Source organism: Dipteris shenzhenensis, chromosome 7 (assembly GCF_047967505.1).
Source record: "Dipteris shenzhenensis isolate YYH24624 ecotype China chromosome 7, Dip_SZ_1.0, whole genome shotgun sequence".
NCBI classification, from domain to species: domain Eukaryota; kingdom Viridiplantae; phylum Streptophyta; class Polypodiopsida; order Gleicheniales; family Dipteridaceae; genus Dipteris; species Dipteris shenzhenensis.
In genome coordinates, this window is record NC_141602.1 from 1,430,710 (window position 1) to 1,574,888 (window position 144,179).

The 144,179-nt window shown below is 42.4% G+C and overlaps 4 protein-coding genes and 1 pseudogene across 9 annotated transcripts in view; 2 read left to right on the forward strand and 3 right to left on the reverse strand.

The window, feature by feature from the left end:
• Positions 1-61,173: 61,173 nt before the first annotated feature.
• On the reverse strand, positions 61,174-98,308 carry RAD9 (cell cycle checkpoint control protein family). Of its 4 annotated transcripts, XM_087376864.1 has the most exons (11): positions 97,932-98,308; positions 71,152-71,271; positions 70,904-71,012; positions 70,672-70,737; positions 70,483-70,545; positions 70,147-70,262; positions 62,772-62,836; positions 62,351-62,631; positions 62,080-62,239; positions 61,751-61,827; positions 61,174-61,611 (listed from the first exon to the last, which is right to left on the reverse strand). In XM_087376864.1, the coding sequence occupies exons 1-11, from the start codon at positions 98,034-98,036 to the stop codon at positions 61,445-61,447; spliced, it is 1,329 nt and encodes a 442-aa protein (XP_087232990.1). In that variant the 5' UTR covers positions 98,037-98,308; the 3' UTR covers positions 61,174-61,444. The 4 variants fall into 4 exon arrangements, with proteins under 4 accessions (XP_087232990.1, XP_087232988.1, XP_087232989.1 ...); XM_087376862.1 differs by having other exon boundaries at positions 70,483-70,737; positions 97,932-98,307; XM_087376863.1 differs by having other exon boundaries at positions 61,174-61,608; positions 70,483-70,737; positions 97,932-98,305.
• Positions 98,309-106,513: 8,205 nt separating this feature from the next.
• Positions 106,514-108,621, forward strand: LOC147899796 (uncharacterized). The gene is made up of 2 exons (XM_087377059.1): positions 106,514-108,121; positions 108,231-108,621. The coding sequence occupies exons 1-2, from the start codon at positions 106,713-106,715 to the stop codon at positions 108,619-108,621; spliced, it is 1,800 nt and encodes a 599-aa protein (XP_087233185.1). The 5' UTR covers positions 106,514-106,712.
• Positions 108,622-109,326: 705 nt separating this feature from the next.
• Positions 109,327-111,942, reverse strand: LOC147899797 (putative glycerol-3-phosphate transporter 1). 2 transcript variants are annotated; one of them, XR_015541304.1, is made up of 3 exons: positions 110,622-111,942; positions 109,652-110,461; positions 109,327-109,414 (listed from the first exon to the last, which is right to left on the reverse strand). XR_015541304.1 is itself a non-coding variant. In XM_087376920.1 (2 exons), exons 1-2 carry the CDS (start codon positions 111,784-111,786, stop codon positions 109,902-109,904), a joined length of 1,725 nt encoding a protein of 574 aa, XP_087233046.1. In that variant the 5' UTR covers positions 111,787-111,942; the 3' UTR covers positions 109,438-109,901. The 2 variants fall into 2 exon arrangements, 1 of the variants encoding a protein (XP_087233046.1); XM_087376920.1 differs by lacking the exon at positions 109,327-109,414 and having other exon boundaries at positions 109,438-110,461.
• A 20,050-nt stretch (positions 111,943-131,992) lies between these two features.
• The window catches only part of LOC147899798 (phytyl ester synthase 1, chloroplastic-like), a 74,007-nt gene continuing 61,820 nt past the window's right edge, over positions 131,993-144,179 (forward strand). For both annotated transcript variants that reach the window (XM_087377485.1, XM_087377486.1), the window contains exons 1-3: positions 131,993-132,404; positions 139,082-139,133; positions 139,304-139,359. In XM_087377485.1, the coding sequence (XP_087233611.1) occupies positions 132,059-132,404; positions 139,082-139,133; positions 139,304-139,359 (454 nt within the window). In that variant the 5' untranslated portion in view covers positions 131,993-132,058. The remainder of the gene's footprint in view (positions 132,405-139,081; positions 139,134-139,303; positions 139,360-144,179) is intronic.
• LOC147899799 (uncharacterized) overlaps positions 141,150-144,179 on the reverse strand; it is a 25,416-nt pseudogene continuing 22,386 nt past the window's right edge.

Consider the following 144,179-nt stretch of genomic DNA (forward strand, 5'->3'; position numbering starts at 1 on the left):
TCATTGACTACGTGATTTTCTAGACCTTTTGTAAGTTACAAACTTTGCTCCATGGGAGTCGCTGCAATCTTGCAATCTACCATTTGAAACTTCTTCAGGAGATTATCAACATATTTCTGCTAGCTCATGAAGGCACTGTGTCTGAGTCTCTCCAGAACTCAATTCCAAGATAATAGTGCATAAGTCCAAGATCTTTCATGTCAAACTCTACAGATAAGTCTTGTTTTAAAGAATTTATAAAGCTTTCATTGTTTCCTATCACAATTAGATCATCTACATACAAAAGTGCAATAGTCATGTCTTTCCCTTGAACTTTGTAGTAGAGAGTATGATGTACATTGGAATTTATGTATCCTAGATTAGAAAAATACTTGTCGATTTTGTTGTACCAACTCTGGGTGCTTGCTTTAAGCCATAGAGACTTTTCTTAAGATGGCACCCCTGATGCTCTTTCCCTGGTTCAAGATACCCTACTGGTTGTTGCATGTAGACTTTCTCCTCTAGGTTGCCATTGTGAGAAAAGCATTCTTGACATCTAGCCGGTACACAGTAAATTTGTTGAGTATCGCTAGTGATATCAAGAACCATATGGAGTCCATCTTTGCTACTAGAGCATGTGTCTCATCATAATCTTGACCATAATGCTATGCAAATCCTTTTTTGCCACTAGTTTGGCTTGTCTTTTAATGCTTCCATTTGGATTGCACTTCACTTTGTAAACCCATTTGTTTACAATGGTCTTCTTTCCTAGTGGAAGGTCACATAACTCCCAAGTATTGTTTTGGTACAAAGCTTCCCTCTCTTCATTCATAGCAGTTTGCCATTCTGGCTTGTCAACTGCGTCCTCAAAGTACACTAGCTCTTTTGTGGCCATGATGGCAGTCCTAAGAGCATAATTGGTTGTTCCAATGTGAATTGCTTTGCCTTTCTGAGCACATGTCAATTTGGTTGGAAAAAAAGCTTTGGACATGTTAAAATACCAAAGAGGCAAAAAATGTCAAAGTGCAACAACTGTGATGATCTAAAGCGAGCACTTGAGAGTGCAACATCTCCAAAACAAAAAGAAGCTTACAAAAAAAAGAGAGAATTTTATAATGGACTTGTTCGACATTCTAGAATAAAATATGCATTTTGGAAGGAGCAAGCTATTTCTCACCCAAATGAGTACATGTGCATTATTGTAGATGGTATGGATCAAAATACAACAACATGACCTCGATTCGTTAACACTCCACCTAAGCTACAAGGAAAATACTTTTTAAAGACACGTCTATGTGGAGTGTTAGTGCATGAATTTAAGTTTTTTGCAGACATATGGATTGATTCCTTACATCTACATGATAGCAATCAAGTTGTAACATCCGTTATGAAGGCAATTCACAGTGTACATGCAGAAAAAGGTCGCCTACCAACGACTTTGAGAATACAAGCAGACAATTACAGACGAGAGAATAAGAATGTACTCTTCTTTGCATTTTGCTCAATGCTAATCGCTCATAGAATCTTCAATGAGATTAAAGTTGGGTTTTTGTTGGTTAGGCATACACATGAGGATAAAAAATCAGGTATTTAGCACGATTTCAAGAGAACTAAAACACAAGGACATATAGATGTTGAATGACTTGATAAGAAAATGTGGGAGGCAAGTTGGTGGCCATAAGGAAGGAACAATATGCTCAATGGTTGAGAGGATGTATGATTGGAAGAGCTTTATTCTACCTTTCATACAAAAAGGTGGCGATGCCTGTCTTCTTTCTCTAGTAGACCATCTGAGTTGCTACTCTTCTCAGGGTGTCTCTAGTAATTCTCTCTTCTTCATCAAGCTTTTTTGTAGGTAAATGAGTAAGCTTTGTGTCTATTTCCTGTGTATTTGATGTTTTCCATTCCGATTCCTCATCAAAAATTAAATGACCTTGTGGCTGATGGGATCATACAACATGTATGCTTTTCTTTCTTCACTGTAGCCAACCATGATGCATTTACGTGACTTAACATCCTATTTTCTGCGATGATCTTCATGTACATGGTCATATGCTATACAATCAAATATGGAGAGATGCCTAATGCATGGCTTGTATCTAGTGAATGCCTCATAAGGTGTCATACATTGAATCAGTTCGGTCAAAATCTGATTAAGCAAGTAGTTTGCAATGGTAATTCCTTCTGCCTAATACTGATTTGGAAGATGCTTCTCATTGATCATTGATCTAGCACTGTCTGCTAAAGTACCATTCTTCCTTTCAGCAATTGCATTCTATTGAGGAGTATCTACATATGTGAATTGTCTTTGAATGCCATTACTTTTTCAAAAGCTCATGAATGCTGAAGACATGTATTCAACTCCTCTGTTTGATCTCATGAATTTGATCTTGTTGCTTGTCTGGTTCTCAACCATGGCTTTGAATTCCTAAAATTTCTAGGCATATCATCACCTGTGACCTTCATTTTGTAGACCCATTTACATGGCAATGCTTTCTTTCCATGTGGCAAAGAAACCAAGTCCCAAGTCTTATTCTTCGTAAGTGAACTCATCTCTGATTGCATAGCATACTCCCACTTGCATTGATCCTCGCGCATCATAGCCTCTCTGTAGTAAGAAGGCTCCCTGCAATCAGTAAGCACATCACATAGTCTACGCCAGGAACAAACTTATCAGGCGGTGTAGACAATCTAGATGATCTTCTCAAGGGCATTTCAGCTTGCTGTCCCACCTGCATATCAGCCACATATGGCTCATCATTTCCACCAATAGATGATCCATCATCTACCCTTGATTGTATACCTGTGGGAGTACTTGGTGGTACCATTTCTTGCACATTTGGTGCATGGACAGCTTGCTATCTATCAACATATGTAGGTGGATTCACATCCTGGAAAGTGATTCTCCTCATTTTCACATCCCTCATGGGTGCCTCATGCATCTTCTTCTCATTAAAGACTACATCATGGCTGTGTATGATCTTCTTTGCTTCTGGATCCTAGAGACGATAGCCCATCTCTCCACTTTCACCATAATCCAGAAAGATGCATTTCCTAGACTTAGGATCTAGCTTCTTTCGAAGCTCTTTTGGACATATGCATATGCCTCACACCCAAATATATGCAAATGAGAGTAAGAGGGCTTCTTGCCACTCCATGCCTATTCAGGAATACCACCATCCAAACTCTTACTAGGTGATTTATTGATCACATGCATTGCAGTCTTCATTGCCTCAGCCTAAAAACCACAAGAAAGACTTGCATTGGAAAGCATGCATTGCAACCTTTCTTGAATGGTACGATTCATCTTTTCTGCAACTGGATTTTGCTTTGGAGTACGAGGGGATGTGAGGTCCATCTTAATCCCATGTGTATCACAGAAATGCTGAAAGTCATGAGAGAGATACTCTCCACCATTGTCAGTCCGTAGGCATTTAAGCATTCTACCTGACTGATTCTCAACCAAGGCTAGCCATTTCTAAAATACCTGGAACACATCACTCTTCCGAGCTATAGCATAAGCCCACACTTTCCTAGTTGCATCATCAATGAATGTCACATAGTATTCAGCCCCGCCTAATGACCGTGTAGGCATGGGAAACATACGTCTGAATGCACCAAATCAAGCTTTTCAAACTCTTTCTTTACCCTTCTTTTATGGGCTGATTTAGTTTGCTTCCCATAGAGACAGTGCTCACAAAATTCAAAATCAGAGAAACTCAAATGCGGTACATAACCCAAACGGCATAAGAGTTTCATTCCATTCTGGCTCATGTGCCCCAACCTGCAATGCCACAAAGAAGTGCTTGGCTGCTTGGTTATTGCAACAACATGATCAAATACCCCTGATACATGTAAGGGATACAAAGTCCCACACTTGGCACCCCTGGCCAAAAGCATAGAGCCCTTTTGAATTTTCCAACTCTGAAAGCCAAAAGTGGTGTGAAAACCAGCATCATCTAGCTGACCCACTGAAATAAGACTCTTGGTCAACTTAGGCACATGTCTCACATGTTTCAAAATAAATTCAGACCCATTTGCAAAAGAAAACTTTATGTCACCTACTCCCACTATGTCACATGCATAGTCATTTCCAAGATGCACACAACTTGTCTTTCCACTATCATAAGTGGGGAACCATTCCCTATGGAGAGTAACATGGAATGAAGCACCAGAATCCAAAATCCAATCCTAGGAATATGCATCATCTGAAGTGGTAAGCATCTCTGCAGATAAACTAGACATGAAGAGAACGTTATTGTCACTATCATGTGTGACTGCATTGATCTCCTCGATCTTCACTTTTCCTTTGTCCTCCCTTGGACTCTCTTCCTTTTGATTTGCACCCCAATTTGCATTCTTTTTCTTATCCTTTTGCTCTCTTTTCAGCTTGTAGCAATCCTTTTTCATATGGCCCTTCTTGCCACAGTGGTAACACTCAATGTTCTGTGCCATGGATTTGCTACGAGACTTCCCTCTTTCTTGGGACTTCCCCCTGAACTGTGATCTGCCCCTTTGCACATTTAAGGCTGCATCCTGCTTGTTGCCATCCATAGACTTTTGTCTAATCTCCTCGGCCAACAAGCTACCCACAACATCATCAAATTTCAGTACTCCACTAGCTGCAGAGTTACTGACAACTGTACGGAAGGTATCCCATGAGGATGGCAATGAACATAAGAGAAATATTGCCTTAGTCTCCGCATCAAAATTCATCTTCTGAGCCTGAAGCTGGCTGAAAATAATATTGAAATTCAAGTGAAGCAATGGAGACCCCTTCCTTCATCTGTAGCTCAAACAACCTCTTCATGAGGTAAACTTTATTAGAGGCAGTTTCCTATTCATAAATGGCACATAGCTTCTTCCATAAATCTTCCGTAGTCTACTCATTTACTACTGTGAAATAAATTGACTCTGCAAGATGAAGTCTAATAGTAGATTTTGCTAATGCATCGAACTCATTTCAATCATCCTCAGACATATTTGCAGGCTTACCTTCAATCCCTACCAAGGGTTTAATCTGCTTCTTTTGAATAAGCACATCCCTTATATGTTCTTTCCACAAAGAAAAGTTTGTCCCATCAAACTTTTAATGCTGGAAAACTCCTTTTCAGACATGGAAGAGGATGCCATGATGCAAATAAAGCAAAATCCCAAATGCTAGTGCCTATAAGAGAGAATCACACCAAATACCAAGTGCACCCAAATGTGTATGCCACAATAGAGTGAAATATCACCAAAACTCAAAGCTCAAAGCATCAAAAGATGCATCTGACTCATGTGCATATACTATGCATCCATATGAGCAAATCTGGCCCAAAAGAAAATGCCAATTGCAATGGCAATTCAAAATGCCAATAAGTGCCAAATGACTCAAGCATAAACACCGTCCACTGGCATATGCATCAATAATATCTCATCCAAGAGAGCATAGCACTATCAGTGCATCACTTGCAATGTGTCAAAGCTGTCCCTCAGCATAAAATAGCATCCATGTGCAAAGCGTCCATAAAAAATAGCATCCCACAAGGTAATTTGGGCCTATCAGCGCATCCAATAAGACCGCAATGCATCTAAATGGCCTATAAATCATCCATTGCAACCCAATGCATACCACGAATGAGCGCACACTACTCAAACTGCAACCAAAGTGATCTGCATAAGGTATGCTCAAGAAATCATGGTCCCACGATAATGACCGCTACTAAAAATAGAACCTAAGGTGCCTCAAAACATGGGTGCCATTGCATAATCGGACTCAGCAAGAAAATCTGCAAATATCTCTCTTCTGCCAGAACTCCAAAATCCCAACCGATGAGTGAGAAATGGGAGTCAACACTTATCCACTGCCATGTGGCATAAATCTAAGGTTTCAAAACCTTAGAATGAAAAATGCATAACAAGAGACGAAACCGAATACACAGAGATCTATAACTTTGAAAATCCTCCACCAAATCGCATAAGAATTGACACGTAGGGGTTTTTGGGCGTCTGGAATGCAATGGGACAGACGGTTTTGGAAACCATGGTCTCAATCACTAGGTCCAACACACGGACTGAAAAACGTTTTTGGAAACAGAGCTGTTTGTAAACTCCATCGGAGTGCGAATGATGAGCAACATAGAAGTTTTAGGATCTACTAAGTCCACCAAAACTGACAGATCTGCAAATGGTTGCTCCGAACTTGAGTTCCAACACCCGGGCAAAAAAACGCAGAAACTGACACAGTGAGTCAGAAATCCAATAAAATGATCCCAGATTCAAGAATGAAGGTGTTTCCAAGCTCCTGAAGTGAAGTGGACACCAAAAAGCAAGCAATAGTATCTCTACAAGTCAATACGAAGTCGCTGTCATCAAACGGAACAGGGAAAAGCTCAAAAAACGACTTTTTCTTTGAAAACACTTAACAGGCTCTCAAAACCACTTCGCAAAACCAAAGTGACTTTTCCAAAGGTTCCTCCAAGGTCTCTACACACTCGGATGCAAGTAAATTCACCCACAAAGCTTCCCACAGAGCTTCTCCTTCCTCCCACAGAGCTGCAGACAGAGAGCCACACAAGTTTTGGTGGGTGCAAAACACCCTAATCTTCTTTTTCATTCATTTATATATGTGTTTGAGTATTGTACATAACCGGGGTAAAGGCACAGTGACCTTTAACCCTCACAAGCTTAAAGTTCTGAGTGGTAGCTTTGACCTACAACCAAGCGAAGGCTACATGTTTCTCATTATAAAATTGCTTCCAGATTTGAGAAAGATAGAGAGCATTTCTCTCAAGACTTGTGAGCTTTTGAGTGAGAGAGAAAGTGCCATGGCTTCTCACCCAACTACAGCTCAGTAAAGGCAGTTCTACACAGGCTACAAGTGCCCTTCTCTAAATAGCCTCAAACAACGAGTCCACACCATAGCTAATGAGCGAATCTGCACATAGCCAAAGCAAAGACTTGCTCCTTTGAGTCTTTCCCTGAATCTTGGAGACTAGTAAAGCAGAGAAGCTGTCGTAAGAATCGGCGCTATGGAATGGATTCGACTTACCTAGTGACTCCATAAAAGCAACAATGGCTGCTCCACCAATAGCAGCAACAACAACCAGCCACTCCTATCTTCGACTCAGATGCTCAACCACTGCCTCCAGTAACAAATCTCCAACTACATGGCGGATGATCCTTCACGACGGCTGTCTTGATAGTCACAAGATGGAAAAGGATGCATTTTCCAAATAGTTTTGTGATATGTAAAATACATTGATCATTGGAAAAGGTGGTATGATAGACAAGCTATGAGAGGAAACCAGAGCAGTGTTAGGGATGCTACATGAATTCTTGAAAGCCAGAGAAAATGCCTTAGGATTCAGATTGGGCCAAAAGAAGCTATAGACAAGATGAAATGGTTGCATGTTGAGGGATATACTCTACAAATTAGAACTTGAGTGCAATGCCATTATGCAAAAGCTTGGTAAGGCTATTGATAATGATGAGAGGAAAGCTACCCATAATGCTGAATTGGAGGGTAGAGTGATGCTCTTGTAGGCAGCTTCATGAGAAAATTGAAACGATTTGAAAATAGCTGGTGGCCTTCAATTTTTCCGTTTGTCGAAAGTAAGCAAATTGTGGAGCATCAAAGAAAAATATCCACACCCTTAGGTTGAGGGAGAAAACACTAAAAAAATAGCTTGTCAATAAGATTCATAGATAGTGATCCTCATAGTAGCATACAAAAAAGCACAAGTTATCCTCTAGAGATGCAACATGGTGAAAAGTGCATGATATATGGTCGCCACATCATAGATGGCCACCACATGGCCCCTGTGTTTGCAACCTATGCACTTCTATTTCTTTTCCTTATTTATGATTGAAACATTGATTTGTAGATTGTATAAATATATATTGCCTAACATATGGATAGATCAAATCTGCATGCCTCATGAGACTCCTAGGGAGGAGAAGGTGAAAGCTATCCATGCAATGCATGGAGAGATTGCTGAATGAACCTCCACCCAACAAGAAGGGAAAGCTAGGGGATCTAACTTGTGGATCTCCACTAGAAAAGAAGGCAAAGTAGGGGGAGAAGAGTTGTGGATTTGTATTTGATAACAAGGGAAAAAGAAGTAGCAAGAGTGAGGTTGTTTACTAATCCACTGCATTAGGGGAATTTTGGACTCAAAAAGGGCCTCATAAGGATGGATTAGCAAATGGATCAAGAAATAATAAGGCCTATAGAGGGTCCATCACCCACATATGAGTCCGAAAAAGTACATCTCCCTAGGCCTTGGTGGTCCCCAAAAGTGCACCTCACTCTCCCACTTGGAGCCCCCCCCCCCCCCCCACCTTCAAGAAGTTCACCCTCTTTATACCCCAAGATGTGGTCCCCATTCCCCAAGTATCTCAAGAGTACAGCTTGCAAAAATTTGATTTTTTTAAAAAGTGCCCAAAATGACGTGAAACCCTTCCAAACCTTCCCCCAAACCATGTCTATGCACCAAATCACTTTCCGACCACTAAATCCTTCTTCTTCTCATGATAATCACTTTGCAACCCTTGAAATTTTTCTTCTCACCATATTCACTTTTCAACCCTTGAATCCTTCTTCTTCTCACCATAATTTGCAAAGCTATTATTCAATCCCTCTCATGGCTCCATTTTAAGATTCCCCATGACATGGTGCTTGGTAGTTCGTGGTGCAACAACAAAGCATAGGATGCAAGGTACATGGTGCATGCTCATTGTAAAGCTATTTTGTAATCTTTTTTTTGGAGAGTTTCTTTAACTCTCTAAATCTAATATTATTTATCACATCCTCTCATGGTTCCATTTCAGAATGTTACCAACAAGAAGTAAAAATGTTTTCTTAGTTTTAAGCACACGTGACAAAATGTGTGCTTGTGACAAGTCATGGTGGTGGAACAAGCAAGCATAGCATGCAAGCTACATGGTGCATGATGGCTAAATTCTAGAGATTCTTAGCTACCTTCTCCCTACTTGTTTGATAAACATCATTCAAAAATTTCCAAACATGTGGGAGCAATCTCAAATGGATCTTAACGATATTAAGTATAGATAAACAAAAACATTTAGGAAATCAAAGGTAGAGGGAAGAATCTTATATGGTATTCACCAATCTTTTGAGGCAAATGTAATGGAAGTGGTCGTTATTTAGCACTTACCATTGAACCCATCAACATTATACCTTGCTTGTAGGTGTTATTATCCTTTAGAGCACCTATTGTATTATAGTGTGCCATTTTGCACTATATTTTGGCTCTCCAATGAAGGTTTCTTATGCTTGTGCTTTCTAATGCAATTGACTTTATTTCATTCCAAAGAGAAAAACCTGTGCCATTCTCATGATATAAAGTGAAATCAAATCTATGTTGTTTTATTCTTACAATTTTATTTTTGTTCCTTTTTGTTTGCCCAAAAATGATTTTATAAAAATCCACTTGGCCCCAATGTGCATGTGGGTGTGCATTTGGGTCAAATGGTACCACCAATGTGTGTTTGGGCCAAATATATGCTTGGACAAGAGGGCTTTTTTTTGTTGGTTTCATGACATTACTTCTTGCTCCTAATCTATCCCTTCATAGTGATTAGCAATTTTTTCTTTAATGGACACCAATACACCCTGTTAACCATACATCTATACGAAAAATTAGTTGTGCCTGTATAAACAAAGAAAGACAGCTACTTCAACTAGGCCCATTGACAAATCATTGTATGGGTATGTGTATGGGTGTGTGTATGGGTGCATTGTATGGGTATGTGTATATGTGTGTGTGTGTGTGTGTGTGTGTTAATCAACAAGATTTGGACAAAAAAGCTCATTTATGGGATCTTGATTAATAAAAGATAGAAAGTGTGTGTGTGTGTGTGTGTGTGTGAATTGACAAGACTTGGACAAAAAAGCTCATTTATGGGATCTTGATTAATAAAAGATAGAAAATGTGTGTGTGTGTGTGTGTGTGTGTGTGTGTGTGTGTGTGTGTGTGTGTGTGTGTGTGTCTAGTATATGTCTAGAGGTTGTGGATGATTGAGAGAATTGGTGGTAAAGATAAAATAAAAAACAAAATTTAAGAAATAACCTCATGCTTAATCAGATAATTGTTTTCTCTTTTCAAAATTTTTGGGAAAGTATCCTAATGAAACTTTTCTAGTGAATGATCATACAACTTGACTATTCAATTAGTCATTGTCCCATATAGCCATTCCTTTAAAAAAAGGGCATTCAAATGGCCTTTTTTCTGGGGGGAAATGGCTCTTCATGGCCCCAGATAGGCATTAGTCCAAAATTTTTTGCAAGAAAATAGCCATTTGGACCTATGTGCACACAGTGCAAATTTAGGCCAATGAGGAATTTGCGTCGATGCGCACATAGGGCCAAGTGGCTCTTTTTTTCTAATTTTTTTTGAGTGAAATGGCTATTTGAGCCATGGGGAGGCAAAATGTTGAAAAATATGGCGGGTCAACGGTGAAAATATTCTACAGGAAAAAGAGGCCATTAGGCCACCCTCCAAACCGCCCCAGCTATCTAAACCCAAAGATTTTCTGCCACCTTACAATTTAGCATAAGATGTCGCAGACTCTCTACACTCCTCTTACACAATGGACAGACTTGGCTAACATGAAAAGTTTACTCGTGGCAATCTAGCATTGCAATGTCCTGGTTCAAAATTTTTTCTTTACAAAGGGGAATGGCACTAGTGCCATTCTCCCCATGCATTGACTTGAGAAAAAAAATTGGCTTCATAAGGGAGAATAGATAGGTGCCATTCTTCCTTTGTGAAGATGAAATTTTGACTCGGGACTTTGCCTTGGGAAAATACCATTGAGCTACTGAGCTTCAAGCATTCACGCACGCTCAGCTAGATCACCCGGGCTCTGATACCAGTTGAGAGTGCTCTCAACGAAAGCAAGAACGGAAGAGGGAGAGAGAGAGACAGAGAGCCACACAAGTTTTGGTGGGTGCAAAACACCCTAATCTTCTTTTTCATTCATTTATATATGTGTTTGAGTATTGTACATAACCGGGGTAAAGGCACAGTGACCTTTAACCCCCACAAGCTTAAAGTTCTGAGTGGTAGCTTTGACCTACAACCAAGCGAAGGCTACATGTTTCTCATTATAAAATTGCTTCCAGATTTGAGAAAGATAGAAAGCATTTCTCTCAAGACTTGTGAGCTTTTGAGTGAGAGAGAAAGTGCCATAGCTTCTCACCCAACTACAACTCAGTAAAGGCAGTTCTACACAGGCTACAAGTGCCCTTCTCTAAATAGCCTCAAACAACGAGTCCACACCATAGCTAACGAGTGAATCTGCACATAGCCAAAGCAAAGACTTGCTCCTTTACCTCTTTCCCTGAATCTTGGAGACTAGTAAAGTAGAGAAGCTGTCGCAAGAATCGACGCTATGGAATGGATTCGACTTACCTAGTGACTCCACAAAAGCAACAATGGCTGCTCCACCAATAACAGCAACAAAAACCAGCCACTCGTATCTTCGACTTAGATGCTCAACCGCTGCCTCCAGTAACAAATCTCCAACTGCATGGCGGATGATCCTTCACGACGGCTGTCTTGATAGTCACAAGATGGAAAAGGATGCATTTCCAAATAGTTTTGTGATATGTAAAATACATTGATCATTGGAAAAGGTGGTATGATAGACAAGCTATGAGAGGAAACCAGAGCAGTGTTAGGGATGCTACATGAATTCTTGAAAGCCAGAGAAAATGCCTTAGGATTCAGATTGGGCCAAAAGAAGCTATAGACAAGATGAAATGGTTGCATGTTGAGGGATATACTCTACAAATTGGAACTTGAGTGCAATGCCATTATGCAAAAGCTTGTAAGGCTATTGATAATGGTGAGAGGAAAGCTACCCATAATGCTAAATTGGAGAGTAGAGTGATGCTCTTGTAGGCAGCTTCATGAGAAAATTGAAACGATTTGAAAATAGCTGGTGGCCTTCAATTTTTCCGTTTGTCGAAAGTAAGCAAATTGTGGAGCATCAAAGAAAAATATCCACACCCTTAGGTTGAGGGAGAAAACACTAAAAAAATAGCTTGTCAATAAGATTCATAGATAGTGATCCTCATAGTAGCATACAAAAAAGCACAAGTTATCCTCTAGAGATGCAACATGGTGAAAAGTGCATGATATATGGTCGCCACATCATAGATGGCCACCACATGGCCCCTATGTTTGCAACCTATGCACTTCTATTTCTTTTCCTTATTTATGATTGAAACATTGATTTGTAGATTGTATAAATATATATTGCCTAACATATGGATAGATCAAATCTGCATGCCTCATGAGACTCCTAGGGAGGAGAAGGTGAAAGTTGTCCATGCAATGCATGGAGAGATTGCTGAATGAACCTCCACCCAACAAGAAGGGAAAGCTAGGGGATCTAACTTGTGGATCTCCACTAGAAAAGAAGGCAAAGTAGGGGGAGCAAAGTTGTGGATTTGTATTTGATAACAAGGGAAAAAGAAGTAGCAAGAGTGAGGTTGTTTACTAATCCACTGCATTAGGGGAATTTTGGACTCAAAAAGGGCCTCATAAGGAGTGGATTAGCAAATGGATCAAGAAATAATAAGGCCTATAGAGGGTCCATCACCCACATATGAGTTCGAAAAAGTACCTCTCCCTAGGCCTTGGTGGTCCCCAAAAGTGCACCTCACTCTCCCACTTGGAGCCCCCCCCCCCCACCTTCAAGAAGTTCACCCTCTTTATACCCCAAGATGTGGTCCCCATTCCCCAAGTATCTCAAGAGTACAACTTGCAAAAATTTGATTTTTTTAAAAAGTGCCCAAAATGACGTGAAACCCTTCCAAACCTTCCCCCAAACCATGTCTATGCACCAAATCACTTTCCAACCACTAAATCCTTCTTCTTCTCATGATAATCACTTTGCAACCCTTGAAATTTTTCTTCTCACCATATTCACTTTTCAACCCTTGAATCCTTCTTCTTCTCACCATAATTTGCAAAGCTATTATTCAAACCCTCTCATGGCTCCATTTTAAGATTCCCCATGACATGGTGCTTGGTAGTTCGTGGTGCAACAACAAAGCATAGGATGCAAGGTACATGGTGCATGCTCATTGTAAAGCTATTTTGTAATCTTTTTTTTGGAGAGTTTCTTTAACTCTCTAAATCTAATATTATTTATCACATCCTCTCATGGTTCCATTTCAGAATGTTACCAACAAGAAGTAAAAATGTTTTCTTAGTTTTAAGCACACGTGACAAAATGTGTGCTTGTGACAAGTCATGGTGGTGGAACAAGCAAGCATAGCATGCTACATGGTGCATGATGGCTAAATTCTAGAGATTCTTAGCTACCTTCTCCCTACTTGTTTGATAAACATCATTCAAAAATTTCCAAACATGTGAGAGCAATCTCAAATGGATCTTAAGGATATTAAGTACTGATAAACAAAAACATTTAGGAAATCAAAGGTAGAGGGAAGAATCTTATATGGTATTCACCAATCTTTTGAGGCAGATGTAATGGAAGTGGTCGTTATTTAGCACTTACCACTAAACCCATCAACATTATACCTTGCTTGTAGGTGTTATTATCCTTTAGAGCACCTATTGTATTATAGTGTGCCATTTTGCACTATATTTTGGCTCTCCAATGAAGGTTTCTTATGCTTGTGCTTTCTAATGCAATTGACTTTATTTCATTCCAAAGAGAAAAACCTGTACCATTCTCATGATATAAAGTGAAATCAAATCTATGTTGTTTTATTCTTACAATGTTATTTTTGTTCCTTTTTGTTTGCCCAAAAATGATTTTATAAAAATCCACTTGGCCCTAATGTGCATGTGGGTGTGCATTTGGGTCAAATGGTACCACCAATGTGTGTTTGGGCCAAATATATTCTTGGACAAGAGGGATTTTTTTTGTTGGTTTCATGACATTATTTCTTGCTCCTAATCTATCCCTTCATAGTGATTAGCAATTTTTTCTTTAATGGACACCAATACACCCTGTTAACCACACATCTATACGAAAAATTAGTTGTGCCTATATAAACAAAGAAAGACAGCCACTTCAACTAGGCCCATTGACAAATCATTGTATAGGTAGGTGTATGGGTGTGTGTATGGGTGCATTGTATGGGTATGTGTATGTGTGTGTGTGTGTGTGTGTGTGTGTGTGTTAATCAACAAGATTTGGACAAAAAAGCTCATTTATGGGATCTTGATTAATAAAAGATTGAAAGTGTGTGTGTGTGTGTGTGTGAATTGACAAGACTTGGACAAAAAAGCTCACTTATGGGATCTTGATTAATAAAATATAGAAAATGTATGTGTGTGTGTGTGTGTGTGTGTGTGTCTAGTATATGTCTAGGGGTTGTGGATGATTAGGAGAATTGGTGGTAAAGATAAAATAAAAAACAAAATTTAAGAAATAACCTCATGCTTAATCAGAAAATTGTTTTCTCTTTTCAAAATTTTTGGGAAAGTATCCTAATGAAACTTTTCTAGTGAATGATCATACAACTTCACTATTCAATTAGTCATTGTCCCATATAGCCATTCCTTAAAAAAAACGGCATTCAAATGGCCTTTTTTTTGGGGGGAAATGGCTCTTCATGGCCCCAGATAGGCATTAGTCCAAAATTTTTTGCAAGAAAATAGCCATTTGGACCTATGTGCACACAGTGCAAATTTAGGCCAATGAGGAATTTGTGTCGATGCGCACATAGGGCCAAGTGGCTATTTTTCTAATTTTTTTTGAGTGAAATGGCTATTTGAGCCATGGGGAGGCAAAATGTTGAAAAATATGGCGGGTCAATGGTGAAAATATTCTACAAGGAAAAGAGGCCATCAGGCCACCCTCCAAACTGCCCCAGCTAAGATTTTCTGCCACCTTACAATTTAGCATAAGATGTCGCAGACTCTCCACACTCCTCTTACACAACGGACAGACCTGGCTAACATGAAAAGTTTACTCGTGATAATCTAGCATTGCAATGTCCTGGTTCAAAATTTTTTCTTTGCAAAGGGGAATGGCACCAGTGCCATTCTCCCCATGCATTGACTTGAGAAAAAAAATTGGCTTCATAAGGGAGAATAGACAGGTGCCATTCTTCCTTTGTGAAGATGAAATTTTGACTCGGGACTTTGCCTTGGGAAAATACCATTGGTGCCATGCTCTCTTTGCAAAGCCAAAATTTCCCATTAGTGGTACACCTCAAATCCCTCACTAAACCCTTTGACATTAGGAAAAGCTAATTGGGGACCCTTTGAAGACCCCAATTCTCCCCTAATGGGTCAATAATTTTTGGTTGCCAAATGTTGATTTAAAGAATCCAAAAAGGTAGGGCCTGATTTGGTAGGATCCATAAGGTTTGATAGGCTCGTCCAAGTTAATAGGCCTAGAGGATCAAGAATGCCAAAGGATATAGGGAGGTGGGATTCAAGAAGAGATAGGAATTAGGTGTAACTAACTAGCCTAAATAATTTGAAAAATCTAGAGGACAAATGACGTGTCAAATTTCTATCATTATAGTAGAAAATGGTAGTGCTATCCAGATGGCCTTGGGGAGGTGGAGGAAACATGTTGGCAAGAATAGGCTTTGGAGTGCAAAAATAATGGGGGAGTTTGATTATATTACCATTGAAGGGGAGTGAAGGGAGTGCTTAATATTATTTCCTAGATTAGTAAATGAATTGAGAGGATCTATGGGGGTTGTAAGTTAGATGCTAGTACCAAACTTTAGAACACTCATGCATCCCTTGATGAATTGCTTTATTTTTCTAGTACCTTATTATATATGATTGTATTAAAGCAACCCGGGGGGTGAAATTGTTTTGTTTTCCCATAGGTCGATTAGTTTAATTAGACCACGTTTTTGCACATACTGTATATTATTTTGTTTTCCTCATAGTAGTGCAAAAAGGGGGCCTGCATGTTGGGTCAGCAGATGGACTGTATCTCAATTTTATGGATTAGAATCCTGACATTTTAATTGGGCAGAGGAGCTTTGAGCATTGGAAGCCCTGGTACATCAAGACACTCAAAGATAGGAATGCTTGTTGTTGCCAATTTGCCAAACACACATAGCCTTTGCAGGCAAGCTGTGAATGACTTGAGATATGGTCATATTACAGCATTGCTCCATGGGGATCAATGCCCATTCTCCCCGATGAATGTGTTGTCTATAGGCCACCTGGATCCTCATCATGTGTCGTAAGAAAGTCCACTTGGATCCTCATCATGTGTCCCAAACAACCACCATGCTTGTTTTTGTAAATCCCAAATAATAGATTAATCCCACTCTTGTTTTTAGTATACACCATTGTGCTTGTTTTTAGTCATCTTATTGCAAGTCATGGGATCCAACTGCATTTTCCTTGGTTGCACACAAGGAAAATAGTTCCCACAAATAGGCTGATTGTCTTTAACTATTGTCAGATTTCAACCACCGGGCTAGTGAAATATTAGAAAATGCATTTGTTTATGGCATTCCCTTTAGGCTGGTTCTCTTTAACTATTGTCAAATTTCAACCACCAGGCTGTGACCACAAATCCACGGGTGACCACAAATCCTAAACAAATGAATTGCATGCCATTCATCTTGTAATAATAGAAGTAAACCACTGCACTGGTGGCAATTAATATCCTAGTGTGCAACCAACCACTATGCTGGTGACCACATATCCTGACTACTTATTCCGCACTACCTCCTTGCTATCCTAAAATGGATCATCTTGTTGCAAAGTACTATACTAAAATAGTCCCCTTTAGGCTTGTTCTCTTTATCTATTATTAGAATTCAGCCACCGGGCTGGTGACCACAAATCCTAAATGAATTGAGCTATAGAATTGTACTATATTATTGGAAAATGTCCATCAAATTATAAAGTCCAACTTAGGGAAAATTTTTCAAATTATTAACTCCAACTGAGTGAAGCAATCATAAGAAAATAGAACTTTTGAATCCAACTAAATGCAAAATTTTCAAATTAAAAATTCTAGCTAAGTGAAGCAGATATCCAAGGACAGATAAATGGCGAATTATTACTTTAAAAATGAAGTTATATAGAAAAGCCAAATGTATAATCAGCCCCTAAAGTTATATACCCGGGTAGTATACAACCAAGTTTTACTCTTCTACATTTCAAGAAGAGACCACCATCATATCTAAGGATGGATAAATACAAAGATGATTTATTGTTTTTTTCCCCCAAAGAACTTAATTTACCACTTAACTCAAGTTCTATTGAAAAGCCGACTGTATTAGAGGGGTGGTCAGCCCCTAAAAAAGTCCCGAGTAATATATATCCAAGATTCCAAGAGATCAAGTCTGAGATCTTTGAAGGACTTTATATTTATGCAAGGATTCTAGGACAAGGTCTCGACACTTTGCACATTGGGAAACTTTAGCAACATACTTTGTAAACTGTGGGTTCTTATAATATTCAAGGCCTTCCCATAGTTCCTTTTGCAATATGACCATCTTGTGAATGCCACTCTTGGGAAGTCTATGTTCCTTTTCCAAGAGATCAATCTCATCTATGATAAGCTTGGGTTGCCAAGGGATCCCTTGCAAAATGGCTTCATCAAGCTCAGGACAAGCACCATGAAAAATGTCATTGCTACTGTGGCTTTCCATCTCCATTCCTTTGTTGTTCCTTCACTTGAGACCTGTCGGGCTTTAAAACTAGTTTTCTCTCTTCCTATCAAAGCTTTAATTGTTCACATATTCTAATCTATCAAATCAATCTGTCTTAACATGCTCAATGATGTAATCTAGTGAAATCTTTGCCATATTTGAAGACCCGTGTACCGATAGATTTCCCACATATTACATTGATGAATATGATAGGTTAGTTGTATGATAGTTAAGGCTAGAGGAGGTAGGCACTGGCAAGGAAATGCATTTTTGTTGGTTTAGGATTAACTACAACCCCCACAAATAATAACCTTTAGTAAATCCCAAACAACCACCGCGCTTGTTTTAGTAAATCCCAATCAATAAATCCCAGACAAGGGAAAATGTAAATCCCAAACAATATACTAATCCCAAACAACCACCGTGCTTGTTTTAGTGACAATGACTATGCATGAGGGACCATCTAATTCATAGGTTTAGATTAGCATTAAGTTGAAATCAGACTGTAATAACAATGATTGTGCATGAGGGACCATCTAATTCACAGGCTCAAATTAGCATTGAGCTGGAATTAGACTCTGTAATAACAATGACTTTGCATGGGGGACCATCTAGTTCACAAGCTTAGCTTAGCATTCAGTCAGTTCATCAATCCATAATAACAATAGTTCTCATTCTTATGACCTAGAACTATTGTTATTACAGTCTAATGAACTAATTCAATGCTAGTCTAATGTCTTATTTTGATCTTTCCTTTCTTCAGTTGACTGTAATAACAATGACTTTGCATGAGGGCCATCTAGTTCACAGGCTTAGATTAGCATTGAATCAGAATCAGATTATAATAACGATGACTTTGCATGAGAGACCATCTAATTCACATGCTTAGATTAGCATTAAGCTAGAGTTAGACTGTAAGAACATATTAGACTGTTAGATTTTTTAGATGACCGAGAAATTCTCCCATGGCAACCATCTAATCACATGTCATGGCTAGACCATGATGTATATGAATGCCTATGCTGGGTTGGGCTACCAGCAAGCTGGGTGCATGTGCCATTGCTCCTCCCCCCTCATCCCATTGAATTATTATGATCTTGGCTCCGATGACCAATAAATTCTCCCATGGCAACCATCTAATCACACTTCATGGCTAGACGATAATGTATATGATTGCCTACGCTAGGCTAGGATACCAATAAAATCGAGTGGGTGGATTGTGTGCTCTTAGTAGCGATAGACATCCAGAGTCACACAAACTGACATAAGAAGCAAAGGGAAAAAGAGTGGGAGGGCGGCAAGTCTAGCTATATAAAAAACAATTCACTGCCTTAAGGGTAAAAAAACAATTCACTGCACCCTAGAAAATCCCTCTCCTGCCCCCTTCCACACTCTCCAAGCCCCCTTCCACCCTTGTGATGAATTCTCTATTGCAACCTTGATGCCCCTTCATAATGCTTCCCAAGTCATGGGATCCATTATTTGCCTTGGCTCTCCATCTTGCAAGATTCCACCAGCCATAACCATGACCAAGGGAGTTGCAGGATGGGGAGCCAAGGGAAATGGGTCTTAAGGGGGGATCCATTGTTTGCCTTGGCCTCGCCTTGGCTCTCCATCTTGCAACACTCCACCAGCCATAGCCATGACCAAGGGAGTTGCAAGATGGGGAGCCAAGGGAAACGGGTCTTAAGGGGGGGCGTGCACAATAGATTTCAAGCTCATCGCATTTGATCCCGTTCTCAGCTACTATGAATGCTCGTTAGTGTTGGTTTGTTAGGCACTGGGAGAGAACTCAACTTGGTGATGTGTCTCTTGTAATTGAGCACAACCTTTGACATTGCGGAGCACTCAACTTTATGATGAGCTCTAACACACTGAGAGCATGCATTAGTGTACTGGAGCTCACCACTAGATTGAGTTCCCTTCCCATTGTCAAAGTTTGTCCGTCACATTTGATCCCATTCTTAGCTATGAATGTCCATCATCATCGTTCTATCAGGCAACTCAACTTGGTGATGAACCTCTCGTAATTGAGGATAACCTTCGGCATTGGGGAAGGAGAGCTCAACTTGGAGATGAGCTCTAACATACTGAGAGCATCAATGTGTTGGAGCTCACCACTAGATTGCGTTCCCTATCCACTATCAAAGGTTATGCTCGATTGAGCTCACCACCAAGTTGAGTTCTCTCTCCTAGTACCTTGAAGGAATTTTCCATGAAGAAGGTTATGCTCAATTACAAGCTGCTCATATTGTCCCCTACATATGAGGAGTTCCGAGTCAAAATTGTAAGAAAGTGCTAACTACGAGATGCTCATATTGTCCCCTGCATACGAGAGACTAGGTCAGAAGTGTAAGAAAGGGCTACAATGGTGAATCTATTGACAAGTGCTAAAAGTGTTTAGAGAAGTGTCACAAAGACAAAGTGCTAGCATATTTGGATGTGATCTCTTTTGTTAAATGTTTACTTTGGATGTAATTTATTTTTTTTCAATTTCGATGTAATACTATTATTGCAAAATCTATCGGATGTAATTTATTTTGTTTCAATTTCAATGCAGTACCATTATCACAAAACCTATTGTTGTTGCTACTTCTGTAGTGAAAGTGGATCTAAAGAAGCACAAATGGCATATTTCTACCCTTGTTTACATTTTACTGCAAGCATAGGGATAGTTGCACAAGAAACTTTTGATAAAACTATTGTTACAATAGTAGAAATGGTTCACAAATGCCCTCATTTAGGATTTATTACAACCAGTGCAATCGGTGTGATTGCTGCACAAGCAATTGTTGTAGAAGGACTAAAATAGCTCTAAAATAGGACTACATTTTTCTTAGCTTGAAACTAAAATAGCTCCAAGAACTAGCAAAAATTATTGCACAAGGACTGGTAGGACTAAAGTAGTAGTATATTTTTCTTAGTTTAAAACTATAATAACTCCAACAACTAGTGTGGTGGTTGCAAGGGAACTATCATAAATTGCAAATGTCTACATTTTCCTTAGCTTGGAACTAAAATAGCTCCAAGAACCAGCGCAGTAGTTGAGAAATTGTTGCACAAGGACTAATAGCCTGACTAAAATAGCTCCGAAATAAGACTATATTTTCCTTAGTTTAGAACTAAAATAGCTCCAACAACCAGCACAGTGGTTGCAAATATGAACTTGAGGGGTCCCCTTTAGGGATTGGCATGCCACGGTAGTCTTCATGCCAACGTGGTGGTCTCTTCATGCCAACATCATTGCTCGAGCCAACATGGTGGTCAACGCAACAAAAGATTATGTTGCGTAGTGATAGATGGCAAAGCTGCACAATGACAGGTGGCAAGGAAAAAGTTTTGTGCTGTAGTCAAGCCAACGTGGTGGCCGCTCGATGCCAACATCATTGCTTGAACCATCAGGGTGGTCACCGCAACAAAAGATTGTGTTGCGTAGTGACAGATGGCAAAGCTGCGTAATGACAGATGGTAAGGAAAAAGCTGTGTGATGTAGTCAGGCCAGAGGTAGAGCAAAGTCTTTGTGCTCATGAGGAAATGCATATAGTGCCATATGTTGAGCTCTGCACTGTTGATAATGATAAGATTGTGTCTCATTATTATGCCAGTGCGGCATCATGGTGTTGGAAAAACTTTCAATGAGAGCACAAGTCCGCGCAAAATTCAAAATCTCAGCCACCAACACGTTGCATCACGGCCCCAAAATGGCCCCAAAAATAGTTATGTGATTGGCTACACCCAAGCAAACATTGGCCCGCAAAGCCTGTTGTCCACGTCTCCTGCCCAATCTGAGTCACAGAATCCGGTCAAGATGTTGCCCTTGGTATAGGTGATACCATAATCAAGTGTCCCTTTGATGTATTTCAGCACCCGCATCCCTGCCCTCTAATGGTTCTCCCGGGGCTTACTGGAAAACTTACTTAGTATACCAGTCGCAAAACTAATGTCCGACCGTGTGTTGCACATGTAAATCAAGCTACCCACAAGACTTTTGTACTTTGCTTCATCCACCAGTGGTGATGAATCCTCATTAGAGAGCTTCGCGTCAACCTCCATAGGGGTACCAACTGTCTTGCACTCAGCCATGCCAAATGCCTTCAATATCTCTCCAGCATACTTCAGCTGTGAAATGAAGATCTGTTTTGGCTCCTGCCAAACTTCAATCCCCAAACAGAAATGCATCAGTCTGAGGTCTATCATTTCAAAGTCTCTTCCTAGCTAATGCTTCGTCTGCGAGATCTTCTCTTCATGGTCTCTTCATGGTTCCCTGTTATGAATGGGTCATCCACATAAAGGACCATGATCATACACCTGCCTCCTTCTCTGAAGATATACAAATTTGCATCAGATGGGCCCCTCCTGAATCATTTTGCAGAAAGTAGGCATCAATTCGCTGGTACCACGCTCGTGGGGCCTGTTTCAGCCCATAAAGTGCCTTCTTTAGTTTGTAGACTTTACCTTCTGAACCGGGGATCTCAAAACCTGGTGGTTGTTTCACGTATACCTCCTCCTTGAGATCTCCATTTAAAAAGGCGGATTTCACATCCATCTGAAACACGGGCCAACTTCCCTAGGTAGCTAAAGCCAAAACACTGTGAATTGCGGTTAGTCGAGCTATGGGAGCAAAAGTATCTTGATAATCAAAACCATGTACCTGTGCAAATCCTTTTGCCACGAGCCGAGCCAGCTTGTACTTATCCAACATGCCGTCGGACTTGTACTTGGTCTTGTACACCCATTGGTCTCGATTACCTTGCATTTTGGTGGTCGATCCACAAGGTCCCAAGTGTTGTTCTTCATTATGGAGCCATACTCCGACTGCATAGCCTCCATCCACCTATCGTCACCCTGTGCCTCTTCCAGACACTTGGATTCATCAGAACGGATCACTTCTATCATCAAAGCATAGTTGACCAAGTGTTCCTGTGCCCTTCTTTGCTCCTCTAATCTCTTGGACCGGTGGTGTTCAGATGGTTCCTCCTCAATGGCTGGAGGTTCTCTGCTATCCAAAAGCTGCTTTACCCACTTCGGGATTGGCCGTTGCCGTTGTGGTTCTGCAGGCTCTTCTTCATCTTCTTTGTCTTGAATCCTCCCAAGCACCGTTGGGGGAGCTCGGTCTGCTATTGGTGGCAGTACTGGATGGATATCCTGGTCCTGGTTGTCTGGGAAGGAAGCATCCTCCTCCAATTGATGCGGCTGTTCTGAGAAGACCACATCGCAACTTACAATTATCTTCTTGGTAATAGGGTTATAGAGATGGTAACCCTTCGCCTCTTCACTATAGCCCAAGAATATATACTTCCGGCTCTTCGGTTCCCATTTGGTCCTGGTAGCATTGAGGACATGCACAAAACAGTCACATCCAAAAACTCTGAAATATGCAGTTGAAGGTTTCTTACCAGAAAAGGCTTGCAGTGGAGTCATCCCATTCACAGCCTTCGTGTAGCTATGATTCAGAATGTAAACTGCAGTGTTACATGCTTCAGCCTAGAAAATTTTGGCAAATCTTTCCCTTTCATCATACTCCGGTCCATTTCACAGATGACACGCATCTTGCGTTCTGCTACTCCATTTTCCTGTGATGTATGTGGCAGGGGTTTCTACCTCTTGATCCCGTGACTTTTGTAGTAACTTTTGAATTCACTCGATGTGAACTCTCCACCTCTGTCTGATCTCAACTTCTTCACCTTCCTCCCCGATTCTTTCTCGACCATTACATGCCATTCCTTGAACCTACTGAAAGCCTCGTCTTTAGTCCTCAGGAAGTATATCCATATCCTTCTACTGTAGTCGTCGATTAGCATCATGAAGTAGTAGGAACCACCCAAAGCTTCCGTCTGCATCTTTTCGCAGAGGTCTGTGTGTACGAGCTCTAGAGGAGCCTTTGCCATACTGGCCTCTTTAGGAAAGGGTTGCCGATGCTACTTGCCCATCATGTAAGCTTCACATACATCGGGCAGATCTGAAATTTCTGGTAGGTCTGCAATCATTCCACTTTTATGCATCTCCTTCAAAGAACTAAGGTTTAGATGACCAAACCTCTCATGCCACAGCTTAGTGTTCTTCACAGCCGCTCGAGGACTGAAATCTGAGAGGTGTAAATATTGTTGCACCGTGTACCTTTACCAATGACCTTCCCTTGAAGATCCAGAATCTATGCATCATGCTTATCGAATTGAACTTTGAGGTCTCGATCCGTGATCGCAGAAACAGACAACAAGTTCCTGTTGATATCTGGCACATAAAGAACATCGGACAACTGTTTTATAACTCCATCTGACTTGAGAGCAATCGTAGCTTTTCCTTTTGCTGGACATTTTGCATCATTGCCGACTGCTACCAGGATGTCATTCCCTACCTGTTGTAGAGAGGTATACCAATCCTTCCAACTAGTCATGTGGTGCGATGCACCACTGTCAATGATCCATGGTTCATCCGCAGGTACATGAACTGTCTCCATGCAAATCTCCTCAATTGCGACAAACAACTCTACTGGTACTGTTTGTGTGCTGTTGCTGGACTCTTTCTTTACTCCGTTCTTCTCATCTGCAATCTTCTTTCGGCACTCATTCTGCTTGTGCCCTGCCTTGTTGCAATAGAAGCACTTGATCTTCTTCTTTCTCTTTTTATCATCAGAAGAAGATGGGTTACCAGAGTCCTTACCCTTACCTTTCTTTGATCCGGTCCAGAAAGCTAAATCTTCTCCAATCCTCGTCTTTTGACGCATCTCCTCCTCCAGAAGCATCGTGCTAAAATCCTCAAAGTTGAGGGGTGGATTTCTGTTCTACGTATTCAGCGCCGTAACAAGACCATCGTACTTTGGTGGGAGAATTCGTATGCACCTTCGTGCTAGATTCTCGCTAGTGATGGTGATGCCAATCGTAGTCATCTGATCGCGTAGATTCTTCATCCTGGTGATGAACTTCTCTGCCGCTTCAGACAAACAACTTCTCATTCACGAGTTGAGTCTCCAGATTCTAATCCGCGTCTGATTCGTGGTCTCGTACTGATTTTTCAAGACCGTCCATGCCTCCTCCACTGTGTGACATGTTGAATTAACGCCATGATGGAATCACTAACACTGCAGACAATAGAACATAGTGCATTTGCATTTCTTCTTGTCCACGCGAGAATCTCATCCGCAGTTGGTACTATCTGTTGTCCTACATTGGCTGGATCCGGTCTCGCAACTAGCCTCACGTCCACCCCAGTAGCAGTGTCCCAAAGCTTGTATGCGCTTAGGATGGTCTTCTTCTTGAACTTCGAGAGTGGATAGTTAGAGCCGTCCAACTTTTCGCTTTCGCCTAACGGTGGGATTCGCAGTCTTGTGGGCTGGGCCATCGCTCACAATCTGCTCACAATAATCTGCTCACAATCTGAAACACACTACCGAATCTTCTTGCTAGAGTCCAGGCTCTGATACCATGTAAGAAAATAATACAACGTCTGTGCTCAACAGATAACAGGATCTCATATGCAAGAGAGAAAACAAGATAGTATGGAGAATCAAAAATTTGATTACTGTAGAACTGATACAATAGATGGCGCTACCTCCCAACCGTGCGCTCCTATGAAAGAAGCTTCGATGGCATGCTGGAAATAGTAGAAGACAGAGGCTGGATGCTAAGGAATCAGGGTTGCTGTAGCCAGTGATGAAATGGGCTTCACGGGCTTGCTCTTATATAGCCACCAATCGTAGTCAGTTAGGCTCAATTGGGTGACCGACCTAGTCTGCCTAAAATGGTCGACTGGGAGTCGGTCCCGAAATAGGCCACCAACCATACGATAGAACCGGTGCGCAAAACAGAGCAACTAACCTACGTTCTCCGTTCCATCCGGGATCATCTGAGGCTCCAAACGGGCCCCGCAACCTGAGAGTGGACTGCCCCGAGAAATGCTTCATCTACTCTCAGTGCGGTCAGTCAAGGGATGCCTTCCCGCACTTGCATATAGCCTAGTTGGTAGTGTGCCAACTCTATCTGAAGCCGTCCAGCCATCAGGCCACACATGGCCCCCATCTGGTGTCCAAACCAGGACCTACCGGATAACCGAGCTACTCAAATCCCTTCTCCTCATATGGGGGGCTTACAAGTAAAGTTAGCTAGTTCCAGCATAGTTACACGAGAGTGGAGCATTGATATCTAACACACTTAACCTCAATTGGACTTCCTAATCCAATTGAAGTCTTACTACAATTTGAAATACTTAAGTACCAACATGTATTTTCATGAACTCAAGAGGTGGTGGATTTTAAGTGCTTCAAACATCATTATCATTGGTCATTGCTCATTCCTTCTCGTTGTTTGCCTCATTAAAAGGGCAAATTTAGAACTAGCTCTTTAACTTTTCATCAGATTAGCCATTGCCCTTCACATGATAAGGAATTTGGGACCCATAATTGGCTAGGAGATGGACTCATTCCAAAATTTAATAATGCATTATGTTGATGTTATGCTATAGACCAATTCCTATGAGCATGTTATGCCATAACATTTCTCCACTTAATTTCTACAAGCTCTAAGCTTAGTTATGTAGAGAGCCTACTCTGAAGTTTTGTAATAGATGCGCTTGTTTTTTGAGCTTGAGTTTCTTGTTCTTGACTAGTCATCTTACAGCCCTCTGCATTTATCCAATTCTTCTATTGAACTTGGCTGATTAGCTTGATTTGAGCTGTAGTGTTGCTCTAGAGGCTTTGCTAATCTAGTATAGCATCTCCCTCGTAAGTGTGGTCAAGCCATGTACTTCTAAATGAGAAAGAACATCTGGCAGAGAGGCAATAATTGGAGTCCATGTTAGTGATAAAATTGAGGATGCTTTTCCTAAAAACCTAGGTCACTATATATTCCATTGTGTACTTGGAAAAAATACACGTTGGTTGTTACAATTATTTTTGGAAAACATGTTCCATTCATTGTGTTTTCATACAATGGCAAATAATTGTTTCCATCACACATGAAAAATTTCCCAAATTTTCTTTTTTTGTGTAAACCATGCTCGAGATTCTAAGTTATACATTTTGAGTTAGAAAATTTGAAAGATCTAGGAGCCATGTCACGAACAAGATAAGGGCATGACCGAGCTTACTTGAATTACAAGTGATAAAAGTTTAATGATGTGTACAAATATGATGCATAAGCCTTTGCTCTTTAATTGGTCTTATCTTCTACAAAGCTGCTACAACTAAGCTCATTTTGGGGAATGATCTGGGAATCGGGATCTCAAGGCGTCGGTAAAAGAATGTGGCTGAACGCCATATTCTGTTTTAGGATGGACCCCTGCGATTTCCATGGTAAACTACTCCAAAGAGCACGATGTAGGAAATGTCAACGCGTGAGCTTGAACACGCCCCATTCTTATCGCGAGATGGTTGCGTTTTCAACGCCTCGTCATTTTATTTGCGTTATAAGCGACTTTATGGCGAGAAAGATGACTTTCCTAATCACCGAAAGGTATTCTAGTTGCTGAAATGATGCGGTATACTACTGGACCGCAAAATTTCGTTGTCAAAACCATGGTTTCCATACATAACTCAGGAGTGTTCGCAAGAAAGCCAGATTCGTCGAGATCCTAAGCCTGGAAAATGCACGAGAGATGGCTCAACGGCTTAAGATGGAGAGCAGAAATGTATGTTGATGGGCGTCTTCTACTTCACTGAAAATAATCGTACGTTTAACTGTGTGCATCGGACACTGACCCTTGAATGTAAAGAAAGGCCAGTTGCTTGCTGACGATGGAGACCCACCTCAAAGTCCATGGCTCGTATCGTATCTTATTTTCATGATTTTCTGCATTTCGGAGTGTTGCCAGCCGCCTCTTCAAGCCAAACTTTACATTTGGAGCACCCATGAAGCTTGTATGTTTTTATGGAACCCTCAGGCGTAAGCAGTGATGATCCAGATGATTTGCCAACTGGATGATTCCACGGAAGTGAAATATGCCATTAGCAATAGTTGCGTCTGCGTTGTAGGCACGAACAGCAGTTGAGATCTGCCTTGCAGCCAGCTGCGGGTGGGTTCTTCTTTGCAATAACAAAGGTAATGCCAGAGAAGGTGACTACCTTTTTAAATTTATATTTTGGGTCAGTGCGACCTTCAATCATGTGTGACACCGGAGCGCAAAATAAACTGCCCCTATGTTCAATATCAAGCACTCCTTACCTTTGAACATGGAATATGCCGAGTTATTTCGGCCGTGGCACGATACAACTCAGCAGACTCCGGTCTCTCAATGCCCTGCAGGTTTCCGTAATAATGTTCTAATTGGGCAATGCGCATCAGCGTCTCCAAAACCTAGGACTGCAGAAATAGCCTTTTTGGGGCATCATTTCTGTGTTCTCCGTCAGAGCAGCAGCTTCGTCTTGTACACTCATAGCTATGCTCGTAAACTATTATTCCATTTTTGCATGCATCTGTTAAGTCGCTCAAGTTTGATGATTGTCCTTGCTGGGCTTCTTTCTTGAGCGTTACGAAGGTGTTACATTTGGTTATCTATATGGGAGTATGTGTTCGGAGTCGGACATGCCGAAATGCAAGAGGGCAGCTGATAGACGATCACTAAAACCTGCAACAACGTTCCGGCGGCCTGCCGATAATGCAGCTGGCTCTGAAGGCAAGAAAATAGTGGCTGGGTTGCCTCTTATACGCGTTATCCATGTCAACGCTCCCAAGATTGTAGTAACAGATGTAGCCAATTTCCGTTCAACGGTGCAGAGTCTCACGGGAAATGTGACCTACGAAGACGAGAAAGACCATGAATTTGGCCTACGAGAAGCGGGAGCTACTTGTGGAATCATTGAAGTTGCGGCGGAAACCCACTTCAGTCCACGTAAATCGGATATAGGACAGCCTGAAATGTCGCAATCCGAAAGCAGCAACGATCTTTCCTGTTTGTCATCAGAGCCGCATCATCGAGCTGTTTCATGTGATAAATTAGTAAGCGTGCAGTCCGAGCCGATCTTCAGCGAGATGGACATACTCACAGGCTTGATCTATGGAGAGCCACTACCGGACGACGTTTGTATGCAGCTTCCACATTTGATCAATGAAATCAACAGTACTGGGTTCTCCATTTCGTCACTGTTCGCTGCTGAGGATGAATTCATCAAGCTAGCGGACTTTGAGCTCGAGCAAATTTGGAACGAATCAGCTGCTGCTGATGAAGCATTAGCTCCCATGGAAAGCTATATCTCCCTGGAGTTCTGCTCTTAGAGCTATCTAGATGGTTCGAATTCGTTGCTAATGATGTTGTAAAACTTGATTTGCATAGCACGTCCAACCCACAACGTTGTGAATGAAGGCAGCCATGCCGAGTTAAAGCTCTTAGTTCACGGACCTTCTCACCTCGTACAAAAGATTGCCACATTCATCGAAGAAATAAAGGGATCTCCTCCCTATTTTGCATTTCCCGACTAGTTGTGTTCTTCACGTACAGAAGGTTTGGATGGACAATTATTCAACATATCTTGGCTCTTCATCCAAATAATTGGCGTTTGACTAGTTTTCTTCTTCACGCGGAGAAGGTTTGGATAACTGCATGATGCATCAATCAATTATTCAACATATCCGGGCTCTTCATCCAAAAAATTGGCACTTCATGAATCGTTTTCTTTGATTTAGACTTACATATTGTTCATTACTCCCAACGCGTACAAAAGCCAACGTTGAGTAATGAAATATGCATTTGCCTCCCCATCTATTATACACCACCACAAGTTTTTCATGCAAGGACATGTATGCATGAGCATATTAAGTTGTCCATGGAGCCTGAGCATATTAAGTTGTCCATGGAGCCTAGGAGTATAATCAAAATAATATAGAAGCTTCACAAATTTAATAGTAGACGTTGAGCATCCTTTTCTAGATCGTTTTCCTACTTGTTTCACCACATGGGCAAGCTCACAATCAATTTGAAACAAAAGATCCACTTTAAGTATGAAACTACATGCGGTCACTATAGGGTTGCTTGAGTATAATTCTTTTTTCTTCTCCACATTGACCCTCTTTACTCCAAATTGACGTTGGAAGCTCAAGGCATTCAACTTGATTGGCAAGAGTGGTAGAGTGTAATTTTAATATCTTCTTTCCATGGAGCTTTTTACTCCAAATTGATGTTAAATCAAATTATTCAATTTGTCAATAAAATTGCCACCCCATGATAAACATATCCATTCTGCTCTAGAACTTTGTGATGAAAATAGTAAGTGTAAATGAGTCTTATAATGTTTTGCATTGCAAGTCCATTCCATGTATCTTTCCTTGGAAGATTCATTTCTATGAATATGATCATGAGTATGAGCCATGAGAAAAAACACAAGCTTCACCTTCCAAGAATAAACCTTTCTTAACTAGCATAAACAAATATGAGAGAACAACTTGTTTTTTATTTTTCCTTTTCCATGTTGCCTAGCAAAACAAGTAACACTAGATCGAGGAAAAGATTTTGTGTGATTAATGCACGATTTGAGACTAAAAATGTAAAGTTTGGGTTGTTGCTGATATTAGGAGATGTTATGGAAGCTTTAGGCATTAACTCATTCAGTACATGTGTCTCGAGACATGTGTTGAAGGGATCAACATAAATATCCTTATCTTACATAGGTATTTTTTAATAATGCTTCAAAAAAAATTATTTCTAGAATCTTTATTTAAATCCCTTCTATAAGTATCATTCTATTAAAAAAATGTGTAGCTTGTCCAATCGAAAAACACCTTTTGATGAATGCATGTGCTATCTTACGTATTCCTTAGTGGACCCCTTGGGATAGACTCTCAATAATGTGTTGTACATGATATAACTAACCACATGATATTGCATGAAAATTTATCCTTTCACATCCTTTGTGGCAGACCGCCTTCCTTGTCACTTGGGAGAATTTCTCCAGGCCTATAACTTCAACACGAATGTGGGGATTCTATGGGGTAGGATGGGGCTTGTTTCGATGGGGCAAGATGGGACTAAAACAAGCTCCATCCTGCCCCATAGAATTTGTTTTTAGCTTATGGGTGGAAGCACATTAACTCGCTACACTTTTTGTACTTTTAAGCATAGACAAGATAGCATGAATTGAAAGCACACACATTTGAGAATGATTCATATTCATTTGATATTTTTATTTTATAAAATAATGTTTAAGAGTACGTGAATAGTCATAACAAGGCATGGCCTTGCTCTCAACTGAATCCAAGTGAAGTTGCATCTTTTCATAGTATTCTCTATTCGTAGTATGTTGCCCAAAGTTTATAAATTAACTTATTCTCTTGTTGCACTGACTAATAGTATGGAGGTTTTGCCCCTTTTGGTCCATGCCATCAATAATAATACTAATGATTCTTTCAGTCCAGTGTTAGCTTTTCTCTTTCCGTGGCTTGCTTCTCTTCATGGAGTTGTAAAACTTTCACAAATGATAAATGAATTCAAACTGAATATTAACAAATCTAGGAATACACACTAAAATTTTGCCAAAAATATAGACATAATAGAGCATCATTCTAGCTCCTTGGCCTCATCCCATAGATCCTTGAAATATGCAAAACTAACACAAAATCAACTTGACACATTCATATTTTTGAAGTCTTTCTTCCAAAATTTGGTGAAGTGAACATAAATACAAAACTCCCCCTTGATTATTAACCATGCATTTATCTCTTGGTAAGATTATATGGAAAATGAATGTAGGCAGTATTTGGCACTGACTCACCATGTCTAATCAAAACCTTTCTCAACCATTCACATAATAAATTTCCAATCAATCAAACCTATTATTTTTAGTTGATAATAATGATTGGTTTAAGGTATTTTTCCCAAATATATCTACATCAGAGCAAGACTTGTGTTATCAATGTGCTTCAATGTGAAAGCTCTTTGACACACTATATTTGAATAAATATAGTACTTGAAATAAAGTTCCTTTCCATTATAAGAATAAGATAAAAATTTTGATCATTGCAATTCATTATTGGAACCACCCTCATAAGTGCTTTTCCATAATTTAAAATGCACCTTTTGGAGCAACAAATGTCTTATAGATTTGTATAACTATGCTCGTGAGATAAAGTCTTTTTTCTCTACTCCTTGTGTGACTTAAATGTATTAATACACACTATATTTGAATAAATATAGTACTTGAAATAAAGTTCCTTTCCATTATAAGAATAAGATAAAAATTTTGATAATTGCAATTCATTATTGGAACCACCCTCATAAGTGCTTTTCCATAATTTAAAATGCACCTTTTGGAGCAACAAATGTCTTATAGATTTGTATAACTATGCTCGTGAGATAAAGTCTTTTTTCTCTACTCCTTGTGTGACTTAAATGTATTAATACTTGCTTAAAGAATCTTCTCTACACATAATTTCCATTGGAAACTTCATACTCTATAATTATTCAAGACATCCACTCTAAGAATGATAAATAAAAACAAGAAAGATGTTACAAATAGAACTCAAAAATTGAGCACATAATGATAAAATTGTCATCTGGGTCCATTTCTCTTAGTATAGAAAGCTTCACACTCCTACAACTTGCCTAGTATCACTTCAATAAATGAAGGATTCCCAACTTTATAATTATAATATAACATTAATGATTTCTACTCAATGTTTACCTTCATGATCATGTTGTGGATACCTATTGGATATAATTTGTCAAAGAAATCTTTAAGAACCTAAAGACCAAACATTGAAGTGACTAAAAGCTTTGAGTCTGAGGCTTTCTAGATCACCTAGCACTCTTGTAACATGTCCTTACAAACCCCCCTAGAGGGATACATGATCATGTAGAAGGTAAGAATGTGACATCAATCACCAAAAAGGAAGCAACTTCAAAAGATTGCGAAAGATTGCAAACTTTTCAAGAGACAAAGCATTAGGGAATATATTTGCCACATTATCATGTGTAGGCAAATAGATAATGCTTATCACTTTTGTAGATGACCTCTCCCTAGCATAGTGATAGTATATGTCATGTGCTTTGTGTAAGGATGGAAGACAAATTCTTCACAACTTCTTAAGCACTTTGTTAGTGAAGATAGAGGTAGCAGATGGCTATCCCATACCCAAATTAGCATATAACCGTTTGAACCATACACATTCAATGACAATTGTGAATTTTACCCTATGTTCATCCTCACAACTGGAAGTGGCCCCATTGAAGTTTGCTTCTTGCTCAACCAATAAATGCATTAACTACCCAAGATGAAGAAAAAAATTGAATTGGACAGTAGTGAGTCAAAGAAGATGGACTCAATCTAAGTCACAAAAAGCATGGAGATGAAAATTATGGTCCATGGGGTAGAACAAACCAAGGTGCTAATAATCACTTACTCCCTAGGCTATGTATAAATCTACTCAGTTGTGACCGTTTGTCTGGCCTCATGTTGCATAGTTACATTAAATGCCCCACATCTTGTTGGTATCAAGTCTCATCAAATCGGTCTCCTGAGTCCTCAAGACAAAATCTCATACATATCCCCATAGGTGTGGCAACTAGCTTGAAACCCTCAAAAGAAAACCTTTGGAGTAGCTTCTATATATAATATGTTTGCATCATGATGATACCATCTACTCAATGTGAAAACTATATTCCCACCTAGAAATGAAATGGTTCCAAATCAATTATCTCAAATGAGCAATGAAATTTAGGGGTCATTGTTTGCTTGTTTGTAGCCATTTTTGGTGAGGTTCATGGAATTTTCTGTATATAGGTATCTTGCATGACCCATAAGTTATGCATTGCTCAATGGAACTCGGCAAACTTTGACTTCAAGTTGTAGTATACATTTCAAAGTGAACATGAGATTAAAAATTATGGAATAAGGATTTGGAACGAGACTGTTAAAGCATTACACGTGCTATGTTGCATGTGAAGGATGCATGATGAAGACTATAGGATATAACAATTTATTCAAAAACATCAAAATTTTATTCTATACATATACGCAACCAAGTAATCATTCAAAAGTACACTACATGAGCTTCTTGTCAACCCAAGTACACACCTAAATGAGAGCATTAGCCATGGGTTAACGGGCCTCTAATGTTATGTTAAAGTGATGCATACCCATTTAAGGGCATGCTCTCCATAACGTTTTTTTGATTTGTTGAAAACCAAAACGATTGAAAATTTGGAATCCAAACTAGTGAGAATACTCCATGGTGCTCTTAAAACATTGATAGTTGTTGGTATTGGTATCTATATTCACCTTAAAATGGAAGAAGTTGAAAAAGTGCAATTTGTGCATGTGCAAAGATCTTTTAATAAATCCAAAACTATTTACAATTTTGAATTGTTCCTTTTTCCATGCACTTACTTGCTATATGGCTCATAAGCATGCCAAAGGTCATTGCATTTCATAATACGTAGCATCAAACCCAATAGTGTGCCCTTTTGCCTATTTGTGTTTTGAAGCATTTTAGGCCACATTGCACTTGTTTGGGATATCCCATTCTGCTGACGTGTATCACCGGAGGGGGGAAATTTGACGGCTGAAAGTTTAACTACTCCCACGAATTTTAAAATTTCACACCTCCCACCCATTAAATTTGGAAGATTAAGTACCTGCTGCAACCTACCCCTACCCTGCAAACACCCTTCAACCCACACACACCTTGATGTGACCTTGCGTAGAATTTGGTTTGCTATTGTCTTCTTTTGGGTAAGTTGTCTTCTATTCTTTCCTTGCCTCACCAGCTAGCTTCTCTGGGTCTATTTTGGACTAATCATGGCCATGGTGTCAATGGCAACCATGGCTTGCAAGAGAAGCAGACAGAGACTACGAGACAGGAAAGCTGAAAAGCCAGGTCAAGGCACAAGGAACAAATTACGGGTCGAGGAAAGCGTTGGCATGGTATCAAAACAGCAACAATGGAAGATACTTTGCAACTTTTTCAAAGGGAGAAACAATGAGAAGAAAGAAGACTCCTTGCAGAATAGTAGTAGGAAGTGGTTTTGCAAATGCACACATTCGATCATTGCCATCGGAGCAAAGAACACGAGCTGTGGTGTCATGATTGTTGGGAGCATTCGAGGCAGCAACATTAGGCCATTCAAGTGATTACTAGTCTCGAGTCTTCATAAGCTTTAGCTTGCACCCTAAAGTTCATAGAGTAACAACCCTACCAACACCTCGGGAGATGCACGCCCAAGAGGCGATGCTCTCTAATCTGAGAAATGGCCTACAAAAAGTGAAAGGGGTGCACATCTTAGCTCAACTAGCTATAAAGAGGGTGACATTAACTATGTTGGTGTTCCCTAAAACAAAGGAGAAATGGCTTGGGCACATAATGTCGAAGATGATGTCAATCAAAAGGACCAACGTGGCTCTAGTGGTTGAACATAGAGTAGAAGCTATTAGATATCAATGCTCCACTCTCGTGTAACTACGCAGGAACCAGCTAACTCTACTTGTAAGCCCCCATATGAGGAGAAGGCATTTGAGTAGCTCGGTTATCCGATAGGTCCTGGTTTGGACACCAGATGGGGGCCATGTGTGGCCTGATGGCTGGACGGCTTCAGATAGAGTTGACACACTGCCAACTAGGCTACATGCAAGTGTGGGAAGGCATCTCATGACTGACGGCATAGAGGGTAGATGGAGCATTTCTTGGGGTAGCCCACTCTTGAGTTGCGGGGCCCGTTTGGAGCCCCAGATGATCTCGGATGGCTGTGGGCCGAATGAAAACTATAGGTCAATTGCTCTATTTTGCGCACGGGTTCTATCATGTCATCGGTGGCCTATTTTGGGACCGACCCCCAGTCGGCCGTTTTGGGCGGACTGGGTTGGTCACCCAATTGGGTCTAACCGACTACTAGTGGTGGCTATATAAGAGCAAGCCCTTGAAGCCCATTTCATCACTGGCTACACCAACCCTGATTCCTTAGCATCCAGCCTCCATCCTCTACTGTTTCCAGCATGCCATCAAAGCTTCTCTCATAGGAGCGCACGGTTGGGAGGCAGTGCCATCTATTGATCAGTTTTACAGTAATCAAAATTTTGATTTTCCATACTATTTGCTTTTCTCTCTTGCATACGAGATCCTATTATCTGTTGAGCACAGACGTTATATTGTTTTCTTACATGGTATCAAAGCCTGGACTCTAGCAAGAAGATTTGGTAGTGTGTTTCTGTTTGTGAGCAGATTGTGAGAGATGGCCCAGCCCACAAGACTGCAAATCCCACTGTTCGGCGAAAGCGAAAAGTTGGATGTCACTAACTATCCACTCTAGAAGTTCAAGATGAAGACCATCCCAAGTACATACGAGTTTGGGATACTGCTACTAGGGTGGACGTGAAGCCGGTTGTGAGACTGGATCCAACCAATGTAGGACAACAGATAGTACCAACTGCGAATGAGATTCTCGTGTGGACAAGAAGAAATGCAAATGCATTGTGTTCTATTGTCTATAGTGTAAGTGATTCTGTCATGGCGTTAATTCAAAATGTCAACACAGCGGAGGAGGCATGGACGATCTTGAAAAATTAGTGTGAGACCACGTCACTAGGGTGAAGAATCTACACGATCAGATGACTGCGATTGGCATCACCATCACCGGCGAGAATCTAGCACAAAGGTGCATACGGATTCTCCCACCAAAGTACGACGGTCTTGTTATGGCACTGAATACGCAGAACAAAAATCTGCCTCTCAACTTTGAGGATTTCAGCACGATGCTTCTGGAGGAGGAGATGCGTCAAAAGATGAGGACTGGAGAAGATTCGGCTTTCTATGTTGGATCAAAGAAAGGTAAGGGTAAGGACTCTAGTAACCCATCTTCTTCTGATGATAAAAAGAGAAAGAAGAAGATCAAGTGCTTCTATTGCAACAAGGCAGGGCACAAGCAGAATGAGTGCCGAAAGAAGATTATAGATGAGAAGAACGGAGTAAAGAAAGAGTCCAGCAATAGTGTGTAGGCTATACCAGTAGAGCTGTTCATAGCAATTGAGGAGATTTGCATGGAGGCATTTCATGTACCTGCGGATGAACCTTGGATTATTGATAGTGGTGCATCGCGCCACATGACCAGTTGGAAGGATTGGTATACCTCTCTACATCCGATAGGGAATGACATCCTGGTAGCAGTCGGCAATGATGCAAAATGTCCAGGAAAAGGAAAAGCTACGATCGCTCTCAAGTCAGATGGAGTCGTAAAACAGTTGTCTGATGTTCTTTATGTGCCAGATATCAAGAGGAACTTGTTGTCCATTTCTATGATCACGGATCGGGACCTCAAAGATCAATTTGATAAGAATGGTGCACAGATTTTGGATCTTCAAGGGAAGGTCGTTGGTAAAGGTACACGGCGCAACAACATCTATGAACTCTCAGCTTTCAGTGCTCGAGCCGATGTGAAGAACACTAAGCTATGGCATGAGCGGTTTGGTCATCTAAACCTTAGTTCTTTAAAGGAGATGAAAAAAATTGGAATGATTATAGACCTACCAGAAATTACAGATCTGCCCGATGTATGTGAAGCTTGCATGATGGGCAAGCAGCATCGGCAACTCTTTCCTAAAGAGGCCAGTAGGGCAAAGGCTCCTCTAGAGCTCGTTCACACCTCGTTCACACTGACCTCTATAGAAAGATGGAGACGGAAGCTTTGGGTGATTCCTACTACTTCATGGCGCTGATCGACGACTACAGTAGAAGGATATGGATATACTTCCTGAAGACTAAAGATGAGGCTTTTAGTAAGTTCAAAGAATGGCACGTAATGGTTGAGAAAGAAACGGGGAGGAAGGTGAAGAAGTTGAGATCAAAAAGAGGTGGTGAGTTCACATCAAGTGAATTCGAAAGCTACTACAAAAGTCACGGGATCCAGAGGCAGAAACCATCGCCACATACATCACAGCAAAATGGAGAAGCAGATGCAAGATGCGCGTCATTTGCAAAATGGGCAGGAGTATGATGAAAGGGAAAGATTTGCCAAAGACTTTCTGGGCTGAAGCATGTAACACGACAGTTTACATTCTGAATCATAGCTACATGAAGGCTGTGAATGGGATGACTCCACTACAGGCCTTTTTTGGTAAGAAACCTTTAGCTGCACATTTCAGAGTTTTTGGATGTGACTGTCTTGTGCATGTCCCTGATGCTAATAGGACCAAATGGGAATCGAAGAGCCGGAAGTGTATTTTCTTGGGCTACAGTGAAGAGGCGAAGGGTTACCGTCTCTATAACCCTGTTATCAAGAAGGTAATAGTAAGTCGTGATGTGATCTTCTCAGAACATCTGCATCAATTAGAGGAGGATGCTTCATTCCCAGACAACCAGGACTAGGATATCCATCTAGTACAACCAGCAATAGCAGATCGAACTCCCCCAATGGTGCTTGGGAGGATTCAAGATAAAGAAGAGGAAGAAGAGCCTGTGAAACCACAATGGCAACAGCCATTCCCGAAGTGGGTAAAGCAGCTTTTGGATGGCAAAAAACCTCTAGCCATTGAGGATGACAGAGGTGATCCGTGCTGATGAACCCAAGTGTCTTGAAGAGGCACAGGGTGATGATAGGTGGATGGAGGCTATGCAGTCAGAGTATGGCTCCATAATGAAGAACAACACTTGGGACCTTGTGGATCGACCACCAAAACGCAAGGTAATCGGCACTAAGTGGGTGTACAAGACCAAGTACAAGTCCGACGGCACGTGGCTCGGCTCGTGGCAAAAGGATTCGCATAGGTACATGGTTTTGATTATCAAGATACTTTTGCTCCCACAGCTCGACTAACCACAATTCACAGTGTTTTGGCTTTAGCTACCTAGGGAAGTTGGCCCGTGTTTCAGATAGATGTAAAATCTGCCTTTCTGAATGGAGATCTCAAGGAGGAGGTATACGTGGAACAACCACTATGTTTTGAGATCCTCGGTTCAGAAGGTAAAGTCTATAAACTGAAGAATGCACTTTATGGACTGAAACAGGCCCCACGAGCATGGTACCAGTGGATTGATGCCTACTTTCTACAAAACGAGTTCAGGAGGAGCCATCTTATGCAAATTTGTATATCTTCAAAGAAGGAGGCAGGTGTATGATCGTGGTCCTTTATGTGGACGACCTTGTCATAACAGGAAACCATGAAGAGAAGATCTCGCAGACAAAGCATTTGCTAGGAAGAGAGTTTGAAATGATAGACCTCGGAATAATGCATTTCTGTTTGGGGATTGAAGTTTGGCAAGAGCCAAATTAGATCTTCATCTCACAGCTGAAGTATGCTGGGGAGATACTGAAGGCATTTGGCATGGTTGAGTGCAAGACAGTTGGCACCCTTATGGAGGTTGACATGAAGCTCTCAAACGAGGATTCATCACCAGTGGTGGACGAAGCGAAGTACAGAAGGCTTGTGGGCAGTTTGATTTACTTGTGCAACACATGGCCGAACATCAGTTTTGTGACTGGTGTACTAAGCAGGTTTTCCAATAAGCCCTGGGAGAACCATTAGAGGGCAGGGATGCGGGTGCTGAAATACATCAAAGGCACACTTGATTATGGCATCACCTATACCAAGGGCAACATCTTGACCGAATTCTGTGACTCGGATTGGGCAGGAGACGTGGACAGCAAAAGATCATTGACAGGTTACTGTTTCTCACTTGGATCTGGAGCTGTGTCATGGGTCAAAAAGAAGCAACCTATAGTTGCTCTTTCTTCTACCTAGCCTGAGTACAAATCAACATGCTTTGCTTCTTGTGAGGCAGTGTGGTTGAGGAGGATTTTAGGGGCCATGGATGCAGTGCAGAATAAGCCTACGTAGTTATCATGTGATAATCAAAGTTGCATGGGGATTGCAAAGAACCCTGTGTTCCATGCTCGCACAAAACACATTGAGATTTAATATTGCTTTGTAAGCGAGCTCATCATGGATGGAGAGGTCGACTTGGTGTACTATCTGACTACAGAGAATGCTACGGACATCTTCATGAAGGCTCTTGGAAGAGACTTGCTGGAGAGGCATCTTCATCGACTTGGCATTGGGCCAAAAAAGTAAGTTTACTTGCGGGTGGACATTGAGGGGGGGTCTTAGATATCAATGCTCCACTCTCCTATAACTACGCGGGAACCAGCTAACTCTACTTGTGAGCCCCCCATATGAGGAGAAGGCATTTGAGTAGCTCGGTAATCTAGTAGGTCCTAGTTTGGACACCAAATGGGGGCCATATGTGGCCTAATGGCTGGACGGCTTCAGATAGAGTTGGCACACCGCCAACTAGGCTACATGCAAGTGTGAGAAGGCATCCCATGACTGACCACACAGAGGGTAGACGGAGCATTTCTCGAGGTATCCCACTCTCGAGTTGCGGGGCTCGTTTGGAGCCCCAGATGAACAGGAACCTTAGGTCAATTGCTCTATTTGCGCACCAGTTCTATCATGTGGTCAGTGGCCTTTTTCGAGACCGACCCCCAGTCGGCCATTTTGGGCTGACTGGGTCGGTCACCCAATTGGGTCTAATCGACTACTAGTGGTGGCTATATAAGAGCAAGCCTGTGAAGCCCATTTCATCACTAGCTATAGCAACCCTGATTCCTTAGCATCCAGCCTCCATCCTCTACTATTTCCATCATGCCATCGAAGCTTCTCTGACAGGAACGCACGGCTAGGAGGCAGTGCCATATATTGTATCAATTTTACAGTAATCAAATTTTTGATTCTCCATACTATCTGCTTTTCTCTCTTGCATACGAGATCCTGTTATCTATTGAGCATAGACATTGTATCATTTTCTTACAAAAGCAATGCATAATCATCCTGATTCTTCACAAGCTTTAGCTTGCACCCTAAAGTTCGTAGAGTAACAACCCTCCCAACACCTTGGGATATGCATGCCCAAGAGGCAATGCTCTCTAACCTGAGAAATGGCCTATAGAAAGTGAAAGGGGTACACATAGATCTTAGATCAACTAGCTGCAAAGAGGGTGACATTAGCTATGTTGGTGTTCCCTGAAACAAAGGAGAAATGGCTTGGGCGCACAATGCCAAAGCTACTGTAAATGAGAAGGACCAATGTGGCTCCAGCGGTGGTTGAACATAGAGAAGAAGCAATGCACAATCATCCTGATTTGAGAAGTTTGTGGGCTTCAATAGAATGCAAGAAAAGGAGAGACAACCTAAGTGCGAAAGTCATTGCTATAGTGATGACGTTTTGGCATGAAAATACGAGAGTTTCTCCAAATATAAATGACATCTATAAAAAGTGGACGAGATGCAAGGCGTTTGAGGAGCACATCATACACATGCTACGTACAACACATGTCGGTGGTGCCTAAACCAGCCCGGTGGTTGTTTGTGATTGAGCTTGGGATAGTTTACTTGTTTCATTTCTTAAACTATGCTTGGCCTAAATGTGATTGTTCTAAACCAGCCCGATGGTTGGAACATCATGCAACCGTAGGCTGGTTCGGCTCAATTGCTAGTTATGTGATTGTACTGAACCGGCATGGTTTAACAAACATTAGTTGTTGTCCAACCCGGTGGCATGGTTGAGCAAAAATTAATAGCAATATATAGTTATTTTACTAAACAATCCCAGTGGTTGGAACACCATACAACCGTGTGGCTACTTCAGCTTAATCACTAGTTATGTGATTGTCCTAAACCAACGTGGTCGAATAGACATTAGCTATTGACCACCCCTGTGGTTGAAATTATTGTGTTTTTTAGTACTTAAATTTGTTAATTTAATTTCCTACTATTTGAGTCATATACCACTATTTCTAGACTGGGATGGCTTGGACTTAATGTGATTGTTCTAAACCTGCCCAGTGTTGGTTCAAGACAAACGGTTTAAGACAAACATCAAGTAGTTATTTACTAACATAAATTGTGATTGAAATTATGAAATTCAGAAATGAAAAGCAATATATTGTTATTTTCTAATTATGAAATTCAGAATTCGGACATTTCATTTGGGTAGAGGAGCTTTGAGCATTGTAATCCTCGGTACATCAGGAAACTCAAAGACAAGAATGTTTGTTCCTACAAAACACACATAGACTTTGACTTGGCTCGGCAAGCTATGAATGACTTGAGATCTGGTCGTGTTGGAGCATTGCTTTGGGGAACAACCTATGAGAAGTGGGATGTAGTAGTTGGAGCTTTTTGGTACAAAAAGACATCCAAGAGAGGCCGCAATTACAAACTGCTTTCTACATAAGAGTCCACAAACATTTGTGTACTCTCATCTAGTAAGAGCATTTATTTCTAGATGCAACCTCTGCCACAACAAAAGAAGAGCAAGAGTGTCTTCAAATTGGATTTAGACATGCATGAGCATATCTTGGGATGTCTTAGAGTGGTGGATGAGAATGATTGAGATAGTACTAAGAAAATGTAGTCTCATTTCAAGGAAACAATATTACACTTATCCTAGAAAATGGAAAATGTATTTGAGACTATGCTTCTTTTAGTAAATCCCAAATTAACCATCGCACTTGTTTTTGTAAATCTCAAACAATAAATCCCATGCGTTTTAGTATATCCCAAACAACCCACCATGCTGGTTTTATTAAATTCTTTTTGTAAATTCCAAATGATAAATCCCATGCTTGTTTTTAGTATATTCCAACAACTACCGCACTGCTTTTATTAAATCCCATAACGAATCAACACATCCACCACAAATTAATTTGTCTTGTAACAATAAAAGCAAACCACCGCACTGGTGGCTGTTAATATCCTAGTGCAACCAACCACTGCACTAGTGATCACTTATCCCTCACTACTGCAGTGCTATCCTTGCACTACTATCGTGCTATCCTAAAATTTATTGCACAGTGCTATACCAAAACAGTCCCCTTTAGATTGGTTATCTTGAATAGTAGTCAGATTTCAACCATCGGGCTACTTAAAACATTTAAGTACTAACATGGAAGCAGGTTGACACAAAATCAGGTATTACAAGCATCATAGATCATGGATGATGGCAGGCCGAGAAAGTCCATAAGTCTAAGAAATGCTTGCAATATTTTTAAATTTTCAAAAATACAACGATATTTTGCGGCTCAAGGAAATTCCAAACTCCTAAGTATCTTATCAACCTCTCTATAGCAAGCATCTCCCAACTGTTTAGGCCAGTTTGATGAACTATCATAGACCTCTTCATGCACTCGGATCACACATTGCTTGCTTGTCTCTACCGACTTGTATGCCCATAGTAACTCCTCCTTTTGCTTAGGGTCCTCTTCATCCTGGTATATGCACTCTATACAACTTCGCACCTCCATCATCTCCTACTAAAAGAAACCTACATCATGAGCTTGACAAGTATCTTAAAGGAGCAAGAAAAATAATAGCCAGGGAAATTAATATTCACTGTCATTGCTGACTCCAAGTAATACACCCACCACTGAAGCATGCTCCTTGTAGCTATTTTCCTCCTCCTTCTCTGGGTCTTTTCCTGCAAAGAGGTCATCCAACATCATTTTTCAGATAGAACAAAAGCATTCCAAATTCTTTTGGGTATGCCATAGATTTGCAGTAGGTGGATCGATGTGTAGAGTTTTGGGGCTAGATTTCATAATGGGCTCTTAGTTGTGTTTGCACTGCACTTAAATAGGGAGAGAGTTCATTGAGCCCGACCTTCTCATTCTTAAGTCTCACATTAGTTGCCTAATCGAAATATTTTGTCTCACATTAGTTGTCTAATCGAAATCTTTCATCTCACATTGGTTATCTAATCGAAATCTTTTAGTCTCACATTAGTTGTCTGATCGAAATCTTTTGTCTCACATTAGTTGTCTAATCAAAGTATTTCGTCTCACATTATGGTCGTTGGCATGTCGAAGGAAACTATCTAGTCACATAGCTGAGAAAACATTGCCCAATAAACTCTAGAGAAGATTAATAATTCAATAGATTACACACAGATTACATAGATTACAGATCTCAAAGACTCCTTTCCTTCAGATTACATCTCAAGGACTCCTTTCCTTCAGGGAGCTAGTTCCACATTGCTTTAAGCAGGTCACCTTTTTGAGCTCCCTGATTGCAAGCTCGGCCCTCCTTGCTCCTGTAGAAGGGGGCTGGTTCCTTCCTTTAGGGGCCTAGCCCCTCCCTTCATGTCGCTTCCTCTTTTCTTGATTTGAGCTTCTTGGTTGCAGGCTCGGCCCTTCTTGCTCCTTTCCTGAAGGGGCTAGTTCCTCCCTTCAGGCTCTTTTTATTTCAGTCAGGGCCTTCTTCAATTTGAGATCCTTGTCTTTTGCATTTTTTGCCCAAATGGCAAATTGAGTTGCAGCATCTACTTTCTCATCGTAGGATAATTGTAGTAGGTAGGCAAATTTGATCTGCCTGAGACCTGGGCAATGGCAAATGGCATTCTCTACATAGCAATCTTGCATGCACAAATACCCCAAAGCAAAAAACGTGCATAGGGTGGTAGCATGCATGCCATCTGATCATGCAGTCATGTATGATGGAGGTATGGCAGACCATGCATTTTGGACCCTACTGCATAGTAGGATAGGCATGTGATTTAACTATTGTGGCCGTTAGTACTATAGTCTTGCTCTATACATGATAGTTGCTTCTTGATTCCTTCCTCCCTCCACCTAAGGCTGTGGATGTTCTCCTTCATCTCCTCCACTCTTTGCTCACTTTGTGCAATAGCTTCATCTGAATCCCTCAGCATCTATTGAAGCAGCTTAAATTGCTTAAATGCATCTACATGGGCCCTTTCCAAGACTTCCACTCTAGTTTGGAAATCTCTCAGGACAATAGACTGCTTTTCAAAACTGTTGAAAGCCATGGCATGCTCGTGCACATAACCCTATCATAATCTTGTTGCACGGTCTTGTAGCTTACTCTTTGAACTTCAGTGTTTTGAAAAAATAACCCTCAATGTGGCTGCTGTAAGTTGCTCCACCGTGGCTGCTCTCTGTATCCTTCTTGGCTTGGAGAGTTGCCTCATTGTCTTCTCCACCTTGGCTACTCTCTACCCCATCCTTCATGGCCTTGAAGCTCTCTTGCAGTTACTACATCACCTTTCTAGTTTCTGCATTCTCCCCTTTCAGCTCCTCCATCATTTGGTATTTTTCAATGCTCAATGTGTTTTGCATGTTGCAGAGCTGTTTGTTAAGACCCTTCTTTTTGGCTCTTTGATCTTCAAGCTCCTTTCGCATCATTGCTAGATCCTTGTCCATGTCCCCATCACTTCTCACTTCTTTAAGCCCCCATCTCGGAGCTCCTTGATGCACTTCTCTACTTCTTCTCTTCTATGCCTTTCCATGTTGACCATTTTTGCAGCGGCCTCACATTAGGGGAGAAATGGGGTCTCAAAAGGGTCTCCAATTAGTGTTTCCTAATTTCAAGGGATTAGAGAGAGATTTGAGGTATACCAATGAGAGTGCTCCTTTGTGTGGGGGAATGGTGTGTTGAGGTGTACAAAAGGCCAAGTTGAGCATTTAAGGGTAGGGAGACCTTTCACCCATGGTCCTCACTCCTAGCCATTGGTTTGATCTCTAATCCAAGGGTCACATTCAAATTTGTGGTAGAGCACTCTTGGCCATTAGATTAAGGGGTAGATCTAACGGTTACTATCAAAGGATTAGAGGGATCAAATATAATCCCTTGATCGAGTAATGGATCCAAGGGATGAGATGAAAGAAGGAAGCGCCACAATCTTAGCCATTGATTTGTAGGAGATCCAAGGGAGGACATGAAAGAAAAAGGCGCTTCAATCCGAGCCATTGATTTGAAAGAGATCCAAGGGAGGAGATGGACCAAAAAGGCGCTTCAATCCGGGCCATCCATTTTGATTTAAAGGAGATCCAAGGGGAGAGATGCACCAAAAATGCACTCCAATCTGAGCCATTGATTATGTGCTTCAATCCTAGCCATCCAATTGCATAAATGCATCTCCACCCTTTAAAATGTGCCTCCATCTCCACCCTTCAATTGTCTAGCCCATCTCCACCATAGATCTACTTAAGATCCAATGGTCCATAACTAAAGGCACCTTTTCCCTCTTCAATACCCCTCCTATTTGTTAAAGTTTGCTAGTTTGGAGCCCACCAAAGGCGCCTCCCTTAAGTCTCCCACCATTTTGAGCATCCTAGGCCTTTGATCCATCCACCATCCACCTCCATCCAAAGGCCAAGGTTTCCCAAATTCAAAAAAAGGTACCCATGTCAGTTGAGTCAATGCTACAGGGCCCTTAGACCATGGGTTACCATAGTGGGTTCAATTCCAATTAACTTAATCCATTCCTTATAAGGCCTTTTTGAGACCCCAAATCTCCCCTAATGGCTTGCTCTTATGCCTGCAAGGCCCTCGCTTGTGCCTCCTCTACCTTGGATTCTAAGCCCTCCCTGAGAATTTTTTGAAGTTGTGCTGGCCTTTGCTGCATCGGTGGCTTTCTCTTGTAGAAAAGTCACCTTCTGAGACATCTTCTTATCATATTGCTAAAAAATCCCTTTGAGGGTAGATGCCATCAGGTGCATTGCAACTCTAGTGGACTGAGATGACAATTGGGATTTGCCATCCATGCAATTCTTTAGGTTGGTTATCATGCTCTTGGACATCACCCTTGAGAAAGATACATATTGTCCTTTCAGTTGCTCTACTGCTGCTTGAACTTGCTAGAACTTCATGTTTCCTCTCATATCAAAAAAGAAGTGAATGGTCTTCTTTAACACATCTTAGAGGTCTTTGGGAAGCAAGAAAGCTTAACTCTACCATCTTTACTAATCTAAGCATTGGGATATACATAGAATATCATGTCTCTTCCATTGCTTCTCGAAAAACTATGCTTGCAAATTGCCTCCAGGAATTCCTAGCACATTTTCAATCATGCCTTCAGTGATGGTAATCTTTCGACCTTGACAGCCTAGTTACCCCTCCATGTTCACCTCTTGTTCCAACTTGGTGAAGTTTTTGAGAGCATCTAAATTAGGCTTTTGAAGAGCGAGAGAGGAGCTCCCATATGTAATGATTTCAAGATCAGGGGAGGAGAGGCTCTCGCACTGTGTTGCAGAGGGGAAGGAAAGATTGTGTAAGGAGCTCCTAGACTGTTCAAGGTCCATTATGAGAGGGGATATAAGTTGCAAGAAGAGTGCAAGGGAGATAGAAATGGTTGAGAGGGATATAAGATGAAATAGTGAAGGAAATGGAATAGTGGAGGCTTGAGTTTGCAGTCCAAGTTCAAGGGAGAGAGAAACGGTCGAGAGGGATAGAAGGTGAAATAGTTAAGGGAATGAATTAGCAGAGGCTTAAATTTGTAGCCCAACTACACTGTTAAGGTGAGAGCCACCACAGTGGTTGGCCTGAATTTTGATTAATTCAAGAAGGCAGTACTATGTTGCATGGCAATGAGTGATTTGTGGGGGTTAAAGGTCACTGTGCCTTTACCCCGGTTATGTACAATACTCAAACACATATGTAAATGAATGAAAAAGAAGATTAGGGTGTTCTGCATCTACCAAAAACTTGTGTGGCTCTCTGTTTCTCTCTCTCCCTCTTCTATTCCACTTCCGTTGAGAGCACTCTCAACTGGTATCAGAGCCTAGGTGATCTAGCTGAGCGTGCATGAATGCCTGGAAGCTCAGTAGCTCTATGGGAGAAAGGAGAAGAGAAGCTTGTGGGAAGCTTTGTGGATGACTTTACTTGCATTTGAGTGTGTAGAGACCTTGAAGGAACCTTTGGAAAAGTCACATTTGTTTTGCGAAGTGGTTTTGAGAGCCTGTTAAGTGTTTTTCAAAGAAAAAGTCATTTTTTAAGCTTTTCCCTGTTTCGTTCAATGACAGAGACTCTGTATTGACTTGTAGAGGCAACTATTGCCTGCTTTTGGTGTCCATTTCACTTCGGAGTTTGGAAACACCTTCATTCTTGAATTTGGGATCATTTCGTTGGATTTCTGACTCACTGTGTCAGTTTTAATGTTTTCCTGCCCGGGTATTGGAACTCAAGTTTGAAGCAACCATTTGCAGATCTGTCAGTTTCGGTGGACTCAAGAGGTCCTAAAACTTCTATGTTGCTCATCATTCGCACTCCGGTGGAGTTTACAAATAGTTCAGTTTCCAAAAACGTTTTTTCAGTCTGTCTGTTGGACCCAGTGATTGGGACCACAGTTTCCAAAACCGTCTGTCCCATTGCGTTCCAAATGCCTAAAAACCCCTTTTTGTTAGTTCTTGCATGATTTGGTGGAGTATTTTCAGAGTTATAGATCTTTATGTATTTGATTTCATCTCTCTGTTATGCATTTTTCATTCTAAGGTTTTGAAACCTTAGATTTATGCCACATGACAGTGGGATAAGTGTTGACTCCCATTTCTCACTCATTGGTTGGGATTTTGGAGTTCCCGCAGAAGAGAGATATTTGCAGATTGTCTTGCTGAGTTTGATTATGCAATGGCGCCCATGTTTTGAGGCATCTCAAGTTCTATTTTCAGTAGCAGTCATTGCCGTGGGACCATGATTTCTTGAGCATACCTTATGCAGATCACTCTAGTTGCAGTTTGAGCCATGTGCACTCATTTGTGGTGTGCATTGGGTTGTAGTGGATGATTTATAGGCCATTTGGATGCATTGCTATCCTTATTGGATGCAGTGATAGGCCCAGATTTCCTTGTGGGATGCTATTTTTTTTCGACGCTTTGCACATGGATGCTATTTTATGCTGAGGGATAGCCATTTAACACATTGCAGGTGATGCACTAATAGTGTTATGCTCTCTTGGATGAGATATTGTTGATGCATATGCCCATGGACGGTGTTTATGCTTGAGCCATTTGGCACTTATTGGCATTTTGGATTGTCATTGCAGTTGGCATTTTCTTTTGGGCCAGATTTGCTCATATGGATATGGTACATGCACATGAGTTAGTTGTATCTTTTGATGCTTTGAGATTTGAGTTTTGGTGATATTTCACTCTATTGTAGCATACACATTTGGGTGCACCTCGTATTTGGTGTGATTCTCTCTTGCAGGCACTAGCATTTGGGATTTTGCTTTATTTGCATCATGGCATCCTCTTCAATGTCTGAAAAGGAGTTTTTCAGCATTAAAAAGTTTGATAGTACAAACTTTTCTTTGTGGAAAGAACAAATAAGGGATGTGCTTATTCAAAAGAAGCAGATAAAACCCTTTGCAAGGGATTGCAGCTATGTCCACAGATGAATGGAATGAGTTGGATGCATTGGCAAAGTCTACCATTAGAATTCATCTTGGGGAGGCATTTTATTTCACAGTAGTCACTGAAAAGACTACGAAAGCTTTATGGAAAAAGCTGTGTACTACATATGAGAAAGGGACTACCTCAAACAAAGTCTATCTCATGAAGAGATTGTTTGAGCTGCACATGAAGGAGGGAGTATCCATAGCTTTGCACTTGAATGAATTTAATATCATTTTCAGTCAGCTTCAAGCTCAAAAGCTAAATCTCGATGTGGAAATGAGGGCAATATTTCTCTTATGCTCATTACCATCCTCATGGGATACTTTCTGTACTACTATCAGTAACTCTGCACCTGGTGGAGTATTGAAATTTCATGATGTGGTTGGTAGCTTGTTGGCCGAGGAGATTAGATGGAAGTCAATGGAAGGCAACAAGCAGGATGTAGCCTTAAATGTGCAAAGGGGTAGATCACAGTCCAAGGAGAAGTTTCAAGAAAGAGGGAAGTTCCGTAGCAAGTCCAAGGCACAGAACATGGAGTGGTTCAAGTCATTCTGAATGGACAAGGAGAGGGATACAAGAATCGTCTAAAGTATTACCATTCAATGGAAAATTCCAACATTAGAAGAGTTACAGTCAGTGTTACTTGGTGAAGAACTCAGCAATTAAAGCAAGGTCATTCTAATGATCAAGCATTCATAGCTTTAGATAAAAGCAAAGGCCGAGGTAGAGCATCTCAAAGAAGTGGTCATCATCATCAAAATCAGCATCAGCATCGTCATCCATAGCAACATCAGCATCAGCATCCAAGAGGAAATCACTCCAACAAAGGAAGATTCCAATGATGAGGGAATGCATCCACCAATATGTCAAATATTTAGTGCAACTACTATCATAAGTTTGGACACTATGAAAGAGATTGCTACAAGAATTAGTACAACCAAGGAGGTCAATCTAGCAGCAGTTGAGGAATTTTTTGTGGAAGAGGAAATCACCGAGGTGGACATTCAAGTCATAGTCATTATGCCAATGAACCTCAAAATATGTATATTGCAAGTGAGGATATGCAGAAGATTGATACAATGTATCTTGACATTGATTGCAATTCAAAATGAGAATGCAGTTATCAAGTTGATCAAGCAAATCAAGATCCTTGGTACATCGGCAGTGGTGCATCATCTCGTATGGCAAAGCATCAAGAATGGTTATAGACATGAAACCATTAGAAGAAGTGAAGAATGTTATCTACATGGCAGATAACACACCAAATCTAGTTCAAAAGAAAGGCATTGTCCTTATGGACAATTTCATTGATACGAAAGGATTGGTGAAAGATGTAATCTATGTTCCAAAGCTCAGTAAGAGCCTCTTGTTAGTTGGGCAAACGATAAAATATAATTATTGAGACATCTTTGATGGAGATGAATGCACAATCAGAGATAAATCTAGATTATATCGGCTAGTAGGAAAAGCAGTCAAGGAAGGATGCTTTTGTTAAGAATGCTAGCTTTAGTACCATACTTACTTGCCATGTCAGCTCAGTAGCAATCGATGCTACTTTCTGCAGTATGGCACAAGAGATATGGACATGTCAATTACGTTTGGTCGCTAAAGGGTTCAAGCAAGAGAAGGGTGTGGACTTTGATGAGATATCCTCTCCAGTTGTGAAGATGACCACACTTAGATGCATGCTTGGACTAGTGGCATCAGAGGATATGGAGCTTATGCAGATGGATGTCAAGACAGCTTTCCTGCATGGGGATTTGCATGAGGAAATTTACATGGTGTAGCCGGAAGGCTTTGAAGAAAGGGCAAAGAGCATTTAGTTTGCAAGCTGAAGAAGAGTCTCTACGGTCTTAAGCAAGCGCCTAGAGAATGGTATCAGAAGTTTGATGCTTTCATTCGGTCCCAGGGTTTTAGAAGGAGTGAAATTGATCACTGCCTCTACACTAAAAGGACTAAGGATAATAGCCTGGTAATCTTGGCACTATATGTGGATGATATGCTATTGGCTAGCAAGAATACTTATGAGCTAGATGCATTAAAGGCCAAGTTGCATGAGGCCTTTGATATGAAGGATTTGGGATTTGCAGGTCATATTCTTGGTATGCGCATCACGCGTGATCGGTGTAGGAAACTCCTTTGGCTTTCACAAAAAGAGTATGTTACAAAAGTATTGCAGCATTTCAATATGGAGGGGGGGAAGGCAGTGAGTACTCCATTGCCTCCATATGTGAAACTGAGTCATACAGATAGTCCTAAATCAGATGAGGAAAGGGCCATGATGGCCAAGGTTCCTTATGCATAAGTAGTTGGGAGTCTTATGTATGCTATGATAGCTACTAGACCAAACATTGCATTTGCACTGGGAGTTGTTAGCCGGTATATGGCTAATCCAGGAAAGAGGCATTGGGAGGCAGTTAAGTGCATCATGAGGTACATGAAGGGTACCAAGGAGATGTGCATCTGCTTTGGTAGAGGAGACATGCCCGTACTTGGGTACACAGATTCAGACTACGCAGGGCATGTGGATAGTAGGAGTTCCACTTCTGGTTATGTGTTCACCTTTGTAGGTGGTGCACTGTTGTGGATGTCTCACGCACAGAAGTGCATTGCTTTGTCTACCACAAAGGCTGAGTATGTTGCAGCCATAGAGGGTTGCAAGGAGGCTATATGGCTTGATCGGCTAGTGGGATATTTGGGGATTCATACAGGTGTACTGACATTGCATAGTGATTCCATGAGTGCTATTCAGCTAGCACGGAATCCGGTCTTTCATGCAAAGACCAAATACATTGAGGTCAGGTACCATTTCATCAGGGAGGTACTTGAGGACAAGCGCATAGAGCTTGTCAAGGTTCATACAGATGATAACCCTGCAAATATGCTGACGAAGAGTCTACCTAGTCAGCGGTTTGAGTATTTTCATGTATTGATGGGCATTGGATAGTATGCTCACTGGTTGTTCTCCCTTAAAGTCACATTGTCCTTTAAGTGGGAGGTCGTGGGGGTTAAAGGTCACTGTGCCTTTACCCCGGTTATGTACAATACTCAAACACATATATAAATGAATGAAAAAGAAGATTAGGGTGTTCTGCACCCACCAAAACTTGTGTGGCTCTTTGTCTCTCTCTCTCCCTCTTCCGTTCTTGCTTCCGTTGAGAGCACTCTCAAAGCTCTCTCTCTCTCTCAAACTAGATCTCACACAAAACAAGTGAATGGAAATCTTCAACTCTCTTGGATGGAATTTTCAAGTGGATGGAAGTTTCTCTCAACAAATAGATGAAGATCTCTCACCTGAAGTGGACTCTCATGGAGAACACTCAAGAGAACTTTCAATCTCTCAATCCATGATCTCGACGCCTTAGCGGATGAAATTTTCAAGTGGATGGAAGTTTCTCTCAAAGAATGGATGAAGATCTCTCACCAGAAATGAACTCTCACGGAGAAAACTCAAGAGAACTTTCAAACTCTCAATCAATGATCTCAACGCCTCAACGGAAGGCAAGGAATCTCTAATACCATGACAAAATATGATGAGGGGAGAGGAGAAGAGTGGAGATGTAAGGAGAGAGGGCACAGCTAGAGAGCACACCACAAATGACTAACTATACACTAGATTTAGTTGAAAATGTAGAATATATACAAACCCTTTTAGGGTTAGGGTTAGGGCATCTAACCCTTTCCTTTATAGCACTCTATTGGGTTAGTGCTATGCACATATGATCACATGATGTTGAGCATGGTTTCTCAACAGTAGTTGTGCAAGACTAATAAGCATTCACTCTCTCATAGTCTTCCTTTCTTAGATTCTTGCGACTAAATTGTGTTCCACCTTACCCCACCTATGTACCTATGGACTCCAATCTAACCAAAAGAAACCAATATAGCTTTTCAAGAAGCGATAAGTACTAGAAATCTCACCCATCACACCATGTACAAAATTCCATTCTGTCTTATAGTTGCATTAGACCCTTATCCCAATACACAAGATATTGGAGTAGTAGCTAATCATTTCTGATACACTTAGAACAATGGACACTCACTCTCTCATAATATTTCTTGATTATATTCTTGCGACTCAATTGTGGTCCACCTTACCCCACCATACTAGGTGCAAGGAGCTAGGGAGTACAATCTTACCAAAGGAAACCAATCTAGCTTTTCAAGAGAAAAAAAATCTTGGAAAACCCACCCATCACTCTAGGTTCACAGCCACATTCATTGTCTTATAGTTATGGTAGACCCTTACCCCAACATGCAAGGTATTGGAGTAGTAAACCACTTCTACAATAACAATGAACACCCACTCCCTCATAGTCTTCCTCTCTTAGATTCTGGCGATTTAATTGTGGTTTACCTTTACCCACCACTAGGTGCAGGAGCTATGGACTATAATCTTTCTTAATGAAAATAACTTGTGTCCGTTGCAAGCATTTGTATGTAAAAACTGCATTTGTGTATAAAAACTAAGTGGGAAACAAGATACATTACCATCGGTAGTGGCCATATATTACTACTGGTGATAGACCTTCTATGATTGTAGGCTTAATACCACTAATGGTAGGCCTATTATCATTGGTATTAGGCCCACTGCCACCTTAATAGGCCTAATACCACCAATAATAGGCCCTTAATAGGCCTACTACCATTGGTAATAGGGCTACTACCATCCACAATAGGCCTACTACTACCAAGGAGATGTCTTTTATCACCGCCAGTAATAGGTCCACTATTGTTGGTAATATTATCCACTTTATTTGTTGTTCTTTTTTCCAATTAACAATGTGATGATGTTATTATCATGCTATTTGGGACTAAATGTTTGTGAATAACACATTAATGCAAACATAAAAATATCAATGAAATCCCTACTTGCAAGCCTTCCATTACCAATGTCCATGTTCTACAATGTGATCACAATGCCCACTTAAACATGTTCATAGCAACTCCTTCAAAGCTCTCCACAGGATCTCCACATGCATTACTTCATCTCTCTAACATGCTTGTGCACCTAGTAGATTAATGTTTACAACACTCGCATGGGTATGTAACACAAGTGCAACTCCCTACAATTCAACCCCATAGATATAGCATCTCAGATACAACTAGAACAACATAATGAATCGATAGAGCTTATACTTTGATCTATGCATGTCCAATGGTAGCTATGAGTAAAGACCAGTCATTTAAATGGCAAGAGCTCCAAAGGTGATCCATAGTATAAAGGGATAGAGGAACATATCAAATCACCTCCTTTTATGGTGAGCTATCTCCTTAGATAATGCCTCAAACTACCATTTAATCCTCACACTCCCATTGACTTGCATGGAGTGAATCCCAATCATTGAAACTCCATAAAATTTCACCAATGGATGCTTGGAATCACATCACTCCCACGGATCTGTATGGAGTGAAGCCCAATCATTGACACTGTAAAAAATTTGCCAATGGATGCCTAGAATCACATCACTATCAGCATGTCCCCATTGGAGGAAATGTCATTAATGATACAATATGTGGCCACAAAAGCCACCCGATTAGATTCTCCCATGTGTACCATCTCTGTACCATCCATTCCAATGGATGTCTAGAATCATGTTGCTATCAGCATGTCCCCATTGAAGGAAATGTCATTGATGATACATGTGGCCAAGAAAGCCACTTGATTAGATTTTCCCATGTGTACCATCCATTCCAAACTTCAATTGCTCGAATTGACTCAAAACTTCCTTTTTGGCTCAAATTCAATAGCCCATACCTTACTACCTAGAATCTCCAGAAAAGTGAGAAAATCACTCAATATTCTATTTGTGTTAAATTGAATGGTATTGAAGTATCTTAATATGAATGTGGTAGCCATATAAAAATTTGTCAATGAATAATATTATGTCTTGTAACCAAGCACTTAAAATATCTTATTGATGTATAAGCATGAAGAAAATGGGCTTTCTAAGTCTTTTATTACACGACATATTCTCAAAATTTTGTCCATTGGAAATAAAGGTTTGTTGATCATGCAACTTTTCAAAGTTCATAAGGTATATGCTAAGAAAAAGCATTGTTCATGGATTTCCAAGAGTCTCTTTTTGCGAAGAATTGGAATTTCTACTATGGAAAGCATTATCAAGAGCTATTTCTCAAGAGCACACAGACCCAAAGTTTCTGAAGCTAGGAAGACCCTATATATTGGCAAAGTCATTGTTTTGTCATTTTTTACCTGTCCTTTCCATAATAACTTGTGCGCATTGCCTTTTTCAAAAAAAAAAAGTTTCAAATATTCTTACTCTCTTAATCTAAGCTAGAAAATCAAACTATGACAAGAGTAAAGAATATACGCATGATAAGGTAATGCAAATTCTAGGATAACACTAGATAAGTGCTTTTATAAGAACTCTAAGGAGGTCCTATTTAAATGACCTTTGAAATTTTAACAATATTCATCGTCATTGAGATGTGAACCACCCCAAATCCCCTCAAACTTTGAAATTTTGAAAGATATTCATGCACATTGAGATGCTCACTACCCCCGTGTCCTCTCAAACTTCTTGTGTAACTGATTTCTTATGCACCACATCCCCATGTCCTCTCTTAGAATCTCTCTCTCTCTCTCTCTCTCTCTCTCTCAACACCTCAACAGGTGGAAAAAATGGATTGCATAGGGACCTGAGACCCTCATGATGGAAATATGGAATGTAGGGGGATGGTGTCTATACAAGACCCTAGCATTGAATGGGAAGATAAATGAAAGTGACATACTCTTAATATTGGAAATAGGGGAGCACAAAAAGGACATGAGATTCCAAAGCACCAAAAACTCCATAGCGAAATGAGACTTTGGAGGCAGAGCATGCTATATTAGCAAATCCTAGGAGAGAATAATCCAAGTCATAAAAGAAGTCCCTAATAAAGAATATTCTTGGGTGGAGATAACAACAAATGAGAGAACTGGAAGGATGATATTTTGCACCCCTCCAAACAGCAACATCTCATGAGGGGGCTCCTTCATGCATTTGGGAGAGGGCATAACCATATACTCTAAGGATCATGAAAACATATTGTGTTTCATGTAGTGAACAAGCTCAACCTATCAAAATAGTAGAAGGGTAAAACCCATTATGGATGGAGGAGATGGATAAGGGTAGTGAGGAAAGGAGGCGTTAGAAGAGGACATCAAAAGATGTAGGTAAGATCACCCACATGGGAACATAATTACTCATGCTATGTGAATGTTTTGAGCTATGACACTCTCCTCTTTAGAGCAATAGGAGGCTACAAATACAAAGGCCCTCAAGGTTTAAGCATAATTGACCACATGCTCATAATTTCAAATGAAGTCATATCTCAAGATTGATGGAGAGATTCTAGAGTTTGACATAGAGAAATCTCCCTTGATATTGTTGGAACAAGGTTTGCATTAGTTGTTAGTGGTGCTATTGGATAGTGATAGTTAGTGGTCGGTAGTGCTAGCTAGTGCCACGCTTTGCTTTGTTACTAGTTTGCCAGTGCTAGAGGTAGAATGAGTTAGTGCTACGTATTTCCTATTAGTGCTAGTTGTTGATAGACTATGCTTCTTAGTACCACATATTGTTTGTTACTCAACTAGTTAGTGCCACATATTCATAGTTGTTGCCAATTAATACCACATATTCATGGTGGTAGCTACTCTACAATGGTTTAGTACCTCCAAGATTGCTATTTAGTACCACATATTCATAGTTAGAGCCACATATTCAACGTTGTTGCCAACAATTAATACCACATATTCATGGTGATAGCTACTCTACTATGGTTTAGTACCTCCAAGATTGCTATTTAGTACCACATATTCATAGTTAGTGCCACATATTCATAGTTGTTGCCAATATTCATGGTGGTAGCTACTCTACTACAATTTAGTACCTCCAAGATTGCTATTTATTGGTGTTAGTGCCATTGATATCTGTATTTATATCTAGGTAGTGCCACCTATTGCTATTGGTAGCTCTCAAGATACTATTTGGTACCTCCTAAGATGCTAGTTAGCAATGGCTTGACTTGTAGTTAGTACTAAGTAGTGTCAAATATCGGTTAGTCATGGTTTGATTGCAAGTTAGTGCCACCTATTATTATTGGTAGCTCTTAGGCCACTATTCAGTACCTCCTAGACTCCTAGTTAGCAATGGCTTAACTGAGGGTGCAATACTAAGAAGTGCTAAATAATAAGGTGAATAGTGCTACGTAGTGGTGGTTGTGCTAGTAGATAGTAGTGGTAATCAACGCATAGCTAATAGTAGTGAATAATGCATTGTTGTTTTTGATATTGCACACTATTATTTTTTAGTTTGTAATTTGATCACATTTGCAATAGAAACTTTTAAAATTTTGATGGTGCAATGTGCAGGTTGAGCTTTTTCTTTAATTTAAGAAATCATATCAAGACATCAAAATCCAACAACACTCATTTAAGCATTTGAAATATTTTATTGATTGAAAATTGAAGGACATATATACATGTTATTGCACTCAACATGTCCAAATGGTCTTCCTTAATGATTCAGTAAATTCCATGTGATGTTCTTATAGTGGTTTACTTGGAGCCCATTGTTCTTGCAATTGTAAAATATGTGTAAGGGATTGCTAGATCTAATTGTAGTGCATCTATCATATATACAATATTGCTAGAACCATTTGGGAAGGTTTCTTGTATGACAAGCCTTTGGGAAGTATCTTCCAACATTTGAAATGCCTCATGGGCAAATGTGATAGTGTGGGCCATGTTAAATGAAGCTTGTCCATCGAAGAAGTTGAATCTGTCACCACGTTTCAATGGAGGTTTTCAAGGGTGTGACTATAAATTTTTGTCCTAAGGGAGAAACAAAGAGAAGAAAAGTACTTACAATCAAGCAAATGAGTTGCAGAGCTTTGTTATAAATGTTCTTGTTCAAATAAGATATGCTTACACAAGAGGTTATTCAAAAAACCATTCATTTCTACGTAAGACACTCTATTTGTCAACATTGTTTCAAAAGACACATCGCAGTTGGCTATTTCCTACAAGACTTACTTGTAAATCAACATTGGTTTGGTCAGATGACACAGCTCCTTAGTTTAAAGGAAAGCAGACTTTCTTCTTTGTTGCAAGCTATCATGCATTGATTGGCATGAAGATGACATGGAATGATTTTTCCCTAAGCATGGAAAGGGGGAGCACGATGGAGCAAGGGTTGTTGTGAAGAGAGTTGTAATGTATGAGCATATGAAGGTAAATGCAAAGAAGCTACTAGATGTTGATGAATTGAGTTTTCTTCTATCAAAACTCTTAAATGGAGATCAAGCCGCCTATTGATCAAAAGAAGGGGATACAGCAAGAGTGACTTGAGATGTCAAAAAAGGACAAGTGCACACATCTATGAGTTGCAACTATGATCCTATTCCAATGGCACAATCATTACACTCCATCTCTAGTTTGTTAGAGTACAAATGGAAGGAACCCAAACCACAAAACTTGTCATGCAACTATAGTGCTTGCATGCATGGTTTTTGGAAAATATATTTTAGTAAAGCAAAATTGTTGTCCCTAGAGAAGGCATGAACATTGAAGAAAACCTTTATGATGATCTGAAATATGCAAGTATATGATGATACACTTAGTGATTCTCTTTATATTGGAGATAATTTTGTTGTTAATGCATGTGGAAAGTTGGGAGTATCAAATAATGTCCTTGGAGAAGTAATGAATGCTAAAGAAAACCTCTGTGATGATCCTAAATACATAGGATATCATGATACACTTAGTGACAATTTTGAGTTATTACAAAGGTAGACAATGTTTAGCATGTAGAATTCTATTTCATAAAGTGCATTGCTATAAAGGAGCTTGTGAATCAAACTCTTAAGAATGGATGGGGAAACATCATTGCACCACGTTAATTTTGGTGAAGAGTTTGTTCTATGGAAATAAGGTTTATCACATGTAGCACTAGCACCACAACTAACTAGAACTCAAACATGATAACCCATCATAGTTGCTCTCCATGAAACTCCAAAAATAATATGCAAAAAAAAAAAGCATTAAATTGTAATGTACAGTTCCAGCACAAAAAAGATACATTCAAAGTCTATTACTAGTTATCGATACTACAATGCTTGTATTATAATTTATCTATTACTAAACACTAGTTAATACTAGTTAGTGCCAGTGCTAGTGCTAGTACTAGCATTTGTATATTGCATGGAACATGTATATACACCAACATTGGCAATAGCTAGATCTCCAACATGATAACCAATCACAATTGCAAACTAAATCTCTAACATAGAAATAGTACAAAACTCCCACACACACAGAGAGTATTAACTTGCAATGTAGAGCTCCAACACCAAAAAGGATCACATTGAATTATGAAGTGTATTGAAAGAGGGAAAGATATTGAATTCTTTGGAGACAGGTTACCAAAAAGAGAGTATCTTCAATTGTATACAAAGAGAGTGTAGTACAATGCTTTATCAAAAGGTATACAATGATGTCCAAAATCAAAATTCTTGACAAAATGTCCTTGCTCTTATCATCATCCCATGGATCAAAAGTGTCTTCAAATCCAAATGTTTGGGTATTTCCCTTGAGGAAGGAAAATCAAAATCAACAACATGACATAATCCTTGGCCAAAGAAGCCTACAATCAGTGGGCTTAGGCTAGGAAAGCATAATTCAAACAAATGTGTGAGGTTACTTTATATTGAGAACTCCATATGTATAAATGGAGCCACTAGCTTGCCTAACCCAAGAATCTTTTAGCATCTCGGCACACAAGAATCAAGGCATGTGGCTCATTGTTAGGGGATTCGATAATTAGGTTATCTCTAGGGGGATGAAGTATATGCAAGAGATCTATGCAATTTGGTACCAAAAGGGGTATGTAATAGCTATGCAAAATCACCCTACATTTTGCATCAACCCTTTGGTGAAGATGAAAGGAATATGCAAGATTGTATTTAGCTCATGCCTTTAGCCGCTGCTTGAATGGACATTTCGCATAGCATGATAAAGTAGTTTCCTAGACTAACCATGATTCATATGTTAATATGCTATCTCTAATGCAGTGATTGTGTAATGTAGCAATCAAATAACAAATTCATAAATAAATTTGAAAGAATCACATAACACACGATCGAGGTCTAGTCTATCTCAAGAGACCGCTAGATACAAGGAGTGGCCCATCTGATACACAGATCGAGGAGACCACGTCCTCCACTACCTCGAGAGACAGCTCGACAGACAGATACAAGAGCTCTTTGCGTCTCATCAGAGAGCCACCATGGTGCCGAGATACATGGAGCCTAGATATGCACTCAAAGCATTAGCTTTGAGCATCTGATGCTATTTTGCTATTTTATTGTTACTAGCAAGGGCCTTAGTGAGCCCGTTGCTCCAACCCACATCGACTTGCATGAGTCACTTTTGGTTTACTTTGTCTCATAGGCCCGTGAGGCCTCCCCGTGGATGTTAATCTCTCTCTCTCTCTCTCTCTCTCTCTCTACAAAAGTAAGGTCATCTGCACAAGATGGGCAACCGACATAAGAAAATGGTTCAACAGATGGAAAGTGGAAGCATATTTGACCATGCCGCCTAAAAAGGTCAACATGCAATAGTTTCAACTGTCTTTACTGAGCACTTTGCGGAATCACTGGTTGACAAGTGAAAAGAGGGTAAAGCTGGAATATTACCAAGACAACATAAATCCCACATGTTGGTCTACATACATGTCCATAGAGACTCATGCTCAGTCTTATATTAGCACACCTATCCCCCTTCTATATCGCAGAAACATCGCCAGGTTCCCAGATCTCATACATTTGCCATTGAGCAGGGAGCTTGGATACACCAGCCCAGACATGCTAGAGTCTGTACCCTTTGTGACATGCAGACACTTGAGATGGAGGCACATGTAACTCTACAGTGCCCCCGATATGCACATATCAAGGAGGACTACCAGCAGATACTGGGGGACTCCGCTCAGTTGACATCAGTTCTCTTCACTGCCTCTCCGGTGGCATTGGGATCTTTTGTCACTCATTTTTTTACCTGTCGTCAGGAACTCATAGACTCCTGACCCCTTTCCTTGAGGAGACTCTTTTTACATTGTATCGAGACGGGTCCCATGGGTCATTTTTTGGCCCCCCCAGGACACTAATAAATTCTACTTCTTCTACTTCTACTTCTCTCTCTCTCTCTGTCTCTCTCTCTCTCTCTTTATTTTATATATATATATATATAAAATAGGCCCGTGAGGCCTCCCCGTGGATGTTAATACATCTCTCTCTCTCTCTCTATTATATATATATATATATATATAAGCAAACACTTTTTTCTTTTTTTTTGTCAAACTTTTTATGCTTATATTACAGAATAGCTATCCCAAAATGGGATATGCCAAAATACATCCACACACACACACATTTTTCTTTTTTTTTTGTGAAACTTTTTATGCTTATATTACAGAATAGCTACCCCAAAATAGGATTTGCCAAAATACATCCACACACACACACATGTATATATCATGAGGTATATAATAAGAACTGTATTATCATAATCTCAGAATCAAGGCAAACCGTTAACTTGCTAAAACATCCCAAATTTACAGACTTTAGCAGCAGTGTTCTCCAGAAGCATAAATGGCTTGATCATTCTCGAGCATGTTTCCCTGGAACTGGGTTAGTCTACAGTCCATATCCATTGTATCCCACCAATTCTCCCTTCTATAGCATGCCTCTTCTTTGAGGTGGAGTTGACTGAACACATACATCATCACCCTCATCTTCATCTTCATCTTCATCTTCCTCTGTATCAGCACTTAACCAATTGCTTGGATTTCTTCTAGACATGGTATTCTGATCAACAGGAATCCTAGCCAGTTGTTCACCTGCTGGCAAAGAAAGCAGAAGATTGTAAGGAGACAAGTCTCAGGTATAACATGCATCATCAACTTACAAAAAGATTGGCCATCTACACAATTCTAGTCCGTCCTTTTTCAGCACATTACAAAAAGAAGAAAAAGAGGTTACCTGCAAGAGCATGTGTGCCTGTTAGGTGAGGAAGCCAGTTTGCATCACCTCTCATTAAATCAGATGAAACTGGTGAACTAATTACCAAGTTAAGAAAAACCCTCACTAAAATTTAGCTTCCTTAACCATACAGAAACTTTAAGAGAGCCTGAGCATATGAACAAAGCTAGCCTGAAAGCAGATCGGCACTTTCCTGAACTAAAGCAATGAACACTGTTGGTTCTGGAACTCAAAACAAAGTATATCCTTCCGGTATGTCAACTGCTTTATAATTTCCACTTGGCATGCTACATATCCTATGCTACACAAAAGGCAAGAAGATTGGATACAGCTGAGGCACTCTTCCTCCTGTGATGACCTGATTTACATTCGATCCATGTAGTTGCTGTCTTTGTAGAGCAACAGGAATTTCCTCACTGGCATCATTGCTGTCTTGCATCTGAATCGGTCCCTTAGCTGTTCTGTTGTCCAAACTTTTTGTGGCACTTCCTGACATGGCATACTCAAATTACCATAACATGCATGACAAGTTCTTTGAAGCTGCAGAAAACGTGAAACCAGAAATTGAAGCAATTACACATCCAAAGGCTAGCTGCATACCAGAGAGCTCGGACCAGACTCTTGTGTGATCAGACTTTCCACCCGCAGACCTGGGTGTTTGCTGTGGTCCTTGAGCTGACACCCTGGATCCAATGCCTGCTTGTGCAGTTGACCCATTGCCCTGTGAAGTCGGCCTTGAGCTAGGTGGAGCCTGAGGAACAACTTCAACACTTTCGGCATCCCTCAGCTGTGACCCAAGCATGGTTGCTAACACAAGGGTTGCATCAAAATCTGCATGATCCGTGTCATCCAAGCCAAATCTTGGTGCAAGAAGGATTGGGCTGGCAGTAGTAAAAATTAAACCCGAGTTCACATATGACACACCCACCTCAAGTGAAGTGGACCAAAAAAAGATTGCATCAACGGTTTGAATTGAAATAAAAGAACATTTCAGCTGGGAAATTGATGTGAGACTTCATACTTGCCAGACTTTTCAAAGAAAATGTGCATGTCTGCTTCAGATCCTTCACAGAAGGCAAGGAATGCCTGCAAAAGCAAACTATCTCTACTCAATGTATAATACTAGAACATACATTTGAAATGAATTCATAGAAATACCAGCATGATTCCAAATGATTCAGGAGCTCACCTAAAACTAAAGAAAACTGAAATCAAGCATCAATTCTGATACAAAGATCAATACATTGCAATCAGTATAAAATATGACCATATATCTACAACATCTGCCTGCAAGATATTTGTGTCTGTTAAGATTATTCACCATGGACTAGGTGCCACGAGACACCCCTTGCTGTCTTAACGCATGTCACCTCACTTAGTAACACTAACGCTTCACCTCGTTTTTTATAGAACAATTGTTAAACCTGGTTGTGAATGACAAAATTCAGTTCAAGAATCTTTGGGATAACTACAAGTAATCAATCATCAAACCTAAAAAGCTAGACCTTCCATTCAAAGTAAAGGTCAGTAAAACATTCTGAAGGAAAGGTTAGACTATGGATACTTTTATTAAGCTACTTTGCTTAGAGCCAACACTCTCACTCCACCTTGTAAGCTGCTTCAAAGACCCCTCCGTCGAAGTCCCATCTTTGCTTTGACTAGTCCATGTATTTATGTTACTACAGTCGAGTGGCACTCCAATCATCCCATTTGCAATAAAACTTCAATCACCTATCCAGCCAGGTATGGAAACGAACAACCTATGAGAAGTGGGATGTAGTAGTCGGAGCTTTTTGGTATTAGAAAACATCCAAGAGAGGCTGCAATTACGAACTGCTACATAACAGTCCACAAACGTTTGTGTACTCTCATCTACCAAGAGCCATTGAGTTCCAGATGCAACCTGTGCCACAACGAAACAAGAGCGAGAGTGTCTTCAAATTGGATTTAGACACGCATGAGCACATCTTGGGGTGTCTTCGAGCAGTGGATGAGGACGATTGAGATAGTACTAAGAAAATGTAGTCTCATTGCAAGGAAACAATATTCCACTTATCCTAGAAAATGGAAGGGGATAGTTCTACAACGTAAGTCAACTCCTTGACCCTAGGTTCAATTTCCCATGCAAACTTTGCCCCTTGGCAACATGAGGACCAGCCACGTCTTTGTACAGCCTTAATGCTAATCCCTTGGGTTACCATTACCTATTTCAACATGTGCCGAGGTTATATACAGCCATCCTTCCGTTCATTGGAGAGTGTTTCAGCATGGTTTTGGAGTCTGGAGGTGATGCCAGAGACACTGAGAGGAGTGCTTTGCCATGGAGTTGTGGTTTTAGGTCTACCAGCACAGTCCCTACAATGCAGACCAATGGGAAGGCCTACCCCAACATCTCTACCTGCCCTCCCATACGCAAGGGGGAAGGAGCAAGACCACAAATCCCACAAGGGATGGGCCCCTGCCTTTTCTTTGGTCATCATCCTCCAAGGGAGAGGGTTGACACTCCCCACCCGACCCCAAGAGCATTCCTTAGTGCTGGCTATGGGACAAGGGGAGTGGGATCCCCCCCCGTACCCAATGTCCTCCTGCAACCTTATCAATGATGTCAGAGCTTGGACAAACTGTGGCATTTTGGCGGCTGTCGCGTGGCTGACACATGGTAGCTGTCTCTGGCCCGCCTCAGGATCAACCCGTGGTGGATTGGTTGTGTAGCTAAGCCAGCTAACAACCTAGACTAGCAGAAGTGATAGCAACTAGAAGTAGAGGGATAGAACAAGCAAGTAATCATAAGAATCCATGTGCATAATCACCAAAAGGTACCCAGAAACCATGAAGGGATCCATGGCATGTGAGGGACTGCACATGCAACAGCCTAAGATGTAGATCCTAGTCTAGGAGAGAAGGGATCCTAGTTCAGCTTTGAGTAAAACAGGGCTCAGCTGTAATTGGATGTTCATTAGATTGCATTCAAAGTGTTTTGGGATGGCTGCCCTAGGATGCCACGTGGCAACATTAGGCCATCCTTCTAAAAGTATTACTATTACAAAGCCATTTAAGGGCTAAAAATTACTGGCCTTTGTTACAATGCGCCATGCCCAAAGGAAATTTGTCCTCCAATTTGCAATGGGGCTGTAACAAGGAATTACAACAACAAAAGGAAGACATGAAACTCTTATCCAGTCATATCATGTATGTAACAGTGAATGCAGTGAGTATTCTCTACTGCAGCTGTCAATTGTCCCAACTAATGCATGCTGAACAGCAACAACATTGATGGTAGAGCAGTAGGTAGAACAGTAAGTAGAATAGATGAAGTTTCAGCAGCTCCACACAGCTGGATTATGGCCATATCTGTCCAAAACATCAACTGAGCAGATAAGGATATTGGTCCACTATTGAAGATGGCTGCCATGATGACTCATCATCAAGTAAACCCCACCACTTGATGTAATACTCAATGTAGGAGTCTCAGAATCCTGGGTATATACTCTATATGGCCCTCTTCATCCATGGGAGGAAAAAAAGCTCCTTCAAAAATGCTGGCCTGTGAGTGCTGAATCCTCTAAAGAGTTTATAGGAGACCACAGGTACAAGTTGTCAAGTCTTCATTCGCTTCACTGTACATGCCGATCAGGTACCTGCTGTAAGGTGCTGAACTGTCTGGTACTGTACAACGATGCCATCTTGTGGAGTTTTATGGTTCGCAACATCTTGGGTGGCAGACATCTCTGGGATTGTGTCAATGGAGATGAGGCAAGGCTAGAATCTGTGGCTACACCTATCACTCCTACAGCTAGAGGCAGAGGTAGAGGTCAAAATGCAGCACAAGTAATTGGAGCAGCTGCTACTCCAATGGCTCCCACAGCAAAGTAAAAAAGATGGGATTCTAGGGATGCACAAGCTCTTTCTGTTATTTCTTTCTGTCAAGAGGTTCAATATTTCTCACATTCGGTCATGCAAGACCTCGAAGGCAGCCTGGGAGATTTTATAGAGCATGTTTGCAGCAACAAATGATGCCAGAGTTTCTTTCCTGAAGAGAGAGCTATCTCATACGCATATGGATGAAGGAGATTCATGAATGCTCACCTCACTAAAGTTCATGATTTGAGGGAACAGTTGCTGAATATAGATGAAGTTATTCCGGATTCAGAGATGATTACCACCACTCTGAATTCTCTTCTTGAGTCTTATCTTGGTTTCCACACCTCGCTGAATTTATCATTGAGGGGGGGCAACAATCCTCTCTCTTTTCACGAGTTGGTAGGACTTTTGTTGCAAAAAGAGCAGACAAGAAGAAATATGGCAACACAGGCTGGCGAGCATGCCATGCTTTCTAAGTTCAAGTCCAAAGAAAAAGGACAGCAAAAGCAACATGCCAATCAGGCCGCACATCAGCATAAAGCTGATTCAGGACAGCCCTCTTATAAGGCTAAAGGTGACGCAGATAAGCCCAAGAAGAAGGGCATTTGTCACTACAACAAGAAGCCAGGTCATTACATTGGTGAATGCAAGAAGCGCATAGCTAAAGAAAAGAAAAGAGATTCATGTATGGCTGTCTCAGAGCATCAGCTCCTAATGCACATGATGGACGGGATGTTACAACCAACTTTGAGGAAGAGCACTATGCCTTTTTGTCTTGCATTTCAGATTTTTCAATGGATACTTCAGATACTACAGCCACTCTTGAGGATGACTTGACTTGCAGTTATGACACTTCAAAGGATGCACGCTCTCTCAGTGTCAATGAGACACTGAACATTTGGTATTTTGATAGTGGTGCTTCTAAGCACATCACTTCTAAGAAGAGCCTTTTTGCATCTCTGCATCCACCGCCTACTAAAAAGAAGGTGACATGTGCAAATAATTCTTCTTATTCTGTGTGTGGAGTGGAGGACATCATACTCACATCCACGGATGACACAGATTTCAGAATTACAGATGTTCTTTATGTGCCGGGTATAAAGAAGAATTTGCTTTCAATGTCCTCTCTCAATCGAGGAGAATTTCAGGTTATATTCGATGATGCTAAGTGTGCAGTCCGAGACAAAGAGAATGACTATGCTTTGATGTTGTCTGGCACTTTGTATTGGGGCCTTTTTCAGCTTGACATTTATGAGAAAAGATCCGATCTTGCACTTTCAATGAGCACTCCCACTGTTGCGATGCAGAGTGCAGAGTTATGGCATGCTAGATATGGGCACATGAGCTATGGCACCTTGATGACACTTCAGAAGCATGCTATGGTTGATGCATTGCCTCCTTTGGAGTCACCTCCTCCTCATGCATGCGAGGGTTGCATCCTTAGCAAGATACATAGATTTCTTTTTAAGAAGGATGGTGCAGTAAGAGCTACTCGAAAATTACAGCTCATACACAGTGATGTGTACGGTCCCATGAGGACACCTGCTTTTGGTGGTTCTCTCTCTTATGTTACATTCATAGATGACTTCACCAATTATACTTGGGTCTATGGTTTTAAGGCAAAATCAGAAGTGTTTATGCATTTCAAACACTTTGTGGCTATGGTTGAAAATGAGACAGGACTCAAGGTACAGACACTTCGCACAGATAGAGGGGGGGAGTATATGTCTCAGAAGTTTTGAGGCATTTTTGAGTGAGAAAGGCATCACGCATCAGCTTACAGGGAGGCTTAAGCTAAGCACAAAAATCGCACTCTTATGGAGATGGATAGCTGCATGCTTACTAGTAAGAAGTTGCCTCATAGGTTTTGGCTCGAAGGTCTTATGTGTGCCAATTATGTTTTGAATCGGGCTCCCACAAAGGCTTTGAAGACAATCACTCCCTATGAGGCATGGCATGGGAGAAAGCCTTCAGTGGATCACTTCAGAGTTTTTGGTTGTGTTGCATATGCCTACGTGCCTGTGGAGTTTCGACATAAGTTGTCAGATAAGGCACTTAAGAAGTGTATTTTTGTTGGGTATAGTGCACAAAGCAAAGGCTATCGTCTCACAATCTTGCTTCTTGCAAGACTTTTGCGAGTAGAGATGTTATTTTTTCAGAGAATTCAGCACATACACATGCTGAATTTACTATTCCAGCTTCTTCAGAGGATGTTTGTGAGGGGATGCTTCCTATAGCTTTTGGTTCCCCTGCTGAGGCTCATGCCGGAAATCAAAATTTATAGCAACCTCCTCCCGATCCACATGCCCCGATTCAGCCACATGCTGACTTTGTACCTCCACAGGGTGTGGATGTTGTCACGCAAGAGATTCAAGAGATACGTGCAGCCAAAACAGTTCCGAATTGGTTGCTACAAACTCTTAAGGAGAGTAGGCTTGAGCCACCTTTACCTAGTAGGACTCGTAGTGCAATAAGGCACGCAGGGGGGCTCTTTCTGTTGAGACAACTTATGCAGGTACTCTCTTGATGAAGAAGAACCTGACTCTTTTGAAGAAGCCAAGGATAATGTGCATTGAATGCATGCCATGCACAAAGAATCGCAGTCCATTGAGAAAAATCAAACTTGGGATGTTGTGGATTTGCCACCAGGAAAGCATGCCATTGGTACCAAATGGGTTTTCAAAGTGAAAAGGAAGCCAGATGGGGCCATTGATAGGTACAAGGCAAGGCTGGTTGCCGAAGGCTATGCACAGAATAAGAGCATAGATTATGAGGAGACTTTTGCTCCTACATCCCGGATGACCACCATCAGGTCAGTTATTGCCATGGCTGCAAATTTTATTTGGAATGTCCATCAGTTGGACATAAAAACAACTTTCCTTAATGGGGACTTGCAGGAAGAGGTTTATGTCAAACAACCTCCTGGATTCGAACTTTCTGGCAATGCACTTCAAGTTTGCAAGCTGAATAAAGCTTTATATGGGCTGAAACAAGCCCCATGTGCATGGTATGCCAAGATTGATGCATTCCTAGCAAGTAAGGCATTACATAATAGTCCCACGAAAGGCACCCTCTACATCAAGAAGGATGGGGGGAATATTTTGGTCATCATTCTTTATGTAGATGTGCTGCTCACAGGCTCAAATGAGGAAATAATTGCAAATTTCAAAGCTGAGTTGAAAGCTGAATTCAACATGAAAGATTTGGGCATGTTAAATTTCTATTTGGGGATCCAGTTCATACAAGACAAGTGTGGCATCGTTATGTCTCAATCCAAGTATGTGCAAAAGCTCTTGGATAGGTTCAACATGCATGATTGTAAGCCTATAGCCATCCCATGGAGCCGGGGCTTGAAGCTTACTATGTATGATGCAGGTGAATTAGTGGATGTCACACTTTATAGCCAAGCTGTTGGATGCCTCATCTATTTGTGCAATAGAAGGCCCAATATTCGGTATGCATTATCTAAGGTGAGCAGATATATGCGCAGCCCAAAGACTACACATTGGCAGGCTAAAAAACGCATCTTCCGTTATTTACAAGGCACAAAGTCTTATGGCTTGATGTTTCCCAGGGGAGGGTGACTTGCAGATGCCTAGATGTTGTCCATACATGGAGAGGACAGAAATGCACAGGGAAACCATGGAAGACCCTATGGGCAGGTTTGAGGCAGATCTACAAGGCTGGAACTACCTGGGCCAGTGGTTGGATGCCATGTGGCCAGGCAGGGCCAGTCAAAGCCTGGAAATGAGCCCTTCGAGGCTACTTATAGCCTTCCCAATCCAGTCGGCTGGTAGGGGCTGTTCTAGTCGGTCTTTCTGGAAGGGGCTTCAACCCTAGGGGCCTCATTCATCATCACTTGGAGCAGCCAATCCACAAAGAGACGAGCAGCAAAAGAGGCAGCCTTGGGCCTATACTCAAGAGGTGAAGGTGACCCAGCTGAAGCTGCAGACCAAGCTAGAGTGGCAGCCCACCTAGGCTGGCTTTCCGGACAGCAAGGTGGAAGGGATCCTTTGGACAGAGAGTCTACATGGGCTCAACGGAGCACGTGGGATTAGAGATCCAGATGTGACATGCATATAGTAGGAGAGCATTTTGTTATTGTATTGTGTCCAGTTTGTGGACAGATTGAAATATATAAGAGTCTCTTCTATATTTGTCTTCATGCACAGTCTATTTGTTGGCTTGCACTCACATGAATCGTTGTGAAGTACACACATTTTTATGAAGCTTGATTCCATAGCGAAACACTTCGCGTGCAATTCCTGGGTCCATCTATTAGTCTTCCGCTGCGGGATACCCTCTGGTGTGATTTCATTTTCTAACAACAACATGCATAAACCGTCACACGATAGGCTTATAAAGAGACCCCTGTGCATGGGAACCAAGCACAAAAGAGAGAACTAGATTTCAAATCTTAGAACATTACGAGAATCCACAAATTAAAAAACAAACCTGAAAGTCTGATTCAAAACCCCAAGGTATTTACAAACTCATGTTAAGAGAGAACAAATCTGTTTAAACTGTCTTATTACCTTAAGCTCCTTAACACTAAATGTTACATCAACTGCAGCTCCTCTATGTGCATACTCTTGCAATTCCTCAGCAGGATCAATCCAAAGCTGGGTATGTAAAGCAGCATCATTATTCTCTGGAACATGCGTGAAATATCAAGGCAAGATTAGTCGCTAATGTTGATCTTGTACGCAAGTTTTATGAGAAAAAATAATAAAGATGCAACAAAAACATCTCCTTAGGTCCTGTGCAATTCGCCATCCATTGCTGAGTCTTATATTCTGTGATCTATCATTGCCATGTAGCATCTAGAGTATACAAGCAAAACATGAGCAGGTATAGACCCCGAAAACCACCTTTCACCGGGTCAATGTAGCTTCTCAACTCAACTGCCTTTCCTTCTGGAGATGTCCGTGAGCCTGAAGGGGACATTGGTGAGGGCTCTGTTGCAATTAAAGTGATTTCCTGGAGTGTAGATTGGAAATTTGCGAGCAGCCGGCTAAAGTCACGAGGCTTGACAACTAAATGACTTGGAAAGCTCTTACGATCTAGAGCAACATGTTGCATCTCAGGTTCATTTGTGCAAGTGATCCAATAAGTTTTCCTGATGCCTACCACAAGTCAACAAGCAACTGCTAAACTTCAAAAGGCTGTTACACTGCACTACCTAAATGTACACGTGCTGTTTAGCAGCTAAATCTTGTGACCAACATCGCTATTCTTAAAATTGACAACCTTGCTTGTCAAAAGCTACATAAAACTTTAAATACCATGTACCATGCAAGCACTCCAAAGTCCATTGCAGTTTTGTTGCTGCCATATCAGGTAAGATTATTGCCACACGATCCATGCTTCCAGGTGCCATTCTAAAAACAGTGCAAACAGCCTTACGGCATAGAAGTTTGTCAACACAGACATTTGATATGCTGAACAGCATTAAGCAATCAGTCCCAAAGTTGAGGATCAGCTGCTATCAGTAAATTTCCAATTACTACACAGCAATACATCCACTGAATTGCAAGTACCTTCAGAAGGACACTGCATTGTGCCACTGGAACAAATAGATGGTATGCATCGAAAAATTGTGACTTGTATGCGATTGCCAAAAAAGCTGAGCGTGATGAGTTCAGCGTGCGAAAAATCAGCTGCCCACAATCAATTGCAATATATTCAGATCATCATCATATGAAATTTTTTCCAGACCTCAATAGATGGTGATACCTCCCTTAAGTTCAAGAATAACAGTAAGACTTCAATTTCTTACAAAATAATCTATAAAGGGTAAAAGGTGAGATAAGAATGACACTATAAACCAAATAAGGCTCATGATGCAGCTTGTTTGGTGTGTGCCTCTGAAATACCACAGCCAATGCATTGATGCTGATCCCTCGCTTAAGTTCAGCTTATTCCCTTGTACTTTTAAACACCGATGTTTTCTTTAAAAACTTCGACTAGAGTCATTGTTAAAGAAATGTCTGGGCCAATTGCAACAGGAGCAGATAAAGGTGTATCATCTATAGATAAGACCATAAACGGGAAGCTAAATAACCAACTCAAAATTTGAATTTACGTGAATACAAGAACATCTCCAAACACACCTTCTAGAATGAAGCAGTGCAGTTTTAACATGACAGTCACCAGCAGAACGCTGGCCAAGTCTTTCTTCGGATATAGAAATTCCTATAATATGTATGGATAGCTATGCAACAGCTCAGAAAAGAGTCCCATCAATTCCTCATCGTGACTCATCGGTGGATCTTCTCAAAAGCCCCCCTCACTAGGAAGGGTTCACCCTTGAAGGAGTCTACATAGGGTGTGGCAGCAGCTGTCTGGAGGACTCATTCGGGTCATCCCTCTATGCCAAGAGGAGTTTGCGCACCAAGCCCTTCGTTGGCATCCTAAGTTAGGAGGGCCTCATGCTAGGACAGCGGACCCATATCAGCGGGGTGTAGTGGGATTGTAGCCCGGACAATTCTTTTGGAGCTTGGAGTCATCCTCCCACTAAGGTAGAGGCACTAGGGGAGCCCTCTGCCACCTCAGGGGGGGTAGACTTTGCCATCCCTAAGTCTTGGAGGGATAGACATCACAGACGCTCTCAGCTCCCCCATGTTGATATGGGCAGCTCTCCAGGACACGGGTGCCCTGAGGATCCAATGTATGCACCAAGCCCTGGGATCCTTCCACTCTAGGCATTATAGAGTGGGGCCGGGGAGGCTTCTCTAGTTAGTGTTTTAATGGAGACGATGGGACCCTAGACTTGCTTGAGTCGCAAAGGATCAAAGAAGTGGGCCACTTGGGCAAAGATTGACTGGCAACCCAACACCAGTCACTTCGGAGTAGGACAGAGGTTAAAGTGGCTTTGTTGGAAGGGCCAGTAGGACAGAGGTTAAAGTGGCTTTGTTGGAAGGGCCAGCGACTTTGTGAGGTACAGTGGGATCAAGGCACGTGGTCTTGGCCATCCAACATAGGGCACTCGAAGAGCATGGAGGTGCCTTTTTTCTCATACATGGCATGCATCAGCTGCCGCCTCAAGCTGGAGAGCAACATTGGGTAGAGCACGAAGTCGTTTGGCCGTGTTTGTGGGCTAGCCACTCACCGCAGAAGATTACGTACTTCTTCTAGATGGTTGCCCATGGGATGTTGCCCATGGGATGGCCCTAGTTGGAGCAGATGTGCCACCGCTGCACCGATGGAGACCTTGAGACCATCCCACAATCTCTTGAGCTGCCCACAGCACAAAGGATTTGGGAGGGGGGCCCTTCGGATAGTGGCTCAAACACAGAGGTTGGAGCGGGACTTTACCTATGATATAGCAGCCTGTTGATAGAGGGGAGCCACGCCTTCTCCATTGAAGCACAATCACCCCGACTTACAATATCTAGGGACAAAGGGTCTTCCAAATCGAGGTACAGGATACGACACCCCCATCTCGGTCTCTTCTCCAAGGACAGTATATGGGAGATGGCATCTAGCATAACTGCTTGGAACATCTTGGGTCCCTCGCTGTTGCAGATTGGTGATGGAAGGTCCCTAGGTCACTCCGCTATCTGTAGCTAATTTAAGCACTTGATTCATATCCTCAAGAGAGTCTTTGACTGCTTGAATCTTCTCTTTTTCGAGTGTCACAACAATTGGGGCTCTAGGTTGAAATCCATACATCATCATGAAGAGACCTAAAACCTATAGTTGAATGCTTGGTAGCGGTATATGCAAATTGTAATATGAGCAAATACCATTCCCAATTAGTTTGTCTTTTACTTACAAATGCTTGAAGCATATCCTCAATGACCTGATTTACCCTTTGAGTTTGACCATTACTCTGCAATACTCATATTTGAAGTCTCATAAATACATGCCTCTAAAAATGGTTGTTAAAATTTGCTATCTCGGTCACTAACAATATCGGTCGATAGCCCACATAATCTATAGATATGCTCCACAAATAGCCTTGCTAATTCAAGAGTTCTATACTCTTTATTTGTTGGAATAAATGGAGCCATCTTGGTCAGCCAATCCACAATTACCCACACAGAGGTACAGATGCGTAGTCATGGACATAACTATGTAACAACTGGATAATAGCTTGGTTAGCTATTTCACTTTGTCCGTCAATCGATGGGTGATATGTAGTGGAGAATTGCAATTTAGTAGCTAAGTTCTCGGAAAGAGCTTGCCAGAATTGGCTTTGGAACTTGGGATCATTGTTTGATGTGATGGATTTAGGTAATCCATGTAATGTAAAGGTTTCTTTAATATATAATTAGCAGTTTCTATGGCAGTGATGTTCTTCTTGCACAGAATGAAATGGGCCTGTTTACTAAGTCTATCTACAACAGTAAGAATTTGCTCATTTTGTGTCCTTGTCTTTGGAAATCCTGACACAAAGTCCATGGTAATCCTGACACAAAGTCCATTATAATACGTTCCAATCTTCCACTAGGTATGGGTAATGGCTAAAGTACTCCTTGTCACGAGGACGTGAAAAGTGATGTAAAGTATCTTCGTAACTCAACCTACGCTTAACCCAAGGTTAACCATGGTTAAGTGTTGTAATGGTTTGGCCGTGAGGGGCTCGCTAGAGGAAGTGCACACTTCCTAGAAGTTCGCAAAGTCTAGGTGCACCACTAGGTCCTAGGGGCAAGGCAAAGGCTTTAAAAGAGGGGTCTAAAAGTTGGGCCGAAGGACAACCAACGTTGTCCTTGGTATGGGGGTTAGGACTTTAATCAAGGGGCAAATGGCAAGGAGGAGATGCCATTTGTCATGCATGTGTATGCATGCCCTTCCCCCACCTTCCATCTCTCTCCGCTCACTCTCCCACAGGTGTTAAACGTTTTCAGTTGTTCTTGTGCAGTTTTTGAGCTGTTTGAGCTGTTTCAAGCCTGTTTTCAGCCGTTTTAAGCCGTTTTAACTCTGTTTTGACTGTTCCAAGGCTAGTACGCACTTCTAGGAAGTGCCAAAAGTCATTTTTGAACTTTCTGAAAATTTTCGTACAGACTGTACGGACATCCGTACAGCTCCGTACAGACGTCTCTAGTGTTCGGCTGCCTCCAACAGGTGCCCGAGGTTGTCTTTTGCTCGGCTGGAATTGTGTGCACATGTTTTTGGCTGTGTGGTGGCTTCTGGAGCTGTTTTGGACCAGTGCAAGCTACAGGAGGAACTTTCCCTGCTGCTTTTTGCACCTTCTCTAAGGAGGACTCAGGCACAGATCCTAAGGCAATCATTTCAGGACAGTCTGTGAACCATCTTTCCTCTACAACTCTTTCTTGTTCACCCTCCGCCTGCTCACTACCTTCATTTCTCTCATCTCCTGATTGCTAGAAGACACCTGCACCCTGCAGGGAGCCTGGACAGAGGATAGGTGCGAGGAAGGAGCTCGCCCCTCTGCCACAGACAGCGGAAGTTGGTTCCAGGTTCGGTTTTTCCTTGTTCTTTCTTGCTTTGCAACTTTTTGCAGTGTTGTGTGCAGTCCTTTCACGACTCCAACAGGTTCTAGGAAGCACCCAAAGGCAAGGGTGATCCTGTGGAAGGCCTAAGGACAGTGTGGATGCATGTGATAGCCATGAGGCTGCCTTGAGCTCAGTTTGCCAATGGTTTGGATGCCTGAATGCCTCTAAGTTGTGTCAGATCAGAAGTGAATGCTGAGTATGCCTTGCCAGTGGGAATTCTAGTGGTGCACTGGGATTAGATGCCTTGAAGACAAGTAGAGGATTTGTAGAGAGGAACAGTGCATGGTTGAACCCTTGTTGTAAAGCATTTCCATTCAGAAGCATTAAATAAATACCGTAAGGGGCGCTAAGGCATTTGGGGCCAGTGGGTGCACTGTGTACTATTTTCATTGAGCAGGGGCATTCTAGCCTCACCTTTGTTGTTGTTGAAGCTTGTTTCTAAGTTATGCTAAGTGATTTAAGTGACTGAAGCTTGCATTGTGGCTATTTATGAAGTTTATGACTGAGTAGAACAAGATCACTGCCCTTTTGTTTATCGAAGGCCGGTTTCAGTGGTTCCATTGCTAGGATCGTCACCATCTTCCTACAGAGGTGGGCCCTAGTAGTGTTGGGTGAAGGACACCTTCAGTGCAATTGGTGCTATAGCCATCAATCTTAGCAAGCATGTCACACCGTGAGAGGTCATTGACCATTTCAGAGCAGGAGGGGCAGGACGAAGACAAAGCATCAAAGAGCTTTGAAGAGGAGCACAGTACCAGTGGGGGTGATGACCAGCAGGACAGTGGGGCTCATCCAGTCTCTCCTGAGCATGCCACGGAGGACTCACACAATGAGGTAGATGAGGCAGAGGAGCTTGATCCCAATGCACTTTTTCAGCTACGAATGCAAAGTGTAGCGGGACTCGGGAGCCCTGTCGCAGTTGCAACATGCTGCCACGGAGATTATGCAAGCTCCTCCCCCTATGGTTGCTTCCCCTGAAGCAAAAAGTCATCTAAGAAGAAACATAAGAAGCATAAGAAGACCCCTAGGCATGTTTCTTTCGGTGGACAGCCGTCAGAGATGCCCTCCATCACCCTGTAGCGGGTAATGCCAATAACTTCCATTCAGTCAATCAAGGACAGCAAGCCCTTCCTCAGCCCACGATGCATCCAGGATATTTCGGAGGGGGATCAGTTTTTCAAGCAATGGTGGCACCATCCGCAGAGGCACCCGGAATGCCAGGTAGCTTTATGGGCAGCATGCAGCCGGGAATGCAGAATTTCCAGCAACCTATGATGGGTGGAATGCCCCTTGCAAATGCCAATATGATGTACTCAAACATTGGGATGCAGCCTGGAATGCAAACAAGAATGCCTGGGACAATGGGCAATACTTGGAATATGCCACAGATGTAGGGAGTGGGACCTGGAATGCCAAACCCCACCATGGGTACGGTTGGAATGGCTCAGAATGCGGGAGCACTGATGCCCCCACCGTTTTTACAGGCCCCCGTTTATGACAATCTCACCCCTAAAGGCAAATTGAAAGATTACAAGGAGGGAGGGGCAACTGTCAAGTTTGAGACTTTCAATGGGATGCAGGACAGATTGAAGGCAAAGTTTGTTGGAGGATGGAGGCGAGTACCAACCCGCATGTCTGATGAGGAAAAGCAAATTCTCTATGATGCCAACAAGTGTTATATTTGCAAGGAGCAAGGCCACACGGCTTTTGAATGCCCACATAAGAAGCGGAAGTTCCCTCCTTCTAAACAGGGTGAGCACAAGGAGGAAAAGAGGACTGATCAAAAGCCAAGGCCAATTTCATCTCTCCAGAGCTGGCTGGAAAGTTAGGAATAAGGGCAGAAGAGATGGGTCCTTTGTGTGATGCAGATATGGCTTGTCCGGGACTCAGCCAGCCAGTCAGTTACTCCGGTGATAGGCAAGCTGCAGATGCATATTCAGAGCTACGTGGACACAGAAGAGTTCTATATTATGCCGTTGAATGGTTGTGATGTGTTACTGAGGATACCTTGGCACTTTCGTGTTGGGGCTGTTTTGGATACAAAGAATAAAACAATCACAATCACTCACCATGGCAAGACCCATGTTCTGGATGCTAAATTGAAGGGAGAATCCATCCCTATTGTATCTGCATCTGCCATTGGCAACGTAATGAAAAAGCATCTTTCAGTGTACTTAGTGTTTGCATCTGAAAAGAAGTTAGTAGAAGAAGAGTCTCATTTTTCTAAGCTGGAAAAACAGCGGACAGATTTTCTTTTTCAGTTTAGGGACTGTTTTTATGACTCACTTCCAAAGAAGTTGCCCCCTGAAAGGCCAGCAGACCACACGATAGATAAAATCCCTGGTAGCAGTCCTCCTAACCGACCTCCTTACAGGGTCAGTGCAGCCCAGCAAGAGGGAATTATGAGCCACGTCAAGGACCTGCTGGAGAAGGGGCTGATTCAGCCCAGCTCTTCACCTTACTGCTCACCCATGCTCTTGGTCCAGAAGGAGGATGGATCCTGGCGGATGTGCATTGACTATAGAGCCCTCAATAAGATTACCATTAAGAACAGATTCCCTATACCTCGGATAGATGATATTTTGGATAGGTAACAGGGGTCTGGAATGCTCAGCCGCATCGATCTGAAGAGTGGTTATCACCAGATCAGAATTCAGCCAGAGGATGTTCACAAAACAGCATTTCGTACCACATTTGGTCTGTACGAGTTTCTTGTCATGCCATTTGGGTTAACTAATGCACCTGCCACCTTCAACAGAATGATGGACAGGATTTTTAGAGAGCACCGAACCTTTGTTGGCACTTTCTTCTCGATGATATCATCGTGTTCTCCCAGGATGAGGCTGAACATAGGAAGCACCTGGCAATTGTTCTCGAGGACCTACGGAAGCATAAGGTGCTTGTCAATGCCAAGAAAAGTGAATTCTTCATGCATGAGAGCCATTTTCTCGGGCACATTGTTTCCAAGGATGGAGTTAGGATGGACCCTACCAAGGTAGAGGCCATCAAGAATTGGTCACACCTGAAGAACATCCATGAAGTACGTAGCTTTCTGGGCTTGAGCTCGTACTACAAGAGGTTCATTTGGTATTTTGCAGAGATTGCATCTCCTTTACATGCCTTATAGAAGAAAGGGGTCACTTTCAGATGGGGTCCCAAAGAAATTGCAGCTTTTGACCTACTGAAGGAGCGACTTTGCTCAGATCCTGTGATTATTTTGTCAGATCTTTGCAAACCCTTCGCTGTCCAAGCAGATGCATGTGGGAACAGCGTATGAGGGGTACTTATGCAGGATGGAAGAGTCGTGGCATACAAGAGTAGAGTGCTCCAGGATGCTAAAATGAATTTTGGCATCTATGAGAAAGAGATGTTGGCTGTCATACATGCTCTTTCAACCTGGAAGCATTATCTTTTGGGTGCTGATTTTCATGTTCAGACCGATCATCAATCACTGCGGTACTTTCTCACTCAGAGAAAGTTGTCTGAGAAGCATATGAGGTGGGCAAATTTTCTTTCTATGTTTCATTTTCAAATTGTGCATGTGCCTGGGAAGAAGAATGTTGTTGCAAATGCACTGTCACGCAAGCCCACTCCAGATGCAGTGTCTGTTAAGCCACAAGTTTCAACAGTGACCATTGCATATCATGATGAGCTTGATGCCATGAAGGATCAATATGCCAATGATGCTGATTTTTCACGGATTTATGATCAGTTGGTTGATCGACAGAGGCATGAGCACTATACTCTCAAAGACGGATTTCTGATGATGCATGGCAGATTGTGTGTCAAGAAACAGTTGAGGCCCAAAGTGTTGACAGAGAGTCATGCTCCACCCTATGCAGGACACAGAGGCATTGATGCCACCATCAAAGCTCTGGAGCACTATTTCTTTTGGCCATCATTGAGGAAAGATGTCGAGGCATATGTCAGGACATGCATCACCTGCCAAAAGGTGAAATATGACAGGCAGAAGCCGGCTGGACTGCTGCAGCCTCTACCTATTCCCGATCGACCTTGGCAGAGCAATACCATGGATTTTATCTTTGATCTTCCTCGTACGCCATCTAGACATGATGGGATATGGACCATTATTTGCAGATTCAACAAGCAGGCCCACTTCATTCCCGTCAGAAAGAAAATTACAGTAGACCAGATGGCAAGACTCTTTATGTCTCATGTGTTTAAACATCACGGGATGGCTCAATCAATTGTCTGTGATAGAGACCCGCGGATGACAAGTCTTTCTGGAGAGGTATCTTTGAGAATATGGGTACCACACTGAATTTCTCATCCTCTTTCCATCTTGAATCTGATGGGCAGTCCGAAGAAGCCAATTCCACTGCCGTTGATCTTCTCAAATGTTATGTTTCGGATCAGCAATCGAAATGGGAGCAATTTTTGCCACTTGTTGAGTTCGTGTACAACAACACTGTACACTCATCCACGGGGAAAGCCCCCTTTGAAATTGTGGCAGGAGAACGGAAGGTACCTCCCATTCTGCATACGAAAGAGGGTTTTTGAGGCGGACAGATTTGTGGAAAGTTTGGATGTTGCTTACCAGAAGGTCAAAACAGCCCTCCAAAAAAGCCAAAAGAAGCACAAACGGGCAGCCGCCAAGCATTGCCGCGAGTTGCTCTTGAAAGAGGGCGATTGGGTGCTGCTGTGTTTTCAAAAAGCATGACTCAAGACGATGAAAGGCAAGACAAAAGTGTACACAAAGCTGAAGATGTGGTATTATGGTCCTTTTCAGATTTTTTAATGCATTAATGATGTAGCTTACAGGCTGAAGCTACCTGCCACTTGGACCATACACAATGCCTTTCATGTGAGTTTATTGAAGCCTTTCCAGGGTGATGTGCCTGCTGACCTGCTGCATGAGGATCACCCCGAGGTGGAAGAGTTGGATGAAATCTTGGTTCTGGAACAGATTTTGGCACATATGGAAAGAAAAGTGAAAGGTAGAGTTTCCCGTCGCTACGTGGTGAAGTTCAGGAATTATTCTGCACTAGATGCGAGGTGGATGGAGGAGGGTGACCTGGCAAACTCACCTCAAATTTTGCAGCTCAACCTCGACGCATTTCAGCTTGTGCCAACTACAATACAGGCTCCTACACGTTCAGCAGAGCAGAGATCTGGAGCATTGCCTGGTGCTCAAGAGGAGGGTAGCACCTCCCCTTCCTTGATTCAGACTGCTCATATATCTGGAGACAGTATTTCTGACAGTATTTCTGCCGTGAGGTCTCCATGATGGGTGTACGCGACACTCGACATAGAGGATGCATTGATGTATGGATGGACTCTCGAGCTCTCCTAGCCCATATTATCATTGCAAGTTGTATCTTATAGATGATGTATATTCTGGTATGGGCTATTTTTGCTTATTTATACTTTTTCAACAGCAACCTAGGTAGTTTGCTGTTTTAAGAGGAGGGTATGTCACGAGGACGTGAAAAGTGATGTAAAGTATCTTCGTAACTCAACCTACGCTTAACCCAAGGTTAACCATGGTTAAGTGTTGTAATGGTTTGGCCGTGAGGGACTCGCTAGAGGAAGTGCACACTTCCTAGAAGTTCCTAAGGGCAAAGTCTAGGTGCACCACTAGGTCCTAGGGGCAAGGAAAAGGCTTTAAAAGAGGGGTCTAAAAGTTGGGCCGAAGGACAACCAACGTTGTCCTTGGTATGGGGGTTAGGACTTTAATGAAGCGACAAATGGCAAGGAGGAGATGCCATTTGTCATGCATGTGTATGCATGCCCTTCCCCCACCTTCCATCTCTCTCCCCTCACTCTCCCAGAGGTATTGGACGTTTTCGGTTGTTCTTGTGCAGTTTTTGAGCTGTTTGAGCTGTTTCAAGCCTGTTTTCAGCCGTTTTAACTCTGTTTTAACTGTTCCAAGGCTAGTACACACTTCTAGGAAGTGCCAGAGGTCATTTCTGAACTTTCTGAAAATTTTCGTACAAACTGTACGGACGTACGGACGTCTGTACAGACGTGTTCAGCTGCCTCAAGCAGGTGCCCATGGTTGTCTTTCGCTATGCTAGACCTTTGTGCACATGTTTATGGCTGCGTGGTGGCTTCTGGAGCTGTTTTGGAGCTGTTTTGGACCAGTGCAGGCCACAGGAGGAACTTTCCCTGTTGCTTTTGGCACCTTCTCTTAGGAGGACTAGGCACAGATCTCAAGGCAATCATTTCGTGGAGATCTGTGAACCATCTTTCCTCTACAGCTCTTTCTTGTTCACCCTCCGCTCTCTACCTTCATCTCTCTCATCTCTTGATTGCTAGAAGACACCTGCACCCTGCGGGGAGCCTGCACAAAGGATAGGTGCGAGGAAGGAGCTCGCCCCTCTGCCACAGACAACGGGAGTTGGTTCCAAGTTCGGTTTTTCCTTGTTCTTTCTTGCTTTGCAGCTTTTTGCGGTTACATGCGTGTTGTGTGCACTCCTTTCAGGACTCCAACAGGTTCTAGGAAGCACCCAAAGGCAAGGGTGATCCTGTGCAAGGCCTAAGGACAATGTGGATGCATGTGATAGCCTTGAGGCTGCCTTGAGCTCAGTTTGCCAGTGGTTTGGATGTCTGAATGCCTCTAAGTTGTGTCAGATCAGAAGTGAATGCCTAAGTATGCCTTGCCAGTGGGAATTCTAGTGGTGCACTGGGATTAGATGCCTTGAAGACAAGTAGAGGATTTGCAAAGAGGAACAGTGCAGGGTTGAACCCTTGTTGTAAAGCATTTCCATTCAGAAGCATTAAATAAATACTGTAAGGGGCGCCAAGGCATTTGGGGCCAGTGGGTGCACTGTGTACTATTTTCATTGAGCAGGGGCATTCTAGCCTCACCTTTGTTGTTGTTGAAGCTTGTTTCTAAGTTGTGCTAAGTGATTTAAGTGACTGAAGCTTGCATTGTGGCTATTTATGAAGTTTATGACTGAGTAGAAGAAGATCACTGCCCTTTTGTTTATCTAAGGCCGGTTTCACTCCTAGTCTCTTGAGAGTTATCTCTAAGCAATTGGAACACTTCTCTCAAATGTTCCATATGCTTATTCCTTGTTTTACTACAAATAAGGATACCATACTACATGAAATTTTCTAAAACACTGTTCATATATGTCATAAAAGTTACTAGAGCTTTTGTACAACCAAATGGCATTACTACCTAGTACAAAATGGTGTCTTAGGGACATCCTCTTTGCTAATTCACACTTGTGAGCTACTTGCTTAAATTTGGCGTTTTCTAAGATATTCAGTTCACTGTCTTTCTACCTCATCTTCTTTTGTTTCACTCAGTGGATAAGGGGTTTTACAAACAAGGACAGATCCAATAAATACATCTATATCTATTTTATGATCTACTTCTCAACCATCAAGCAAATCAAACGTAAAAACAACTTTAAATTCATCCACCAAATCATTAAAAGGCTGTGGGGCTTATAAAGCCCAGCACCTGGTTGTTCAAATTTCACAGACCAGAGCATCTGTTAATTGGCTGTTTTACAGACTGGACAGTCTGTGAAAAAACCCAGTTGCCAGCAGACTTGTGGGGACAGACTGACGTCCCCTACCTCTATATGAAGGGGCATTTGTGCCCATTGCCACACAACTCATGTGAAACGACTCACGTGAAGCCCCTGACACTCCAACAGAAGCATGCAGCAGAGCAAGAGTTTTGAGGCAAAATCAGCACTCCACTGAGCGTCCAAGGCAGCTTGAGGCTGCTACTCTGTTGAATTTTGACCTATTTAGAGGAAAACACATGGTATTTATATCTTGATGAATTCAGGAATATCCTCTGAAAACACAACAAATAGTGCAGTTTCAAAAAGAACCCAAAAAAAAGTGCAGTTTCAATCTCATGATAGTCACAAGGTTGAAAACCATAAACTCTATGATGCATAGCAGGAATTACACCAACTTCATCAGTGCAGTGCAGACCGTAGCATAAACAAATGCTCTCACACATCCATATCCACACACTATGCAAACTTTAGCATCCATTTATACAAAAGTCTTCGTAGTGACTTTCTATCAGCTCCAGAGGTGAAGGGCAGACTCAGCCGTGACAAAGGCTAGCACTAAAGGCGAAGGCTGTAAAAAAGCAGTCCACAGTCTCTTCATTCAAGCTACAACTGCTTGTGAAGACTAGAGGATTATATATTTATTTATTTATATATTTATATATATATATATATATAGAGAGAGAGAGAGAGAGAGATGAATCCAGGAACATGCCCAAACTCATCCTCAAAAAAACACAACATAGTGTGTAGTTTCGATCTCATGATAGTCACTCATAAGATTGAAACTAGAAACTCCATCACACATAGCAAGGACTAGCTACTATGACATCCCCACTAACGTCATCATCGCCCAACAGTGGGTACAGACAATAGTATAAACATATGCGCTCACAAATACCATAGTATAGACATATGCTTTCACACATACATTTAAATCCACACACCCACAAATACTTGAACAATTTATACAAAGATCTTTGTATTGAGTTTCTGTGGGCACTCCAGAGGTTAAGGGCAGACTCAGCCCTGACAAAGGCTAGCACTAACGCTGTTTGGCTGTTTGGCTGTTTTACTTCAAGGTCTGTTTGTCTGTACTACTCGTCAAGGTATGTGCTGTACTAGCGCACAGATCTGAGTCTCCTTGAGTGATTCTAGTGCACATATGTGATTTTTGTGAGTACTTTTCTTTAGAGCAAGATTCTTCCTATTCTTCTGCTGCGTGGTGAGGTCTAGCACAGTATCAAGTTCAACTACCGTACATGCCTAGATTTTACAGCAGGCTATGCAGTTGGAATGTTGTGCGAGCACATGCAAGAAGGTACATTTGGAAGCTGCCAAAAGCTGAAATAATTAAAAGGTACATTTGGTCCCCCTCCTGCGAGCTCCCTCCCTCCCCGTCGTGCCCCGTCTACCCCCCCCTCGCTCTCTGCGCGGCCCCTCCCTCTCCCCCCGCTAGCAAGCCGCGCAGCCAGCCGCCCCCTCTCCGCCTTGCTTCTCCTCCTCTCCGCCACGCTCCCCCTCCCCCTCGCCTCATCGCTTCTCCGCCACGCTCCCCCCCTCTCCTCGCCACGCTCCTCCACCCCGCCCCGCCTCACTCCTCGCCACTCCGCTCCTTTCACTCACCCACCCCACCCCGCCCCTCCCGCCCGCTCCTCGTGCCTCGCCACCCGCCCGCTCACTTACCTCACCACCGCTCCGCTCACCTAACCCACCCGCCTCACCCGCTCCGCTCCACGCCCCCACCCCCTTTCCACTCACCTCACCTATTTCCACTCCACTCACCTCACCCCACCCTCGCCTCACCTCACCTCACCTCACCTCACTTTTTTTTTTTTTTTCACCTCACCTCACCTCACCCGTTTTTTTTTTTTTTTAAATTTAAAACCCACCTCACCCCACCCTCGCCTCACCTCACCTCCCCCGCTTCGCTTCCCATTCCTCCCCCTTCCTTTCCTTTTCCTTCCCCACCTTGGGAGTTCGCAGTTAGTCAAGCGATATGGCGGCTACGTGCCCAGAACCAGTGGCCCAGACGGACCCCCCCCCTCCATCAGCCTATCGCATCACATTGACAGAGCACCAGGTCTCCTTGGTGAAGCAGGCCGCCACGGACTTCTCCCAGAGATCAGTTTATGGGAGGGTCATTGGCTACTCCCCTTCACGAGCAGACATCAGGGACTGGTTGCAGTCCACCCTCTACCTCGAGGACAGTCACATTGAGGAGGTTGCACTCTTGGGACGTGGCATTTTCTGGCTTAAGCTCTCCTCACCACAGGCTGCGAAAGACATGGTCCGACAATCCCCTACTTCTGTGGGTGGGAAGATCATTCTCATGGTCCCTTGGTACAGGGACTTGAGTGTAGCGGACTTCGACGCCCGCTTTCGTATTCCTCGACACCCAGTTACCCTTATCTTCCCAGGTCTCGCAACCGAGCTTCGCCCGATCATCAAGGACATGGGGGCGCACTTTGGTTGGCCTATGCAGGACACCTACATTGATGCAGCGGCAGCCCAAGGGGTGCCACGTGTCAAAGTGGCAGTCCTTGATCCACAGAGCATCCCCTCGGAGTTCGAGATAGAGACAGACACAGGTGTGGTGACGCAGCGCATTCTGGTCACTGGTCGCCCAAACCAGTGTCTGAGATGCCACGACTTCGGGCACCAGGCTCGCTCATGTCCTCGCTTCATGGGTACGGAACCTCAGAAGACCCCCAGTCAGGCAGCTCAGGATACTCCGCTCCAGTCAGCGACATCCCCTCCCGAAGGGGAAGGCTGGACGGAAGTCAAACGAAAACGGAAGGGCAACAAAGCAGGCCCCAAAAAACTTCCCAGCCACAGCAAGAGCCCCCTCAATTGATCCCTACTCATCAGCAGTCCGGTAAGGGGAAGGAGAAGGGAAAGGAGAAGATCAGCCAGCCTCCCCCTCAGCCCTCATCCCGCCCTCCCCCCCCTCCCCCCTCCTCCTCGATTCTCCGACCCCCACCCCCTCCAGGTTCCCCTCTCGCACCAGTGGTTTCCGCGCCACTCTCTTCCTCGAGCATGATACAGAAGGAATCCCCCCTCCTCCACCTGCACCACCTGCAGCCCCGAAGCCAGCACAGACCTCACCCTCGTCCATCCCTCTGGGCCCGACGGCGGGGAGAGGCCCTTCCCCACAGGTGGCCAGCACCCCTCCCTCCAGTTCAGACTCCTCATCCTCGTCCCCAAGCCCAAGGGCTGCTCCTAGAGCTCTTCCATTGGAGTTCTACCGAGCAGGTCCTTGGGACTACTTGGATGCAGCGGGTATTGGCTCCTTTCCCGCATGCCTAGACATCATCATCTTCTTCCTCCGCAAGGGGGCGGAGGGTAAGGTGTCCATTCTGGCTCCGCACGATGGTCCTAGCTATTCCTTCACTATCTCCAGTGAAGGGAGTGAGCAATGGACAAATGAAAATGTTTGGGAGACGATACGTGACCAGACCCAGGAGCAGGTGCAGGACTGGATTGGTAGCAGAGCAGCGGAGCTTCTTCAGCAGCAGTGGTAGGAGGGTGATGTTCGTCTGCGTTGGCGCCACAGCGCCAAACGTTTCCGACTCCTGGTCATTATTAGGCCACCGTTGGAGTGGGCCTACGCGGAAGGGCTTCGCCCCTGGAGCACCTCAGAGGTTGCGGGCTTCTACGGCATTTCCTTGGCAGAGGCGTCGAGCTGGTTAGAGAGAGCCTACCACCACGGGACGAAGGGCCTTTCCCCTCTGCTGAAGGTTTTAGAGGATGGGTCCAATGATCCGACCTCTCCTTCGAAACCTTCACAGAAGCGCCTTCGTCTCCACACAGGACATCCTCCGACCACTTCGACTTCGACCGCAAGCAGACAACTGTTTGTGGCCCACCTTCCCTCCTCATGAGTCTACGCATTATCTCTTGGAACGTTAACGGGTTCCACTCATCAGGCACCCGTGGCCCCAGGAAGATGGTGCTCAGACAGGAGCTCCAGCCAGCTTTGGTGGGAAAGGTAGATGTGCTCCTACTACAGGAACACAAGCTTTCAACGTCACAGACCAGTATTTGTGGGAAGGTCCTCACAGGACGCTCCCACACCTACTGGGAACCTTCGATTGGCGAGCAAGGGAGAAGCGGGTGTGTCTGCACCTCCATCGACGCTTCTCTAGTTCAGCATGTGTTTGGTTTTGGCACTTTGATTCCAGGACGTGCGCTTTGGGTGGGCCTGCATATTGAGGGATCCCGCACCGGTATCCTCAATATCTACGCACCGACTGATCTCAGACGTAGATCGATTTTTTGGAGATCCTTGATAGACCTGTTGCCAGAGATGGACTCTTGGATTGTAGGAGGGGACTTCAACAACCTTGAGACCTTAGAGAATGACACATCCCAGCACTCCTGAAACCCCTGATCTGCAAAACAACCACACACCACGTGAGATCTGAGCAGGCTGCTCACCACCCAACCATGACATCTACGGGATGTGATCCCGAATCAGGAGATGTCCCCTCCGAGCCACGAGCTGAGCTACTGGCACGAACTCCCAATCAGATCCAAACCAGCCTGGTGTCCCATACCACCAGGTGGCGCTGTGAAGCCCTGGATCTGCCACTGGGCCTTGGGCTACGCTAAGATGCAGGTGCGCGTCCGCGACTCAATCCAGGAACAGACCTGGCACCTGGGAACGAAACTTGCTCCCAATTGCGCACTGAGAATTGAACCCCCTACGCCCCTTTTATAGACTCGGGCCCCGAGCGCCAAAAATAGCGAAGACCTATAAATAGTTCGTACCCTTGCCACTCAACCCGAGAATCAAGCCTGCCTAGCTCTAAGCCTCCCCAGGCTAACCTGAGCTAGTCCTGTGTACCTAGTACACGCCAGATACCAATCCGTGCACATGACATACTCCCCCTCCTCTAAGAACTCACTCCTGAGTTCGTTAAAAAACCCGGAAATGTTCTTTGGAGGCTTTGTAATGTCTCCCATGTTGCATCCTCCTCAACACGATCCTTCCACTTGATCTTGTATTCCGTGATAGATCGATTGCGAATCTGTCTGTCACGAAATTCAAGAATACACTCAGGTTCGTGTGGAATAAAAGTCAAATCTGTAACTTCTATAATCTCATGAGAAGAAACAAGTTGATCATCTGCACCCAAAACTTCTTTCAGTCTACTGACATGAAAGACTAAATGTACTTTAACATCAGGAGGCAATTCTAGTCGATATGCAACTGGTCCAATTCTTTTAATGACCTTGAATGGGCCACAGTATCTGGGGGATAATTTCGGAACCAAACCAGTACTTAGGCTCTTGGATTCCTTCAGAATTCGCAAATATACCATCATTCCTTCAGAGAACTCTCTAGGTGAACGATGTCTATTAGCATAAAATCTATCCCGATCTTGGGCACTTCTAATAGACTCCTTCGCAAACTGCAACATTTCCTGCATATCTAGCAAGAAGTTCTTAGCAACATCATTTTGAATTCCTTTTAACCCAACCATAACTGGTGACTTAGATTGAAACCCGTACATAAGCATAAAAGGACTGTAACCAGTACTAGAATGCTTTGCACTGTTGTAAGCAAATTCAATCATAGGTAGATAATCTTCCCATGAAGACTGTCTCTTAGATACATATGCCCGAAGCATGTCTTCAACCAACTGGTTGACCTTCTCTGTACTGCCATCGGATTGTGCATGATCCGAGGAACTCATACTTAGAGTAGTTTCCAACTTCTCAAATACAAGTGTCCAAAAGTTACTTGTAAACTTTGAGTCCCTGTCACTGACTATGTCAGATGGCAAACCATACAGCTTAAACAAGTGGTCCACAAACTCGTGAGCCAGCTAAACAGCTGATATAGTTGTTCTAGTAGGTAAGAATCTAGCCATTTTTGTCAAACGGTCGACTATGACCCAAATGGAGTCATGACCCTTGCGCGTTCGAGGCAAACCAGTAATAAAATCCATGGAAATACTTTCCCATTTATTACCTAGAATCTGTAATGGCTGTAATAAACCCACGCTTCTAAGGCGTTCTGCCTTAGTAACCTGACAAACTCGGCAACCTACTACATAGTTCTCAATAAATGCACCCATCTTAGGCCAATAAAAGGTATGCTTCACAAGAGACAGAGTCCTATGTATACCCAGATGTCCAGCACTAGGAGCATCATGACACTCCCCGAGAATCTTGGATTTAAGGTCCAGAACATCAGGCACACAAATCTTTTCATTCTGGAACAGCAAGCCGTTCCTAATCATCCACTGACCTCCCGCCGCCTGTACCATAGGTGGCACAATCCCTGAGTCCTGGTCAACCATGGAGCTCCCATCCTGGACTCTTTGCCAATAAGAACTGAAATGACTATCAGTTGCGTATAGCCCTCTCAAGGATTGAAATAGGTCTGAGGATATTTCCGTAAATGACAGAGCATTTACAAACTTAACTCGACTTAAGGCATCCGCCACACTATTCAACGAACCCTTACGATAACGTATTTCGAAATCAAAATCTTGCATTAATGCTGCCCATCGAGCTTTCCTTCCCCTCAATTCTGATCCGTCACACACATACTTAATTGACTGATGATCAGTCAATACAAGGAACTTTCAACCATACAAGTAGTGTCTCCAAACCTTTAGGGCATACACTACCGCATAAAGTTCCTTCTCGAGTGTGGGCCAACGATATTGAGTGTCGTCGAGCTTCTTACTCTCGAAAGCTACAGGTCTGCCCTCTTGGAATAGAGCTGCCCCAATCGCATAATCACTCGCATCGGCCTCTAAAACATAAGGCCGGGTAGGATCAGGTAATGCAAGAACGGGTGCTTCCTTAATGGAGAACTTCAAGGTTTCAAAAGCCTTGTTCATTGCATCATTCCAAGAGATCGGCTGGATAGACCTGCGTCCACGACCTTTCAATATGTTTGTCAGGGGTGCCGTGATATGTGAATAATCACGCACAGACTTCCGGAGAAATACTGTGAATCCTAGGAAAGAACGAAGTTGTTTCACTGTCTGAGGGATAGGCCATTCTAAAACCTTCTGGATACGATCCAGATCAATGCTAATACCTTCAGAAGAAATCTTGTGTCCTAAGTAATTGATCTCCTTCATAAAGAAGTCACATTTACTCATCTTGGCATAGAGCTTATGCTGTCTTAGAATAACTAAGACAATCCGGAGGTGTCCTATGTGATCCTCAAGCGTTCGACTATAAACCAAGATGTCATCTAAGAACACTACAACAAATTTGCCCAGAAAATCCCTGAACAAATCGTTCATCATCTGCTGAAAAGTAGCAGGAGCATTGGTCAAACCAAAAGGTAATACGAGAAACTCGTAATGACCATACCTAGCTCGAAATGCAGTCCTATCTATGTGTTTAGCATAGATACGGATTTGATGATAAACCGTACGCAAATCAATCTTAGTGAAATACTTCGCTCCGGCCAAACGGTCTATCAAATCATCGGAACGAGGGAGAGGGTAGCGATTCTTAATTGTCACTTTATTTAATCGTTTATAATCTATACACATTCTCCAGGAAGAATCTTTCTTCTTTCTTAAGAGGACAGGTGCACCCCAAGGTGATTTACTTGGGCGCATATAGCCCATATTCAGGTAATCCTGAAGCTGTAAAGCTAACTCATCCTCCTCTACCTGGCTCATCCTATAAGGTGATACACTGATAGGTTGAGCCCCTGGGACTAAGTCTATGAGATGATCTACTGCCCGTTCTGGAGGTAATTCTTCCGGCAGTTGAGCAGGGAATACATCCTTAAAACTATCTAACAACATTCTCAATTCACGGTGTTCAAACACACTTAATTCATTGTTGTTAATTACAGAAACAACAAATGAAGAAAGCGGAATCAAAACACACTGATAGACATCATAATGAGAAGTGTTTAATATATTCCGAAGCTGCATCACAGATACAATAGGCCCCTGAGAAGAGGGAATTTTATCACACTGAATACAAAATTGGGTGTCCTTATCTACAAAAGAAAGCGTATGCTCCGTCCATCCAATCTGAATATTGTGGGTTTTAAACCACTCTATTCCGATCAACAAGTCTACATGCTCCAGATGCATAACATAACATGTAAGAGCTCCCGTGTAGGCTTGAATCCGGATAGGAAGCGCTTCAACCTTGCAATCCCAAAACTGCTTCCCAGCTGGAAGCTGCACCTCATAGGTGTGGTCGCTAGGTACTGTGGACAGCCCCATCTTCTGCACAAATTTGTAATTAACAAAATTGTGAGAGCTGCCCGCCGGATCAAAGAGAATGTGAACCTGCTGGTCCATAACTTCTCCATAAACTCGGAAAAGATCATGGGAACCAAACAACGAAGTATTGAAAGTACAATTACAAGAGAGTGGGCAGGTAATGACACTTACAGAAATACCTGTCATCGAGACTTGGTTCGCTCCCTTGGCTGCGGTACGTGGACCCGCCTGGAGCTTCGCTCCAAGCACCAACTTTTGGTTCTTGCGCTTTGGACACTCATTCTTGGTGTGGCCCCGCTCCTCGCTTTAGAAGCAACGTCCTTCTTTCTTGAGCCTCAAAGTACGAAGGAAACGGGCTTTACCATTCTTAGCCTGAGTCAAATTTTTCTTGGAGGCGTTGTCCGTAGACTTCGTCTCCCCAGTACCAGTCGTATGCTGAAAGAACTTGCGTTTGTTCTTTCCACTCGTGTCGGAAACTGTAGTTGCTTTGGCACCGGCCATGGTATCATCATATATGCGCGCATAATTCATGGCCTCCTGCAATGTTGTGCATTTGTTGTTCTTTATCTGCAACTTGTATGAATCTGGCAAACCATCCACGAAGAAACCTAACAAGGTCACTGGATCCATCTTAGTGGCCCTGGTTTGCAGATCCCGAAATCTTTGAAGATAAACTTCAAAGGTCAAGTTTAACTTTGACATATCGAGGGCTTTAAGCTTGCCAACGATATCGTAATCATCCTCCTTCAGGAACTCCTTCCTGAAGACCACTTCAAAATCTGTCCAGGTATCAGGCTTAGGCTGGAGTTCCTTCCACCATAGCAACGCTTTACCTGACATGAAACCCACTGCAAGCTGGATCTTCTTCTCATCTGGGTATGGGTGGAATTGAAAGTATACCTGCCACTTGTGTAACCAAGTGTCAACTACCTCCTTCGTTCTAGACTTTTGATCTCCTGGAAAAGGGTCTGGAGTTATATTCGGGCCTAGCACTGAAGCCATGGCATCCACATGCGTGAGTGCCTGCACAGTGCTAGCCAGAAGAGTGAGAGTCGCTTGAATCCCCTGGAGTTGCTGTGTCAACCCCGTTTGATTTGCATTAACCTGCTCGAATTTTCCATCCAGAGCAGTCGTAAATTCACTGAAGGCCTTTTTTGTTATCAGGTCATCATAGAGACCCTGATCCTCCTCTCCCACAGGAGTGTAATCCAAATCCTGCTCTCCCATGGTGAACTCGGGATTTGCAGAATCAGACATAACTGAAATATAGAGACTGAGTGAAATAACTGACTGAACCGAAGCGAAAAGGAGAATGGAGCAGAGGAAAACCGTCCCAAGAGATGCTGACGGAAGGAGATGCTGGAAACTGGCGAACCGGAAGCACACGAATCCCGAAATCCCGCTACCGGAGGCAACGTACGGAATCCTGCAGCGTACGAACTGCTGACGTGGCTGTACGGCTGCTGACGCAGGCCGTACAGTAGCTGGCGGAGGCCGTACAGCAGCTGACGTGGCTGTATGGCATCTGTACGGATGGCTGGCGATGCAAGTACAGCTGATGCAGGCACCGTACGGAAGGCTGGCGCAGCTGTACGGATGTACGGACAGATGGCGATGCAGGTACGGCTGACGCAGGCAGAGTACGGTGGCTGGCGCAGGTGCGAAACAGGCTGATGCAGGGCTGGCACGCGACTTAATGGCTCAGCGAGGCTCTTGCAAGCTATGGCTGGGCTGGTACCCTGCCCCATCTATATAGGGAGCAGGGCAGCCTAATTAGGAAGCCCTCCTTCCAGAAAAGGCCGACCCTCCCAGCTTTGGAGGGGGTGCTTTTTCGAAAAAAAGCATCCCTCAACGCAGGCTGGCCGCACCCTGTTCCTGCGCATCTCGCCTCTCCCTGCCCTGGCCGGATTTCCGTACAGTCTCGGCGTCCCATCTCCGCCTCCCTCGCAGCCCTGGTCCAGTCCTTCGCCTCTCTGCTTTCTCCGTTCTACTTTTCCCTCTCTTTCCTTCTTCTCTGCTCTCTCTCCTCCTTCCTACAGCCTTCTCTCTCAGGCCCCTTCAGGAATTTCGAAAACTCTCCTTCTTCCTCCTACCTTTTCCTACATCCTGACCACCCCCGATAACCCAGGAACCCAACAGAATTTGCAGCCGTAAATTTCGAATTTTAGGGCATACCTGGAGAAAGAATTCGTCAAAAATTCTCACATCAGAAGTTCCTACCTCAGGAGCTGGCTCTGATACCAACTGACACATCCCAGCACTCCTGAAACCCCTGATCTGCAAAACAACCACACACCACCTGAGATCTGAGCAGGCTGCTCACCACCCATCCAACCATGACATCTACGGGATGTGATCCCGAATCAGGAGATGTCCCCTCCGAGCCACGAGCTGAGCTACTGGCACGAACTCCCAATCAGATCCAAACCAGCCTGGTGTCCCATACCACCAGGTGGCGCTGTGAAGCCCTGGATCTGCCACTGGGCCTTGGGCTACGCTAAGATGCAGGTGCGCGTCCGCGACTCAATCCAGGAACAGACCTGGCACCTGGGAACGAAACTTGCTCCCAATTGCGCACTGAGAACTGAACCCCCTGGGCCCCTTTTATAGACTCGGGCCCCGAGCGCCAAAAATAGCGAAGACCTATAAATAGTTCGTACCCTTGCCACTCAACCCGAGAATCAAGCCTGCCTAGCTCTACGCCTCCCCAGGCTAACCTGAGCTAGTCCTGTGTACCTAGTACACGTCAGATACATTATCCGTGCACATGACAGAGAATCAGCAGGGAAGGGGCCCAGAGTTCCTCGGTATAGCTCAAGCAGAGCAGGCAGATTGGGACTCCTTCCTCTTTGCAGTGGGAGGTCGGGACAGCTGGAGGGAGCCGTCCTTTCGCAGATGGCCTGGGAGTCTGGACTTCTCTTGGGGCTACAGGAGGGAGGGAGGCAGACTCCTGGAGCAGCTGGACCGTTTCTATGTTAGTAATTGGGCGCTTGGCAGAGGAGGAGAGTCAGGAGTGGTTCCAGGGACGACACTCTCAGACCATGCCCCAGTCATCCTAGTCCTGGACTCGGCCTCTCAGTCCTCACCTCCACGTTCATGCCGGATCCCAGATTCCATCTATACCAGAGCAGCGGTTCACAGCAGGATAGTGGACCTTTGGGAGCAGGAGTGGGACCCCACCAGGGATATGGCAGCACAGGTAGCTCAAGCGCTTGCTGAGTCTAGCCGCATTTCCCAGCAGGAGGCGATTCAGGTCAGACAACCGTGTTGGGCACGGGAGAGGGGTCTCAGACGTGATCTCGCCTCGATTCAGAGGATGCAGCGGTCTTCTCCAGGCTCTGAGGAGCTCAGACAGCAGGAGGTTCGGGCCCGAGCCATGCTAGAGGAGATCACTCAGCGTCGCTCAGAGTTTTCATTTCATGCTTCCAAGTCCTTCTGGGCTAGGAAAGGCGACAGGATGTGCAGAGAGTTCTTCAGGACTCATGGACAGAGGTCAGCAGGGGAGCAGCTCCGTTCTCTTAGGACGCAGGATGGTAGTGTCAGGACAGATCCAGATGAGGTCCGGGACTTGGCGACAGACTTCTACAGATCATTATTCCAGCAGGAGCCCCCAGACCCTCGTGGCCACATTTGCAGGGAGGAGGTGTGGAGATCTACACCGAGACTCGTGCAGCCCAGCATGAGCGACACCCTTCTCGCACCTTTCACTGTTGCGGAGATGCAGGATGCGGTGAGTGCTATTGATGGGCAGAAATGTCCAGGTGAGGATGGCCTCTCTAGAGCTTTCTTCACCACCTTTTGGGAGCAGATCCACCGACCCTTGCTCGTAGCCTTCCAGCACATCTTCTCCAGTGGGCAGATGCCAGAGAGCCTTGCGACAGGCCTGATTTGCCTCATCCCCAAAGGGGGGGACCGCCAGGAGATCAGACAGTGGCGCCCAATCACCCTCCTCCCGACCGCCTACAAAATCCTCGCCAAGATGATCAGCAGTCGCATCCGCCCCCTGCTACACGACTTGATTCATGACACCCAGACTGGTTTTGTCCAAGATCGCAGCATCTTGGACAACATCTTCACTTTCTCAGAGGCGACAGAATGGGCCCAGCACAGTGGTCAGCACCTTGCCATACTCCTTCTCGACTTTGAGAAGGCATACGACAGGGTAGACTAGTCCTTCTTGGAAGGTACACTCGCTCGGTTCGGTTTCCCAGACGAGTGGATCAGAGGTATTGCTAGCCTTTACAGATCGGCCTCCAGTCGGGTTATCATTAGCGGCAGGATGGGGGAGAGATTCACACTCGAGCGCTCGGTGCGTCAGGGCTCTCCATTAGCGCCTTACCTCTTCCTATTTTTTGCGGAGGCCATGACACACTTCCTTCGATCTCGTACCACTGGTCTTCGCGGGATGCGTCTCCCTATCCGAGAGGATGCTGAGCTGCTGGACTCCGAGTATGCAGACGACACAGCCCTACATGTGCAGGATGATGTCGAGTCACTGGAGCGAGTGAGACTATCCCTAGAGATTTTTTGCCTTGCGGCTGGGGCGAAAATCAACTGGCATAAGTCAGTTGGTTTTCTTACAGATCCGGGAGCCAGCTCACAGTGGGGTATTTTCCTGGGGTTTCGCTGGATCCCCAGAGGACAGACGGCACGTTACCTGGGATTCCAGGTAGGCCTGGACATCACACCGGCTCAGCAGTTCTTGCCGGTCCTAGCCTCCATACGACGGAAGCTTGCTTTCTAGAGCACGGCTCGGCTTTCCTTAGCAGGCAGGGCCCTTGTGGTCAACCAGGTCCTTCTTGCCACTGCTTGGTATGTGGCCTCTTGGTGGTGTTTTTCGAGGTCTTGTGTAGCCCAGCTGAGGAGACTGGTGCAGAACTTCCTATGGTCTGGTTCAGATGGTTCCAGCACCACCAGAGCTAGGGTCGCCTGGCAGAGGGTCATTCTCCCCCACGCAGAGGGCGGCCTTGGCATCATAGATCCAGAGCTGCAGAGTCAGGCACTTCTTGGCAAGCTAGTCATCCGCGGTATGACCCCAGGAGGACAGACGTGAAAGCTCTTGCTACAGCATGGTCTCAGTGGGTGTACTCCCCAGAGAGGGGGTGTTTGGCAACCTTCTGTTCGATGGATCTTCACTTCAGCTCCTTTGACTCAGCCCCATTCCCCCTTCCTCCGTAGCCTCATTTTGGTCTGGAGGAAGTTGCGACACAGCCTTTCCCAGGTTCCCCCTAGCTGCCGAGAGGAGACAGACAGACAGCCCTTGATCTGGAGCAGCCAGGTGACAGATGATACAAGTCGTCAGCTTGGAGAGAGATCCCATATCCCTTGGGCACTCTGGGCGCATGGGCCCGCGCGCTCATTTCGGGTTTGGAGGGACGTCTACAGTCGGATGAGCCCAGGCGAGCTGGCAGCAGCAGTAGGTATGGCATGTGGGATCTAGGCTCGGCGAGCGGAGATTGATGCTGCCATCCCTGCAGGTTGGAGGATTCCCATAGGCACCGGACAGCTCTTCCCGGGAGATGAGAGGTGGCTAGGACAGTTCACTCCACGAGGCATTCCTTTGGTGGTGGCAGGCCTCTTCTCGGATTCTTCGGTACATTTCTTCTCCATCACTGATGACAGTCGCCTACAGAGCAGAGAGGCCATGATCGACCCCCAGCTTCCCTGGCAGCGCCTTCGCATTGTAGGGCTGCAAGGGAAGACTTGGCATATAGACCCCCTGATTACGCAGGACCAGGATTGGAGACTCTGGATATGGGAGGGCCGTTCCTTGTCAGAGGTGGAGTGGGACCCAGGGGAGTGGCTTTGGCCACCGTCGGAAACCTCAGAGAACCCTACCCCCTTCTTTTCTTACAGTGCACGCACGGGTCGGCGTGCTCTTGGGGCTCTCCAGCGTGGGCTACCCACACAGGCACCTAGGTGGTATGCCCAGGGGATATCCTTGGTCTTTCTTCGCACTTTCTGGAAGACTCTTTGGGCTAGTTGGCGTCCGAGGAAGATCTCCTACTTCCTTTGGATGGTGGCACACAAGGGGCTTCCAGTTGGTAGCTGGCTGAGACACATGGGGCAAGAGGGGCATTGCCAGATGTGTCTTCTGGAGGAGGAGTCCCTGAAGCATTACCTTTGGAGCTGCTCGCATGCGCAGACGGTTTGGAAGGGAATCATGGGGATCTTAGCTAGGGCTACACCCGAGCTAGGACCGATCACTTGGGGAGCCGTTTGTTGGTGCAGCACTGAGCCGGGACACCACTTGGCCTATGAGTTCTCTAGACAGGATCCCGTCTTTTTCATCACGCAGGCCACTTGGGCATACATGGACAGCTTCCCATGGCATTTGACAGAGACAGATGCAGGAGCGATGCCTCGGCACCCAGTTTGGGAGATCATAGGGAGCATCACAGGCTGGCATATCTGGCCTTCCAGATGCGCGCAGACTGTAGGAGCTCAGACTTCTTCTACCACCCAGACCCTCGCAGATATCTACAGCACGATCATTCACACGCTCAAGGGTCAGTGGGATCAGATTCAGGGAGAGTCCCGGGTAGGGAAGGAAAAGAGACGATGTTTCCTTCGCGACTGGGACCACCGGGAGTTATTCTTCCAGCACTCCACTCAGAGTCTTCAGTGGCATTACGCCCCTCCACCATGGCTGTTTGTCCACTCTCCGACGATTATGCCCTAGGAGGCTTGTATTTAGCATTTTGACTTCTCGGGCTGAATCCGTTTTGTGATTACAGCCCGCTGGCCTTCAGGCCTTCTTGTACTCTCGCTTTCAAGTAATATAACTAGCACTACTTTTTGCGCAAAAAAAAAAAAACATTTGGTCCCCCATGATTCGCAGATGCCTACAAAGGAATAGATTGCCAAAGCTCTTAAACTTAACAAAATCGCTTAATTGAGAGGTCAGATCAGAATTTGTCAGAAATCCTGCACGGTGTGAAGAAGAGTACGTTACTTTTCATTTTCTCCCAGCCTAGGTATGAAATCGCTATGGCAAATATTAGCTACAAATTGTATTAAGCCAGGCAAAAGAACCAAGAATTAGGCTATTAATTTGATAAAGAAACTGAACGAAACTGAAACACAACACGACAAGATCAAAGTTGGAAGAATAGCGTCGAATGTGACGGACCTTTTCAGGAAGAGCTTCGATAAGGAGTTCGTTCCCGATCCGGGCCAGGCACATGATGGCCCTGTGAAAGGCTTTAATCTGGTTACCAGTGAGCAAGCACTCCATGGCTGTCGTAACACTTTGTTAGGGGAATGTTATCAAGGTCCTTAGCCAACAGAGCTGTGTCGACCAAGCCCCAGCTTCCTCCCTGAAAACCAAGCAATTTCGGGAGCACCTGCCGAGTTCAAACCCGGCTGCATGGAAACGTAGACCATATCGTACACATGGATAAACATAATTTCATCTATTAGCACTGCCCACTAGCAACCAGGTACCCATCTCAAGTCTCACGAAAACCTATTTTTTCAAATTTCGCCAGAGGGCAATGGGCCCAGCACTTGTTCTTTGAGATATATGATACATAGGTTTGGAGCACCAAATGAACATATGAGGATTTTGCACATATAGGGTGGAACACCTACTATATATGGTGGAATAACTACTATAGCAACAACTAGAACGCTATTGAATAAGAAATGTCTAGCTAATCTATGCTTTAAAAAATCTCTATATCCAGAGAACTATCATAAGCTAATAGGTGTATGTTTGTTTTCATGAGAGGGTTTGTGGTCATGATGCCTCTTCTCCATATATAGATGATGAAAAATAAGTGGAGAAATCTATCTTTCATGTCAAACTTAGAAGTGAGTTATTCGAAAAAGATTGGCCATTAGAGCCTATGATGACAACATCATCAATGTTGGGCACCACAACAACAACTATTTCTAGTGCTATTTTTGGTCTATTAAAAACACATACTCATAAAATGATTATGAATCTTGGCATTCCATGCCCATAGTGCATGTTTGATTCCATACCATGATTTGAGCAACCATCAGATCTTGTGCTGTTTGGCTTTGACAACATATCATCCTGCCTATTGGATATAGATTTCTTCATCCATGTATCCATTCAACAAGGCATTTTTAACATCCATTTGATGAGTGGACCAATCAAAAGGACAAGCTATGTGACATGTAATGATAGTCATATTTGCAACTAGTAGGACACGCTAATGTTCTAACTTTAGTCATATTTGCAATGTTACATGTAATGATGGTTCTATACTTGTAAGTTTTACATCCATGGGCCAATCAAAAGGACAGGCTAATGTTGCATGTAAGCTAGTCCTAACTTAAGTCGTATTTGCTACTATTGCAAAGGTGTCTATACCCATAATCTTTGCCTTATTCTTGAGAATACATTCGGCAACTAGTCTTGCTTTGTATTTGTTAATTTTTCCACCTTGTTGATGAGCTTCAACTCTATAAACCCAGTTGCAATACATGGGCTTCTAACATTTGTCTAGTTTTTCATAAAAGCATTATATTCTTCATGCATGATGGCATGAAGCGACTCTCAAATATAGATTGCTTTTGTGAAAGAGGGTGCTTTTTCAATTTCTATAGCCTGTGATTACTTGTTATGATTTAAAATCACCAAAATGTTTACATTATGATTTTCTTCTTCAACTAATTTCCATGTTTCCATGTTATGCAGATGTCCTCATACTAATTTTGATAGTGATCTTGTTCTTGAATCAAATCACCAAAAAAATTTATTAAAAGGACCTTGGTGTTGCTGTTGATGGACCTAAAGATTGATGACTATGTGAATGTTTGCTATGATTATGGGAGGGGAATAAGTACCTATGGCTTGATGGTTCTCCTATTTGCCGGAATTGTTTTCATTTCTATGTATGCCATTTGAGAACCTCTTTCTCTAGCATGAAAAAAAAATTTCATGACTTCTAAGTCTTGCATGAGCATGGTACATGTGATTTCACAAGAAGGTGGTACATCCATGATAGCCATTACTATTACAAATTCATGATAACCATTGCTAATACAAATTCACAAGAAGGTGGTAGATGTGTATTCACATGAAGGCAGTACATCCATGATAACCATTGCTATTATAAATTCATCATGGACTTTTCTAAGACTATTGAGTGCAATCTAAACCAATCTTTCACTTTTGACATCTTGATGTCAATTACACTTTCATCCTAATTTGAGTAGTTCCTTTAGATGATTCGCACTCAATGTTACTAAATAAAGTTTTGTCTCTTTTCTTTTTTTTTTTTTAAATCTCTTTGAAAGATATTCCCAAGTTTATAATTGTCATCATGTACTGTCTCCATCTTTTTTGAAGTAACATTAAACTTCTAGAATTGATGCTTGAACCTTTAAAAATGTTGCTTTGACTGTATTAAGGATCCTCCATTAGTTTGCTCATCTATACCTCCCATCTACTTATTCTAAAAGCCTATGCATATTTTAGTGTTTGTTCGTTCATTTTATGTTTTTTGGGAACTATCTTGACATTAATGGGTAGCGTTTGTTAAAAATTTATAACTTTCACAATACAAATGATATGACCACGATATGGGAGAGAGATGCCAAAAGATATTGGCCGAGCAACTAGGCAACTATAGGGGAGGTGGTTAATTACTAATGTTGCAGGTGATGTGGGCATAAGGAGAGCCACATGAGAAGGAGGAGGAAAAGAAATGGCTAACAAAGGAAGAGAAAACATGAGGGGGAGTGGAGTCAAGAAGAGAGGAGAAGGGTGAGGGGAGGCAAGAGGGGAGCTACGAGGAGAAAAAGGGGGGAAGGGAGAGATGGCAACAATCATAGGAAAGAGGGAGGAGAGCGTTGCACAAGGCGAGATAGGATTAATTTTCATAGGATTTGTTTTTATTTAGGGGTGCTTTAACTTAGCTCAATTTGATCATTTGTAGGCAGAAGACTAATACAAGTAGAACTTTAGTTTTATAGTCAAAGAGTGGACATATTTTCCAAACATCCAAATTCTTCTCTGCATATACATTAAGCTAAGGAAAGAGATAATTGACATGCCTTTATTTTTTAATGAGAAGTTTAATTGATTTATTAGGTGAAAAGGTGGAGTACGAAATTAAGCTAAGGCCAGTGAGATAGCTTTGAAATGTCATGCAAAAGGGGGACTTGAACTCAAAGCCTCCAATAATCACTCACAAGGTCTTAACACTAGGCTACATGAAGTATTATAAAAGAAGTTGAGTATACTTAGGCATATAAATTCTCACCCTCGTAAATAAGAGGGGAGGGGGATCTTCTCCTCATAAATAGAGGGATATCCTCAATATCCTTCCCTTGCACCCCTGGCCTCCTACCTTTTCCATTAATTAGTACATTTTTCAATTATTTTCAATTCGGGAGACCTATTGACCTAGATATAATAAAAAACAAATGAAATGGTGTCTAAAATGGTGCAATGACTATGCTTTGTAATTATGTCAAGAAATGTGCACATGCAGCTAAAAAGATGTCACTATGTTTTTGAAGACGTGCTTGAGGTCCAAATCAAATCAAATGTGGGCTTAAAAAGACCAAGTTTTAACCTATAGAATAGGGTCAAATTTTAGGCAAAAAGATAAGGGGCCTTACATTTAAGACTTGGTGTGATGGACCTTTGTTTCAAGTGACGTCACCTAATTGAGTGAGGTCTAGTTGCCCCAACCAAAGTAGTTTGACCTAATTTAATGAGGTCTAGTTGCATTATCTAGAGTAGTTTGGTTTCTATTCCTTAGCTAACATATGTAAGGTTTACTTAACTATGGTTCATATACGCTAACTATGATTGGGTTTACCTTATCATGGTTGAGTTAGAGATGAGGTTGCTAATGTCGTATGTTGACATGGAAGATAGGTGTTATAGTGCCATGTGTCAGTTAGATAAGGTTTGGGTTATCTTGCTACATGACATTCAATTGGCCATAAATGCCACTTGCTACATGACATTCTATTGGCAATAATGATATGGCAATGTAATCTCCATGGGTCATCATCATCCATGCCTAATAGCTATGAATGGCAAGGAGGTGATTTGACATTGTCATGGCTATCTTACGGGTTCATTGAAGTGTACAAAGATCTTCATCTCTCTCTATAGGTTGCTTGTGCATGCGGATGCTTGAGATATGTGTGTGAATGACTATCATGAGATCAAAACTACACTATGTGTTATGTTTTTAGAGGATGGGTTTGGCTAAACTGATTTATATATATAAGTCTTCATAAGTTATTGTAGCTTGAATGAAGAGAATGTTGATTGCTTTTATAGCCTTCTCCTTAAGTGCTAGGCCCTTCACCTCCAGAGTGCTAATAGAAAGTTGGTATGATGACTTTTGTATAAATGGATACTCAAGTGTGCGTGGTGTGTGGATATTCATGTGTGAGACCATTTGTTTATACTATGGTCTACACTGCATTGATAAAGTTGGTGGAGATGTCATAGGAGCTAGTTTCCGCTATACATTATGGATTTTATGGTTTTCAACCTCATGATTGACTATCATGAGATTAAATCTACACTATTTGTTGTGTTTTCATATGATATTCCTAAATGCATATAGATATATATACCATGAAGTGTATTCCTCTAAACAGGTCAAAACTTTAAAATTAGAAGCTCCGTTAGAGTAGTAGCCTCAAGTTTCCTTAGACTCTTAGTGGAGTGTTGATTTTGCCTCAAAGCCCTTGCTCTTTGCATGCTTTTGTTGGAGTGTCAGGGACTTCACGTGAGTCATTTCACATAAGTCATGTGGTAGAGTGGGCACAAATGCCCCTTCATATACAGGTAGGGGCCGTCACTCTATCCCTACAAGTCTGTTGGCAACTGTGTTTTTTCACAGGCTGTCTAGTCTACAGAACAACCAACTGACATCTAGTCTGAAAATTTACCAAAGTTCCATATACAATTGAATGTAGTAGAACTATGTGGATATTGGATTCTTCATCGATGGATGCTTTTGAAATACAAGGGTACTTGAAGGCCCTTCAATAGATCTAGGAGCCTGTGAATGAATATGTGCCCTTCAAATACTATTGAATGTTAATCTAGATAGCTATGTAGTGGGTACTCAATCTTATCAAGATGTAAGGAAAATGCTTCAGATATTGCATGCCAATCAGGGAAATACCCAATTGAAAACTGTTCTTTGAGCCTAATTTTGTCTTTGAGGACGTAATTCTTAAGGGGAAGGGAATGTTACGTCAGCCATAGGGAATAAAAGGCTAGGGTCTAGGGGGGAAATCCTAGACCTAGGCATTAGTGAATGTGCCATTGTAACTGCCCATTAGAAGGGTATAACGTAAGGTCCTTGAAGGACATCTAGCGCAGCAGTAACATGCCACATGGAGGGCATTGGGCATGGGGGGCTCGTAGAGAGTTCATGCAAAAAGAGAAAACTGGAAAGCTTTCGCAGGGGTCTGAGGATGGTTGAAATAATCGTTCATAGCCCTCATTGTTCGGGTCTCCACATTATGGGTCTATTCCGCCAGTTTATTAATGCACTCCATCTCTCTCATGCAATTGTGATCACTCAGCTCACTCACTTCATTATGCATGTGCATTGATGAAATTTGGTTTGAAGTACTTATTAGGGGGTCTTGATTTGCCTACATGAGTTAGTTTGCTAACATGAGGAGATGCGTTTGCATTTACAAATCCGGATAACATCTCTAAAAGGATAGTTTCCAATGGCTAAAGTATCCACTTTATTGCTATTTGTAGATATACCTATTATGAACAAAAACAAACATCAAACCATGACTAAAATAGTTTGCTGATTTTCTTTCAAAGCATCTTAACCATGTGAAATTATTTATTTTATAAATAAACATGTGCTTATGTACCTTAATGCTACTATAAGAGCTAGTGGCATGTCATATAATGCTTCAAACAATGCTCAAATTTGACCTCAACACTTATTGAAACGTCTTATATTCAAAGACTAAATGCAAAACTATAAAACACCATTTGGAACTCACCGCCCAACCATAGAGCAACCACTTCACACCTAAGTGCCCTAAACTAATAGGTAAAGTTCTTGTTTCTTGCCTAACAGGCACTTGTATTCTTCCACGAGAGAAACTTTGCTCACCAACATGCCATACCTATGGTCAAGATCCACATTCCAAGAATTGACAATAAATGTCCATGACTAAAACTCTCATGACAAAATACTATCTCAAATGAAATCCTTAGACCTCTATTCAAAATGATTTATTATGCTTAGCCTCAACACCTATGACCCTATGTTAGTAGCATTGGCCCCTAGGATATTTGCTTCCTTTAGGCTAGGTATAAGCAACCCATGGTTAGCAAGGGATGTAACATTTAGACTTCCCTACAAAGGGACCTATGCTAATCAGGTCCATTCTCAAAAAGTTATTTCATTTGGTGAAGTTTAACATTTTAAATGTTAGTTAATCTTAGGTTAGTGATTTCTTGTGGTTGTTCAGGGTTTTCTAATGTGTTGTTAGGGTGAGAGTTATATCCTTTTGTGAAGGTCCTTAGTGCTTTTGTCTTTTGTTGGTATCTCTCTCTCTAGAGCTGGAGGCTCTCTTTGACTCTTAGTACAACCCTTGTCCCCACTCAAATTTAATGAATCCATCCCTCTTCCACCCCTTTTCTATCCTCTCTTTTTCACTCATCTACCTTTGCCCATATTCATTTACCTTCATTTGCTTTTCTCTTTTCCTTTCCATTCGATTTACACCATTCCTTTCCTTTTTACAAGTTATTGAAAATATTTATTGAGCTAATTTACACTTACAATAACATTCCAAATGGCAAGGCCTTAGTGGGATTCCCACCTTGTTTTATTTATGCTTTACAGGTTGCTAACATTCCAAAAGTAGAAATGGATGATCACAAATGTAGTGGAGTCATGCCTTGAGCATGAATATTTCTTATTGTTGCATGAGGTCATTTAGTAGTTCCTAAGATATATTCCATCAAATCTCACAAGCTTCATTCAACCAAACTTGATTAATGGATGCTCTCAGCTATACATCTAGATCCCATGCAGTGATGTGCCAATGCCATGCATCCACATTCCATAAGGGAAGTTCTCCTTGAATGCACAAACACTTACGACAATGTAAAGAATCCCCGATTCAAAGAATTTAGCCAAATTCCATACCATTACATTTTGGGACACTATAAAATAAACAGCATATCAAATCATATTTGGTGCCTAGAATTGCCATAATCAAGGATATAGAGTACCATCAATAAAGTCTAATATCATTCCTATTATTTCCAAAAGTAAAGATGTGCATGAAGAGTAGCATCTCTTAAGCGATCAAATAGACCAAAATACTTTCAAAATTATCTACATCCTTTCAAAATACTTTCAACGCCCACGGTATAGTGTTCTAAGGCTTTGTCACGATGCATTCATCTAGTATCACAGGATGTTCACTTGTTAATCTACAAGGGGATAGCATGTGTCCTATCAAGTTTATCATCTTCCTTCGGTGCACAATTGTCTGTAAGATCATATAACAGCGGTATTCAAATGAGTCATACTATCAGTTGACAATATATAATGACAAATGTGAAGTAGGTGTTATACATGTATATACATCATTAGTAACAGCTCCCAGGCTTGGACACTTGACTTACATATAAAGTTATGCTTATTAGATCTAAAGATGCAATCAACCCTGTGAGAATGTGCCAGCTAACTCAACCAACCCACAACTGGGATTAAAAGCTAATCAAGTAAGCAGAACTCACCTATCCACATTGTTTCGAAGAGCAAGAAGGTTCTTGATTTCAGAAGTCTCTTTCTGCAATGAAAAATCTCCTTTATTTGTATCCATTTCCAGATGCTTCCCTACACGCCTAAAATGTAAACCATTTGAAATGAATCTCTGGTGCCCTCAGATCTGAGCATACATACATACATATATGTGTGTGTGTGCGTGTGCGTGTGCGTGCGTACGTGCGTCAGTGTTACGCTGAAACGCGTTTCAGAGCCTAGCCAGGCCTGAAACGCCGTTTCAGAGCCTAGCCAGGCCTGAAACGCCGTTTCAGAGACCAGGCGTTTCTGAAACGCGTTTCAGAGCCCGAAACGTTTCGGGACCCTGAAACGGCTGGCTGAAACGTTTCAGCCAGCCTGAAACGCGTTTCAGGTTGCTGAAACGCCGCGTTTCAGACAACAAATGTTTTTAGGTCTTCAATGTCTAGCGAGATGCGCCGCCAGCCCCGTTTTCTTCCTATTTGCCTCCGATTTTTGCCTCCTTCCACTCCTTCAGCCTCATAGTTTATACTCTCTCCAGAGTCCATCCATCCTCAAGGTTTAGGGGCCCTCCTTCAGCCCCATTCACTCCTTTCCTCTCCTTTCTCTCTTGCAGCCTGCTTCAGCCCTCCATCATCATTTTCTCCCCTCCAGCCCTCCTTCAGCCCTCCTTCAGCCCCCTCTTTCAGCCCTCTCTTTCAGCCTTCTGTTCCCTCCTCTTTCAGGCCCCACTTTCAAGTTTCAGGCTTCAACCCTCTCTTTCAAGTTTTAACCCTTGGCTCTCTTTGCAATTTCAGCCCCCCTTTCAAGCAACAAGCTTCCAAAGTTCCATGGCTTCAAGACACCCTACCCCTGAGTCTCAGTTGGAGGTAGAATTCACCCAATCAAATTTTTGGTGGAGTCAAGTCGATCTCCTGGGTGGCTACGACTCCAAGAAAGGAGGCACTCGCAAGTTCATGTGCAGGCGTTGTGGATTGAAAAGAGGTGGGATTCCTGATAGGGTGAAGGCCCATCTTCTTGGCATCAAGGGAGAGGGGATTACAATATGCACTGAAATATCCGAGGAAGAGAAAGCAAGGTTGGCACGAGAGGTCGAGGCATTTCCTTCCGCGAAGAAAGCTAGGACTATTGCATCCACTGGTGGAGGAGCTACTTCAGGTGCTCATATGGCTACTGCAAAAAGGAGTCCTCTTCCCTCTGCTGCTGCTACTACAATTTCATCTTCTGGGAGTGCACATGTTCTTGGAGCTACAGGTTCTACTCCTATTGCATCTCCTTCACCTCTCCCACCTACACGAAGGCAAAGCACTCTTTATACTGCATGGCATCCACAAAGGAAGGCACAGGTAGATGCAGCCGTGGCCCGTTTCTTTTACTCGAATGGGATTAGTTTCAATGTGGCACGGTCTGCTTATTTCAAGGAGATGGTGACTGAAATTACAGCCTTTGGGCCCACATACACCCCTCCCACTTTTGATGCATTGAGGGGAAAGCTTCTAGAGGATGAGGTGAAGGCAGTAAATGAGGCCATTCAGCCTGTTAAGGAGAAATGGCATAAGTATGGGGTCACTTTGGTAGCAGATGGCTGGAGTGATGTACATAGTCGATCACTAGAGGGTATTTTGGCATATTGCAGAGGATCTTCTTTGTACATACACTCCATAGAGTGCGGAGTACAACAAAAAACATCAAATGTTTTAATGCAGATGTGGGCAGATGCAGTGGAGTATGTGGGCCCGTCTAATGTTGTGCAGTTGGTTTCAGATGGTGAAAATACCAATAGGGCTACAGGTGCATTATTGGAACAAAGGTACCCCCATATTCAATGGAGTTCTTGTGTTGCCCATTGTTTGAATAATTTGTTGAAAGACATTGGCAAATTACCTTGGGTAAAAATTATAATTGATAATGCAAGAGAGATAGTTGGGTTCATTACACGCCATCATTTTTCTCTCTCTTTGTATCGCACCTATGCAAGGAAGGAGCTTTTGAAGTATGCAGAGACAAGGTTTGCATACAATTATGTGATGCTTCGCAGACTCATTGAAATGAGACCTGCTCTTAAGCAGGTTGTGGCAAGCCCACAGTGGGATGCATGGCCCACTTCAAAGCAGGCTCTTGGGATATTGGTGTACGATTTGTGCATAGGCAGCGATGACTTTTGGGCTGATGCATCACACTTGTATGACTTGTGTAAGCCGATTGTCTTGTTGCTAAAAAAGGTTGATGGAGACATGCCTTTTATTGGCAAGGTATATGAGGGGATGGATCGCATGATAGAAAATATCAGAGTGTTAGAGAAAGATCCCCACAGGTTGAAAGAGCTGGAGGAGTTGGCTGTGACTAGGTGGAATCAGTACTACTCTCCCATTCATGCGGCTGCATTTGTGTTGGACCCAGAGTTTCAACACAAGGCAACTGCACAACAAAGTGATGCAGAGGTGGTCCGTGGTTGGAACCTCACTCTTCAGAAGATGGTGCAAATGCCAGAGGCTCGCCGGACAGTGAAGGACCAGCTCGCCAATTACCGCAATAAGGAGGGCATATTTGGATGGCCAGATGCCCAGCACGACAGGTAATCCTAACTCATTTAAATTCTTAAATTTTACTATTTAATGATTCATAATTTTCAGATTTCATGAGCTTTGCCATATATCTGAATTTTATGATCTTTCAAATTTCAGATTTCGAGTTGGGTCTGTTACATGGTGGGAGGATTATGGAGCTGATTCCCCACAGCTGCAAGCGCTTGCCATTCGGATTCTCAGCCAGGGTTGTAGCTCCTCCTCTTGTAAGCGCATGTGGAGCAGCTTTGCCCACATCCATACAAAGAAGAGGAACCGTCTCAAAGCACACAAGGCGAACGATCTTGTCTTTGTTAATGCAAACTTGCGTTTGCTTAACAGGATGAGACAAGAGTACACTCATGACAAGTTCATTGGTTTTCATAAGCCTGATGACACCCTCACTAATGATGATGAGGAGGGGGAGGATGATGACGACGACGACGACGACGATGAGGAGATGGCAGTGGAGGAGGAGGAGGAGGAGGAGGAGGAGGAGGAGGACTCTTGAGCAGCTGAGCTATCTAGATTCGAGAATCTAGATACTACATTATGGATTTTGATCATATCATCAGTGATGTAGCGGTTGGCCTTAAGGCTTAGAGCCTAGGCTTTTGGGAATCTGAATTTTGTACTTTTGACTCTTGAGTCTTGAGTCTTGACTCTTGACAATGAGACATAATAATATATGAATCATATATTATATTGCCTTTGGCATTTTGTAACTTGTCAATCTTCAGCTTTTCTCATTGATTTCAGATTTGTCATTTATATTTGTAATATGTATTGCTCACTGCTAAGTTAACTTCTAAGCTCCAAGTTCTAAGTTATAATTTGTAACTTGTTCTAACTTCTAACTTCTAACTTCTAAGTTCTAAGTGACATTGTGCCATGTGGTAAGTATTATGCACTATATTTTAAGTTACAAATAGGCTGTAGGCTGTAGCATTCTAAATGTGTGTGTTCTCATCTCCAAACTCCATTTTGTAAACCTCCCTTGCTGACGTGGCGTTTCCCCGTTTCAGCCCTCCCAGAAATCCCGAAACGTTTCCGTTTCCGTTTCCGTTCCCCGTTTCCCCGTTTCCGTTTCCGTTCCCCGTTTCCCCGTGCGTGCATGTGTTGTCATGGTACGATTCAATACAGGCTTGCCAATAAAGGGTAGGTATGCCATAGGGTGTAGCCATTTTTATGACTATTCAAAGAGTACCTAGCTGTTTAGGCAACACAGAAATAACACAGATTTTTATCAGAAGCAAGTGCTGATTCAGAGCCAGAAACTCCAGGCCTTATTTTATTTGTAAAACCTGCAGATATCAATGTCAAAAATCAGTAATTGCATTTTGCATAGATTGCATAAAGAGCCGCATTTGGTCTAAAAATGAATGGGCGAAGATCGTCTTAACTACTTTACAGCAATACATTCATTCTCCACAACAATAAAAGCTAACTTAGACTGGCATTCAACAAGACAATAAACGTTGAAGTATGGCACTTAGGAACTGTACAAAGAACCATGCAGAATACCAATACCCTTATAGCACCTGTGTAGCAGAGCTGGTATGATGGACAAGGAGTATTGAGTGCCACAAAGGCCCTCCAGGATCTTGGCACTATGCAACTGATGAGTCTCTATAATGTTTCGACTTTGTTGCAAGCACAATTCTCTTCATCATTTGTCTGTAGCTTAACAAATCCTCTATGGCTCTGTCACGTACAATATTGGTAGAAGAGTTTAAAGATCCAAAAGAAGAACATACACATACATACATGGCCACCTTCCAAAGTAAAACGTTATTCCACCAAGTCTGCATGTCTCAACCTCTGAATGGACATGTATTTCGACCTTGCTGCATATTCTTTTGCTTCTTCAAAAACGAGCCTTGTCAAAAGCAATCCCGATATGGTTGCCGATAGTATCAGCATAACAAATACAGAATTCCATCCTGTTTTGGATAGGTAGCCTGTAACCAGTGGTCCTAGGGCAGCTCCCACCGATCCAGTCCCATCTATTATAGCCGTCACAGTTGCCAGAGCTCTTGAATTGCCTTTCAGTGTCTCATGTGTGCCAAGATCAGCTGAGACTGCTGTAGTAATAAGAGCATATGGTCCATTCACAAACACTCCAGCAAGGAACAACAGGATGACATTTAGCCAGAGTGACTCACTGCCATACATGCGGTACAGTAGAATTGCAGGTAGAGCACTATAAATGAAAGAAGCTGCAATAATAGCCCTTGTGTTCAGCCTATCAGAAAGATGCCCAGCCAGAATGCCACCCAGTATACCACCAATATCAAAGACAGTCGAGAGGTTCCCTGATGTAGCATCAGAAAGATACTCACCTTGTATCTCTGCGAGTTCCAAACAAAATTCAGTTACAAGCTTTGCTGTTGAATCATGAATACAAAAGAGCTAATTGTAATGCAGTTCCCGCTGTAGTATTTCTTTTTTTCTATGTTCAAATGTTATTGCACAAAAAGGCTCAATACTTTACAAAATATATGCACATACCCGTGTGCCTGATGTAAAAAGGCAACCAATATAGGAAAGTATAAGCCACTAGCTTTGCAAAGAAAAGGCAGAAAGCGAAGGGGACCACCCCTGGGATGGCCCAGGCCTGCAAGAAACCCACAGCAGTGCCATCCTTAGGATGAGTGGCTGCATCCTTGTTCAATCCATTGGACACATCGTCCTCAAGAAGTGGTTGCTTCTTGCCATCATCTTTTGCATCGTTTATCAAAGCCAAGGGCTTGGCAGCCAGTTTTGAGAAACCCATTTCCTCATCAGAAAATCCTTCTTCCTTCTCGTGTTCCCCGCCTATGTTACTATCTTCTAGGTCCCAGTAAGGTGACTGCAGTCCGACTATCTGAGGATCCACCACCAGAAATAAGAAGACCAAAACACCCCCTCCTACCATGGATATGGCAGGAAGTAAGAAGGACCATCCCCAACCATGCTTCAGCACAGCAGACGCCATCAACGACCCACAAATATTTCCAAATGAGGTATGGGCATTCCATACACCCATAATGAGACCCCTCTTCCTTTTTCCAAACCAATTGGCCACGACTGTAACAACAGACGGCCATCCAGTGGCCTGGAAAAGGCCTCCAAATACCTGCACGATCAAGAAGTAGCCAAACCAGTGCACGTTTAACCAGTAAGCCAGACCGAAAAAGGACAGCATTATGCCACTGCCGACCATGCCGACAGCAAGGAACCAGCGAAGGCAAACGCGGTCGCCCAAATGTCCAGCAAAATACATCCCTAAGGCATAAGACGTCAGAAATGCGACATCCACCTCTCCCAACAGAGCAGTTCCCGATTTCCCGTCGAAAGGAGCCCATCCACTTTGCATAGGATAAGTTAGGTGATTGTCTAAACTGGCATTAGTTGGAATTGCTTGCAACTTTTTAATGAAAACCATGTGTAGAGGCCAAGGAAAAGGCACGGATCTGCTTGAAGCCCGTAAAGTTTGCGAATCATCATCGGAATCAAGAATGTTCTTCACAATGCTGGATGGCTTCCTCGATGCGTGATAGAGAGCATAAGCAACGAAAGTCAGAAAAAGAACGGAAGCCCTGTAAGCTCTAAAGCTTACTTCTTTTTTGTAGAGTTTCCTGAATAGCTTCACGCAGGGGGGAACCGATCCTTTGCAGAGCTTTGAGCTATCCATTTGTGAGAGGAATGAGGGTCCCGAAGACGAATTGTGTGCACTACTGAACCCTATGCCTGAGGGTGAGTCGACCGTAAACGATAAAGCCGCCGGCCTGAATTAAGGCGCGTCAATGCTTTGTGATCGACTCATTCTCCATTGTCCGTCGCACCGACACAATGCACACACTGCACATGCAGCAATCTCTCGCGCATTTTTTGGTGGGACCGTCCACGTGAAGCCCCGCGTTTTTTTTCTATTTTCCTTTTTTTTAATAAAAGGCCGGGCCCCTATATTCCATCTCCACGTCACAAAGAGAAAGAGCTCGCTAAAGAGCACTTCAATACAAGGTAATAATAAGGTGAATGATATTCAAAGGGCCTGCCCAAAGAAATGGGTGCGGAGATGAGAAGACGACGGGCAAAGAAAGGCACAAAGAGGGGAGATGATGGGACAAAGAGAAAATTTGAGAAACCCAGAGGGGAGGTGATGGGATGCAGAGCAAGAGATTGAAGGAAGGTGGTGAAGTGATGGTGCTAGGTGGAGTTGTGTGGCGGTTTAAGGCAGTGGCCTGTTGGAGGTAGTTAGAGCTGCCAAAAGGGTTGATAGCAGTCGCGCTTCACCAATTAAAAAGAAGCGAAATTTTGTATTTAAAAATAGCTACTAAGTTAAATAAAAAACTTTGAAGTTGTTGATCACAGAATAGTATATATGATGTGAGGAGCAATAAGTCATATATACTATTCTGTGAATGTGGTGTAGTATATATGACTTATTGCTCCTCACATAAGCAATGAATGAATGTGGTGTAGTACTTTCTCTTGGTACATGATAAAAAATTTCATAAGTTTTGAATTGGCTAAATTCATTATCTCTTGGTTAATGAGAGCTTAAGATCTCTTAAAGAAATTTCTTTTTACTATGATAATACTTGATGAATATCCAAGAGAGTACTCTTCACAACTCTACTTGTTGACTCGGAAAGTCAAATACACAATTGAGGCCAGTTTCCAAGCAAGAAGGATGTTATGGAATTGTATTTCCGATATTCTCTTGCTATGGAAATTATTTTATTTTAGTCAAGTGTGACTATGGCAAAGTATTCCATAAGAGCACACTAGACATGGCGAGGGTCCTAGTGGATGCTTTGTGGGATTTAGTTGGGGACGCCTAACTACCTATGTTTTGCTAGGCTAGATGGTTAGTATTGTGGCTCGTGGGTGATTCCATGTTAATACTAATGTTGCTAGTGTTACTAGTGGTATTGCAATTGGTCGTAAGGTGTGCATTTTGATGTCTATATATCAAGCGTACAATTGTGTTGGCATTAGCTCATCAATTAATTGTAACAACTAACAATTGGCAGTTTGAGCACAAATGATGAATTGAATAACGAGGAACGGAGATGGTGAAGGTGTTTTGGATTGATCGAAGTATCGAATGGTTGCCAAAGGCCATGGGCCATATTATAAAGAAATGAAAACTAAGCCACGGGCTAAATTATTTTATTGATTGTGGATGAGGCATATTAAGATTGTGATATTTTAAGCTCATGGAGCTATGTTGAGCAATCCCTCTAATTGTGAACAATGAATGCTTTTGGATGTACTATTATTGGCTCTTTGCTTTTTAAAAATTATAACTGTAAATACTCTAGATGGGAAGCAAGAGCCACCATCTAGGGGGGGGCAGATTGGACCCCATGCAATGTCACTGTCTCTTTCTCTTCTCTCTCCCACTTATTTCCTTGTTCTTGGTTTCTATGGTTTTGGTAAATCATGAATTTGTGAGCATGTTTGATTTTCAGTTTTTGTAACAATGGTATCAGAGCCTGGCTACGCTCTGACTACAGGAGGCAAGCAATATGATTTTCTCCTATCTGATGACATAGTCGTTCTTAGAATGTTCTTTCTGATTGTTTCAACTACTTGATTGCTAGGTTTTGAGTTTGTATGAAAAAGTTATCAAAGATGCTTTGAAAATAGATGTTACAATTGCGATTGATGAAAATGTCCCACGCTGTCTTGTTCAAACGAATTGGTAGAAGCAGCCTTTGGACAGGAAGATGAACAATGACAACCAGAGATGACTTAATCTTAGGGCATGATGATAGAAAAGTTTCATATTCTTATAGAATGAATGATATTTGAAGTAATATAGTAGCAACATGTGATTTCAAGAATGGAAGTCATATGAAAATCGCAATAGCGATGTCACTCTCTATGCAAAACACCACAACTATTTAATTTTGAAGAAAGCAATAGGACGAAATCAAGAATCAAGAGTGGCAGATGAAACAATGACAAACAGATGCACTATATGCATGTTATTGCTTCGACAACAATCGTAATTTCTCTTGTCAGCTTAGTAAACACAATCACGCATACAAGTGTTGTGACGAGACGACCAAGGCATCTCTAGATACATCTTTTATCCTTCTTCTTTCTTTTTGCTTAATTTCTTTTCTAAAGTTACATATGATGAAGTCAATATGAAAGAGAGGCTCCGTGAGGAATCTCTCACAAAGTTATCAGACCTGACGATTGAACGGGAAGCAAAAGAAAGCTGATTGGGGCTCAACCAAGCAAGCAAATATTTGGAAGGACAAAGGAGATATGTATCTATTCCCATATTTTGATTTTCCCATATTTTCATTTTTCTTATTCTCATAGAGACAAGAAATAATGGTATGGCAACAAAAGGGAATAATTGAATCTATAGAAGAGTGATGGATCATAATAGCCTACATAGGATCTAGGATAATCTAACTGAGCTAAGAGGTTGTTATGATTAAATAAGTATGATTATGTGTATTGAGAAGGATGAGATGACGTATATCATGTGGTATGTATGAAATAAGAAATACAATTACTTAGAGGGCTCATAGCTTGCTTGAGCAGATGCCAATCCTACCTAAGTTGTAGATAAAAATTATTATTATTGTGTGATACATATGGTATGCTTTGATAAAGTGTTCTGGTAAAGTGAACTGAATTGGAGAAAATGAAAGAGAAGAAAAATCATATGATATTTTTGCTAAGCAAGAGGGAAGGCATGATTGTTCACTAGGCAAGCCTTTTGCTCTAGTAATTTCTAAACAAATTTATTTTTATAGATAATGAAAAACAGTTGGTATGTCAAATTATGTCTTCTATGTATTTTCTAGCAACTGAAGAAAATACATATGGGATCAATACTAGCTACCAAGTCAAATAAAAAAGTTTGACATGTGATTAGACAATGACATACATATACCCTTCTACTGATCACAAAATAGTATATGTGACTTATTCCTACTCACATCATAATGAAAAAGAGTTATGCTTTGTATTGTTATTATTTCTCAATATCATACTGTTATGGGACGTATAGATATTGAGGAATATGACAAATATAATGCTTGGATTTGTACCAAAATAACATAAGCAATGAATGAATGTGGTGTAGTACTTTCTCTTGGTACAAGATAAGAATAAAAATAATCTTTCATAAGTTTTGCATTGGCTAAATTCATTATCTCTTGGTTAATAAGAGCTTAATATCTCTTAAAGAATTTTTTTTACCATGATAATACTTGATGAATATCCAAGAGAGTACTCTTCACGTCTCTACTCATTGACTCGAAAAGTCAAATACACAACTGAGGTCAATTTCCAAACAAGAGGGATGTTATGGAATTCTATTTTTGATATTCTCTTGCTATGGAAATTATTTTATTTTAGTCAAGTATGACTAGGGCAAAGTATTTCATAGTAGGAGCACACCGGATGTGGCAGGGGTCCTAGTGGATGCTTTGTGGGGTTTAATTGGGGACACCTAACTACCTATGTTTTGCCAGGCTAAATGGTTAGTATTGTGTCCCGTGGGTGATTCCATGTTAATACTAATGTCACTAGTGTTACTGGTGCTATTGCAATTAGTCGTAAGGTGTGTATTTTGATGTCTATATATCAAGCATATGATTGTGTTGGCATTAGTTGGTTTGATGATTCATCAATTGATTGTAACAACAAACACACTTGGTAGTTTGAGTACAGATGATGAGTTGAATAATGAGGAACGGAGATGGTGAAGGTGTTTTGGATTGATTGAAGTATCGAATGGCTGCCAAAGGCCATGTGCCATATTGTAAGGAAATGAATATCAAGCCATGGGCTAAATTATTTTATTAATTGTGGATGAGGGCATATTAAGACTTGTGATATTTTATGCTCATGGAGTTATGTTGAGCAATCCCTCTAATTGTGAATAATGGATGCTTTTGGATGTACTATTAGTGGCTTTTTGCTTTTTTTAAATTATAACTATAAATAGTTGGGGTATTGGAAGCTTCTAAATCTCCCTCTTTTTTCTCCTTTTCTATCCCTCCTCTCATGCCAATTGCATCTTCTTTTCACTAGCTCAAGAAGCTTTTAGCTTTGTCTCCTTAGACATTATAATCCTAGTGGGTGACATCTTGGTCTAGCCATTAGAGGGCCTTTTATGGCAACTTGCATGATTGCCAAAGCCATTACAACTTCCCCCTTCCCACAAGACAAGTAGTAGGTGTAGATTGTAGTTCATTCTTTGTAGGATAGAGCATTGGTGGGTAGCATCATAGGCCTCACACCCAAAAGGGGCTAGGTTCGAGCTCTAGGTGAGCTTTGTACTAGAGGGTGACCACATCCAAGAGGTCACTATCTATGGGATGGGTGTCTTTCTTCTCTAGGAGAGTTCTCCCAATATCACCCATGTCACAGCAAAGCAAAGTCCAATTTTTCACAACGTAGATCTATCCCATAATACCAGGGGCACGGATTCATGGTCAATGACATGGATTTGATGCACCATGTGCCTCAAGCCTTGGCCTTCTGAACGAGTATCGCTCCATTTTGTCTTCTATTAGAGGGTGTTTTGGCACTATGCTAGAGTCTCTACCCACAATAGCCTTGATTCTAGTAGATGACAAGGACCCTAAACTTAGGATGATACTAGAGTGCTCAAAGTCTCTAACAGAGAAGATCTTCCTCAAGACCTTGGAAGGGGCTCTTTTTATCAAAGGCCAAGATTTCTAGAGTCTAGGGGCAATGCCTATGCTACAAACTGATAGGAATATTATAAGATCCTAGCTGTATAGTACAAGTAAAGCCACCATCTAGCTGTTGTCTCTTGCATAGTAGTGGGATGGCCATGCAATTAGACCTCTGCACTAAGATAAATAGTAGCATGCAATCCAGAATCTTTAGGTTGACCCTTTTAAAAATAATTGGACTTGGGTGAATCAGAGAAAGTCCATCAAGTGTGCCATGAAAAGCCTCAAAGATGAGCATGTTTGCTACTAGCAAATAAGGGTGTGACCCTCACTAGCCCCACACTGCAATAGGAGCAGGTTGAGTCCCCCCATGTCAACCTCAAACACGTGAAGGGGAGGTATTCTTTGATGATGTAGTAAACCCGATTCCCTCGACCACCCCACTTGTCTCTCAACCTCATTCCTAAATCCACACCTAGATTAAGCTTAGGGGAGGTACCCCTTCCCATCCCCCCTATCCGCACCCACCCCCCACATCTCCACCCCTTGATCCCCTCCACCCTCTCCTTCTCACACCTCCCCTCTCTCCTCTTTGGCCTCACCTCCTCCCCCCCCCCTCCACATTATGGTGAGTTCAACATCACCCTCACTACCCATCCCCCTCCTGTCCCCCCTACTTCATTTTCACCCCCATCCCCTCTTATTCGTAGCCTCTTCCTCCACACCCTCCCTAGGACTCATGCCTCTACACATGACTCGGGCCAAAATTTGGCTTCGTCGTCTCAATCCTATCGTCCTTTTCAAAGGTAAGGGAAATACTCCCTATGGCTAGCACAAGAGTATCCTTTCCCTCATACTTTAGGGCTGAAGCCTCACCCAAGATATCCCCTTCCACCATAGGGTTCTAGGAGCTAGGGACCTGGAAATATTTAGACATTGTAGATGACTCCTAATTTCTTGTACTAGAGGTGTCATTTTGGATCTTATAGCCCCAAAATGAGTTCCATTGCTACACTTGGTAGCCCATACCACTCTTTTTGGGGCTTCAACTTTCCTTCCACAAGGGAGGATTAGTGAAACCCTTGATAATGAGGGATATGGTGTTTAGGATGATGGAAGAGTGGTTGGGGCAATAGGGGATGGAGCTATGAATCACACATGGACATGTGGGTAATTTCCAATTAATTGATGAGGGAGATCGAGACCTTGCAATGGTGACAATGTTTCACTTAAGTTTGGACGAAAGGCTTAGGCATGTTGCATATAGCTACAGAATTAGTGCACCAATCAGTTGGGTGTGCCAAACCTACTTTTTGATGTAGTGGGTAGTGAACGTAGGCATTGAACCAATCACACCTAGAGCATGGCCTCATATGGACATAAACTACTCACCATCCATGCCTCCTCCAAAAATATAGGAGTCTACATTTGTTACACATGCTTCCATGCATAGAAAGAGCCTTATTTTCCACACCCCCCCCCTGATGAGTTGGACCATTTTGAGTTGTGACATGCACCTTCCCTCTCCTTCTCCCACTCCTTCTCCCCTGTCCCCTTCTCTTGAAAATTCACATTGCTACAACTGTGAAATCCATTTGTGTGACACTCTTGGACTATATGTGCATACATTGCTCCCACAAGGAGTAGCATGGAGTAGGAGGCTACAAAATTCCTTCAATATCCCCATGACACATGAGTCATCATCAGAATACACATTTTTGGCATTGCTATTGGGGAGTTCAAGGTATGCTTTTGCTTGCATATGCTTCTTCCATTATCTCCAATTTCCAAAGTGCTTGGTTTTGGTGTTTTGAGTGAAGGATGAGTTGAGAAAAGGAGGAAAGTGAGAGAGAGGAAGGTAGGAAGAGAATCGAGTTAGTTCTTGATGCTTTTTAAAGTTTGAAGGTGTGCAAATCTAGGATAGAGTAGAAGGAATCATTGTTAAACCTTGTATGCAATCCCATCCCTTAGAAAAATATGACATGAGATGATTGGGTGGATGTTTTGAGGTATTGGGAATGACAAGCAATCTCTTTTTGGAAGAAAACACTCTATTTTTCTCTATACTTGCTTATTTTTTGGTTGTTTTTGGTTCTTTCTTGTCGCTTCATGTTTGTTAGTAGGTAGATTAGGTAGAAAAGCACTCCAAACGCTGCACAGAAGCTCTAGATACTTTGTTGCTATTTTTCTCTATACTTGGCTTGTTTTTTTGTTGTTTTTAATTCTTTCTTATTGCTTCATATTTGCTAGTAGGTAGAGTAGGTAGAAACGCACTCTCCAAGCACTCCAAACACTGCACAGAAGCTCTAGAAGAAAACACTCTATTTTTCTCTATACTTGCTTGTTTTTTTGTTGTTTTTGGTTCCTTCTTGTTGCTTGATGTTTGTTAGTAGGTAGAGTAGGTAGAAAAGCAGTCTTCAAGCACTCCAAACACTGCAAACAAGCTCTAAATGCTTTGCAAAAGTCTGAAAATTCCATCCACCACGGAGTCTGTGAGAGATAAGCTGGGTTAATCCTAACCCAGCATACACAACCCATCATACACTCGACTACTATGTAGGCTACATTAGTTGTTGAACATGCTGCATAGGTTAGCAAATGACACTATAACATCTACTGACAAACTGACGCCTGAAAGATCTACCACCTAGCATAATTCATGCACCAAATCTGATCCAAAACAAGGGTCAACCTTAACCTAGCACACATGGGGTTAGCTACATTAGAACCAATGCATGCTACATTAACCATAACCGAATGCAATGCTATAATACTTCTGTTATGGAGGTGCTCCTAATAATGGGTAAAGAGAGGAAAGTTTTTCAAATCAATGCAATAGCTCTATGTAGGCAATTTTGGTAGCAAAACCCAAAAAGCTTCATGAAATTTTCATATTATTGATACTGTCATCTTTTCAACCATTTTGGTAGCAAAACCCAAAATGCTTCATGAAATTTTCATATTACTGATACTATCACTTTTTCAAAAAAATACTTAGTATTCATCATTTTGAATATTTTCCCCTACCTTTAGGGATAAGTTCCTAATAATATATGCTTTACCAATCTAAGAGTCATTTAAATAACATGTGACCGTACATATTTCTATAAACATTAAGGTATATCCTCAATAGTGTGAAAATATGAGGGGGATAAAATTTTAGTGAAGCTAGGCCATCCACATGATAGGGTGCATAGCCTAAACCATCATGTACAAAAGGGCACCCAAAGTAAGTCCACTCTATTGTTTCCCTATGTCCAAAATGGTAGCCACAAGCCACCTATCTTCAAAAGGGTGGCCCTATATCTTAACCTTTGTCCAAAAGGGTCCACATGTCACCTTATTTTTGTATTATGTTGAAACGGGACACCCTTTTCTCTACCTTATGCCTTAAAGAGTGGCTATACTCCGCGTTGTTTCCTTCCCCTTGTCCTTACATCTGATATGGTTGGCCTTTAGGTGGTTTGAGAGGGTGGCCAATGAGACCCACACTATCTAGCCGTTATTCTCTAGTGTATGAAGAGATTGTGGAGAGAAGCAATATGATCAAGAATCCATAATAATGAAAGAGAAGGAAAATACAAAGGTTAGATCGCATGGTAAATCTAGACTAGATGCATAAGAAAATGTATAACAATTTAGACATAAAGAGTGCATCATCATTACTTAAAGCAAGCACTACCCTTGGAATGAATTGATTTGTAGGATTGTGACATATAGCCATTATAGCATCCTCCCAATTATATGCTAATCTTTGGTCCATCCACTCTTGCCTTAAGCACATGTTCATGTTGTTCAAGGTTCTTGACTTCGATCTATGACATTGTCTTGTGCATGTCATTGCACTTTATAAGCATTATATGTTCTTGAAATGAGTCTTAAGGGGGGGCGTGCACAACAGATTTCAAGCTCGTCGCATTTGATCCCGTTCTCAGCTACTACGAATGCTCGTGATTGTTGTTCTGTTAGGCACTGGGAGAGAACTCAACTTGGTGATGCACCTCTCATAATTGAGCACAACCTTTGACACTAGGGAGCACTCAACTTTGTGATGAGCTCTAACACACTGAGAGCATGTGTTAGTGTGCTGGAGCTCACCACTAGATTGAGTTCCCTTCCCATTGTCAAAGTTTGTCTGTCACATTTGATCCTGTTCTCAGCTATGAATGTTCACATAATCATGGTTCATATTCAAGGTCATTGTGCAAATAGAAAATCATGTCCAAGAAGGCTTGAATCATGGAAGTAGATACTGTATAAGGACATGTTTTTATGAGGACCACTATCACACTTGTTCACTAGAAAGATGTTTTTTGATTTTTGGTCCATAACCCTAAGGATTATATATTCTCCTTCAAGCTCTCCACCTATTGTGTGTTAGTGGAAACTATTTAGTAGCTCAAACTCTTTATCAACCTTAATGTAGGCAACCTATGAAAGAGACACTCTATATGCCATTCCATGGATTTGAGAGGATACCTTTTTAAATTCTCAAGAGCTAAGGTAAATTGTGATCCATTTATAGGGACATCATGCATCTCAACAATATTGTACATCTTCACGATGTGTTTCATTGTGGCTATCCTCTATCAGGACTAAATTGTGTGGACATTATGCTTGGATCTCAAACATTGTGGCTATAGATGCATTTGTCTTAGATATGGCATCGAGTGAGAGTGAACACAATGGGAGCAAACACAATCAGAGTGAACATAATGGGAGTGATAGTGATGGGCATGCACCTATTAAATCTAACACATCCCACAAAAAGAATTTAGCATTTCAGACAAAGTCCACAAGTAATTAACATAAGATTTTATAGATTGGAATTATTTGGTTGCATAGGAAAACTTTTGGCAATAAGTGCATAAGATTTGATATAAAGGCGAACAATCAAATTCGAATATGTACTTGGGAGGTTTAGAGTCTTGTGCCATTTTTGTATTCTTAGTTATCGTTAGCTCAATGTTGTGTTCCTTTTGAAACTGATATTGGTTTCATGGTCTCAAGACAAATTTTTGGAATGTGACACTTATGAAGAGTCGTTATTTGTTGCCCATTACTTGTAAAACTTGTGTCTTCAAAGCAACAATTTATTTCTACACTTTAATGGCTAAACTCTTAAAAGCAAAGAAGGAAAACTCTAACTTGTGCCAATTCTTCACATTTTGTCTAGTTTTAAAAGCATAGGAGCTCACTCCAAGACAAATATTCACTCAAAAGATACCCAAATTTAAATGACCTAACAAGTAGATACCTAGGGTAGATGTGCTGTCTTTGTGACACTTGAGGATACCATAAGAACCCCATTTTTTGGCAAGATTGTGATAGGGACATGGTGCACCTCATTGCTTAGTTTCAATAAACATGTACAATTTGTGGCATGGCAATGGTATGCCTCATTGCTTAGTTTTGATAAGCTTATACAAACTGGCAAAGCGGCCACATTTGGTGTGACCTAGATTTTATAGGCCATGCAAGCCATTGATTTGTGACTAATTCGAAGTGCACTCCCCAACCCCTATGATTATTTTCTTCCTTTGACATGCAATGTTCTCCACATCCCCCCATGATTATCCTCTCTTATTATGCAATGTGTTTATTGATTGATGTAGGAAGCACATATCTCCTCTCCCTCCACCTCCATGCATGCCCCTCCCTCTCTATACCATGCATTGTTTTTTCACCTTACCACTAAATGTTGAACCTCCTAGCATACAATTCCGAATTAATTTTCCCCAAGGTAGCACTCCTCCCCTCTCATTCAACACAATCCCTCTTGCACCCTCAAGAAGGATTTAATTCAAGATTTGCTCAAATTTTGAGTTCTATTTATGTCCATATTTCTTTGAATTTCTAGTTCACATTTTATAGGGTGTCTGTTCCATGAAATGACATGGGTGTCACGTGCAATATAAGAAACTTTTTCTGCATCAACATCTGTTACTATAATGTCCTCAATACCTGTGAGCATGCCACTATGATACTCTTGATTACTACTATAGCTTCTATCAATTTGGATCCCATTTGTGTTATAGTCCTTTTCTTCTGATAATATTCTATTGTGTCTTCCATGACATTGAAGGAAATTGGCTTGACCCAACCTGTTGCTTGAGAAACAGGTTGGGGGATATATCTAACCTGTTGCATAAATTAAGAAAATTCCTTGATTTTTGCAATAGGTTGGGTGCACCATTAATCTATTCCACTTGCAACAGGTTGGGGGATATATCAAACCTATTGTACAAATTTAAAAAAATCATTAAATTTTGGTTGTATTTTAGGGTTAGGGTTTAGGGTTTAGGGTTTAGAATATAGGGTTAAGGATTTAGGGCTTAAGATTTAAGATTTAGTATTTAGGGGTTTGGGTTTATGATTATGGTTTTAGGGTTTAGGGTTTAGGGCTAAGGGTTTAAGATTTAGGATTTAGGGTTTAGGGTTTAGGGTTTAGGATTTAAGATTTAGCATTTAGGGTTTAGGGTTTATGATTATTGTTTTAAGGTTTAGGATTTAGGATTTAGGTTTTAGGGTTTAAGGTTTAGGGTTTAGTATATAAGATCATGAGCTTAGAGTGTAGAATTTAGGGTTTAGGATCTGGAAATTAGGTTTTAGAATTTAAGCTATAGGGGTTAGGGTTTAGGGATTAGAACTGTTATATAAGTTTAAGAGCTTAGATTGTATAACCTGAGATTTAGGGAACTTTAGCATTTAAGATTTAGGGTGTAAGATTTAAGGTATATAGTAGTTATAAAATATGCATTCCAAAGTATTTAGTTTAGATATAGAATGCTTTTCAAAGTGTTTTGTATATATCCAATATTAGGTACCATCCTTTACAAAGGCTTTACTTTAAGTAATTATAAGTCTACCTAGTTAAAGTATCCTACTGATTAGGGACAAGCACATAGGCTAAAAGCACACTGATTCATATTTTCTTACATTCATGCTGCATGGTGTATCAAAAGTATGTGATAAGAAATATTCATAAGAAATATGTATTAAAAGCACACTGATTCATATTTTCTTACATTCATGCTGCATGGTGTATCAGAAGTATGTGATAAGAAATATTCAGAAGAATATGTATTCCATATCATGGATTCATACCATGGATATCTGGTGGTTGCTAAAGTAAAAAAATGATATGGATTCAATGATACTATAGTTTTGTGCAAAGCCTTAAACAAAGTTTAAGGCTTTTGCAAAGTATTACATACTGTAACAAAGATAAGCAAGTATGCTAAACCTCTTCTAGATTCTATGGTTTTAAATACCTACCTTACAAATGTATTATCTAATTCTTTATTCTTCGACTAACAAGTATTATACACATGCAAGAAAAGCATACATGCTAAAAGCACGTGTGTAAAAGTTAATATTTTCTTATTTTTTAAATTAATTCAATTCTTTGATTGACTTTTTAAAATTTAAAGGTTATTACTATATAATATACATAATTTTAAATGTTATTAATGTATAATATTAATAATATATATTTATTTATTTAAATTTATATAATAATTACATTAGATTTATATTAGTTTTTAAGTTAATAATGTATATTTTTATTAAAACTAAAATTTAATATCTAGTTAATAGTATAAAGAATATTGTAGAGATTTTTCATATTAAGAACTACCTTACAAATACATTCACTATTGAAGAATAAGTATTATATAAAGCACATATTTTCATTGTTATATTTTTTAAATTAATGTATTTGTATAATAATTATATAATATTTATATTAATTTATAGATTAATAATATATATATATAGCAAACATTAGTTAATAAAAACTTATTATATTATGGAGTAAAAATATTATAAATGGATTTCTCATATTAATAAAGTGTCGTGAGAAGAGTTTTTGGAGAGATTTATAGTTAAATTTTGTTTTGAAGTTGTTGCATACGCAATAGGTAGGGAGGTTTGAGTGGTTTTGAGGCTGAGAGAGAAATTTGTAATAGATTGTTTTTTTGTTTTTTTTTTGAAAAATTATTACGTGGCCAATAAGTTGGGAAAGTTTGAGTTTGAGAGAAATTTGTAACCATAGGCTGTGAGAGTTTGAGGTAAAGAGGGAAATTTGTGGAAAAAATGATTTAATGAAAAAAAAGGTTTTTTGAAGTTGTTGCATACGTAACAGGTTTTTTGAAGTTGTTGCATACGTAACAGGTTTTTGAGAAAAGAATCGGATTTGAAAAAAAAATTCAAATTTACAAAAAGTTGATTCTTAGAAGTTCTTGCATACACAATACATTAGAAATGAACTCACCTCTTGCAACATTTTGAAAATTTTGAGAATCTTGCAATAGGTTGATGAGAGGAGAGAAGCGTGGAGTGTGAAAGAATGAACTTTGAATGAAAGAGAGAGTGAAGAACGTTCTACATATAGTGAACCTAAAAGAACCAAAAAAAGCTGACTTGACCTAAAAAAGCTGACTTGACCGAAAAGCTACCCATTTCCTATAAAACTCTACTTCTCCTCATTCTCTCTCACAACTTTCTTGGAGCTCCTTCACCACCTCCCCACCCAGGTACTCCCTCTCTCCCTCCCTTCCCCTCTCCTCCCGCTCCCCTCCCTTTCCCTCTCCTCTCCTCCCGCTCCCCTTTCCTCTCCTCCTGCTTCCCCCTCCCCTCTCCTCCCTTCCCCTCCCCTCTCTTCCCTCTCCTCCCACTTTCCCCTCCCCTCCCCTCCCTTCCCGTCTCCTCCCGCTTTCCCCTCCCCTCTCCTCCCTTTCCCTCCCCTCCTGCTTCCCCCTCCCCTCTCCTCCCGCTTCCCCCTCCCCTCTTCTTTTGCATCCTCTCCCTCCCTCCCCTTCCCCTTCGATCTTTTTTTTTTGTCTTTTTTTAAGAAGCAGGGAGACTGGGAGCGGAGAGATACAAGTTTTTTTTTTGGGAATGGGGAGATAGGGACGGGTTTTGGGGAGGAGAGGTAGAGGCGAGCGGGAGGCGAAGGAGGGAGGCGAGAGGGGGAAGCGAAGGTGGGAGGCGGGAGGCAGGAGGGGGAGGTGAAGGCACGAGGGGGGAGGCAAAGGAGGAGCCACGAGGGGGGAGGCGAAGGTGGGGAGGGGGAAGCGAGGAGGGAGGCAAAGGTGGGAGGCGGGACGGGGGAGGCGAAGGCGGGAGGGGGGATAGGGGAGGCGGGGAGACGAGAGGGAGGGGGGGATTACCCCCCTAACCTGTTGCGCACGCAATAGGTTAAGGGGAGGGTTAATCCCCTCCCTTAAGGGTAGCCCTTTGGGCCTCCACCCCCAAAACACACACACACACACACACACACGAAAAAAATTAAAAATTAAATAATTTAAATAAAATAAAATAAAATTTAAAATAAAAAAATATTTTAAATTCAATAAATTTAAAAAATAAACTAAATTATCTTAAATTTAAATTAAAAATTTAAAATTAAATAAATAAAAAATAAAAAATAAAAAATAAAAAAATAATAAAAATTTAAATAAAGTAATTAATTTAAATTAATAAAATAAATTATATTAAATTTAAATAAAAATTAAAATTTAAAAATTAAATAAATAACTAAAATTTAAACAATTTTAAAAAATTTTAAATATATAGATATATAAATAAATAAATATAAATAAATAAAATAATTTTTTTAAAAAATCAAAATTTTTTTTAGCAAAATTAAATTAAATTTTTTAATGTATGTTTATAAAATATTTTGAATTAAATTATTTATGTAAAAAAATATCACATAAAAAAATAGTATCTAAAAATATAAAAATGTATTAAAAAAATATATTTAAACTTTTGAAATTTTAATAAAATATATTTGAACTTTTGAATTTTTAATTTTTAGTATTTAAATATTTAATTAGCAAAATGTTTTTAATATTTTGAGTTTGAAAATCATTGTAATTCTCATTTTTTGTTTTTGATTGCTTTGTAGAAAACTATGGCTTCTAGTTTTGGTTCCAAGGTGTCTTTCAAATATCTTGAACATGCTTGGTATTTTATGGAGCACAAATCAAAGTATTTTTTGGTGATCACTGCTGAGAATGTGTCAAGCGTGAAATATTCTCCAGAGGCAGTAAGAAATGGTGGCATGGTCTCAACCATCAACATTAAAGAAAACAATTTGATAGAAGTTGTGTGCAAAGGGAAGAATGACGATGTGGTCTACAAGTTACGAGTTACGCACAAGCACTTCTTGAAGCCCTTACCAGATTCAATTGAGGGATCCTAAGAATTACTTAGTGCCTTGGAAGCATTGAAGAAAATGTGGGATGCATTTCCAAGTGGTGGTGTTTTACCTTCAGTAGCAGTAAGTAGGCCATCTGTAACATGTAGCCCTCAAGTTGTACCGCCAATATCTATGGCGATAACTACGGTATCTCTGGCAAGAGTAACTACAATATCTGTGGCAGTAACTACAGTATCTCCAACTGTACCTACACCATCGACTGTTGCAACTACATGAACAAGAAGGAGTGATCGTGGAGTAGATTCAAGTTCCACATCTATTCCCAGAAAGAGGGCCAAAATAACTCCTACTCCACGTGCAGATCGTTCAAGTGCAGGTTATTTAAAACCATGTGAAAAATTGGATAGTGATGATCAGGAGGATCGGCAAGAAGAAGATACAAGTCTCGCAGACTTTTCTATAAGTGTGGCAGACTTACATCCTCCAGAGGATGAGAGGTACATTTGGGGATTTTCACAATTTAGCGTGGCCACAATGCTTATTGATCGAGCTTCGTTGTTCACAAATCAAAGAAAGCTATATAAGACATTTGCACACAAATTGTATGAAGATACGAGGAAAACAAGAACTCCAGTTGCCACTAATATCACTCTTCATCCTAGGGCCTTTAAGAGACTTTAAGAAGATGATCCTACATTGCCTGATGTCACATTTCAAAAGCACGTGGACTTTCTTGATGCTTTTGAGAACTTTAGAAGGAGTGACTTTGTTCATGAAGCGGCTTTGTACCAAAGCTAATATTGGACTGACATTGAGAAGAGATACATGCTGGCAAAGAATAGATTCTTGGAAAGATGCAGGTTTGAGCCCATTGATGGGCAACACTTTTGTGAAGCTTGCAGGATCGCCCTTGATGAGGGAAGAAAAGGAAACTTGCCACATATTTAGTGGATGGAAAAGTTTCAACGGGTCATTTGTCATGTATGCATATTTAACATTGACTCGAAGTACATTTTAGAATCAGAAAGGCTGAATTCTGCTCCATTTAGGTTGAAAAAAGCTCTTCTCTTTCTGAGATCCTGATAAAGGCAAGGGACTTATGGGTGGGCTGTGGAAAGCCACAAATAGTGAAGGGCAGGAGACCTACATCTAAGTACATGGCAAAGAGGACTCGGTTCTATAGATGCTTGAAAGGTGTTGTAAGCAATATGCAAGGCATACCAAGCAATAAGGTTGAGGCAAAGGATCTGAACACCGCTGTTGCAAGATACAAGGATGTTACTTGCATTGTCTTCCGCGAGGACTCGGTGTTTCAGAGCATCGTGGATGTTTGCCAAGCATATGAAACAGGAAAGATATCCTTTGAGGCACCAGAGCACTCTGCAACTTAGAGGAAAGAAATAATGAAACCGATATCTATTGTTTGGTGGAGAGCATTAAGGTTTGTTCCAGATGCAATAATAGAAGAAGTATGCAAGAAGATCCTAAGCAAACTACTTCTTTGGAAAGAAGAGCAAGCATAGCAACTTGGATGAAGTGGTCACCCGAATGATTCAAAGTGAGGTTGCTCTCTCGGCACTATTGTTTTGATTGAAATCTGATGATGAGTTAGCTGGCAAGTCAATTGATGTGGATAAGAAGAAAGCACTTAGTGTAGGTCAACTCCTTGATAAGACATGGGCTAGAAAGTGGTTGGCTTCAATGGATGCAGATGCCACACCAACAAAGGATCTAAGAGCTAAAATGCCAAAGGTTGTTGAGACAGAATACATGGACATCAAGAAAAAGGCCTTACAGTCCACTGTCCAAGGTAGAGCAATTGGTGGGTTACATGATGGTTCTCCATTCAACTTCTCCTATAATATCTTGCTATCAGAGAATGATACAAATTTTGCACACATCAGTGGCATTGATATAGAGCATTTCATAACAATGAGCGGTCATGCTTGGGAGAAGCCATGTGTATTTTTCATAGATGAACTGCAAGACCTTGCAGTGTCACAGATAGTTGAACTTATGCGCTTTATCATAGAAGGTCCTATGGCAGATAAGAAAAGATCAACGTTGGTCCTGTTCATGATAGAATCACAAAGGGATGCCTTGTATGCGAGTTTGACATCTGCATTTGTGTATGTACTTTCAAAAGTATACCATGGTATAGTCCTATGCAATCATATGACTGTCTTGGAAGGCATTGCCATTCAAGACTTGCAGCCTTTCTTGATGTGCTTCTTATCCAGGGGTGGTGGCAATCTAATCAAAATTCCTTTAAGGAAGCTTCATTACTTTGAGGACAATAAGGTTAAGCTTGATGTAGCAATGGTGGATTACAAAAAGCGAATGCATCCTGATGTGATACTAGAGATGACAAAGAATTTACTTAATGATGGGTGGGAAGTAGCATTGTATCGAATGGGTTTTGCTACTGAGAAATTGCTACGCCAAGGTAGAAATGTAAATGTCATTGATACCCCCCATCAGATTGAGTACTTTGACACATATTATAGTTGCACTACCTTCTTTGAAGAGGAAAATGTCAAAGAAGAGGGTAGTGAGGAAAATGTCGAAGACGAGGGTAGTGAGTCTGAGGGTGATGATTCTAGCTCAGGTGAGGATGAGGATGAAAGCTCTGAATCCAATGACTTATGCCAAGAAGAAATATGCACAAAGAATAAGGGTGATCAATTGTCAACTAGAGTCAAGGAGGTTCCACTCATCATGCGAGAAAGCCCACGGCAGCAAGAAGTAGTAGTACAGCACGTCATAGGAAAAGGTAAGGCTATAGAGGTGGAAGCGCTTCCCTTGAAATTAAAAGTGAGGAAGGCACCCTTGATCTTGGGTGAAGGACATGCAAGTGGATCAAGTAAGGAAGGCTTACCCAAAGAAGGTATGGACCGAGGCAAAGCATGACCAGGAGGAGTTACCAGGAGGCATTGATGGTTCTTCAACCATGACCTTACAGACTCCAGAGTAGCCTACTAGTCAGGTGCTTGGAACTGAAGAGCAAACTACTGAGGACCTTGCTAGTGAGACTCCAGTCTTAGAGCAGCCTATTAGTCTGGACCTTGGTAGTCAAGGGCGCATTGAGGACATTGGTATTGTCTTAGAGGAGCCTATTAGTCAGGACCCTGGTAGTCAAGGGCCTGGCATTGAGGACATTGGTATTGAGGAACATGATGGCTGACAACTTTGTAATCATAAGTTTTGAACTTTGCAAGTTTTGAACTTCTATGTAATGCGAATATCTAATAAAAAGTTAGCTACTTTTTTTATTTCTTTACTCTCATTATTGTGTATAAAGATTGTTTATGAGGTACATTTTATACTTAATGGTGTATTTTAAACTTTATGTCAATGTATTTTTATAGTTAAGGGTGCTTTTTAATATCAAGTGAGGTATATATGTACACCACTTACACATAAAAGGATTTAATATGTACACTACCTTTCTAAGGGGTTTATGTACACTACCTTTCTAAGGGGTTTATCTACACCACCTTTCTAAAAGAAATGGTCATAAAGGTGTGCACACCACTTATACATAAAGGTGTTTATTTACACCACCTTTTTAAGAGAATTGGTCATCTATTGATGTTCTTAGGTGATAGTAGCTCAACTCATAAGAAGTTATGAAGATGTTTATGTAGACCACCTTTGTAAGAGATTTGGTTATGCATTGATGTTCTTAGTACGTAATCACCAAATCTTTTGTTTTGAGTTGTCAAATCTAGTTCAAAAAATAACATTACTAGTATATTCAAAAATTTTGGACTGTTTTTTAGTCCATTTCTCAAATTGGACTTTACACAAGTCCAAAAATTTTGAATAGTGTGTTATCTCTATAAAAGAGGAAATTGCTGCATACAATAAGGCATGGCAAGACATGCTAACCAAAATTAGTGAATTCAAGGTAAACTTACATAAAAATGCCCCTCAACATTTCCTAAATTCCAGCAAAGAGAATAAGATTAAGAAGTTTTTGCAAAGAAATTCACAGTTTGGACCTCTCTCAACTCCTCTTAGAAAGGGAGGGCTCTGTAAGAGAACCCAATTCTTTGCACACATTGAATGGAGATGTAGGTGGAACACAAAATCCAACTGTAGTGCAATTGCCTACTTTCCTATAGTTTTTTGGCCTTCTTTTGTACAATTTATCCTTTTCTACAGCTCCTACTCTTCCCCTCACATGGTCCACCTTCATGCGCTTCACATCACTTTGTGAAGCTAGGGAGTGCATGATAATGCTTTAAGTTAAGCGAGAAAGCAACTAGTAGTGTAACCGTTTCATGGGCTCGAGGGTGTCACATCCTATATATTGCATGCATTCAAGGTCTAATTATAAAACCCCTAATCTATGATTTTTTCATTAATAAAATGCACCCTTTTCCTATTCAATCTGTAATTTTTTTCCCAACAAACCTATTTTGGCACCCTTCTGTTTGTGAAAATGTGAGAACAAATGAAATTAAATATTCCCTTATGTTGAACTCACATGATAGTCACATAAATTATTGAGTGAACCGAGAGTGAACCCTTGAGCTCATGGGTTAGTGTGGCATAGGCTCCAATTTGCAAACAAGGTATGATTCAAAAACGGGCGCGGACGTCCTAGCAAAAATGATATCTGCGAATAGCATGCTGCCATTTCAATTGTCTGCCGTGGACATGCTTATGTGGCATCCCAATAAAGTTTGGGCAGAGGATTTTTCTTAGAGTAGAGAATTTGCCATGATAACCACTTGGCCACTTCTCATTTGCTGATATAGTTAAATTTTTATGTTTGTCAGATGCCCGTTTGTGAAAGTGCTTATGCCCAAGCTCCCCCTTCGTCACCGCTGGACATGTAGGGCCCATGGTCCAATGTCGAGCGCAGCCCTTTTGTGAAACCTCGAGGCTCCCTTAATACACAACTTGCACAAAAAGTGGAAACGTTAGAGCTCTCCTACGTGCTTAATCCCACGGTAACTCTCCGCTTAATCTTTGAAATTTGAGTTTTAAAACGGTGACATAGAGTGTGCATGGCGTGCCCTTGTGGCGCTTCGCCGTCCCCATATGTCTTCTCTTCTCTTATCACCTCGCCAACCTCCCATTCCACTGCATTCCCCATCTCCACTATGAGCATTCCCCGTGCTTTTCCCCCCCACCTCTTTTACGCTACTCATTGTTTCTCAGTTCACAATGCCTCCAGCGTTGCCCCTGCCAAGCTCTCTCAAGAGAGGCTCCCTGCACAGGATGAACGAAATGGAACACAAAGCGGGCGGGGGAAGGACCAGCCAGCTAGGGACGTTGCCAGGAAGCTGGAAGTCCTGGCAAAGGGTCGTGTGCGAAAAAGGAGCGTCCACGATTACATGGAGGTAGCGCCCGATGTGATCAAGCATGATGGTGGTCCCCCACGATGGTTTTGTCCGCTCGATTGCAGCAGTCCACCACCAGACGCTCCACTTCTTCTATTTCTTCCAGGTTAAGCCCCGCCGCTTTTGAATTCAATGACGTTGCCTGCAAGCAATCACCCGGAAGCCATTTACGTAATATGTATAATTGAGCTATGATGATAATGTACGCGCAACGAAAATGCAGTAACAACTGAAAATGAACACAATTATGTTTCTGATTTAAAAAATCATGTTGCTGCAAAACTAATCCGATAGCTACCGGGGATGCTAATATAGCATCACACGTAGGATAACGAATACCAAGCTCGGCTGGTTTTTGAAAAATCATTAAGACAAGCCTTGCTCCACCCCATTAATATCCATAGTGAGTCTTGGGTTTTGTTCACCAGTGGGGGCAATGTACGCTGAGAAGTGATCTGCTCAACCCCATTAATATCCATAGTGAGTCTTGGGTTTTGTTCACCAGTGGGGGCAATGTACGCTGAGAAGTGATCTAGTGTAGGTCTGAACCGGTCCTATCTTTGGTGTTGGCCCGCCTCTTTTTGGCATGCGGTTTAGGAATCCAATGGTCTGGTGCTTGATCAGTGGAGACGACAAACAAAGTTGATACAGGGTAATGTTGGTCTCAAATTCCATCAGATCGTCCATGAAGGAGTAGGGCTAGGTAGTAGCCTTTCGTGACCTCATCCTCGAGTTTGGGTCCGAGGGTCAAAGCTCACGCGAGGTCTAGGGTGTAAATGGGAAGGTCCAACCATGGACTCATGGAATGGTTCCTCCATCACCCTCTTTCCTTTGTCTTGTGCCGTACCATGTCTCAATGGCCTTTCCTTATCTGTGTGAAATGTGCCTCTTGGAGGGAGAGTGGAAGGTCTTGCTTGCACCTCCTTGTCCCTGTTTTGTCCTATGGTCGTCACCTCCAGTGCAAATCTTGTCGTTTTGGACTTGCTAGAACGAAAGTGAGGTGTGTTTCCCTCGTCCTCAGAACTAGACTGAAGATCTTTGGTGACGTTCTTACCCATCGCATGATACTTTGGAGGCATAGATTGGTCGCCTGAATGTGGGCCACTTTTAGAGCTAGTGACAGGCCTTGATGGCTATAAGGCCCTCCGGATTCTTTCTGATCCACTAACAAGAGAGGACAAGGGTGATGTATTTCTGGACCCACTGTCCACCTTGGACGGAGGAGGTGACTTCGGAGGGGATGCACCTCTAGTGATGACTGAGTTGGTACCGGTTAGTGATGAAGCCTCTGCTGTTGATACTGAGTCGTCCTTACAATTTTCACCTTTTGTTTGTGACCTTGTCACAACTCCCAACACTGCACCGATCGAATGGGATTTGTCGCCCTCCCCTGCCACTACTACATCAACCATGTTGACTTGAGATGCTGGTTCCCCTCTGCCATTGGGATAGTCTCTGTTGTAGTGGTCATTTGTATTGCATTGTGTACATGAGGGTCCCCCGAATGGCTGTGGACAGTCAACTTGGTAGTGACCATACTCTCCACATCTGTAGCACATGATGGGTCTTTGAAGGTTTGTCCCCCTACCTGTTCCTCCCCGACCTCTTCGAAAACCGCCCCATCAACTGCGGTTGTAGTATGGCATATTTACACCTCCTGAAGTAGGTGTTTGATAGGAAGCATAATAGGGCCGAGGGAAGAAATACAGTGCGCCAACCGGAGTGGGGGCAAGAACTTGGAGTAAAGGGGGGTTAGAAAGTAATGGAGGCGGCATAGACGAAGGAAGAAGTGGCTCAAATTCCTTCACATGGGGAGGAGATGGATTAGAAGGAGTTGATGCGGTTTTGTTGACTACAACAACTAAAGTTTCGCCAGTAGGGTGCTTGGGGAGAAGCTTCTTTAACCCTTTAAGATACCTGCATTCTGAAGCTTCATGCCCATGAATTTTGCAAAATGTACAAAAGGAGATGGAAGTCGGTATCTTACATTTAGATGGGCATTCCCAATGACCATGCCCAGTCCCTTTGCATGTGCACCTGAGACCGCTTCTAATCTGGGTTTCAAAGGATGATGGAACATCCGCCCTAGTTTTCTCTTTCAGACCTTCTTTGATTTCTTCTAACTCCTTCTTGAGTTGTTGCCATGTTGATGAGCCCTCCTCTCTTGGAAGCTGGGTGGTCAGAGTGTGTGATGAGGCAAAACTTAATTGGGACCGTTCCATCTTCACGGCCTCCCTCAAGAACTCTTGCAGGGAGGCATGCTCGGGAAATTTGTCCACAAGTCCGATAGCAATGGTAGGGGGTAAGGCCTTCAAGAACCACCCTTTCATAACAACATCATTAGGCGGCACCGACATCTTCGCTACCAAGACCCTCATTTGCATGTACATTTTAGAAATGCGAGACCCTGGCTTCATAGTGTCTGTGGACAACTCTTGAACAATCATATGCTAGAACTTCTCCAACTTCAAGGTCCTCAAAAATTTCTTCCTCAAATCTGTCCAAGTCTAGAAAAGTGGAAATTGATTGTACCACAAGTCCGCTGCATCCTCCAAAGATGACAGAAAGATGTGTAGAAAGGCATGCTTGTTCTCCACGCCTTTATCTTTACATGCCGTGAGGAATTTTCTCACATGCACTTCTGCATCCTCATGGAGTTGGCCCTTGAACTTTTGAGTTTTCACATGGACTTTATTGAGTAACTCAAGAAGTCTACCTCTTTCTGTTGGATTTAGAACTGCCATGGTGGATGTGACACCCCTACCCACTCCAAGGCCTGAACTAGGTACAAGAGTTGAAGGGCCTCTTGATGGAGCAGTACTAGGTGTGTGTGCCATGGAGACATAGGGTGGAGAGGCTAGCGAGACCACACCTTCTGCAGAGGACCACAATGGTGAATTCACTACTAATGTAGCCATAGAGGAAGTGCACACAAATGGTACTGCATACGCGGTAGGCCTCAATGTTGCAGAAGCTAAGGGTGAGAACATAGAAGATGTGGGGGTTAAAGAGAATGGGAGAGCAGTTGGGAAAGAGAGGGATGGAGTTGAAGTCATGTTTGATGAGTAGGCAGTAGGGAAGGAGAGAGATAGTGGAACATTCGTGGTAGGTAAGGACATGACTAGGGAAAAATGAATACCCACACGTGGGATGGATGTACAAGCAAGACTTGACAAAATTCCTTGACTTATGCATAACAGATGAGATAACAACTTGACTAGCGGATGTCGAGTCCAATGCAGGAGGAGTCACTACTCGCACAGAAGTGGTTGTTGATGAAGACATCGTTGCAAAAGGAGAAGGGGGGCTGTCTTGACCTTGATGAGCTCGTGGCGAATCTTTGTCCTTCGTACCTTTCTCTTTCAATTGCTCTCCACTTTATACTTCTTTGAAGTCTTGATGTGACCACTAGGGATCCTGTTGGTCCAGATAAATGAGAGTTTCAATGAAGTTACTTGCTATGGCTACTGCTTCAATGGGCTCACTTTGTGCTTTGCCTTGAGGACTTCGCGAACTTCCATAATATGTAACGCTTCTTGTATGGAGTTTGGACTGTCGGAAGTCTTCTCTCCACTCTCCTTAAATACCTCCTAGTTCTCTCGCTAGCTCCTTCAAGGGTATCTGAACTACTCGGCATAAGACATCTATCTCTAGGACCCTAGAGTACCACTTCACTCATGCTACTCAATACCAGCAATGTCCCACCGTGATCGCCATAATATGTCTGAGGGTACGTCCGATCCCTTCCAAAGGTGGTACCGGAGGCCTAGGTTTGAGGTGCAAGAGCGCGTGACATGGGCAATATTGGGTGCGGATGTATCAGACACCAATCAGAGTTACAGTAGATGGCAGATACACCAAAGAGGAGAAACACTAGGCGAGCTCTTGACTCCATCCTCTCGCTCCTCTCACACCCTATGTTTGAATCCAAAGGAGCCTATGCTTGAATTCCCCAATCCTCTCTCCTTTGCCCCTCTTCACCTTCCCCCTCATCGGCTCCTCTGGCTGGAAATCCCTTTCCCTGCTTCCTATCGGTTGTCTTCTTGTCTCCTTAGCCATTCTGCCGCTTCGTCCCTTGATGGCTTTTGCCACTCCCCAACCTCCTCCGAGTCGGTGAGTTAAGTACTCCATGTGCACTCCTATCTACTCCATATGCACTATAGTTGGTGGTGAGCTCGGCTGGTGGCACAACTTCCCATGTGCACCAGTTGTGCTCCCTTGACTGCTGTAGTCCAGTGTGCCAGTACTTTACTATGACCATGGCTAGCTCAGCTTTGACCAAGGTCGGTCCACCCTTGACATGCCTCGACATGTACTGCTCCAGTCATGTCCTAGTCAAGCATTGCCGTAACTGCTCATGCCCTGCTCCACCAGTCTTTTCATTCATGTGACTGAAGTGTGACCAAGTGTGACTAGAGTGTGACCAAGATCTATCATCCTTGACATGTTGCTCTAGTGACCAAGATGTGAACAAGGTGTAACCCAAGTGTGACCAAGGTCTGACCATCCTTGACATGTTGCTCCACTGACTAAGATGTGAACAAGGTGTGACCCAGGTATGACCAAGGTGTGACCATGGTATGACCCCTTGTGACCTAGGTCTGACCAGTATAAGTACAGCAATGATTGATAAGTCTTTGGCATCCTTTTCTTCCCACTTTTCTTACAAGTTAGGATTAGCTAGTTTGATGATCTTTGTGTCGCATCTTTGATGTCTTGAGGCCTTGGACCTTCTCCCGTGTTCAATTTCCATAACTTCCTTGCCCCACTAGGTGGCTCTGCAGCTTCACCTTCTAGATAGGTAGTTATCCCATGCAGTTTGCCCACTTCTCCAAAGTTTTGAATCGGCACATTGTGTTGCCATTGAATTGAGTTTTTGGAATAGATGCAACCGAGAACGACAACAAGAATCCCTCATTGAAACACACCTGTCTGAATCTTGATCAGGAGCTCAAAGCTGGATTGAGTTCTCCTTCCAAAGGTTCTCACCTTCAAGATTCACGCACTTGTGAGTCTTCCTTAGGGATTTGATACCATATTAGGAAAAAAGACACGGAGGTTGCTTGCTATAGCCAACATTCCTGGAGCAAATGATTGTGAAAACATGGCGCAGAAATCACACAGTGCAAACTCAAATCTCACTCTTTCATATATTATGCACATAAGTGAATATAGGTAGATGTAGATAGTTAATGAACCATGCACATGAGAGTAGAAACAGTTAATATGTATTGCTTCAAAGGTGAGATCCCTGGTCCTTGACCTCCTTGCCTCTTCCACCTGTAGTAGCCAGTGGTGAGGCACAAGGCTCCCTGATTCCTGGCCTCCCTGCTGCTGGAGCTGCAGCCAAATGGTGAGGCACAAACTGAATAGTAAACTGCCCCTTTAGGGGCCCTTTAATTGGGCTAGAATGCCCTAGGAATAGGCCGACCAGCCCATGGACTTGTCTGCCTTGACCTGCTGTTACTGACAGTCTACCACGGGGCAGGTGTTGGCTGGTCTGCCTCTCTGTGGGCCTGACCCACTGCTCCAATTGCCGACTGGTAGTGCTTGTGCCGCCATCTGCAGGGCCTGTATAATGGCCCTGGCAGCCCATGTTGGATGCCCTCTCGCTTTATCCAGGGCCGTGTGCTGCTCCTAGGCAGTTATTCCCTGCAGCCAAATCTGCTGCTCACATGGCAACCTGCATGCTCATGGAAGACTCTCTCTTTGCCCACGTGGCATCTGTTTGTCCCAAAAGATGCTGCGAGTGGGGAGGTAATATATAATCCCAACACATCAGAGAATGGGTACCCATTAACATGTCTTGGTTGGTAATTGTTGTTGGTTATAGGCTAGATGGGTCACTCAATTATGCTTTTGCAACAGTCCACATGACGTTATTTGTAGCAGGAGCACAGTCACACCTGCAGGGTTCATGTAGTGTGGATGCCATCATAGAAGATATGCAATTTAAGGATTTGTATTTGATAGACATCCAGAAGACATGTTTGACAGCAGTCTGGAGTTTCAAAAAGAAGACAGGGACTAATGACTTGAAAGAATGGTTCATCAGATTGGTAGATTGCTAGAGCCTCCTTCCAACAATTGATAAGGGCAAGTTGGCATGCATGTGGATGATAAACAGAGAAGTGCAGCAAATATATCCTTAGTGTTGGTGTGCATGTTTGGACAGGTTTTATGACCCTATGTTTGCATATAAAGGTCATTCTCAAATTATGCCTGGCCATGTGAATGATCATATAATCAGCTGCAGATCCTTTTCTAGCCATGCGCTTAATGTGCCCTTAAATGAGGAACAACTTGCCATCAATGAATACTTGGAAAAAACACTCTTCTAGATGCATCAGTGTGAGCTGACGTGTAATGATTATGATGGATTTCCAGACCTGAGCCATGAGAATATAAAACAAAAGGATGGGACACAATTACCTTCACAGGTGGATGTTTTGCTCAGTCTCGTCGGTGTGCTACTGTCTCAGCTGCATCGAATTCTCCCATGTGATTATGAATATTTGGATACTATTCAAATTCCCCCATGTGATTATGAATATATGAATGATGATTAATGTGAATGAGAGAAAATCATTCACACAACTTTGCTATGTTGTTCACTGCACCTCACGAGTCAGCATTGCTTGCATTTAAAGAACTTCCATCATAGAGGATCCTCATTAGTGCACCCATCTGAGGTAATATTCCCCCCTTCTTTCCCCTTTAAGATCCATGTTCTACCTAGAGAAATCATTTTATAGCTTCTCATATAGGAGTCTTCTTTCCCAGGTATGGATGGCACGGGCTTGGGGCTTATTTTACATCAAGAGCTTCTTGGCAAGTTGGTCTCTCTACTTTGGGGACTCTTGAAATTTTGTTAGTGTTATAATCTCACTTTCTTGCTTCTTAATAGCTCATCTTTTCTGTGGCATTGAGGATATACGTGGATGTAAATATCTCTTTAAATGATTTGTAGATTTACTCAAAGATTTGTATTTATGATGGTTGCAGACTCTTTGAAGTACGTTGCTTGCATGTACCTGTGAAGGATCGCACTTCATTTGAAGGTACATCATGTTGAATCTGCCTTAATTGGCCATACTAGACCTAGTTACATTTATTAATGCAAAGCTGAAACTTAATCATTCTACTTAATTTTATACATTGATTATGTTTTTAACTAAAGAAACTATACTATTTGGTTGATTGGTTGATTTTATAATATCTTAAGATAAGCTAGAAGGATTTATATTTTTTACATTCATGTGTGATCATAGTAGTGTTTGGGTGATTGTAAAATATGATTTGCTTTTGTTATTTTTGCATGTGTATGAGATGATTGCCTGATATCGTGAAAGGGTAATCAAAGTGTGAGGTGTTGCTATGTCCTTGCACCCAAATCTTAAGCAACCATTGTTGACAAATAGAATTCACAATGGTTTGTGATTATAGATATAAAACTCAAAGGTTGTAAATGAACATTTGCAACATGTATGCTGACTACACTTTACGCCACGAGGAAGCGTGTTATACGCCAAGAGTTATATTGCATCTTGTCCGCAAGAAGGAGCATTTTGTTTGCCTGGAGCTGCATGTTGTGTTCTAAAATAGAATAATATTTTTTATTTTTGGCAAGAAAAGACTTCTATTAAGTATGAAAAAAACCCGTAAGAACTAGCTCGGAGCGGTATACATCATGCATGGCATGAACAAAAAAGCCACCCAGAACGGGTCACCAGAAAACCTTAGTACATGTGGAAAGAAAGTGGAAGAGGCTGAAAGTGCTACCTCAGTCCTCCTATAGAATCTGACAAGAAGGGAGAGCCCTCTTGCAGAGGGTGCCCAATCGACTCGTCAATAGACCTACAGCAAGGACAAGTAGAGTCTTCCCCGAACCTAGACCTCCACAAGTTCAACTCCATGAATAGATAGCCAAAAAGAATGTAGAGTGATTTTCCTATTTCTAAGGGATTTCCAGAGTCTCCTCCAAAAGACTCTCTGCAAGTCAGAAAAATTATGAAAGTTCTCCCAATGAGGGTCTCTGGAGGGCCTTCCTAGCCTCTAGAGCTGATCTGGAACTTCCTAGCATTACTTACATTATAAGTATAACAAAAGAAGGGGAGACTCTTCTCTTGGTGCAATCCATTCCCACTCTCCGAGAACCCACTGCAAAAACTTGATGGGGACCCCTCCATATAGTCAAATCCTCCAAGAACCCAAGAGAGCAAGACATGGGTTTGGATCTAGGTGCCACTTTGAATCCTTACCATGCTTCACCTATCCTATGATCTTGATAGGCTGAAAAGGAATGCCCAAGAGAATATCATTTGAAGATCTAGACAGCCTGCCATTTGACTGAACATCAAAGACCAAGGCATCCTCGTGTGCTTCTTGAAAGGCTATGATCTGAAGTGGAATGCCTTTCCTCGAGAAAGCCCCCAGCTAAGTAGAACAAACAACTGATCTGCCATTTGTATCCTTGGCTTGTTGTTTGAAAGGATGACAAAGTTCCTTCAAGATGGAGCCATACTTTTTGATAGTAGCCTACATGAGGTGGGTTCGAAATATAAATACCACTTGTTCTTGTAGTTGGATATGAAAATTCTGATGGGCAATGGTTGATAAGTGCTCACCACATATGAGGAACCTCAACACAAAGATAAGTTTGAGAGGGGATGCTAGAGCACCTTAGAAGTCCGGCAAGAGATGAGCAAAGATAACAATCACAATGCTATCTTGATCAAGGGCCAAGTCCATAGTTATACGTCAAGCCTTCTAGGGTAATCTTGGTAAGCTTTCTAATCCGCCGTGCCTCATCCCATTGAAAGGGGCTGAAAGAATTTTTGTTCCGCTTTCTTCATTCGTACACAAGGTCCTTGTCTTCCTTCCCTCCTTGCCCTTCTTTGGGTGGTAGCATGCTCCTCTCTAATATTTTCAATTGGAATTTCTTTCCAATAGTTATCAATCTTGGAAAATCAAGATCCTTTACAGCATACACAGCCTTAACATAAAAAAGCAAACACATTAACATGCCTCTCATCCCTCTTGCCTCTCCAAGAGCCGATCCTAACATTACTAGTATTTAGCTTCCTCGCATTCAGGATCAATCTGCAATTCCACATCAATTACGTGTCGAGTAACAGAATTATCAATTCGATTGTTTTGGCGTACTCAGCTCCCATTGCAGCTACTACCGCGGTGTTCCCGATCTATCCAATCTATCAAAGGAAGTTTCTCTGATGGTATGACCCTAGGAATTTCTGGTACTTCCAACTTCATGATCATTTTTCACTTTTCAGCTGCTGCTCCTCTCCCTCTCCTCAGCCGTACAACCATACGGCCCTCCCTCCCTCTCCCCTCTACGCTCTCCTCTCCCTCACGCAGCCCTTCCCCTTGCCGTATCACTCCCCTAGCCTCTCTGCCCTACCCACCTCTAGCCTCTCCGCCTACCCTCTACCCTCTCTGCCTACCCTCTCCTCCCCCTTCCCTCCTTACACACTCTCCTCTCCATCCCTGCTGCCCCCCTTCTTCCCTTAACCCTCACCCTCTCCTTCTCCTTCCTCCCTGCTGCCCCCTTCACCCTCTCCCTCTCCCCTCCCTCAGCCCCCCCTATTTCTTCTGTTTCCTTCCCCTTCCTCCTCCTCCTAGCCATTCCTAGCAGCACTTTTGGTCGGACGGAGCTGCTTGTGTTCGAGTCAGCCGACGATGGCCCAGCCTTCAGCCAATCCTCACCCGCTTCCACCGGCCGCGAAAACTATCACTTTCTCAAAAGACGAGTTGCAACAGCTCAAAAAAGATACAGAAGAGGAGAGCTCGACATTGCTCTTTGCTCGCATCCATGGGTCCCACCCTTCCAGGTTACAGGCCAGGGACTGGATGCTCGCCACTCTACCTGGAGACCTTGCCCCGGCACTTCATAGATGTTCGTCTGCTTGGGCGTGGTTTTTTCCAAATTGTTTTTGACTCCTCGGAGGTAGCACGTACAATGCTGCAAGCTAGCTCGTTAGCACTGGGCTCTAGGATGATTTTGTTGACCCCTTTTTCATTGGGGTTTGATCTTGTCAAGGAGGATAGCCGGACAACGTCACTCTTCATCAGATTTCCAGGCCTTCCTCCGGTGTACCATCCACTGCTACATTCCATTGGAGCCGCCTTTGGAGTGGTTACTGAGATCCCCCCTCTCCTTGAGATGCCTACTTCAGCAGTAGAGGCAGTTAGATCCGATGGGGTACCGCATGTTAGGGTCATTGTCTCTGACCCTAACATCTCGGATGACCACATTATGCTTCAGTATCCAGATGGCTCCTTCTTCAGACATAGAGTTGAGATTGCAGGGAGACAAGATCAGTGTAGGATTTGCAGGACCCTTGGGCACTTTGCCAAAGATTGCCCAAGGAAAAAGAAAAGACCTAAAAGATCCACGGGTACACCACATAGCTTCACCCGGACCTGGACCTTCCTCACGACCAGTTCCTACCGCCTCACGCGCTGCTAGAACTTTGGCTTCACAGCCGGGACCATCAGCCTCTCATCATGGTACTTCTACAGCGTGGACAGGACAGTCAGCACGTCTTGCTTCGGTCGTCCCCCGTTGGGTGCTTGTCAAAGTTAGGGAGCCAGTACCTCAGGCTACGATTGGGGATGGGGCCGCGGACCCATCTTTTCAAGCAGGAGACATTCCTGTCCTGGCTCCATGTGCAGATGAGACTACTCCTGCTCTTGTTCATGTACATGAGCGCTCACCTAGGGAGAACCTTTCTCTAGAGACCTATTTTTTACTTGAGAACAATGCCAAAGTCGTGGCTGAGGTCATGCAGATTCATGCAGAGGTCATGCAGCGGCACCCCCCTTCTTCTCTTGCACATCTGTCTACACCTGACAGAGGTAAGGGGATTATTGGTTTCACTCCTCCTTCCGCAGGGCTCCTTCGCACTCCTACGCCAGAGGTACTTCACAGGAATTCATTTTCAGTTATGGCAAACTTAGCTGAGTTTGAGGCAGAGGAGGAGTTTGTACCCTCTACGCTCGGGGAGCACATCTTTCAAACATCCGTGGACAGAGTTTCTCCCTTAGCAGGTGTTGGTGTGCTTTCTCCAGTTGACTTCCCTCCTCTTGATAGGAGGAACTTTTCGCAGGAGAGGGCTTTCTCCGCAACCAGGTCGGGTAGGATCTTCCATCCGGCCCCCTCCTCTCGCAGATGAGGATTGTCAGTTTGAACGTTCAGGGCCTCCAGGGTGTACCTCGCCGCCACCGCACGCAGTGGATTCGTAACCAACTTCATCCAGGTGTTACTGGGGGTCCCATGGACATTCTGATGATTCAGGAACACAAATTGGATGGAAGGGATTGTGCCAAGTCGGGTAAGCTTCTTTTAGGCCATGCTTTTTGATCAGCCGCCTTGGGCACCAGGGGAGGTACTTGCATTTTTGTTTCTTCTTCTATACTCCCCTTGGTGATTGGACACGGGATCATAGTCTCTTCCAAAGCTCATTGGATTTTACTTTTGATTGGTGAGCATAAGGTTGGTCTTTTAAACCTTTATGCACCCAATTCTAGAGGGATCGTGTTCTTTTGTGGAAGGAACTGCTCTCTTGGTCACATGTGGCATTCACTCCCTAGAGAGAGCAGCGTGGGATGTCTTCCTATTTCAGTACAGTGGCAAGGATGCTTGGCAGGATGATGCTTTTCACACTCAGCCATGTTCTCTCTTGTTTTCTTGGTCGAACAAGAGATTGCAGATGCCTATACATGCACGGATTAACAGATTTTATGTGGATGATTAGGCTCTTGACATATAGTACCGTTTGCATTGCAGCTGGGGTGTCAACTTCGGATCATTTTCTAGTGGTATTGATGGTCCCAGATCCACATGTGAGATGCCGCTCTA

Coding starts and splice junctions, on each gene's coding strand:
- LOC147899796 (XM_087377059.1), top strand. CDS start 106,713: ATGGCTACTGCAAAAAGGAGTCCTCTTCCCTCTGCTGCTGCTACTACA. Junction 108,122..108,230: donor CCAGATGCCCAGCACGACAG/GTAATCCTAACT, acceptor TTCAAATTTCAG/ATTTCGAGTTGGGTCTGTTA.
- LOC147899797 (XM_087376920.1), bottom strand. CDS start 111,786: ATGGATAGCTCAAAGCTCTGCAAAGGATCGGTTCCCCCCTGCGTGAAG. Junction 110,462..110,621: donor TTTTTACATCAGGCACACGG/GTATGTGCATAT, acceptor TGGAACTCGCAG/AGATACAAGGTGAGTATCTT.
- RAD9 (XM_087376862.1), bottom strand. CDS start 98,036: ATGGAGTGCTTGCTCACTGGTAACCAGATTAAAGCCTTTCACAGGGCC. Junction 62,837..70,146: donor TTAGTGTTAAGGAGCTTAAG/GTAATAAGACAG, acceptor TTGCTTTTGCAG/GCATTCCTTGCCTTCTGTGA. Junction 62,240..62,350: donor AGTCTGGTCCGAGCTCTCTG/GTATGCAGCTAG, acceptor ATGCCATGTCAG/GAAGTGCCACAAAAAGTTTG.